The sequence below is a fragment of the Sinohyriopsis cumingii genome, chromosome 3 (genome assembly GCF_028554795.1).
Source record: "Sinohyriopsis cumingii isolate HCF-2022 chromosome 3, ASM2855479v2, whole genome shotgun sequence".
In the NCBI taxonomy this organism is placed as follows: Eukaryota; Metazoa; Mollusca; class Bivalvia; order Unionida; family Unionidae; genus Sinohyriopsis; species Sinohyriopsis cumingii.
This window is the reverse complement of record NC_142963.1, coordinates 45,087,917-45,230,316: the sequence shown is the minus strand read 5'-3', so window position 1 is coordinate 45,230,316 and position 142,400 is coordinate 45,087,917. Positions and strand designations below refer to the sequence as shown.

General features: G+C 36.2%; 1 protein-coding gene across 5 annotated transcripts; it reads right to left on the bottom strand.

Moving 5' to 3' along the window:
* Positions 1-39,706: 39,706 nt before the first annotated feature.
* On the bottom strand, positions 39,707-133,076 carry LOC149802780 (acyl-coenzyme A synthetase ACSM3, mitochondrial-like). 5 transcript variants are annotated; one of them, XM_089952208.1, is made up of 17 exons: positions 133,000-133,076; positions 129,494-129,735; positions 122,817-122,914; positions 121,362-121,474; positions 119,747-119,865; positions 114,502-114,557; positions 112,888-112,942; positions 109,978-110,099; positions 108,881-109,037; positions 106,554-106,682; positions 104,011-104,085; positions 95,674-95,754; positions 93,761-93,862; positions 86,967-87,094; positions 73,158-73,257; positions 46,630-46,749; positions 39,707-42,220 (listed from the first exon to the last, which is right to left on the bottom strand). In XM_089952208.1, the coding sequence occupies exons 2-17, from the start codon at positions 129,731-129,733 to the stop codon at positions 42,125-42,127; spliced, it is 1,791 nt and encodes a 596-aa protein (XP_089808334.1). In that variant the 5' UTR covers positions 129,734-129,735; positions 133,000-133,076; the 3' UTR covers positions 39,707-42,124. The 5 variants fall into 5 exon arrangements, 4 of the variants coding, with proteins under 4 accessions (XP_089808334.1, XP_089808333.1, XP_089808335.1 ...); XM_089952207.1 differs by having other exon boundaries at positions 132,867-133,068; XM_089952209.1 differs by lacking the exon at positions 133,000-133,076 and adding an exon at positions 132,606-132,811.
* Positions 133,077-142,400: the final 9,324 nt, after the last annotated feature.

Here is a 142,400-nt window from a genome sequence, read left to right as displayed (position 1 = left end):
GTTGCTGCATATAGTGTTAATTTTTTTTATGATTTCAGAGTGTAAAGCTCGTTTGGTAAAAACATACTAAATAACTATTTTTGTCCGTTGTGGATTTGTGCTATATGAAAAGAACATTTTGTTTAGTAAACGTGTTTATGTCGCATTGTGACCTTATAAGAAGTGATATTGCTGACTAATATGATGGGATTTGAGTTCATATCGTTGGTTTGCCCAGAAGAAACTATGGATCACCCACTTTCTGATTGGTTGCCTAGTAAATGACCTGACATTATTTGAAAGTTTGAATGATCTGGAAATGGATATTCGACACGTATCCGGGTTCTGAAATTGTGCCGAAATCTGTATGCAAGGTAGTGAATAACATGTTCGAGTATGTCTATCTTAAACATCAGCGTTAGTATAATCAGGTTTACTTATGTTCAGGTATAATTTAAGAGGATTTATTGTTCCAATTATTCATTGGAATTGCAAGGCTGTCATTAACGTTAGGACTAACAAACTATTTTAGAATTCCTGTGAACTCATCTGAAGTCATTTTGGATTATATCATTTGATACATCAAGACTGTTAGAACATGAAACTATTCCATACTTTAGGTACTACAGACAATCGACCGAACTTCATTCGGAACACAACTAGAATACAGTTGAACAGACCGTACTTTTAAACTTGTGATCGAACTTTTAGGACTATTTAAGATCTAATTCATTATTCTGTAAGTTATTTTTACTTTTCATCTTGGTATTCTAGGGAAGTAAATTATTTTCTGACTTTTACAAGCCATGTTGGTTTTCGCGTTACAACGACCCACTCCACAGATTCCGCGTAAGTTGTCTTTTATCATGAATTGGCGGGAAATCATCATTGAACAATCATCACTGAAAGTTTGTTTTATGCAAATAATAATTATTTTTCATGGAAATATTTGTGGGCCCATTCTTGGACAAAGTCATTTCTTGAAATTTTATTTGGAAATTCAAACAGTGGAATATTTTCCGTGGTTCAACAAAGAAATGTAGACACATCCGTACTATACATGTTATAGCATACGTCATCGCTTTCCATTTTGGATTTTTGTCTGGACTCACACTCTAATTTATTAGAACATTATATTACTAGGACGAATAATTTTTAATTCCTGGATTATTCTTGAATTATATTTGGATTTGGTTCTTATAACCGAAAGTTCTTTTCCTCATTATTTTTCCGATGGAAATAAATTATTTGTTATTTGTTAAATTTGACAAAGCTTGTTGTTTTCACTTTTTCTTTGGTACTGTTTATTAGAGCCTAAACTCGTGACAATTCCAAATCAAACACTGAACACAACAATGATTCTAATTCGAGGTCTTAAAGAAAATTATAAAAAGAACTAAGGGACATCAGAAGAGCCAAAAGGACAAAAGGTTATTTCCAGAACAATCCAAGCTATATTTAGACAAGGTTTGTTAGTAAGGTTATAATTGAGAACATGGTAAACGCTATGTTCTTGACTCAGACCAAGATAAATATGTTATTTCTATTGATAATGATCATAATATTGAACCCACACTCAAGGAGAAGCTATTAGCGTTGTATTAGATGTTTACAGAATTTTAAAAAAAATCAATGATTTTGGTTAGGTAAATAATGAACATGATTTTGGATAATGTCAGCAACAAGGTATAATTTTACATAACCCACAACATATAATGAATACCAAACTAACACACAATGCAAATAAAACGCACAGAACAGTGTGTGTGTGTGTGTGTGTGTGTGTGTGTGTGTGTGTGTGAACTGGTACTGTTGTTATCTACGCTAGGCTCTAATGCTCTGATTCACCCGGTTTAACGCTCATTAGCATAAGGATGAAAAACTGTCGAAGAAAAGGACTCCAGTTGCCCATTTAATTTCCGCAGTGTCATTCTATATAAATTTCTTTTATTTAATTATCCCTGCAAATATTTAATAACAGAAATTCCAGGGATGAGTTTTTCCATCTATGCTGCTGTAATTATTGAATAAAATTGCATATACATGCCTTGCTTTTCTAAATATAAATCTAATGGAAATTTGTTCAGTAATGCCCCTATTAAATGTGGGTATCAATATCACCAACTTCAGCAATGGACAAATTTAGCCATGATATCATATCTATTGATTCTAATACGAAAATACTAGTAATATTAACCTACCCACAGTCGGTATTGTAGGGCTATGATGAAAATTTTGTTCTGGGTGGGGCTGCTTAAGCCAGTAGAGGTTCGGAAATCCAAATAAATTTTGAAAGTTTTATTTATTTTCCAAATAGGCTGATTATTTCCAGCATTGAAATGAAACATCTGGGATGACTTTGAGAAGGTATTTTACAGTCTAGGCATAGAAAACAAAGCTTTCTGGTAAAACTGACGCTTCAAACATTTTCTCTCCACATGCTATCAATTCAAAGGAGGGTTTTCCTACCTTTTGTTTGAGTTGGCTGGTCGCCATAAAGTAATGCCTGGTGTTCCAAGGGTGCTGACATCAAGTCTTTTCCGAAAAAGAAAGCGTGTCTAACAGACAGACAAATAGACAAACGGATGAACATATCAGCACTTTCGGCGCCAAAACAGATGTGAGGTCAATTGATTCAATATGAAAGTCGCTGTCATAAAATGAAAAGACTGTATTTAAGCATCATGTGGTAGAAAGAACAGAGTCAACCCGATTCCTCCTCGCCTCTCTGGTAAACGTTTTGAATTTGTTCTTGTCTTAATGGAAACTACAATTTTGCGTCTTGTGGAGACAACATATGTGCCATGTATAGTCATACTGACAACATAGGTACCACGTATAGTCATACTGATTCCCGTAGTATATACTTGATCATCTATTTATATATACTTTGTGAAATTAAACAAAACAAAGGGAATACGTATATTATTGAGTCATCAAATTGTCAAGAATTTCTGAACTATGTGAAAATATAGATAAAAAATGACTTAAGTTATGATACGGTTAATTTTATGTTATGAGAGAAAGATACAGGTATTGAAGGTTCAACACTAAAATCTTTGGGTTTCCAGTACTTTTATTTTTACTGTCGGTTCCCACTGATATAAAGTGTTGTTAAAGGCACATTTACTTTGTTTCTGTCAGTAGAGGTTATGAATTGTGATTTATGGTAACAGAACTTCAACATTTTGTAATACAACCCAGAATTGTCTGAAAATTGGTAATAAATCTATCACAATTTCAACCCAGCTACGTATTTTATCTTAATCATGTATCCTAGTAAGCACTTAAAATGTAGCAAATTTGAAAAATCGGCCAGAAATCTCAAATAAAGTGTTTCATCGCACCTTCTCGCTATATATATATATATATATATATATATATATATATATATATATATATATATATATATATAATGCCTAATATATAGTTTGATGCCACGTGATTTGAAGAAAAAATTTGTGATGTTAAAAAGGTGTTTCTACAATCTACAGTCCAATATAATTGACCCTTGGGAAACAGAATGAGAATTACGGCATCAAACTATATGTTAGGCATTAATGTCTGAAAAAGGTTCTCTTGGATTCCTAGTCATTCACACTGCATTGTATGGAATAGCTGGTTCACAAAGGTCAGAAGAAAGAAAGAAAAAAAACAAAAAAAAAAAAACCAACAACAACAAGAAACATAGGACATGGCGTAGGGGAGTCAGGAATACAATTTCCAGAAATTTCCCACAAAAATTAACATAGAGTTATACTTTCAAGCATATAAACTGCAATACCTCTATTGACTTAGGCTTGTCGTTAGGTGTGGTGTCTTTTCAGAACGAACCGACCATCCATTACGGTGTAAACATACAATTTTTTTTACAATCATTCCAGATTTTATTTTTTAAATGGTAGTGGGGATGGGGAGCTGCAACCGGTCACAACTTTTGATTTAAAACAAGAAAGGGCAATTATTGCCTTTATTATTTATTAAGAAAAAAGGAGTAGAAAAGATTATCGGGCAAATGATTATATCAGTTCCAACAGGAGGTGTCACAAAGTGTTGTGCGATTACTGCTCGTTTTTAATTTTCTTTCAAGCATATTGAAACAACTCAGTACATCACAATCCTTCTAAACTTTGAAAAATAGATTCAAGCATGTAAATTTGGTAACCATCGGTGGGGAAAAAATGTGACAAAGAAAATTAAAGGATGCACCATTATCGTGTATTTCTGTCACATATTTTCAGTGTACTGAACACTAAGAGAAGGGAATAGTCTATATAAATTTTGTTTTTAATTTTTTTAAAAAGTTGTTGCATGCTTACTTTCCAAAGATTCATTCATTTCAGACGTTCATAATGGCAGCAGCAGGGAGTGAACTGTCAAACAGTTCGCGCCATCTTTGAGCGGTGAAAGATTGCGCGTGCCAATCGGTATAGCTATCATCATTGATGGGAACAATCTGACGGACTAGTAAGACTTTACTCGTCAACAATGAATAATTACACTAGACGGAAAAAGCCAAGGAAAATCCAGTCGTTTTTTGCATCTCATCGTTTGTTTTATGTCATCTCAAGCTAGACAGGATTGCTAAGTAAATTCTGATTGTCTTCAGTTCGCGCACGGCTCTGTCAGAAACTACAGTACACAATTAGAAAAGTAATAATGATGTGGCCAGATGTAAAGAAAATCTGCGAATTAGACTGGTGCTCCAGACTTTTCTTTCAATTATACTGCTGTGAAAAATTGGGGAAAAAAGGAAATCGCAATATACGTTATTTGATTATACAAACACTCAGTACCTGATAGCATGCACTGTGCGTACTTTGGCGAATTTGTCAATAAAAAAAAAGCTTGTGAGATTTGGAAACTGTAAGTTATTATAATTTGCTATCTTGTATTGGAAAGACTATATTGGGCATAATTTGTTCATTTTTAATGATTACTTTATCAACATAATTGTAATCACTTTCTAAACTAGAAGCATAAATTCATCATGCGATTATGGTATGATGTTGATAAGAACACCATCTTCCTTGTAATATTCCCATCCATTTACTTTAGGTAATGTCGTTTCTAATAATAAAATATATGTTTCCAAATCCATTCTATGTTCTGGAATAATTAAGTGATGTCTGAAATGTCATCATTCATGCGAAGAAAAACCCTCAATTAGAAAGAGAATATATAAGAATCGCAAGTTATCTTCTTTCACAGTATGACATGTACTGAAAAATCACAGGGCTATATTCGATAATTAAAAATTGGTGCAAATATATATTTCAACGAGTTGATTGGGAAAATGTCATCTACGAAGAAACGTTTTCGATTGCCTTATTAAACAAAGTGACTTTAATGAAGTAAAACACATCACATGCGAGTCAACGAAAAGGTAACCAGAAAAAAAGTTAAACATAAATGCATTGTAATGGTAGTTTTGTGGCATTTATTAAGAAACGTTGATTGCAATTCACTAAATTTAGAATGACTGTAATTAAGTCGATACGCTAGATTCAAAAGAAAAATTAAATATACTATTTCCTATTTTCTTCGTGTGACAAAATATAGTCTTAGCCAATTTTCTGTTCTCTGTTTTGATTCCCTGTTACGTCAACTATGAAATATACACACGAAGAAACACATAAACAACTATAGAAATAGATAAGACACTGCATGGTAAAGCTGGAGAACCTGTGTGGGTTTCCAATCAAATAGTTGATTCTTACCATCCGATAGAAAAGCTATATGGTAAAGAAGCGCGTGACAAATGAAAGTGCACTATTTACCTTTAAAATCCTTGTTTCGAAAATTGAACTCACAAGCACAGACAGCTGAAACGGAGAACCACTCTGGAAGTCCCATAATACACTCGCGCCATCTGGAAACTTAATTTAATTATGAAAAGTACCGATGAGGCTGATCATCAGAAAGACACCGAGGCCCGAGAAGGTCACTTGCGCTCAAATTTATAGTTATTTCTTTTACAGGCAGCTGTAAAATTATGCTGATCTGTTGATATGTTGCGTCCAGGTTAATGCCAAACATAAATAACATAGTCTTGTTGCATCTAACGAATAACTAATGCACAAGCTTTCAAGCAAACCAGAAGAAATTAAAGAAATAATTAGGGTACCTAACGGATATATTGAAGTCTTGAAGAGTTTACTGTCTCTTATCACTCTGCGATGAAATATGTATGTATATTAGATGGCATACGGAAGCTAATATGACTCACCCACCCACCCAGTAGGTTTTGTCTTCTTTCAAGATTGATATAGCCTGTATTCGGTATTTTACGCGATGATCGAGACAGAAAAATTGTCTTGTATCGGATCGGATCGGATAGTATCGCATAATATCTATATATTTATCGGTCTACATGTCTATTTACCCGAAATCACGAAATCAGTATTTCTTTATGAGAGAGAGAGAGAGAGAGAGAGAGAGAGAGAATGTTTCATAAGATACGGTATCCTGACGATTCATGTGCATGAGAAAGCCTCGATGCATGGTTTGAAAATGATTGCAAAACCTTTAGGTCCACGCTCACGTGAGTGTATACGGCTCACTTGAATTCAAATGAGTTATGTCAAAAAGCTTAAATGTAAAATGTGTACTTAGGATTCACTTTAAGAAAATGGTATTTCAATTCCATGACTCAGTGTGAACTCGCAGCTTCGGGTATTTTGATGCTAAATATATCTATTGTGGCAATTGTTGAAGAGAGGTATTCATTATTTTCTTAAGTTAAGAATACCATTAGGAATGGTTCTTATTACTGTGAACGAGAGAAACGAAAAACGTATTTTAAAGCAAATAAAATAAATAAAGAGCTCTCTCTTTGGAATTTCGCGAATTGCCTCTTGTCGTATCACACCTGTTACGCCTCGTTATGCCTGCATATTCCGTTTTGTTCGCACCCAGTCTTTGGAAACGTTATCTTGGCAATCGTTTTGTTTTAATATGTCCGTATATCACAAACTTAACGAGATGCAAAGGTAACAATATCTTAGATTTTGTTTTAAACATAATTAATTCGATGGGGACAAATTAAGTGATTCTTGTAACGGTCTATAAAGCATTTTGAATATGGTTGTTTTGTGTTTTTTGCGGCTGCTATTTTATTATATGATGAAGATGAGACTGATATTATTATTATTATTATTATTATTATTATTATTATTATAACGATGATGATGATGATGATGATGATGATGATGATGAAATTACGCTGATACTATTGTTGTTTTTGCTGATATTGTCAAAGTAACAGAATGTAGATATTTTTCGTCTTATAGCATTATTTTGAATTTCGTACTCATTACGACCTGAACAAACTGGACCAGATTTAAGTGGTTTGAGTTTGAATTATGTGCTACAAATGTCATAGAATACGAAACCATGTTATCACGGGCAGTACGAGCACTATCGAAAATAACCAAATTAGTGCATGCAAAATCCGATGGGAATTTTCTAGCTAGGAAACAAATCACAAACAAATCAACATGAATAAATAAATAAATAAATAAATAAATAAATAAATAAATAAATAACAATATGATACACAAGTCATATAAAATGCATCAGCATTGGAAACACTACTGTCTTGTGATGATGGCTTGACTTAAAACAGAGGCAAGACGTGCAATGCGAGGCGCTAATCTTAAAGTACTGTAAGTGTTGATGATATTTATAATACAGATATCTGACGTTCAAAATAACTTTTGCAATTATTTTCGAGTGGCATTGAAGTGGGTAATGATAGATGCTAACATTTGTGGATTTGAGTTTCACACAGTTTTACAACACAAGTGGTAACCAAGCTAAATAAGCTACGCGTGCACGCAATGCATCATAGTTCGATTTGCTTGGCTTTTGGTGTTTGTGTGGTTTTTCATTTCTCAGCAAATGATAGGCTATACGTGGCAGTATATATATATATATATATATATATATATATATATATATATATATATATATATATATATATATATCTCAGCAAATGATAGGCTATACGTGGCAGTATATATATATATATATATATATATATATATATATATATATATATATATATATATATATATATATATATATAAATATTACACGTTCTTTCTATTTCAGCATTTTAGGAACAGCATTTTAAAAGCTTCTCAAGAAGTTTCCTGAATAGACTTGATTTATCTATTAGCCAGCTTGTCAGGGATGTAGAAATGTATACAATCTTTGTATCAGTTTGCATGGATCTTGATCGCGGTACCACATAAATCAAGTACAGTGATTCATTTAACGACAAGGTTTTACAAGATTAAAAACGCGAAGAGTTTCGGATTCTCCTATTGCTCTTCTACGCAATTTACGACATCGCCAATTCCATACACAGGACTGTAACTGTTTCAATCGCTACTTTAGCTTTGGAAGCCAGCATAAAACGGCTTTAAAACCTAGTTATGCTTAGTTTATGGGATTTGACCTCATTGCAGTGACTGAAATTCAGCTCATCGTAATAACTTAATTTAGTTCAAAGTTTCATATAACCATATTTTGCGATGAATAAAAGAGAACGCTCATTAATCCTTAATAAATAAGCACAGCGATGTTTTCATCGTACAATGTAGGTTTCATCCTTGGTGTACTAACACATACAATGTTGTTTTCATCCTTTGTGTACGAGCACATACAATGTTGTTTTCATCCTTGGTGTACTAACACATGCAATGTTGTTTTCAACGTGGGGATAGTCACAGAAAAAGGCTAAATATTTACTCGACGACGCATAAAGAAGCTACCTTGCATTTAGTTCATCGTCTGATTTATCAGGATTTCGTTACTTGTCTTTCAAGCTGGATCTACCATTGTAGTTCCTGTACTATGTACGCCTTGTACTTTTACTTAGAAATGATGTTCCCAGTCCACAACCTTGATCTAGGCTGTTTATGCATGTAATTCAGTGAGGAGCTTCTATCTCATCGAACAAAATTTCCATTCTTCTTGCCAGGTTTTCTGATATTAGCGAGTTAGATAACGTGCTCTTTCTCTCTTGTGTCATCTTGACACCGGTTACACTTATCTCATGAAATATTTATTTTTGGTGTCAGAGATCGACTGTGATTAAAGTCATCAGGAACAGTTATCTGTTTACACTTTCATCTTTTTGACAAAGCATATATATTTTGAGTATCTTCTAGTATTATTTAGGAAGAAAAATTGAAGCCATTTTTATTCATATATAAAAAAGCTGAACAGAAATATATAGACGTTACATTTTCTAGAAAGCCGTGCATGAATTTTAAAATATATTTAAGACGAGGCACCTGATTACAAAATAGCATAACATTAGGCAATGAATCCATGAATAGATTACCGCCTCATAAAAACATAAAATTGTGAGATAATTTATAATCTATTACTCTGATTGGAGTGGGATCTATTATACAGAAAATAAAAATACTGTAATCAAAAGTATGTTTTTTGTTGTTGTTGTTTTCTTGGTTTAACGTCATTTTTAAGCACATGATAGGCAATGCATGGCATTCGATATATCTGGAGGAGGAAGAACCCCGAAAAATGCCAAGAGGAAACAAAGACCCAAGTGAAGCTACTGGAAAGCATTTTCACATACCCTGGCTGGCCAAGCCTCGGACTCAAACTCAAGCGGACAGAGGTGAGATGTTGGTGATCTGTAAATGCGAGCGTTTTTGATCATTCGCTTACCAAGGCCGAGAGAAAACAACAAGTGAAAAGAAATTCATAATACTGATACATCGTTAAGTAACTAAGTGTATTTCAAGATAAACTACGAATGTTAAATGCAGGGATTTTTTCTCTCATAAAAAATGCCACTTCACAACCATCTCTCTCGGACCCAGAGTTGGGAATAAGGTTTATTCATACGAGCACAGTGTGTGACATTCTCATTGTTAATCGCCTGAATTTCCAACCCCCAACCCCCATTAAACATTTATTTATTATTCATCCCGCGGGAATTGATTTATATTGAAAGTTATTTTCTACGTTCAATCATTCATCGATTCATTCACTCATTAATTCAGTTATTAGTTCATTTATCTTTTGCTCGATTCGAATCTTTGCTAAATTATACACGACAATTTCAAGCACAAATTTTTTATGGATGTCATACAAAACAATAATCGTAGATTTGTCATCGATAGGCCTATACCTCCCCCAATTATTTCCTTTAAGTGAACGATCTTGAATATAGAACATACTTTGCAGCAAGTAATCCAAGTAACTCCATACTTAATGTTCTCGTTTGATTTTATATGATGATATCGGTGATAAATTTCGAACACAGTCTATATTTTGTACAGTGTATCGAACGCATATAGTAATGCCTTTGAGTTTTTAGGCTGCCATATTGAATTGTGACGTCATCAAGTCAAACAGACGATCGGACTTCTTGAACCATTAGTAGAAGTTATTCTAGACTTAGTGTCATAATCTTGTTCCAGTTGGCATGTTAGTATTACATTTTGAACGATTCTTATCATATTTGGCGCTAATTGACCGAACTACATTGCAAACAGTTCGCTAAATATCATCATATAACTACGCTATACAGTGTCAAACGGAGCACTGAATCTTGCGTAAGCTTACACAACTACAATATACAATCCGCAAATGTAAACAAAATGCAGGTGTTTTCACACCGCTGTTTCGGTGCGAAATATTTCTCAGTATAGAGAAGCTTATGGTTCGGATAAGTAACATACGCGTGTTGATGTGGACTACTCTTTTCATTGAACTTGTACAGCTTACATGTATGGGCTATACGAATTAAGAAGCTTAGTACAAAAAGGTCCCCTTGAATCCTCAGCCACTTGATTGAAGAAATTCTCCTCTATCAGCATATTTCCACCCATAAAGATTCCGTGTTAAATAAAACAAGAGGTTAGGCAGACAGGCACATACATACATACATACATACATACATAGCCAGTAGCTTCTCGTGGGTCGGTGGTTCTTCCCGGGGTTTTCCAGGGTTCTTCCTCCACCAATTATACTGGCCGCCATGTATAGCCTATCTTGTGCTGAAAAATGGCGTTAAACCCTACAACGACAACAACAACAACAACAACATACATACATACACGAAAGACCGATTTTCGCTCAACTATACTGTGAAAGTATATCTCACTTATAAAGTTGCACATTTTTTTATGTGTGTGTAACATTTACCATTATATACACAGAGTAAATTTCTCGAATTGTCCATCTGATACAAGCTAATGACCTGACACTGTTTGTTGCCAATATATTAAAATTTAAATATAATAGCCAGTGCTCACAGATTAAAACCAAATGACGCAATAAACGCAATAAATGCTCTATCCATACGTTTCGGATTTTTAAAGTTACTTTTACTTTTATTATGGCTTAAACAATCCCCTGATTAATATTTTGAAATAAAATGATATTAACAGCATGAACGAAGAATTTTCCATCAATAAATAAAATAAAATAGAACATAAAACATCAGTCAGATTAGCGTGAGGATGTTTACCTTTAACAGGAGGAAAAGATGGCTTCGATTCTGTACATTAAATTAAAGACTGCCCTCGTAAAAAAAAAAAAAGTTGTTTACAAACTATTTTGTTCAGCAACAGCGAACATACCAAATTACAGAAGCCCGAGAGTCGATCACGGAATTTTGTGGTGAGGGGGTTGCGATTGGGGTTGCACTCTTTTGGGAAAAAGACAAAAGGTTAAACCTTTTCTGATATATAAAGAATGTTACGTCCTAAAGCGATTGACTTTTGGTCATGACCTTGACCTTGTCCTGTTTTTACACTATTAATCATGAAATAAATTGGAGATTTGCAAACTTTCCTTGCCAGCACAGTGTTTGGTGAGGTCCAAAACTTTCAATAATTTCCCTTTCTGTTCCTTTTAACCACGAAACAGTGGGGTTCTGGCATCACACCCTTCCTCAAGATAGAGAACCCTTCTTGGTGTCGTATATCAGTGTGCTTATCAAGTCAGACAAGTCATAAATATGTATGTACACTGACAATATTTCAAATTAAACGAATAATGGCAACGGTTACATTCTATAATTCTTCAACAAATTGATGTCATCACATTTACAGCTTATTAGAATGGAAAATATAACAAACAAACAAAATCAGACATGTCCAATAATCAAGCAATAAATAATACAAAGCTATGGCTATAGTATCATGTATTCATAAGTATTCAATCATCCATGACAACGGAATTCATACAATATGATTTTTCATATTAGCAAAGAGCTAGCGTTAAGTTTCTGTATAAGCAGGAATGGCATGAAAAGCTGAGGCGCTACATCCTGAATTTTTCATCCACGACACAGTTTTCTCATCCCATGACCTTACTGACGAGAAATATCGGTGTGATTGTTAAACTGAGTAACACCAGTGTGCAGTTATGGTTTCAGCATGTTTCTGTGTTTTGTATCTGTGTTTTATGCTCTCATTTATTGCGTACCTGCATGCGTTTGGCATTTACATCGAACAAACAGATCATGATATCTTTATGATGTGGTTACCACCACTGTAATCACGCATTACCAGGCTACTGTTCGATGATGACGTCACCAGCTACCTGAAAATGCACATTTAAGCACTAGCGCATATACATGAATTAGACTTGTAAGTGCTTAAACATTTCATTCGATATGTCAGTGACTGCTATGATACAGTATATATTTCTGTTTTAATGATAAAATTGTCACAATTTGTTTCTCAAATAATACTTAATGGAGAGATTATTATCTTCATCGCAAGCTGGCAGTATGCAATGATTGTTCTAACGCCTTTCAACGACTTTTGGCAATAGTTTTGGGTATACGGTTGTTGTTGTAGGGTTAAACGCCATTTTTCAGCACAAGATAGGCTGTACATTCTGGCCTGTATAACTAGTGGAGGAAGAACTATGGAAAACACCGGGAAGAACCACCGACCCATGAGAAGCTACTTGCAAGTTTTCTCACGCACCCATGTTTAGTCGAGCCTATGACTCGAACCCATGCAGACAGAGGAAAGACGGCAGTGATCCAGTGGGAATACGCACATCTAATACAAAAGTACGGATTTTTATGACGATCAAAATTTACATAAAACAAATCATTTCGAACTGAGTCATCCACTATTTATTTTTCTTTCCAAAATGTCTAATTAAATGAAAACTTAGCGTAGGGGATGAGTTACAAATGAAACTAAAATATGAAAATGAGATATATCTCTATTTTTATGGTAATCTACCGGTTTTGGAGGTAATTTCCTTTAAATGTGGAGATCATGTTTTAACTGCTGATAAAAGTTAGGATTTTGTTACAAACTATGCCTACTTTCTTGTGATACACATAAGCGGAAGAATGAACACGTGTGAGATTCATTCACTTTGAGGCGTGTAGTGCATACGAAAGATTTGGGTCTATTTCAAGATGTTGATTGCGAAGGCGGAGAACATTTCCAGGAAGGCTTTGAAGTTTTCTCGTGGTCTATTAGTCTCAGATGGCAGGGAAGATTAATTCCCTTACACCGGGTAATAGAACAATAATTCTTCCGTTATGTTCTGCTCTCATGTCATTAAGAAACCACATACTATGAAAACAACCAATGTCTAATGGTGTTTAAAGAAATTATGGTGAACCAAAGACCATTATTGATGGAAAAATGCATAAGCCTCACTGAGATGCATCATTTTCTTCACTAACAAGTAATTAGTTGAAATTCAAATTTTTAATTTTAAATGCATCCATAAAAACGTGGCGTAATAAAGCTACGCCGCAGCAGGGAAAAGCTGATAATATCGCACAGGCAAAACGCAATTGCAAATGAGAAGCAGACAGCTTATAATTGAATATCCAAGAATTCATGCTTTCATGGGAAATACCAGACATTGTAGTGCGTTTTACATTGAATATTGCCATCTACTTCATTGAGCACGTGGTAACATATCATTTTGTTTAAATTAATCAATTATTCAAGATAAACAATGCCAACTGATTATCTCATTCATAAGTGGCTTAGTTCTACCCAGAACTGAACTTTTTCTTGATTTCAAAGGTCTTTACTTTATCTTTTGCCAATTACCAACGCTTTCCTTTTGAGTTTAAGTATGAAAGCTGCTGCATCAGCCTTGATTATTCATATTCCTATATAATTTCCTTAATCAAATAAAAAGTAAATTGTCAAAAACTTTTCATCACTATGCCTCAAACGAATACTTTAACCCTAAGGCTACATGCTTTAGCGAATGTCTCGTGTCACAAGCTCTATGTTAAACAAATAGAAGTAGCAAGGAAGGAATCGTCTTAGTTCCCTTTGGACAAACGTGAATATCAAAATCAAGTATGAGAGAGAGTGAGAGAGTAAGAGAGTGAGTGTGTGTGTGTGTGTGTGTGTGTGTGTGTGTGTGTGTGTGAGAGAGAGAGAGAGAGAGAGAGTTAATATTACAAAAAACATATATAGCAAAATATCAATGTTATTTCAATGGGAGATATTTTTAATAATCTTGTACCATTCATCCAGTCTTTACTGTTAATGCCAATACTTTTCTTTACCAAAAGTTAGCATTGTTGTTCTCTTCAGTTAAGGGTGGCAATATGTTCTCCCAGTCTAAACAATTTACTTTCAAAAATAACCGAAAACGAAAATGTCGACAGCCTGTACATAATCTCCTTAAAAGATTTCTATCACACTTGATTGATAAGACAAGTCCTATACTCGCACTTCTTACCTGGTCAGCAATTTTTTGCGTCATGTAGCTCCGTCTGCATGAGTGGATGCATGAATGCATAAAAAATCACACCACTCTCCTTTGTCCTTAGGTACTTTTCGTTGTGGCTTCTTGGGGTTCCTCCAGTGTAAATCTCTTCACGTTCTGTATTGTCTTCATTTTGTAAACGAAAAGGTGCATACTCTAGATAAATATTTTCCTATCTTACGCGTTTAGGCTAGAATAAACAGTAACAAACGAAAGAGTGAAAACAACATGCTGTGAAAAAAATAACAAAAAATTTATTTCCCTGGAAAAAGGCTGTCAAATGAAAAAATAAGAACTTACTGTTTTCAAGAATCAAATCCAAAAATAATCCAAGAATAATCCACGAATTAAATTTTAGAAGTCCTAATAATGAATTGTTCTAATGAATTAAAGTTCCAATCCCGACGAAAATTCCATAAATGCAAGGCGATTACGTACACTGTAGTCAGTATGGTGTTGTATCGTCTAAAGGTCTTTTGTTTTTATTCACAGTCAATAATATTCCGGTTTTTGAATTTCAGAATAAAATTTAAATAAATGTCTTTGTCCAAGAATTCTGTATGAACACTCAAATATTTCAAGGACAAAGAATTAATCTCTTAGAATCCAAATAATTTCAATACAAATTAAATTTAACTCCAACCGACACAACATACACTTTCCAGTGTAAAGAAAACGACCCAAATGAGAAATATCAAAGATTATACAGTAAGCTGGAACGCAAAAGAGAATCCCAGATAAGGGTCAACATTCCAGAATCTTCAAAAAGCACGTACCCCCAGTGTGACCATGACAAAAACCAATCATTTTACTCTAAGAATAAGATTAAAAAAATAAAAAGTTTTTGTCTTCTTGTCTCAGTGATTTCTTAATTAAAGTCGGGAACTAGGTTAGTTTTAGGTGTTTACAACTAAAGAGTTAAGGTCAAAAAAAGAATAATCGAGTTCCTTGTAAACATAACTACATTTTTTTTGACATATAATGGAATTAAGAAAAAAAATTTGAAAACTTACAAACAATTAAATTAAATCAAATATTAATTAAATCTGATATACGTAACACTTCCACCACAAAGAAAAAGAAAGATTTATATGATAAAGCTTTCTTTGTACCATATATTAATTATACATGAGGGTAAAAGGGAACTCTTATAAATTACACACAGTGTACAAGAAATAATACATTGTTATACACGGGAAAGTGCATCTGCTATTAAAATATATTTTCCCTTGATGCGCCTGATGTTAATATCATCTTCCTGAAGCAACAAACTACGCCTTAGTAGTCTTTGATTTTTATTTTCTATCTTGCCGATGAAAGTAAGGGGGTTTGGTCACTAAACACAATAATCAAAGAAGGAGCTGAACTAATGTAAACTTCAACATGTTGTAATGCCAATATCAAAGCCAAACATTCCGTCTCGATTGTTGAATAATTTCGTTGGTGCTTATTTAAGTTCTTAGAAAAACAGCACATTGGATGATCACTACCATTTTCGTCTTCTTGAATCAAAACTGATCCAACCCCAACATCATTTGCATCAACAGACAATTCAAATGATTGGCTGAAATTTGGAGCTGTAAGAACTGGCGCGCTTTTAAGTGTGGCTTTTAACTTGTCAAAAGTTTCCTGACACTTTTCAGTCCAAAGGAACATGTTTTTCTTACTCAATAAATTTGTAAGGGGTTCAACAATTATAGAAAAATTGAATAAAATTTCCGACAGTATCCGGCCATACCTAAAACGAGCATCGGATGCTTTTCATTAACAAGCACAGAGAATTCAGAGATAGCCTTGACCTTAGCATCTATAGGTTTAACTTGTCCATGTCCCACAGTATGTCCTAGAAAAGTTTCACCAGCACGGCAGAACTCACGTCTGGATAAAATAATTGTCAAACTTGCATACGTGAGTCTGTCAATGAATTTCCGAATAGTTGCAAAATGTTCTTTACAGGTGTCTTTGTAGATGATGACATCATCGATGAAAGCATCATAATTGCCTAGACCAGAGGTAATTATATTCAAGAGACGTTGAAAAGTACTTTGCGACCATTTCATCCCAAATGGCGTTATTTTATATTGACAAAGTCCATCTGGAGTCACGAATGCAGAAATTTCCTTTGCTCTTTCGTTAGTGGAATCTGCCAAAATCCTTTCCGAAGTTCAGATTTGGTGGCATAGTTGGCATTTCCCATCTTATCAATACAGACATCGATTCTTGGTAATGAAAATTAATTTGTTTTTGTCACACTATACACCTTCCTATAATCACTGCACATACGGAAAGTTTAATCTGGTTTTGGAACAAGTGTGTATGGTGAACTTCAGTCACTTGCAATGGGCTCTATTAAATCATTCTCCAACCAATAATTATTTTTTCAAGTATTCCTGTTTGAGATGGTTCATCATGTACGGGTGATGTTTCATTTGGAATTTACAATTTAAACTTCATGGAAAATTTTGTTTGTTCTTGTTGGAACATCTAGAAATACGTGCTCATATTCAGATAATAACTGTTCCTTTCTTTCCTGCTCTTGCAAATGTGAAAATTTTTGGTCCAGATCTTTCACAATTTCTGAATTCCAAAGATTTGTCACTCCAATATCAGTAGAAACCGATGATATTTCTTCGCTTAAATCTTCACTGAGTGGGACAGGTACAACTCAATCAGTTGCATGTTTAACCTGGCTATCTCTTTCAATATACTCTTGTAGTATGTTTGTGTGGCAGAATCGTTTTTGTTAATGCCTCCCAGGGTATTTATGATGCAATTTAAGTCATTTAGTTTCCTGTCAACTGCGTAGGGACCATACTACTTTGCTTCAAGAGGATTTTGTGGTATGGGCAAGAGAGCCATGACTCTATCACCAGGCTGAAAGCTCGTTTCCTTCAAGACTGTATCATATATTGACTTTATTTTTGATTTAGTAGAGTGCAGATTTGCTCTTGTGACTTCACAAGCATTTTATAGCTTGTGTTAAAATTGGAAACATAATCAAGAAGATTAATTTCAGTATTCATTAGAAAGAAGTTTCTCTTTCAACAACTGCAGAGGTCCACGCACAGTGTGTCCAAACACCACTTCAAAGGTACTGAAGCCTAGATATTCTTGAACGGTTTCCCTAACAGCAAGCAATAGTAAAAGAATGCCTTCATCCCAAACTTTACCCGTATTACAACAATATGATCGAATCATAGTTTTCAAAACCTGATGAAATCTTTTTAATGGCTCTTGGTTCTCAGGGTGATAGGCAGAAAATTTGAATTGTTGGTATTCTAATTCATACATAACTTGCTGGAAAATTCTAGACATGAAATGTGAGCCTTGATCAGATTGGACAGATCTGGGAAGGCCAAATTGAGTAAAACAAATATATCAAAGCTTTTACTATTGTTTTGGATTAAATATTCCTCAAAGGAACTGCCTCTGGAAACCTTGTTGATGCACACATACTGGTCAACAGGTATTGATTACCTGACTTAGTCTCAAGTAAGGGACCAACACAATCTACCATACTTCTGCTAAATGGCTCTTCAAAAGCAGAAATAGATTATAGATGAGCCTGAAGTATCTTCTGATTGGGGTTTCCTACTATTTGACAGGTATGACAAGATAAATAGTATTTGCAAACATCACTTTTGATTTTTGGCTAATAGAAGTGAGTCAAGATCTTGCAATACTGTCTTATTAATGCCTAAATGACCAGCCAAATGAGTTTCATGGACCAGATGAAGTATTTCCTGTTTATAAGGTTTTGTAACTACAAATTTATATATCACTGACCACTTATCACCAACAGGTCTCCATTTTCTCACAAGAATTCCATTTTTAATGAAGTAACAGACAACTTCAGTGGCTTCAGTTTAACTAATGTCCCGATGAAACAAACAGGAGATCTCATGATCGTTTTCCTGTTTGATGACAAGTGATTGTCGTTTGACGCCATGATTAGAATAAAGAGAATGAGTAGTTAAAAGCGGAGCACTGTGAACAATACCTTTTTTACCTTTTGATCGATCCAAACAATGAGTGAAAGTGACCTCATTAAAAGCCTGACCAATACATATGTCAGCTAGAGGAATACTTTCCTTATCAACATCATTCCCAAGAGCTTTCTTTGCCATAGCTTGGGTAACTGCACAAGATGGTAATAAATCAGGGAATTCGTTTTCAATTTGATCGAATTTCTGATCCAAACAAGGCTTGTCAGTTACAAGTGGATTAGCCACAACCTTCTCTGCAGCTGGGACGTTGCCTAATAATAAATGAATGTCCTCAACGGGTAAAAGAGTCACAGTGCCGACTGTCACGGGTCTCGAGACTAAGTCCAATGACAAATTTACACAATGGAAAGGAAGATTAACAAAGCAACACTCTACTCTCTAAATAAGAAAACTCTCATTAAAAGAAGACTTGTAAGAAAAAGGCAAAATACATGACAATTAAATGCTCTGAGAAGCTCATGTGTTACTTGAAATTTTGATAGGGATAGGATTAGCCGAATCACTCATGAATGATATAGAACCCTTCGATATGAATGTTTTATAATCCTCGATAATCAAATCAGACTGGGGTTTATTAGACCCAACAAATGTATTGCTTTCAATACATGACCGTGACGTTGACCTCTTATAAATAAGAGCATTTGGAATACTTCTGTCTTGATCCTGAGTTCTACTTTTTCAATTTGTAGCAATCAGAAATATTGTGTCTTTCTTCTTAGAATAGGTCCACGTAGAAAGAGACAAGGATCCTTGATCAAGCTTATCTGATGCTTGATTTTTAAACGTTTTGAAGGCCTTGTATTAGGACGAAATTCTGCCAGAAAACTGTTGAGTGGAAGTCTTATATACAAAGGAAACTTTATGAGTTAAACGATACTCATCAGCACTTCGAGCAGCATTTTCCAAGGTTTCGTTCTGATGATGCTCGTCAAGATAAGTCTTAATGTTACCATGGACACAGTTTTTGAACTCATCAAGGAATACAAATTGTTTGTGACCTTCATAATCTTGTTCAACTCTCTTGGCTAAGCACCATCTATAAAATAACTGCTCTTTTTCTCTAGCGAATTCGACATGAGTTTATCTAGCTTCTTGTTTATTGTTTCTGAATTTTTGCCGATAAGCCTCAAGGACTAAATCATAACCCCTTAAGATGCATTCCTTAACCGTATCATAGTCACCATTTTGGTGAACTGACAGTGAGAGGTAAATATCATTAGCTTTACCAGTTAGTACACACTGTAATAATTGAGCCCAATGCTCCCTTGGCCATTTCAAATTTTCCGCAACCTTTTCGAAATAAGGAAAACATTTGTCTACATCTTTTTCTCTAAAAGGGAGCACTAACCCAATATTCTTTGCAACATTGAAACTTAAATTTGTATTTGAAGTGTGAATATGCTTTTCACTTGCCAGCTCCATTTCTTTTATTCTAAAGTGATATTTCCTCTCTTTCTCCCTTTCTTCCTTTTGTATTTGTTCTTTTTGTAAGGCATTTTCTTTTGTCTCTTTCCTGTCTCTCTCTCCTCTTTCTCAAATTGTTACTGCATTTGTTTTTCTCAAATTGTAACTGCATTATTTTTTTGTAACTGCATTTGGTTTTCTTCTAACTGTATCAGTCTTAATTTTTCTTGCTTATCTAATTGCATTTTTATCTGCTTTTGTTCTTTTTGTAATAGCATTTGTTCTTTCTGTTTTTCCATTTTCATTTGTTCTTTCTCTTTCTCCAATTGTAACTGCATTTATATTTGTTTTTCTTGATTATCTTTGTGAAGTTCCAGCTTCCTCAAATCCAATGCCATCTTGTATTTTAATTATAATTCCTTTACGTTTATGTCAGGGTCTAATACAGAGTTACTGATCGAAACCAAAGCACTTTCATCCAAAATGTTCTTTTCTACCAATTACCGGACAACAATATTTTTTTATTTCTTGCTTCGTTAAAGAAGTATTTACCTCAGAGAAAGATCATGTTTTCTGGCAAGTTAAATTAATTCATCCATTTTGAAAAGGTCTAATTCTTGAAAGGTAGATTTCCACTTTTGATGACATTTTAGAAAAAGCTTGCCTATTTCATTAAAGAATTAAAAACTAGAGTAATTTAAACTTCAAAACCAAAGTTTTCTAAAATGTTTTAGCCAAAATTCAAAAACAATCCCAAGGACGAGCGCTCAATTCTTATATTACGTGTTTAGGCTCGAATAAAAAGTAACAAAAGAAAGAGTGAAAACAACAAGCTTTGAAAAATTTAAAAAATAATTTATATCCCTGTTGAAACGCTGTAAAAATGAAAAAATAAGAACTTACGGTTTTAAAAAATCAAATCCACAAATAATCCAAGAATAATCCACGAATTAAATTTTTAGAAGTTATAATAATGAAATGGTCTAATGAATTCAAGTCCGAGTCCAGATGAAGAATCCAAAATGGAAGGCGATGACGTATAGTGTAGTCAGTATGGCGTTGTACCGTCTGCAGTTGTTTTTTATTCCACAGACAATAATATTTTCCAATTTTTGAATTTTAGAATAAAATTTAAATAAATGTCTTTGTTCACGAATTCTGTATGAGCACTCAACTATTTCTAGGAGAAAGAACTAATTTTTCAGAATCCAAATAATTTGAATAAAAATTAAATTGTAAGCCAACTGACACAACAGACACTTTCCAGTATAAATAAAAAGCCCCGACTGAGAAATATCTCTATAAACAACGATTATAGAGTAACTTGAAACGCAATAGAGATTCCCGGATGAGGGTCAACTTTCCAGAGTTTTCGAGAAGTATTTACATCTAAAAGCACGTAACCCCAGTATGAAATTGACAAAAACCAATCATTTTAACCTTGAAAAAGGAAAAAAACAATGTTGAACTTATTTTACAAGGCAGAGGAAGTGTTTCGCTTGCTTCACACATACATAAAAGGGCAATGATTGGTCATTTTAACATGTGTATAAAGCGACACGTGTTGTAATCTGCGACTGGTTCCCTTTTTAAGAGTTTTCAAAACATTGCTTTATAGGGCATACCATGGCCCAGTTATTTGATAATTTATATTTAACTCTTTTGAATAATGTAATAACTGTGAATATATATATGTCTGGGTTTGAACAATATTTTGTTCCAGAAAACCAAATACCTTTTCAAAACTTTGAAAAATATTTATTTTCGAAAACTATGTCTTGTTAAATATCAAATGTAGCACAGTGGATAAAGTAAACATGTATGCATTAATAGACAACATATATCTATGTTTAGTTCAAACATTGTGACTGAAAGTTTTTAGGATATTGTATGTGCGGAAAATGTACATGATCTAAGCACACATCTAATCCAAATGACTGCTCCCATGTGTTCCAAAAATCACCATGAATTAGTCTAAAGTATACTATCTTTAGCAATTATTACTAGCGGGTCTTAATCAAAATACAATAACGTCTAAAAACAAGAGAGTTTAACTATCACAAGCTACCAATTTATGGCTATCCTAATCCATACGCAATCTTAATGGTAGCATATTGCGCTGACCGAGACACAATTTACTGCAAAAATATCTACAAAACAAAAGTTTGCACCATTTCACATTTCTAGCAGTCTTTTTATATAAATATCTGAAGTAAAGGTCAAGCTGCATACTCGATGACACATATCGCACTCATGAGTCATACACGAAAATAATGAGGATTTTAAACCTTCTTTTAACTATACCTACGATATGCAACGTATTTTTAACAGTCAGTATAACCAACGAGGAAAACCGGGAAAATTATTTTTCTTTAGAAATTGAACTCTAAAATATGTGAATCTTTGTGCAATTAATTTTTCGTATATTCATATCATCGTGTATGATGTTCTAACAAAATATTTATAAAAAAATATAAAAAATAAATAAAAAATAAATAAATAAAAAAAATCATTTATATTATGCATTAAAATAATCTGATCAGGCTTATTTTGCTTTTGTTTACACAATATGCCTTGTGGCAGTATTTTGTGTGTGTAATGGGCCTTAATTATGTGGAAATTAGAAATCATTGAACACCGAGGACTGAGGTTAACTCATATTTGAAACTGTCACATTAAGTGAAAGAAAGATATAGTGAAAATGTTTATTTTCATACATTTCTTATGATATTAAGAAAAAAGCGACGACAAAAAACAAATTCGCTTTCTTCCGAATTCTAGTCTTAGAAGAATAAGCAAATAGTTTAACTTTCGACCTCCATGAACCTCATCTGTTCCATCCCTTTTCAAATTCAGTTTTCTCAGGAATAATTGTGGCAAGTTTCATGTCTCTTTCTTTCAGCGTAACATTGGTTGCTATGCTGAGAAAATGCAAGGTGCATTTTTACAATAGCTCACTTTTCATTTTAAGGTGGTGGTGGTGGTGGCGGTGGCTTGTTTTGGACTTTGCTACAAACGAATACTGTTCTGTTGGGCAGAACATAAAACTTATTCAAAATCATAAAATAATAATAATAATAATAATAATAATAATAATAATAATAATAATAAGAAGAAGAAGAAGAAGAAGAAGAAGAAGAAGACGAAGAAAAAGAAGAAGAAGAAGAAGAAGAAGCAAAACAAAGGAGAAACTGAGGTAACTGTAGTCTACCACTTGGAATCGAGTAAGATTGGCGACGAATAAATTAGTTTGTCACTCAACCATCGACGTCTAAATGGCATTATCATTTACAGCGACACTTTTCAGCTATGAAGGTGTCGTCCTTCGTATTGAAAATACATCCTTATATACATATCTGCTGATATAAGTTCGGTTTGGACATTCCCAACTTCTTGGTCAGTTCTACGGATCATACATCGATTGTATGCCGATAGCTGCGATTCTGACCGACTCGAGCCAAAGAAATGAGAGATAAGTGCGATTCCAAAGGTATCGAACCCACGACCCTTGGATTACTGGATTACAAGGTTGATGCTCTACCAACAGTTACCACGGTTCACCATACTCAGGTAATTCACTTTGTCAAGATATACAAGAACAACGATCCACCTGATAAACAGAACTATCTTTGTTAGTGTTTTTCCAACTACACGCATATCAAGACTCACTGAACGAGCTATCTGTGACCCGATCACTAATTACTTCGACATATTGTTTAACCCATATATTTCTGCTGTCAGACAATCCTAATTTGACAAGTAGAGGACGTACGCATGGCTCAAGACCAAAACCAAAATGCAACAGTTTATCTGACGAAGTTCTTTCAAAGCACTCTCCTGTCAGTTCTAGACGGAACGCGCAGCATATAAACTTTCTCGTTCGACAGTGAGCTCTATTATATATAACCCCTCAAGCATAATGCAATGTGTCAAAATAGGCAACTCAACTAGTTCATGGAAAAAATATCTATACAGTTCTACCCCACCGATCAGTTCTCATACCGTACTTCTGAAATATATTTTTAAAATTAATATCATCTTTATGCAAAATGAGTCGGATCATATATTTATACCTAAGAAACACTTGCCAGTAATAACAATGACTTTCATGTCATGAAATCTACATTGGAAACGGAGTGCAAACTACTGTTGTCTTACCTGGAATTTCAGCAGGCACACTAATATGTTTGAAAAACTCCATGAAAGAGCTGATATTTGTCTTTAGTGAATTAAAGAAACCTTGCTACGAATTCTTGGATTTGGCAAATGTATAAACTCTCCACGTCCGAAGAATGAAAAGCACGGCACTTAATGTTTTCAAAATTTTAAGGAATATATTGCCCAAAATACTAAAAGACCTGGTAATTTTAAAAAATTTTCTTACTCTTGTAGGTATGTAAACACAATAAAGGTATAGGCTACAATCTTTTAGATATTCAGCAGCTAAATTCTGGAGTTATTCAAATCGAATCTTTGATTTTAACAATCTAAAAGACCTGGTCCAGGAACATACTTTGTCAGTACCTCATGCGTAGAAACAACAAGCTGCTCTACTATAATCACTGCGTGTTTTGTGTTTTAGTTGCTAGTCTTGTACGTTTGCTGATAACTTTTAGTTACCTAAATGCAACTTATGTCGTTTATGCATAGTTTGACATGAATTTACTCCCGCATCATATACCGTATGTACTCGCTTATAAGCCTTGTCAAACTGCAAACAAAAAGATCCTAATTTGCCATAGCCTAATGCGCCTGCAGATCAGGTTATATGTTACTTGTTGAACTGATTACACCTAACAAACTAAACAGATCCAGATACAACAGCGCATTATGTGAAGGCAGATCTAGATCTGTGTAATGTGTCGGGCTCGGCTTAAAAGCGACTACAAACAGTACGTACATTTGTTGGTTTAGCTTTGCTACAAATGTGGTGTTTTTAGTGATAAGTCACTTGTATTGCTTTTAGCTTTTAATTTTGGAATGCTTGCTTAAAGTATTCATTTACTGTAATTTATGGGTATTGTTCTCATATATGTTTTCCTTCATGTACTCTTTAGTTGTATGATTTTAAAACGGTATCACTAGAGCGCATTTACTAGTCATCAGGCATGTACTTTTTAATTTGGCATATACTTGTAGAGTAGAATATATACATCAAAACTGATTAGCAGTGAGTTTTTAAAAGACTTTTTACATTGGGATGGCCTTATGTATTTTTAGCATAGAAGTGGAGTTTTAAGAACCAGTAACATACTTCAGTTGTTATGTAAGTATGATTGTTGAAGTTAATTGCTATTATTTTATTGTTTATAGTCTGTAAAATTGCTCACTAGAGTTAATGCTCCTTACTATATAAATACAAAGTGACGCTAAATAAAATGTGTCTATTGTTAATGTATCCAAAGATCATGATGATTGTGGTCCACATTAGGTAATCCATGTATGTATGTATGTATGTATGTATGTATGTATGTATGTATGTATGTATGTATGTATGATGTATGTATGCATGCATGCATGCATGCATGTAATTATGTATTTCTGTCTATCCCTCTCTTTTTCTCCCTCTCTTTATATATATATATATATATATATATATATATATATATATATATATATATATATATATTGCAGTGGGGAAACTTTGTATTGCTTGCCGTTGAGAAATAAAGATTGTGGTCCACATTAGGTAATCCATGTATGTATGTATGTATGTATGTAGGTATGTATGTCTCTCTTTCCCTCTCTCTTTCTCCCTCTCTTTATATATATATATATATATATATATATATATATATATATATATATATATATATATATATATATATATATATATATACATATATATATATATATATATATATATATATATATATATATATATATATATATATATATATATATATATATACATATATATATATATATTACAGTGGGTAAACTTTTTGCATTGCTTGCCGTTGAGAAATAAAGATGAAAATGCCTTGTAGGCAAAATACTTTAAAGGGGGCTTTGCCCAACCAACCCAGTTATCCAGCGTGTTGATTTCTGACACCCCCTATACATAAAATTACTGAGCAACATACATCCTTACAGACAATACCCATATAGATAGACATTCATTAGTCCTTATAAACCAACACCGACACTTACAGTTAAGCACCAACCCTTGTATGCAACCAATAGCTGAGTATTTTTCTGTCAAACTGCTAATAGCAACATATCGAGTTCAAGGCCGATACCAGAGACAGTCAGTTGGATGGAAGATCATCTCATTAACATGTGCAGATATTGTTCATTATCAAAACATCGCATAGATTTTAATGATATAAAACCATATTCCAAGTTTGATGAACACTGGATCAAAAATATAGTCTCCAGAGTGGACATAAGCAATTGTTGATGGATGAGTAACGCATGATTTATGGAGGTTAATATCATAAGTTCACTTGGCCTTATAGCCAGGAGAGTCAACAAGAGTTTCTTGAAGGGACTGATTATCTAATGAGCAAAAATAATTTCCAGGAATTCAAAATAAAACCATTTTTCCTTTAAACTGTCCAATCTTGAAACCATCTCTAACAGCGATAAGCAAGGTTTTGAAATTGTTGCTGTGGTGAACTTACTGGATGTCAGATTAAAACAAGGTTAATTTACGACAAAGCAAGCATCTTAAATAGTCTTTTGATGAAAACTCAATGTTGACATGACCATCCATTCAGGGGGTGCAGCAACATTATTTTTTTCAAGACAGTCATCATGGCAGCCATACTGGGTGTGCTATTGGTACTATTTTATTTTAGGGCCAACTAGGAATCATAAAAGGTCTAGTGATGAAAAGCCCATATTAATATATCAATGATCTGGGATTAGTAGAGATAAAAATATTTACAACTTGGTCACAATATTTGCCATATTAAGGGTAAATTTGTATCAGTTTAATTTGACATCAACTAGACACCATAATAACTCTTTTGGTTGAAACCCCATATCAAAATAACTTTCCATTTAGGAAAAATAGCAATAAAATGATTTTAAAATAGGCAACCATATTGACCATACTGGAATCCATGTGAGCACCATTTTAATTTAAGACCAGCAAGCCATTATATGAAGTCTGCTAGTGGCCATATTGGAAGTGAAAACCCTATGCTGCCATGGCTTTCACATTTTTCGAGTAACAATAACAAGATTTTCAAGTTGATCACTGTGGTGGTCATACTAAATGTTTGAGCTGCACCATTTTAAGGATGACCAGCTTGACATCATATGAAATCTTTTAGTAAAAACCCCATGTTAATATGACCGTTCATTCAAGACAAGTAGCAATAAAAGTGCTCAAGATGGCAGTCATATTGGATGTGTGACCAGCAATAAGAAGATAATGGGCAAGATAAAGGCACCAATTTCATTTAAGACTTGCTAGACATCATACAAGTATTACAGTAAAAAAAAAAAACCTCATCTTGATATGAACATCCAGTCTGGAGGTGTATCAATAGGATTTTCAAGATGGCTATTGTGGTGGCCATATTAGACATCCCATTTTGAGTTACTATCAACTACACACCATACGACGTCTTCTTGTGAAAAGTGTGTCCTATGTCAATATGACTGTCCATTCAGGAGTAACAATAACAATATATTCAAGATGACTCTTGCGGTGGCCATACTGGATGTCAAATCAGCCTCATTTTCATTTCAGACCAACTAGATCATGAGACGAATGTGTGTGCAAAGTTGCATGACAATCCTCCAAGCAGTTTCAGATGAATAGTGGTAACAAACTTGTGCTAATGGGCAGATGGACGATAAACGACGCAAAAATAACAGCTCATAAAAATTTCCGGTCTTTGACCAGTATAGATAAGAACTGTACCTAGTTGTACTAACAAAATTGTGTCATATACTGCATTACGATACAGGAAAAAGAGCAATAACTCTAACAAAAGTGACAGGACCTAAGCTATTTGTTGCACGTCTTCATGTGTTGATCATAATATTTACCAACTTCAACAGTCCTAAAAAGATTGTACCAGATGGAAGGATGGATGGATAAATGGAGAGATGAACAGAGGGATACAAGGATTACTGTAAACCCTGCCTATCTGTAAAGGCAGGGCATTAAAGTATTGTTCATGCCGACAAAAATCAACCTCCCTCCAGATAGTGATAGCAAAACAATTTACTTCTAGTTTCTGGCAAAATTATAAAAAGAAAGGCTAATGAAGGCCATTTCTTCCATTAGTCTTCGTTTTATTGCATGAAGTCATCCACATAGATGATTATTAGATGATTATTTTTAATCTGAGAAAACAAAATATTTATCTGGAGATGTAACAGTTTTCTGTTGACAGCTGAAAAGGCGTCTTCATGAACCAAGTGTATGAAAGCATGATGTGCATTGACAATCAGGAATAAAGACAACAACGGAGATGATTTAACCATGGCACAAAGTAAGTCATGTGACCAAGATTTAAACAACCTGGAACCTCAGTGGTTTGTGCTACCTTCTGGCCGTACACATTAGGAAGTTAATGTGATGTAATCTTCTCATGTACTAGTGCTTATTGCAGACAGAGGCTTAGGGTAAACATTTTACAGAACCTCTGCCGTGTAGAAATAAAGATCCAGTGTTTTTATTTAAAATAGATATAATGCTGTAAGGATGACAGCAAGTCTAAAATATTGGTTAAATTACCCTTTTGTGTGATTCAGCAATGAAGGTGTAACGGCAACAACTATCAAGGTGTAGTGGGGGGGGGGGTAAGCGAGAATGGATACGTGTAGTTAACAGAAAACTGTAGTCTAGTTGCTGTGTGATGTGTGCAGAGATAGTGATTGAGACAAGATAATAGCAACTTTTAGCTAGGTCTGATACAACCATTGTCGAAATGATGCAAGCAATCAATGGCTGACTGTCATAACAGCCGAGCACAGGCAGACGACGGGCATTCACATACTAGGTGTTCACAGAGTACCAGCCTACACTACTTGAGAACTACTCTCTGTCACCTGCAAGCATTGTGGTAAATTACCACTGTCTCAAATCTGTACATTTTTGACGTCATATGGAAACAGAGGATTAAAATACGGTCATCCCCTTCTTATTAAGTCACCCTCATCAGCGGCCACCTCCTCTACACAACCAGTTTTCTCGACACCGAAACGTTTGCCTAAAGAAGTATCCCTTGTGGGCGGCCATATCTCTGACGTGGCTAGCATATTGAAGTTCAAAAAAGGTAAAAATTTACCCCTCTCAAGAAGCCACATTTTTTAGATCTAAAACTTGTTCAAAACCAGTATGTAATTCACAAGGTAAAAAACTAATCTGATTATCTTTTCCTATGTCTGTTCTTAGCTGTCTGGTTTTCGTTACTGAGATAATTGCTGCCTAAAGTACAGGTTATCCTGAACGTTATATCATTTTATTTTATGCTAGACCGCGAATTACTGGATTTTCCAAGCAGAATAATTGTGATGATTCACTGGAATGAATTACGAGAAATGATTTCACTGCCACGTCGATATCAAGATAGCCATGAAATTCGAAGTTATTCTTAGAAACGTTCGGGGCCCAATGGTTAAGATGGCCGTTTCCAGTTACAGACGACTCCATCTAAAATCCAACAAGGCGTGAATTTTGTTTCTTAATGTTGATCTTACCTTGAAAATGGAATAAGAATTATCTAACTGTTTATATGTTTGTGCGAATAATCATAAAACAGCAGAACATAAACGATAAAGCGCGGACATAGTGTGGGATCCACTAAGACATATGCCACTTCAATTTGTTACGCAGTTCATCTTGCGAGCCAATACGTTTGAGCATAAAATATGAAAATTTTTTTTGCCATGAGTGAATAACATATATTCATCTCATGGGATAAAAAATACTTTCAGCCTCTCGATGAAATATAACCGTTATTCATTCGTGGCAAGCAACTATACTTTATATCTATCAACACCGACGTTTATAGGAAATTGACTCAACAATGTTGTGATAGGTTTTGTGCTTCACACAGCTGTCGAGCTCTTCTTTATGCTGATTATGACCGAAGGTAATGGTCAAAATCACGAATTGGCCATCATAGGCTAATTATAGCTTTGTTGGATGCACATACAAAGAGAAACAAACATTGAAGAAAACACGGTAGCAGGCAAAGACGGAAGGATCAAGTGATTGTACATGTATGACATTCTTTATACCAAAGACATTTCGTCTAATCTACAAAATTTTTGTATGCATGATTAAATTGCAGCAGAGTTATCAACATAGAAATAAGTTGTTACGAAATTTTAATATTTCATCACATAAACGGAAATTTTGTACTTTGGAAGGAAAAGTAAAAGTCATTCGATTTCTCGACAGTGGAGGAGAGTTCAAGAGTTCTTGCCAAAAAAATAAATATTGGAAAGACTCAAATCATTTTTCTTAAACAGACGAGAATATTCTGCAGCCACGGAAAATTGTAGCAAATGGAAACTGAATGCTTCCAAATGACAAGCGATGTTTGTACTAAGATTTAAATGACATGGGCTTTTAATGGTTTTGCACTGCCGTGAATATCCCACTTAAACTTCACGCTTAAAAACCATTAACGTAAATTCACTTGAAATAAGTCTGTTCTTAACGTTTGATAATGTTACTTTTAAATGAAGATAATAACTGAAGTTACATGTAGCTTTCTTCATACCCATACATATACTTCTGACAAATATAGTTACCGTCTATAAACGCCACCCCTCTCATATGGCCACTTTCCTAGTGGAGAATGGGTGGTCTTTTAAGAGTGGGACCTCTGTATTTACATCTTTCTCTCTCTCTGCTTAGCATCAAAACATCGTGGTCAAAATTGTATTTACCGTCGATATTTTATACACCCGATATTTTGACTCGATACCATCCACACACACACAAGGTGGATTGAGGCAATGTACCTTGCTTAAGGATACTGGAAACAGTCCCTCAGTATTGAGGTTCGAACTCGTGACACACCAGATACAAATTTGATGCTGTTGTTGTTGTTGTAGGGTTTAACGCCATTTTTCAGCACACAATAGGCTATACATGACGGCCAGTATTAATGGTGGAGCAAGAACCCGGGAAAACCCCGGAAAGAACCACCGACCCACGAGAAGCTACCTGCAAGCTTTCTCACATATCCATATTAACCGAATCCGAGACTCGAACCCACGCAGACAGAGGTGAGATGGCAGTGATCCGTAACGGAGAGCGCTTTAGACCACTCGGGGCCCCCAAATTTGATGCTGTACCAACAGCTATCCCAATATGACTTTATACAGTATTGGGCAGCGATCACCATTTCATATGATTAAGTTTCATACTATAACTGTCCTCAGCAGGTTTTAAACAATTTTGCTTGGGTTGCATGCCTAGTATATAGTTTCAATATTCTTCGACAGGATATCTCAGTACATTTCCACTGTTGAACAACTAAGAGCATTGTGTCTATTTAGAATATATTACCGGCAGTTTCGTGTTTTCCATGAAGCGTGCAAGGGTGGTGCGATGTGACTGTGAATACATTTGTAAATCTTTGATGATCATGCAGACGTTTATAGTTGTTTTAGATTTCTTTCATGATCTACAAACACGTTTCATGGTCCTCATCACTCATATAATAGTCCTATTTTAGTACCTATTGTCGAAGCAGACAATTTTACTATTTTAAATCCACACAAATCATTTTCGGGGTGTTTTACATACGACATGTATAAGTTGCCTTTAGTATACATAGAGTGACATAATGATTTGATCCGATCTGATTTGACTACACTTCCCTTGTCGATGCATGCTGCACGCGTTCACAGGCACCAGACGGATTGATGATACCTCAATCGCCGAGTGAAACCTCTCAGACTTCATGGTAAGAGGTCTTACATTAAAAGGAATATAATAATCGCTTAATGTTTGTAAATGCCTAATTTGTAAACCTTAAGCTGCCAAAAGTGCAAATTATGTCAATTTTCCCTTCTTATGCACCACTCTGTAAAAACAGTTTATCCACCCTGTGTACAGACTACAGAGTATGATGGTCCTGACGATCACATAACGAATTTTAAATGCAAACACTCTTACATTGGTCTTACACTGAAAGGAATAATCGCTTAATATTTGTAAATGCCTAATCTGTAAACCTTAAGCTGCCAACAGTGCAAATTATGTCAATTTTCCCTTCTTATGCATCACTCTGTAAAAACAGTTTATCCACCCTGTGTACAGACTACAGAGTATGATGGTCCTGACGATCACATAATGAATTTTAAATGCAAACACTGAAGTTACGCAGACATTTTATAATTTTTTATTCTTTACGCAAGCCTAACTATCTTTCAAAATCCACGTTGTAGGAACTAAAGATAAGCAGAAAATCATACTCATTGTAATCTACAGAATTATTGCCTTTCAAGTACATAGACAGTATGATACCAATTTTGTTTTATGGTAAAATATGTTTCTTACTTACCTAATCATAACGCCTTAGGAGAACTACTATTCCTTCGCAAATCCAGCTCTTCCAGGCTAAAACGTTTAGCTTCAACTCATCTGTCCACCTAGGTGGCAGAGTGATCTCCACTTGATACCTGGATTAGCGACAAATCTCGTCAATTCTTTAGTTACTATTGGAGACGAAGGCGGCTTTCTATATGGGTGTAACTGCGGGTAGGCTAGGAGTGTGTATCTGTATTGTGACTGGGCAGGTATTATCGAAGAAACATATTTTACTTTAAAAAATGCTGTCTTATTTAAAATACGTTACCCAATCATAATACCTCAGGAGAATAGGCAAGAGGTGAAGAAAGATAATCCCCTTACCCCAGAGAGTTCATTTCTGACCCCTAAGGTATGTGAAATAGCTTCTAGATAACCCGACTGGAAACACTCCATCTGTCTGGGAAAGGGAAAACACTTTTTTTTCTTCTCGCAAATCCAGCGAAAGTTGTAAAGCTGCAACTTTATGAAGCTGTCGAAAGGCCTGGAATAGTAAACTTCTGCACCATGTGTACGGTTCCTCCAGATCGAATTGATCCTTTTAGCATGAAAGATCTCTTATACAAACTGGAGAAGTGTACTAGGATCTCCATTCAACAGCAAGGATAATTACAGTTAAAGAACTGTTTCACTCATATCCAGTGTCTGCGGTGACAGTCCTAACTTCGTGAGCATATATGCGAAGCAAAATCATTGGTTTGGGTTTAGTCCGATATGCCGAACAGTTATACCACTTTATTGAGAATGAAAGTCTCCACCTTGATACACTGTCATTTCATTCTTTTGATGTGAGCATCCTCGATGCAATAGCTCGATATTCGTAAAATACCACGTCAGAGCTCGCACTGAGTCCTGTAGATGACCATGAGATGAATTGTCCGGAATAAGCAGGAATCATTAACAATACCTGATTGCCCATCAACGGAAGTCGGTTCCTGGCAACGAAAGCAGGGAGCTTCATGAGCGATACTGATCCAACTTGTCGGAACTGTATGTAGATGGGTCAACCAATAGGAAATATATTGCCGATTTTGCCTGTTGACTGCCAAAGTAGTGAGCAGGCAGGACTGATTAAGCTCTTGATAGCAGTTCAATGGGTGTCTTGTTCAGCCAGGTTAATGCCCATGATAAATTCCAGTTGGGCAAGGGTCCAGTGTCGCTGGACAGGTGAAATCCAAATGAATGTATCAGATAGGTCTTTGATTTGTCCAATATCTTCTCTTCTAGGATAGTACAGTCTGCCAGTGGGATGGTAGGTTTGATTGTGTTTGGTGCTGTTTCATATCGAAAGCCAAAGAAAGGTATTGAGGTATGGATGCCTACGTTGGTATAAAGTGTTACGGTGTTCTCCACTGAGTATATTCCATTGCCTAATGTGGTCGGCTATCTCAAATCCCGATGTGCAGGTTCAGCAACTCTGGGTTGAGGTGAAACACCTGCTGTCGTGGTTACTTAACGCAGATGATGGGATGATACGATTTTTTGCGATCCTGTTGCGAGATTGATGATTAAGTCCAATATTTCCCCTTTGAGTGAAGTAATCAGGTTAGGAGACACTCTGGGTTTTTTTATTCCAGTATCACGTTCGAATCTGAGGTGTTGAATGTGTGTTTCAGCCATTCCTATCTATAGAAAGACAATCGATTATCCAGTCCTTTGGGTTCAGGACCGGTGAGACAAAAGCTGGGTTTTTTGGCACTGTACCTTGCCACCAACAGGTCCATCGTAAGTCGATATCATCGAGCTTCTTTTGAGTGAAAACCGAGGGATGATGAGACGTTTCCATTTGTGGTAGTTCCTTCTTGCAGAACAACGAGTCTATCAATACATTAGCCGGCCTAGGATATGTCGAATTTACACCTGTATTGTCTTTGAGGATACGACGTTTGAAAATCCCAAACAAGAATAAGAAGATTCGAGTACTTGTTTCGCTCTTCTGTTTGAGATAATCACCATGGTATACGACATGAGAACTATATTCCCTGGTAGGTTCAACAACCACCAATGAAAGCTTTCAAAACTGTTTCCATATAAAATAAATTGATATGTAATAATGATCCTGAAGTGACCACACTCATATGGTATCCGGAAAGGGCAGGAGACTTCTTTCCCCAGTCCTCTGTGTTCGCATCTGTAGCGATCGCGATTTCCGTAAGTTTCGCTTGCATAGGTATCCCCGACGCGATTCCAAAGTGTTCTCCCTGCCTTTGAGATGCAATCTTGTATAGTAGCAGATGGTAAGAACTGGCTCAAAGGTCATAGGTTTGGTCTCAATTTCGACCACATAATCTTTGTTATGGGAACCCAATAAGGCAACCAATGACTAATACGTCCGCTGCCGCATTGGGCAAAACTCAGAAGGCAAAGGAATTCTATAGCAGATATAGGAATGTAACTTTACCATTGCATGAATTCGATTCTCATTCCTGGGAAAAACATACTTTTTACTTGAACTGATTTCAGACCTAGTCAATCGAATCTTGAGCGGGTACGAGGTCGGAAATGTCCTTGTTGACAAGGAGACTGAGAAAGGACGGTGACAAGTGCATCATGTCTCGCTCTAAAAATATAATTAGTCTGCTGCTTTGTACCCTGTTATAGGCGAACCGCAGAATTTCTCGAAGCCATTTAAGTAGAGACGTGAAATCATGCCTCTTGCAAGTGCACACGGATTGCATAGCCTCCATAATGGATGGCATTTAAACCCGTTAATGCATTTCATCGTGACCCAAGAGCGTAACAGAGCTGATTGGATGTATTTAGGTTGACTGCCATGTTATAAATACTGCAATGTTTGACGACCATGTGATTAGTAAGTACTCTGGCCAAAAGGTTTAGTAGGTGCACTAAACGTGATACCGATCCAAAGGAAACTACTGTCGGGATCCCATGTCATCATCGTAAAACTTCCCCATTCAGCAACGAAAGATTGAAGCCTTCTTAGCAGGCTATTTGATAAAGGGGGTGAGGGGTGGGGTCAATATGTCATTTGAGATAAGGAGGGTCTCATGAAATGCTGGTAAGTTCGGTAGGACTGTTTCCTAGGGGCATGTGCTCTGGGGACATCCCTGAGACCTTTTGTTGGTTGCCTTGCAAATCCCTCTCATTGTACCCGAGACTGTGAGGGATGGTGTTTTGTCGTGAATTCCATCAAACTGATCATTAAAGAGGAGAACAGGAGATAGAGATTGCGAGCATAGTTTGTCCCATGGTGGTCTTTTAAGGCAGAGGTAGAGAGCATTGCATCTCGTTCCACCTGTTGTTAATTCATAGCTACTATTTACATGCATATTGCTAGTGAGATTCGGGTGGGAAATTGTAAGCAGTGTTCCGCCTATTGAATATCATCATATATATTAGATGCAACATTGATCCTTGGTCATGATGTTATGAATCAAATCATGGGTATCCAAAAGGAAACCAGATGGCATTTGCGAGACATAAAACATCTGTAGACATTTGGTACTTGTAATTGATGATGAAAGCAGTCCCAGAGCATCAGTAACTTGTCTGATTGTGGAAGCAATTGAAAAACAAGGACAATGATCACCTGTTACCTGATCTCAATCTGTACACCCAGCAGGTGATGTTGAGGAACGAGCTGGACAGGACTCCAATGGGATTGGCCAAAGCCTGCAAAGCAGAGTTGGACTCATCAAATAAAATCTAATAACATGGGAACTTGAGTGCAAGTTTTCATCATTATAAATAAGGTAGTGAACTCGCCATCTCCTGTTCTACCTGCAAAGTAGTTGGAGAAGAATACTGAGGATGGCAGCTCACTACACTTATATCACTTATTAGTCAGATCCTGTTACTTTGAAGGTGTCGCTAAGTAGTGTCTCTTGAGTGGCAGAGGCTTGAGAGTGAGTGAAGAGATATCTCTTGAAAACTAAGGCCCAGATGATAGACATCATATGCTTAAAGTGTCTTGTGGTACTATGCAGGCAAGAATGATCCATGAAGGTGCCTATATGAACTGTATGTCTTCGACAGGAAGTGCATAGCAGCCCAATGAAGGTTAGACTGATCCATGAGTGTCTATAGATTGGACATCATGTGAAGGATGTGCTTAGCAGCAATATCCAGGTTAGTCTCATGTATGACTGGTTTAATGAGGTAGGTTCTTGGGTATTATGGCACTAAACTGGGCATCATGTGTAGGAGGTGCTTAGCCGCACTATGCAAGTCATGGAACTGGGCAAGTTTATTTTCTGGTGGCTGATATGATATGATTGTGGTCATGGCCCATTGTGATCAGAGTTATATGGCCATGTCTGGTCGTTAATGAACATAGCCATCTTGTTTGGCATGACGTCCAGTTCTTGATATTAAGACAGGGTACAGGATACTGATCCATGTATCCAGTGTGTACTACTGATATGCAAGACTGTAAATGACATTGTTGATCTCCATCTGACTGCCCATTAAATGATTTGGTTTCCAACCCTTGCAAACATGCTGACGTTTACATCCTCAAGCCATTATTGACTTCTGTTCAAGATATACTTATCTGACATGTATTCAAGGAATGACAACCAAAGAAAACTACACATATTGGGTGGTTGTTAGACTGGTCTTGCTCAGTCTAAACTGGAACACAAAAACAGATCAGACTCTATATATACATAGTGAAGTGAGTGTCCTGCTTTATGAACTTGTGAATATCCATGAAGTGTTATTTACTATGATAAATACCTGTAGAATGGCACATGTGACCTGTACATGTAGAAAATTAAAGAATTGTAATTAATATTTAGAAAATGGACAATAAATAATCAATTCTAGTCACAAATAACTTGTAGGAAGTTCAATTTGACTGCTTATACAAGTAGAAACACCAGAGAGTTGCTTATAGCAATTGCTATACAAAATGGAGGGCAACTAATCAATTACAGTAACAGCTTATCCATAAGATGTCCAATTTGTTTGTTTGCCTATACAGGTAAAATCAATGAAGTGTTGCTTACAGTAAAATATATGAGCTGGATGCTATTGAGTAAACCATGCAGAGAAAAATTACCTGTAATTATCCAACAACAGCAGATGATATACTGTAATATAAACAAGTTTTCTGTATTACACACAAAACTCGGCATATAAAAAATGAACTGAAGCACCATTATTGATATGTATGAAGTTGTCACTACAATATCCATTATAAGGCAATTTTACCTGTGGAAATGGCACAATGCCATTCTTATTCAGGTAAAAGCAATTAAACATCACATATATGACCATGAATTAGTGCTAGCAAATGGCCTAATGAAGGCAATGAAGTGTCAAAATAAAACATCAGTTCACAACACTACCTGTGGGAAGGCTCAGTGATGGCCACCTGTACATGTAAATTAGTGAAGCTTGGCACATGAACACTAGCACTGCATTTGTCCAGGAAACTTACCTGGAAGTACTGGGTTGTAGCAAAAATATACACATGTTAAGAGTTTTCCATAGTCTCTACAGACTTTCAGATACATAAATTAAAACTATAGGTATAACTTAAGTCACACAGTCTACCCGTGTGAGAATTCAAATGCTATTAAGTGATAGCAAAGTGATAATTTTAAAGGAAGAACTTTGTCATCCTAGGAAGAAAAAAAGTTGCAAACATAGATGGAGTATACTTCCCCTTTGAAGTTAAGACTCCTCCAACTTGTAATATATTAACCATTTAAGATTTTTAAATGCCTAATTTGCAATCCTTAAGCTGCCAACAGTGCCAGTTATGTCACCATTTCCATTCCTCTCTAAATACTTATCTCAGCTTTACAAAGTTATATTGATATATCATCATCAAATGATTATCAAAATATTGTGGGTTTTTCTACATAAATGTTTGGAAATGTATATAGTTTTATCCTAACAGAGATGGTATTTCACAGACATTGCATAAAAAGATTTTCAAGTACTATGAAAAACGTTTCTGCATATAAATTCTTACATGCATACTTGTAAACATATTTCAGAAAATGATAGTACATAGTCACAGATTTGAAAATGTTTCCAAACTTCATCACTAATGTCCCCCAAGCTGACCATATTTATTCTGACACAATCACCCCCTCTCAAGTATCCACTGAATAATGAAAATGACATTTCACTAGGCAGTCTTGGCTTTTGCCCACATGTATAAAATGATAACTGGTGATAGCTTCAAGGACACTGAACATACTGTGCTTAGAACTAATCTAATATTTAAGCCTGATGGCAAAAACTGAGGTACATGTATTTGAATTTTTGTGATAATTGACTTTATTTGTATATCAGCATTACATTCTGACACCAGAAATTCATGTATAGACACTGGTATACTGACATGTTAATTTTTCAAGGACAGAAATATTTTCTAATTTAGCTAGTTGAGACAAAACATTACCAATACTTTATATAGTGCCTACTCTTGGCAGTTTGATCAATTTTGTTGAAAACTGTCTGACAAGATGTCCCAAATTTTTCTTCACTCCCTTGCCAAGATTCAGTACCATGCCATGAACTGTACATGAGAAATGGACTTAAACAAACAACCAAACTTTGTCAAGCATGAAAAGCATGTCACAGTTATCTGCTCTCTAAAAACGTGTAGCACTCATAAAGATGAATTCCATCACCATGTTAGAAACTGTAAGTAGGAGAACCTCTAAATAACATTATGGCAATTATGAACTAAAATGCAAAAACTATTAGTAAATTCATAGTTTCAAAGTAGCACCTTTTGCCTGTTTCCCCAGGAGCTGATCCAATTTAGCCTTTAAAATACCATTTACAATCCAAAAAACAACAGTATAATTGTCAGATACCATGTGGATTTAACAAAAATATGATTTTACCTTTAGATATGGATACTATTACCAATGCTAGAGATAGGATGCTACACAGGTTTTTATTACACTGAGGAGACTGCCAAAGACATTTGGACGATGAACTTTTATCTTCTTTTTTTATATAAACAACTTCTAATATTATGTCTTATTTTTATCAATATTAATTCTTATAATCAAAAGCATATATTAAAAAAATGTATAACAGTACACAGCAGTGTAAGTTTTAATTTAATATCAGATGACATATTATAAACCAACCATTCCATATCATACAAATATCTTACATCTACATGTGAATACCACAGCAGGAAAATGGAACTCTAATAACAAGAGTTCCATAAATGGTACATCATACACTCATCATGTTGTAAATAATATTATTGCACTTCAATTATGGGAAACACTTTCTCATTGATCAGTTAAATTTTTGAATTAGAAATTAACAGGCATCTTCCTTGTCATATGTGTAAGCACAAAATTTAGTCAAGAGAAAAAGACAAAGAACATTTTTCAATTTTTTTAAGCTAGGGGACCTTCACCTTTGACCTATTGGCACCAAAATGGTTACCTGCCATTCTTGCCTCAAATGCAAGACAGTCACAAAATTTGGTCATAGTTTGAAGCATTGGACTAGTGTTATTTTATGGAAACTTTTTTCTTTCTTGGAGTCCTTTGGATCTTAACTTTGAGCTCCAAAGTCAAAAGATGTCTTGCTTATGACAAATGTAAGAAATTCACAAAGTTTGGTCAAAGTAGGTTGTAAAAGCTAAAGATATTGTGTGAAAGCCATTTTTCTCTGTAAAGCTTTTGTGACCTTGACTTTTGACCCAACATCAATAGATGTCTTTCCAATTTCAGATGCATGCCATTTGAAATGTTTGATCTTCAATAGAAATCAAGATATTCTTTTTGACCTTGACCTTTGACTTTTGTGACTTTCTTCTTTGCCCCAAATGCGTGTTTCTTACTAAGTTTGGTATTGGTAGATGTTGGCAAACTTGAGTTATTGTGCAGAAACAAAATCATATCACGATACCTTATAGGTGGTGTATAAAAACTGTCTAACGTGAACTGTAATAAGACACACATTACTCAGCAACATTCTTTAGTATGACAGTGTGTGAGTGATGGCATATTTTAACAGACTGTAATAAATCCAACAGAAATATACAAGTCTGTTTCTCATGAATATAAAAATAATTCTGAAATGTACATATGCATAATTAATGGACATCCTCAGAATACTTATCATAATAGATGCTCTGCCTTTATCAAACCTATTCTGCTTATAAAAAAGATATAAAATATAATTTCTTAAAATACAATATCTTAAAATAAGGTGAAATATATTTACCTAGAATATGCATGTAACATCTGTATTACAAAATAAACTGTATCTTTATAAATATAAGTTCCTTAAATGGCCTCTCATTCAAATGTCCAAAATGAATTTCAACAAATTCAAGACAAAACCATTTTTTCTTTTTTACTGTTGAATGTTGAATCAATCTCTGATAGTCTTGAGCTGTGTAGGCAATAGTAGATGTCAGATCAGCACCATTTTCCTTCAGGGTAATTCAGATCATTAAAAGATCTTTGGTGAAAACTAAATGCTAAAATGACCATCCATTCTGGAGAATTCGTTACGTGATTTTCAAAATGTTCATTGTGAAGGTCACACTGGAAGTCATCATCATTTAGGACAGCATGAGAAGACTTTTGGTCAAAACCCCATGTTGATATGACCATGAACTCTGCAGAAGCAGTGATAATATTTTCAATGTGATTTGATGGCTATACTGGATATCAGATGGGCATAAATTTTATTTGGGTTCAACTAGAAACCATAATAAGTCTTCAGCTGAAAATGCCATGTAAATCTGACTTTCCATTAAGGAGCAGTTTAGCAACAAAATGATTTTCAAGATGGCTGTCACAGTAACCATATTTGAGGTTAAAGTAAGTACTAGTTTCATTTAGGATCAACTAGATAACATAAGCATTTATCAGGCAAAAGCTGTATGTAGATATGAGTTTTGATTTAGGGGTATCGATAGCAACATTTTCAAGATGGCTGTTATCCTATAAGACCAGCTCCATTTTATTTCAGTTAGAACCAGACAAGATAAGAAGTCTTATGGTGAACAATCAATGTTGATACAACTATCCATCTAGAAGAAGCAGTAATAAGAGTTTCAAGATGGCCACTTTGGTGGGGATATTAGATGTCAGACCAACACAACTTTTAATTAAGACCAACTAGACAGCATAAGAAATCTTCCTGTTAAAACCCTAGATTTGCACTAAGAAACAGCAATAACTAGATTTTTAAGATGGCTTCTGTGGTGGCCATACTGGTTGTCCGATCGGCATGACATTATTTTTGGATCATCTGACATCATTAGAAGACTTTCAGTGAAAACCACATACTGATATGACCATCCATTCATGTGGACTAGAGATACTAATATTTTCAAGACGGTTGCCAAGGTGGCCAAAACTGATGCCAAAATGGCACTGTTCGGACTTAGGTCCAAGCCGACATTCAGATTTAAATAACATACGAAATATCTGTTGATAATTTTGAAATAATGGTTATAATGCATTTTATTAATTTAAAAAACTAGAACTAGTTATTCGTTTGTCTTTTGGCCCCATTCTTTATTCCTTAATTCCACTCGTCGAATCTTTCCACTGACAGTTTTAGGTAGCTCATCCACAAATTCAATCTGAAAGGTACATAAAATTTGTCTTAATTATTCAAGTGTTCTTGAAAGGAAAATTCCAATAAAGACTACAAAATTACATTATACTGGAAGCTGTGCCAAACTTGTAATCAACAAATCATGGGTTGGCTACAACTTTGTGTCCTTCGAAAAAGCACTCCCATTTATATGGCAGGATATAGCCAAACATGTGTTAAAAGTGCCATTAAAACCCACAAAAAAACCAACCCCCAAACATTACACTATTTTAAGATAAAATTTTAAGAAAACCTAGTATGAAGTATAAACTTTAACAAAGCAAGGGAAACACAGATGGAAAAAATTCCTGAAAATATTAGTTTCCTATGGGATGCTCTGTAGCATGTACCCAATGTTGATGTGACTAAATAAAAGCAAAATTATGTGGCTTAAAACTGGATGAAAATCATTCAAATTTTTTAATTAGCCTTCCATAAATGCAAAACTACTGCATCAATTTTCACTTAAAAGTGATAGGCGTTTGTAATATTAATACAGCACCATTCTAGAGATTGCTGCAATTAGAATGCTGTTTCATACAGGAGAAGATACCAGACACTTTAATGTCTGACTCTGACAAGGCAGCTCTCCTTTAGGCTGGCACTATAGCTTTTTCCATGTTGTCCCAATATTGTGCCCTGAAAAATACTGGTACAGTCAATAGTCAGAGATAATGGAAAATGGCTCAGCTGGAAGTTTTCTGCTTTGGCTCAGGCCACTATCAAACTGTAGTTATTATTCAACATTTTTTTTTCTTCATATTTCCTTCTCTGTGAAATATAAAAAACAAAATCTGATTTATTGATAAATTCTGAATTTGTGCATATTTCTTTGTTAAAAAACATGTAGTTTCTTACATCAATAATGTAAGTTCAAAAATATGATGTCAGTGACTTCAGTGCAAGAATCTGCAAAGAACTGCACAAGCATGTAAATTTTTAATCACCAGATATGTGACTATTATTGAAATGAATCACAGCATGATAACTGAAATTGACATTTTGGTCATCATTAGCCCCAGTATTGGGCTTTAGGATTCAGTCAGGAAAGAATCTAAACTCTGTGAGGTTTCAAAGAAACACAGTTTCAGAAAGTAAATTCAGGAAATATATGTAAGGAAAAAAGTAAATCTATCTAAAGGCATTGAAATTCTAATAAAAAAGAAAACAAATTTAAGTGGCTATACAAAACATATAAAGATCACATATGTATTAATCATCTGTATTAAAAATGCATCCATGAATCAATGACTATTTCAATATGGAGAGTTCTTTTTTGCTTTATGGCACAGCAACACACGTAGGTTACTTAGTGCCAAGGCACACCAAGATTAGCTGGACCAGTGGTAGGATTCGAACCTGCACCTTTTTGGTTGTGAGTCTGGCATACTAACCACACAGCCACTGCAGCTCACTATCAAGGGGTAATATGCTAAATTTATGTCTCTGCAATCCCAGTTATGATTGCCAATTTTCAGAATTTATGCATGAATAATTTTGTCCCTCAATGTTGCTAGTTATTCTGTAGGTTGCAAAACTAATACAATTTAAAACTGTCAAATCAGTGTTAAGCTGCAACTTCATGAAATGCCAGATGGAGACTCCTAAAACAATTGGCTGCTTCATAGAGATTCTAAACTCAAAAACTATATCATATGTTCACCTGAACAGTATTTAATAAAATGTAACATCACCAAAAAATTTATCCATTTTTTAATACACACTGTAAATATTGGACTGTGTGTGTTTGTGTGTCTGTGTGTGTGTGTGTGTGATGGTTGTAAAAGATAAAAATGTTTAAAAGCATTATTTTAAGAAAATCTAGTACCTATCAATTAGAATGAAATAATCTAAATAACTACAGAGTAAAAAGCTACATATTCAGTACAATATTTGTTGCACATGACATGAATCAAAATACCATATATAATTTCTTATAAGTCCCACTGCAAACTGCACAGACCTGTGTCTACTATTGCATATTGCACTGGCAGATCTGGGTCTGTGTAGTTTGTTGGGGGTAATCAGTACAACAGAGAATACAGACCCTGATCTGCAGGAGCATTATGCTATAGCATATCTAGATCTTTGTTATTTGCAGTTGGACTCAACTTATAAGCATGTATTTATGGTACAGATTTATGTTTCTTATTTTCACTGTACATCTAACCCTTTCAAGTAATGCTTCCTCCACTCAATGCCAGGGTCACAATGAAAAAGGGGCCCCATGTGGCCCAGTGGTCTAAAGTGATCACCATTACTGATCATTGCCATCTAACCTCTGTGTGGGTTCAAGTCACAGGCTTAGCCAATGTAGGTATGTGAGAAAGCTTGCCAGCTGTTAAACATGGGTCAGTGGTTCTTTCCGGTGGGTGGGTGTGGGGGTGTCCCAGGTTCTTCCTCACCAGTTAAACTGGCCACAATGTACAGCCTATCTTGTACTGAAAAACAGCATTAAATCCCATAAGAACAACAACAACAATAACAATGAAGTAATTTTAAGCAAGAGATTAATATCAAGACGATTATACTTTGAAATCTTTTGCATATCCATGGTTATAAAATGTCATTAAACGTTTTTATATTTAATTTTTATTAAATCTATCAAAAGCTAAGATGTAGAAATGTTTGAGTGTCTTATGATTGAACAAGCATTGTTTTTAATAATAAGCTCACAGTGTTTCATTCAGGTTTGTGAAGAACTGTCATCCAACATTTATAGAAGTGTGATGGAAGAACCTTGTAAAATAAAAAAAAGCATTTAAATAGTCTATTTTACCAGATATTCATGTGAAAATCTAAATAAATTAATTTCTTGACTTCAAGATTATCCCATGTGAAGCTCTTGACCATACTCTAACAGAGTAGAAGGAGTCAAATTCTCAGTTGTATACATTTTCAACATTACAGTCATCAATCTTTGAAATGTTTCAGCTTTCAAGCGATTCCTTATGAGTGAGAGAATGTTTTTCAACTTTGGTTCCATTACTTTGGAATCTGGTAGTCTATTTTGCACAAAACTTGTAAAAAGTTCTTCTTACCTGAAATATTGTGCTTATAAGGCCAAATGGCACTTTCCAGCAACATATCTGCTGATAAATTAGGTAATAATATCAGGCTTTTGTCATCTTATTTTTGTCTTATGTAAAGCAAATCACCCTGCCAGTTTGGCACACGTATGAGACACTCACCGGAAAAAGACAATGATGAAGAAAAAACAACCTAACATGATGGCGGAACTTTGGTAAATAAACTTCAAATATTTTTTGTGAAAAAATTCTTCTTTCATTTAAGGTTTTTAGTTTGGCCTCAGTCTATTGCACTGATGTTATCATTTTAACTATTATTTATTGGTATAATGATGCTATTGACTCTTGGTGGCAGGGTTATAAAGGCTGTGTTATTTTTAGTATTGTACCCTGCCCATGTTTAATAGTCTTCAAAACAACTTAAAAAATCATTTTTCTTCATTCAGTCATACTGACCCTGACCTTTTATCTCTTGACCCTAAAATTAAAGGATTTCTTCCTGACCCTATGCTAAAGCCATCCACAAAGAAAGAAAGAAAGAAAGAAAGAAAGAAAGAAAGAAAGAAAGAAAGAAAGAAAGAAAGGTAGGTAGGTAGGTAGGTAGATAGGTAGGCAGGTAGGTAGGTAGGTAAGTAGGTAGGTAAGTAGGTAGGTAAGTAAGTAAGTAAGTAAGTAAGTAAGTAAGTAAACTAAATAAATAAATAAATAGTGAAGTTAATGACTTACAAGGTCTAAGTTGACATAGCATGTAATTTTCCAGTGTAAATTACTTCCACATGTTTCCAGTCCAAAACAGTATTTGCTGCAAACTCACATGAACATTACAAAAACGAGACAAAGTGGCTTTTTAGCATTAACACAATTCAGACATATGGTAGAGTTTTAGAGTTTGTAATGCCTTATTCATTGGTGAAGTGAAATGTGACATGTACCTAGTAAAAAAACATAACCACAACGCCTGCAACGAGTAAGGATTCTTGCTGTTTGGAGTGTCAAACTGCTCAGTGACAAACATTTCAGGTTCTGAGCTATATCTGGTATCAGTGTTCCTTTCTGAGGCAGCTTTCTCCTAAAAACAAGCATAGCTTCTATACAGGCCATTTGTAAACCATACAGCTCTCAAGACAATGGGTGTAATTAGCTTCTATGGACATGAAAGATATGGCAGCTGCTTAACAATCGACTGCTGAACAGTAGTGATCTCTCTTGCAGGAACCTCATCATTATCAGGTTGGAGTCCTCAACAATGCATTGTACATGTAAAAGTTCTCAGAACTCAATGAACAATCAACAAAACAAAATTTAATTTAGGATCTAAACTATATGTTTTGTATTCCTGGCCACTGATATGCCATATAATACATACCTTCCTCGGGTACTTGTAAGGTGCTGTAACTTCTTTAACATGATCCTGAAGTTCTTTTACAAGGGCTTCCTTATCAGCATTTCTATAAGCATCTGTTAATGTGACAAACGCTTTCACAATCTGAGGAATAAAGCACCAAAAAAAAAATGAAGTAAACATTAAATAAAGAAACAAATGAAAAAACGAAGAAAACACATAAATACTATTTAAAATGAAACCAATATGATTTAGTATCATTCTTTATTTTCATCTAATGAAATTTTAATTGATATTTAACTCTGTTATGAATTGGTATTACATATCATGTTTGGGTTTGTGTCACAATCTTTGATAATGTTACACCTTGAGGGTCAATATACCTTATTTACCTGCTTATAAGTTGGATCCAACCATAAGCTGCAAAGACACAGATCTGCCATTTTAAAATGCACCAACAGATCTGGGTCTATGAAGTCTGTTAAAAGTAATTGGTAGAACAAATAACACAGGCCCTGATCTGCTGGTGCATTATGTGATGCCAGATCAAGATCTATGTTGTCAGAAGTTGGACCTGGCTTACGTGTTCTTAAGTTAACTATTCCTTATATCAATTTTCCGTTTAATTCAGTGCACTTTTATAAAGGATGATATATATTCAGGGTATACGCTAGAGGGAAATTCAGGAGTAATAGGCAATCCAATAATTTTTCCCAAATAAGTAGACAAAGTTCAGTTGGTCCTGTTTTTCCTGAGTTCAAATTCACCCACTTCACCCATTTACTAGGCTTCTAAAAGCTTTTGTATTTTGATTATGATAGTAAAACTTGTTTTTTTTGGTGGTTTTTTATTAAAAAAAACAAAACAATGTACTACCCTTCAAACATATTGTTTACATGCTTTTAAATCAACTTTTGTTTCGATCTAATCATTAATTACCATATATATACATAAGTTGAGTCAAACTATAAACAACAAAGATCCTGACACGTTGTAGCATAATTGTTTGTTCTAGTGATTACTCCTAATGGCACAGACCCAGATTTGCTGGTGCATTATGTGATCTGGGCATGTGCAGTTTGCAGTTGGACTTGTCTTATAAGTCATTAATAGCGGTATGCCTGCAATTACATTTGAATATACAAGATTCAGAGCAAATATTTCCAAAGGAAAGAAGGGATTGAAATTCAGTGCATTTAAAGCCTACCAGTCATGAAATAATCATTACTCTGTTGCAATTTTTAGGTAGGGAAGGAACACAAGGTTATTTCATACTTCATCCTGTAAAAAAGAGAAAACATGCACCTTGATAATAACTTTTTATCAAGATTACCATCTTTTGCAAATGAAAAGTTAAACTGCACATGTACTGAATGAAACTCAGACACATTTTTAAATTTAAAAATGTTTAATGTATAGTCCTATTCATTTTTATTTAATTTGTCTCCAATGAATAGTAAAAATGTCTGTTTAGAACATGGTTCATGGTAACCTCTTTTGATTTCTTCTATTTTCCCACCAGTTTGCCTTATTATTGTTGATGGGACAACCAACTTTTCTAAAAAATTAAGTTCAGTGTAGACCCTGCATCCTTGCAATACTCATTAGAAAGATGGGCATAAGGGCAACATAACTATAAAGTTTCGTGAAATTTCATCCATTAGTTTAGGATATGTGGTAATAAACAGGTGGGTAGACAGATGGGTGGACAGATGGGTGGACAGCTGTGGAGTCTCACATTATCTCCAACATTTTTTCAGAAAGTGAAGAGATAATAATAGTGTCATCTACAGATGCTATTATACCTCTTGTCTCCCTGTCCATCCCCCCAATGTCATGACTCCTATTGAAAATCCCCTATGCTCCAGAACTAAGATTTTATATTGCAATGAGCTAGAACCCTATGGTACAGAACTAAGTTATTATACTACAATGAGCTAGTACTCTATCGTCCAGCACTTGCAACTTGTATACTGTATCACTTGCAATACATTAAGGCACCTCTATAAAGCTAGCAAGACATATATACCAAGCCTTGTTGAAGTACATGTACTTCTAATAGGTTTAGGCAATGTCTCGGCAGCAAAGCACAGTCATCTAGATGACTATATATATATATATATATATATATATATATATATATATATATATATATCTTGCTGGGATATACTGAACAGTTTTGGTGGTTTAATAGGGGCAAATGGCACATCTTGACCACTGAGGTCAGTACCTACTGACAAATTCCCAATAGTGAAAGGCACATCTATATCACTGGTCTAATATGTATATCTCAAATGATTTAAAATTTGGAGTTCTGCTATAAGAAATATGCAATAAAAGTGCAAATCATGGATGGGTGGATGAAATTACAAACAGTCAAAAACACTGCAAAAAATTAGAAGAAAGGAATGTGAATAACAAAAGACAGATCTACTTCTGTACTGTCTAACAGATGTAGCAAATTTCATAGAGAGCTCTTAAACAGTTGTGGAGTTCTGCCTACAAATTGAAAGTATGGATGAATGGATAGATGGATATACAGACAAACTGAGAAAGACTCTAAAAATATTGAAAGTAAAGATAGTGATTGTCTAGGTCCTGTTGCCTCAAGTGTCCCTTTCAACAATGTTTGAGAGAAAAATAAGGATCACAGAAAGCACTTTGATATGGGATGATGATGATGATGATGATGATGATGATAAAATAAATAACATTCTTTGGAAAATAAACAAGCATGCTTCTATCTCCACAACACTCTGATGTAAAATGGAATATACTGCAAGATGGGCACAAGTATCATTTGGGTGAAACCGATCCCTTGTCATCTTTGTAAATACTAAACTGTATCACTTTCCTTGTAGAATACACTATGGTGTTTTCTTTCTAACATGACTAGTGAAAAAACAGAAGGGATGAAGTTGATCAAATGACATATACAGTATTTAATTGACTAAAAGTTAAGTCCACCTACAATCAACATATACCCTGATCTGTCATCTTTTAATATTCAAACAGATCTGGGTCCTTGTTGTTTGTTCTACTGATGCCTCCTAACAAAATTAATGGACCCACATTTCTGCCCGTGCATTATCGGGGTCAATGCAGTTTGCAGTTTGCAGATGGGCCCAACATTATAATCAAGTAAATATGGTAAATTTGTAAAAATAACATTTAAATGGAAAGAGAGATGTTGTATCAAAGATACATGCTATCAATGTCTGTAGGATAATGTACCATTTATCCTCACTTGCAAGCTGAGTCAAATTGCAATCAACAAAGATTCTGATTTGCTGTAGCATAATGCACCTGCAGATCAGGGTTTATCTTGTTTTGTCTACTGAATACTTTTTACAAACTGCACAGACTAAGATCTGCTGGATCCGTGCATTATGTGACTGCAGATCTGAGTCTGTGCAGCTTGCAGTTGGACTTGTCATATAAGCGAGTATTTACAGTAATCAAGGCATACAAATGTATATAAAAGTTTAACAATGACTAAGCTTTTCTACACATTGAAATCATCGATTCAGACAATTCCTGATGATCTATTAAAACCCCTGTACTTACATTTGTATATGGAAGGGTGATCCAGCCTAAAAATCTCCATTAATTCACTATGTTTACAAAAGAAGAAGCATTTTTCAGCATTACAACATTTTTTTCTAATGCACAGGACTGCTCCAGTGGCCTAAGTGGTTAGAGTGTAGAGCATCTGCCTCTAATTCAGGAGGTGGCGGATTCGAACCCAAGCCGAGTCATACCAAGGACTTATAAGAATGGTACTAGCAGCTGCCTTGCTAGGTGCTCAGCATTAAGAGGTTAGTGTTAGGACTGGTTGGCCTGGTGTCAGGATAATGTGACTGCGAGGGATATGATGCTATATGTCTGTGGCATGATGCCCAAGTGCAAGACATCACTATAAACTGCCACACTGCAGTCACAGTGATATGACTGAATTTTTTTAAAGCTATGTTAAAAATCCAAATCACACACACACACCTGTAATGCACTTCCATTTGAAGAGCACATCATCCAAATCTACCAGAGCAGACTGCATCTTCTGAACAAAGGGAGGGTATGGCGGGAGAGAATACAAGGCTGGGTATATTAATATGTGACAAATTGATTTGTCAGTCATTCTGTGATCTAACTCGATTGGCAGGATTTTTAGGGACTGGTCGAGTCTGAATGGTAGATGAGTTCTGTGTTGATCATGCTTCTGTTATGGGATTTGTGACTGTTCATTCTTCTTCTAAAATCAGTTTTTTCACCAACTTTCAAAGTAGAAATCCCAGACTGCAGATTAGTCAATGTCTGTCTTTGACATCTGTATGCTCCCATTTCCAGATTATGGTTTGAGTTCATCTGAGCATGCACAAGGAGGCCTCCTAATCTTTTTATAGCTGGATATAGAGTTCTGTTCTCATATATCTTCTTTTTAAGTGTAAGGTCATTAATAGTTCAGAGCTGCACCATCATCATGTTCAGTGTGTGGTTATCAGTAGGTTCACTGTATGGCCACATAAGTTCAGAGTAGGGCCACCAGCAGGTTTTGACTAAGCCCATCAGCAATTTCACAGTAGGCCCATCATCAAGTTTGCAGTTAAGGCCCATCAGCAAGTTCACGGTAAGACCAACAGCAAATCTGCAGTTAAGGCCCATCAGCAAGTCTGCAGTTAAGGCCCATGTGCAAGTTCACCATAGGCCCATCAGCAAGTTCACAGTAGGACCAACAGTGGGTTTACAGTAGGACCAACACCGGGTTTACAGTAGGGCCAACATCAACTTCACAGTAGGCCCATCAGCAAATTTGCAGTTAAGGCCCATCAGCAAGTCTGCAGTTAAGGCCCATGTGCAAGTTCACCATAGGCCCATGAGCAAGTTCACAGTAGACCCATCAGCAAGTCTGCAGTTAAGGCCCATCAGCAAGTTCACAGTAGGGCCAACAGCGGGTTTACAGAAGGATCATCAGCAAGTTTGCAGTTAAGGCCCATGGGCAAGTTCACAGTAGGGCCAACAACAGGTTTACAGTAGGGCCAACAGCAGGTTCATGGTAGGGCCAATAGAAAGTTTAGACTAGAACCACACTAGGTTCATCGTAGGGCCACAGCAGGTTTCGAGTAGGGCATGCTCAATGTAGAGCATCATGGTTCATGGTAGCATCAAGCAGGCTTATAGTAGGGCCACAGCAGGTTCATGGTAGCATCAAGCAGGCTTATAGTAGGGCCAGAGCAGGTTCATGGTGGCATCAGGTAGGTTTATAGTAGGGCCACAGCAGGTTCATGGTGGCATCAAGTAGGTTTATAGTAGGGCCACAGCAGGTTCATGGTGGCATCAAGTAGGTTTATAGTAGGGCCACAGCAGGTTCATGGTGGCATCAAGTAGGTTTATAGTAGGGCCACAGCAGGTTCATGGTAACATCAAGTAGGTTTATAGTAGGGTCACAGCAGGTTCATGGTAACATCAAGTAGGTTTATAGTAGGGCCACAGCAGGTTCATGGTAACATCAAGTAGGTTTATAGTATGGCCACAGCAGGTTCATGGTAACATCAAGTAGGTTTATAGTAGCATCACAGCAAGTTTATAGTAGGGCCACAGCAGGTTCATGGTAGCATCAAGTAGGTTTATAGTAGGTCCACATCAGGTTCATGGTAGCATCAAGTAGGTTTATAGTAGGGTCACAGCAGGTTCATGGTAACATCAAGTAGGTTTATAGTAGGGCCACAGCAGGTTCATGGTAATATCAAGTAGGTTTATAGTAGGGCCACAGTAGGTTCAGAGTACAGTCATGTCAGATTCTGAGTAGGCACATAAGTTAATTCTAAATAGGGCCATTTGTTAGATTTTTTAGAAGGGTTGTAACCAGATTCCAAGCAGCAGGTTCTATGTAGAAAAGTAGTGAGCAACCTACAAAATATTTGTTGATTTATATCAAATAATATAATGGTTGACAATGTCACTCTAATTATCCCCACAGTGATTATTTAATGTAATGACTGATCCAAGTCACAGAGCTGCTTATAATAATAAGGAGAAAGGAAAATTAAACCAATTGATTCTTCATTTGACTACTATTTCTGTTGTTAAATTATTTATCCTACTTACAGTAAGAAGTGTTTGCTCTTATCTTTAAATATTATTTTGTTTCTTTTAGGACATAATGCCTTTAAGAAGTAGTGCGGTGGATTTTGCAATGTACGGTACAAGTACATATGAAACATCATCATATTTTATACATGTTGATACTGTTATGTATATCTAATTTAACTGTTTGTTTGCTAGTTTAATTTTTTTTAAAAATTTCATTACATGCCATTGTAATGTAACATCACATGCTGTACTTGACCTTGTCCAAAACTGAGTTCATTTCCACGTGACCTGATTGATTTTTTTAAAATTTCATTTTATGTAAACAACTAATACATATCTAAATTATTCTCTGTGTATGGGCTTAATGTCATGATCTGTATTAATAGAAGTACATATGTTTATTTATTTGGTTCAGGGTTTTGTACTTTCCTAAGTGAATTTTACAGGGTATGGCTTTGATTTTGTAAACATCATGATCATTCTAGTAGAATGTTATTTTCCATTAGGTAATTTTTTTTTAGAAAATGCTAATTGTGACCTGGAGTCAAGTAGAGAACTATATAATCATTTGATTGTGAGGACTTTGTCATTCATGCTTTAACATCTAGCACTTTCAAGTTGTATTATGTTGCGACTAGTTTCTTCAAATTATTCAAGTGATTAATTTCTCTGGAAATACAAAAGTGCTCTGATAAGATTTCTTGGATAGAGACATTCAATGGAATTTAAAGTATATTCAAACCTGGAGTTGTATTTTTTGTGACTGGAGAAAGGATTGTTGACATATCAACACTTTAATAGCTACCACAGACATGTCATCAACTTCAGTTTGGGGATTTTTTCTGGAATTTTAATGAATTTTTATTCAGGACTTTAAATTACTAGGACTTGTGTCTGAGATTCTTGGATTATTTTGGGATTTAATTTGCAATGCCATAAGTTATTTTATTTCATTTTCACTTTTGTATTCTAGTGAAATAAATAATATTTGCTAAATTTTACAAAGCTTGTTGTCTTTCACTCTTTTCTGTTACTTAATTTAAGAACACAGACTCATAGCAATAAAGAATGTATTTCAAATGTATTCTCCATAGACAATGTTTATGTAATTGTCCTTCAATTAATCAAGCAGTATCCAATATCAAATTGCTGCTTATTCTGTCACATATAAGTACTTGTACCTATAAATACAGAGTTCTATATAAGAAACAGGTGGGGGAAAATGCAGAAGAAGTTATTCTGATAAAAGCTTCATTCGTGCTTTGTTTGTTAAATATAAAGATTTGTAAATAAAGAAACAAAATTGATAATATAAACCTATACATACAGTAAGGACAAAAGCAAGCTCAGGGGTAAAAGCTGGGCTTAAAATTTGATGTTAGTAAGTTAGTAGTATGCAAGTTATGCTGATATGCCAATAAATTGCAAGCTCAAAAAACAAGGACTAGTTTCTTGACAGTGTTATTTTATATTAAAAACACAAAGTACACTAGTGTACACTGAAAATAATCTGATTTGTGTAGGCATACATTATTACAACTATCAAAATGCAGCTACCTGTAGTATTAAAAAAGTTAATTTCAAGTCTTGAAGGAGGGCTATAAAAGTACAGCAAATACGTAATCCCTGAAGATTGTTTCATGAATATTTGATATACAAGCTAAAATTTATCCATGCAATTAAGTTAATATGTCATTTTTAAATAATCTCTTGGGTCTATTTTGGTAGTGCTCTTCATCTGTTTTATTTCATACAATACTCATCTCTCTCTCTCTCTCTCTCTCTCTCTGTATATGTATGTGTATGTGTGTGCATATGTGTGTTTTATTCAGAGCTATATAAAACATTGTGACATATGGTAGGTATAATGCATGAAGTAATGGGTAGAAAGAGGTTAAAATAATGACCCCCTATGACATTCTCTGGGGGAATGATGTGAACTTAAGAGTAGGAGAGGACAAAAAAGTAGACAGGAAATAATCCCAGGTATATATAAGGCACATAGTGGAAGAAAAGGTGAGGGTTTATCAATATAAGAGGGTGAATGTATACATTGTATAGGAAACAACCCCCATGTGTTATTTAGTGACATTTAATTCAGATATTCAATCTATTTAACATGTGAAGTGAAGGAGGGGGGCACAAATAGAGCTATAAATAAATGCCAGTCTCCTGATGTTAATTCCTGGCCATATGTTGCCCCCTCCTACCCCACAGCTCTCACCCCTTCCCCCATTTAATGTAATAAATAGATTTGTAAACATTTAGGTTAGATGAAATTAAGCAGGATAGAGAAGTAATTCATGACTTCAAGAAAAGATAAGATTAATGTGAAAAGATGAATAGAGAGATATAACAAGAATGGTCGAGTTTTAGTCGATAAAAAGCTAGTGTTTGATGTGGCAATTGTCATCGGGAAAAAACATTAGTGCTTTTGGAGATGTAACAATTATCAGTGGAAATAACAGTTATAGTTGATATGGCAATTGTCAAAGGGAATAACATAAGGGTTTTAGTTAATGTGGCAAATGTCAAAGGGAATAACATTAGTTGACATGGCAATTGTCAAAGGAAATATCATTAGTGTTTTAGTTGATGTGGCAATGTTGTTGCTATTATTGTTGTTGTTGTTGTGGTTTTTAACGCCATTTTTCAGCACAAGATAGGTTACGTATGGTGGCCAGTATTAATGGTGGAGGAAGAACCCGGGAAAACCCCAGGAAGAACCACCAACCCACGAGAAGCTACTGGCAAGCTTTCTCACATACCCACATTGGCTGAATCCTAGACTCGAATCCATGCAGACAGAGGTGAGATGGCAGTGATCCGTAACGGAGAACGCTTTGGACCACTCGGCCACTCGGGGCCCCCTGATGTGGCAACTGTCAAATAGAATATCATTAGTGCTTTAGTTGCTGTGGCAACTGTCAAAGGGAATATCATTTGTGTTTAAGTTGATGTGGCAATTCTGAAAGGTAATAACATTAGTGTTTTAGTTGATGTGGCAATTGTCAAAAGGAATATTAGTTTTTAGTTGATGTGGCAATTGTCAATGGTAATAACATTAGTGTTTTAGTTGATGTAGCAATTGTCAAAAGGAATATCATTAGTTTTTAGTTGATGTGGCAATTGTCAAAGGTAATAACATTAGTGTTTTAGTTGATGTGGCAACTGTCAAACGAATATCATTAGTGTTTACGTTGATGTGGCAACTGTCAAAGGGAATTATCATTAGTGTTTAAGATGATGTGGCAATTGTCTGTGGGAATATCATTAGTGTCTTAGCTGATGTGGCAACTGTCAAGGGGAATATCATTAGTGTTTTAGGTGATGTGGCAATTGTCTATGGGAATACCATTAATGTTCTAGTTGTTGTGTCTTTATCTGAGGGAAAACTGGGCTCTTATGTCACTTGTTTAGGCTCAAATAAACAGTAACACAAGAATGAGTGAAAACAACAAGCTTTGAAATATACAATAATTTATTTCCCTGGAAAAATTCTGTAAAAATGTAGAAAAAAATAATTAACTTATGGTTTTGTAGAATCAAATCCAAAAAATGATCCAAAAATAATCAGAGAATACAATTTTAGTAGTCTTACTAACACAATGTTCTACTGATTTCATGTTAGAATGCCGATGAAGACTCAGAGGTGGAAGATGATGATGTTTGCTACAATCTGTAGTGTTTACATCTACAGTTCCTTGTAGAAATAAGAACTATCACTCCGGTTTCTGACAGCTGAATACATTTTTATAAAAAAATGTCCTTGTTCCACAATATCACATGAACACACTTAATTTCCAGAAAAATAACAGAATTAATCCTTTGAATCCAAGTAATTGGAAATAATTCCAAACCATGTAATTGGAAATAACTCCAAACAGCACAACATACAACAAACAGTTTAACAGCCCAACTTCTACCGAGATTAATTCTCCAAAACATGGATAATATGGGCTTTCTAGCATGTAAACAAGGGCCACGTGATCATCTTCTAAAAGTTTATAGAAGCAAGTACTTGTTACAGCTCACATTTACCCTGTGTGACCCTGACGAAAACCAATCATTTTCACTCTAAGAAATAAAAAATGCTGCTGAATTGTACTGTTTTAGCAAGCAGGATTTGAGCATGCAGTTGGCAGTAAAACAGAAGGAATGTGTTGGCTGCTCAGTCTACTGTTTTAACAAGCACCATCTCCACATACTGCTGTCAGGAAAACTAATAATTCAGAAGGCAGGATTTGAGCATGCAGTTGGCAGTAAAACAGTAGGAATGTGTTGGCTGCTCAGTCTACTGTTTTAACAAGCACCATCTCCACATACTGCTGTCAGGAAAACTAATAATTCAGAAGGCAGGATTTGAGCATGCAGTTGGCAGTAAAACAGTAGGAATGTGTTGGCTGCTCAGTCTACTGTTTTAACAAGCACCATCTCCACATACTGCTGTCAGGAAAACTAATAATTCAGAAGGCAGGATTTGAGCATGCAATTGGCAGTAAAACTGTAGGGAATGAGTTGGCTGTGAACAGTCTAGTTTCAGCAAGTATGATCCAAGTATTTTATGACAGGAAAACAGAAGGGAATGAGTTGGTCAGTAAAAGTCTACTGTTTTAGCAAGTATGATTTGAGTATTTTATGACAGGAAAACAGAAGGGAATTAATTGGTCACTAAAAGTCTACTGTTTTAACAAGTATGATTTGAGTATTTTATGGCAGGAAAACAGAAGGGAATGAGTTGGTCACTCAAAGTCTACAGTTCCAGCAAGTATGATTGGAATATTTTATGGCAAGAAAACAGAACGGAATGAGTTGGTCACTCAAAGTCTACAGTTCCAGCAAGTATGATTGGAGTATTTTATGGCAAGGAAACAGAAGGGAATGAGTTGGTCACTCAAAGTCTACAGTTCCAGCAAGTGTGATTTGAGTATTTTATGACAGGAAAACAGAAGGGAATGAATTGGTCACTAAAAGTCTACTGTTTTAGCAAGTATGATTTGAGTATTCTTTAGCAAGAATCAGTAATCCTTCTGTAACACTTATGGAAAATAATTAAGATTATGGCAGGATACTAGCAGGATGATAGAACTGTTGTCATAAAACAGTACTAATATCATTTTTAAATTGGTATACTAATACTGCTACTGCTCACTTCTGCTGCTCATGCTCCTATTATTTACATTATTATTATTATTGTTATTATTATTATTATTATTGTTATTATTATTATTATTACTGTACATAGGTGCCTATTTCAAATGAAATCTATTAAGTTAATTTCAGTGAAGAATACTTATGATGCCTCAGCAATTAGTAATAAGAAAATGTATTAAAAATTATTTCATAAGATTAATTAATTTTCTTTTGGAAATAAGAATGAATATATAAGATTGTATTAGTATTATATGAAGATAACTGGATGTTTTTGCTAGAACCACAAAGTGCAGTGAACTGACATTGCAGTAGACTGGGGGTACATTTACTGTTATTGATTTTGTGACAATTGTATAATCTCTTAAGTAACTCAGCTTTGTTATGGGTAATCATGTGAGTGACAAAGATCAAAATTTAGAATAGCTCATACAGAAGATGGACACATTAAACTGTGATAAAATTATGTTTTTTAAAGTTCCTAATCTTCAGGTAATTGTAAACATTATTTGCTTCATAAGACAATAGCCTGGAAAACGTGTACACCAAAATTAAGAACTGAATAGTCAGCATACCAGAACACTCCTCACTTTAGTGTTATGTGTGATTTGAATATTTTAATGTAGTTTTAAAAATATTTCAGTCATATCACTATCATGTCTGCAGTGTGGCAGTTTATAGTAATGTCTAGCACAGGGGCATCACGCTGCAGACATGCAGCATGATGTCCCACCCAGTCACAGTATCCTGACACCATACCAAACAGTCCTAACACATTCCTCTTAATGCCAAGTGCCTAGCAAGGGAGCTTTGAGTACCATTTTTAAAAGTCTATGATTATACTTGGTTGGGTTTGAACCTGTGATCTCCTGCATCTAAGGCGGGTGCTCTAACCACAAGGCCACTGGAGCAGTTCCTACACTTTAGTAAAGATCCAGGTACAAACAGATTTATTCATCTTTTCTAATGTTTAACAGAAATACTTTTATACAATACCCACTGAATCTTAAATACTTGATTTAGCATTCAATACTTCTGTTCAATCCATATTTCCCTATTACATACCCAGCTTGGAACTACTCAGGAATTGTCTTTGATGCTCACATGTTGATACTTTTAGACAGTAAAAAAAACTTGTATAATTCCCAACTAATTTTTAGTTTTATTTATATGGCAAAGCTAAACATATTTTGAAAGTGTACTACATGGTTGGTGTAATAAATACAAAACTGCATCAGTGTTTTGTTTAAATTCAAAAAATATATCAAATGTTAGAATCAATCATCATCGGCATCATAAAGAACACCTTATTGAATTAATAATAACATGAAAGCATTTCTCCAGATTGAAACATAAACAGAACAACTTTTGTTGCTGATGTTTAGAACATTTGTAATTCTTCTGTCTACACAGTATCAACATTTGGCTATTATTAATGTGCAAAGTGTATGCACAGAATTTTTGTAAAATAAGGTTAAGAAATACATAAATACTTTTTCTGAGACAATTCCTTCAAGATCTTTTTTACAGCAACTCAGGTTTAAACATAAACATGAGCAAAATGTTTAAAATGAAAGCAAAAAGTGTGTCAGAGGTAATCAGATGAACCTAATGAAAATATAAACTTCATTCAAACAGTGATGCAAAACAGTTTTTGTTTGTCTTGTCACCAGCTATTATGCACACTGCAAACAAGTACATAATTTAAGATGCATTTGTTTTGGGAATATAAATGACAGTATCATTTTAGCCAACACATCTATAATCCATGAATATTGGCACCACCCTGGAGAAGTAAACCAAGGATTATTTATTGGTAACTTTCCTTTATTAAAAAAGTCATAGATAAAAATGAATTACATACTTAAAGAAGCGATATGGGCATCTTTTTCTACAGACGTTTCATCATTATCTGATTAATGACTGAAACTGACCCTTACAGTACATGCCGATTTCAACTTTTGTATATTAATTTTCAAAATGTACAGCTTTGTGTCAATATGAACTGAACAACAGCAAATAATAGTTTTATTAGCACAACCTTATTTTGACAAGTTGAACCAGTGCTGCACAGACTTTTTACCGACCATTTTGTAAAAGCGAAGTTTTTACAAATTTGTCATTTTCAACATAACCCTTCACTGAAAAAATGAAGCACATTTGAATTATTGGAATGAAATTAACCTTTGACTGTTTGCTGGCTGAAAGTTAATATTTCATGACAATGTTTCATGCCAAACACATTATCTATTATGAAAAGTAGAGAACAAAAGAATCGACAGAATCTCCACTAATTAGCACACATCATCATAATACTAATACAGCATTGCTTTAACAAATTTAAGCACATTTTTATGCAATTAGCAAAAGTAATGCCCTATGACGAGATCCTTTAATTACTATGTTTGCTGTACATGTCTGGCAGATCCAAGGTTTTGACCATCACATGATCTGATCAACCAGACACAGGTCATAAGACATGCAAAATATTATATCAAACTGTCTTTGATTTGTTTTTCCTTTAAACTGCCATATAAACAACTCTGTGATGTAAACTTCACAGGTCAGCCGGTCTAGTTTATGGATTGTTTCTTTGTCAGACAATCAATAAATGTGGCACTGACTAAGCTGAATTCAAAAGAGATTAGGTCTGTACAGCACATTCTTTGTTGGACAATCAACAAAGGTGTCACAAACTAACCTTGTTTCATCATTATGTTTTCCCAAATGTTTAAATACTCTTTAGCAGCAAAGTACATGACAAAATAGGTGTGAAAACCTGGACTTATCAAAACCTTGTAACTTAAAACATGCCCCAGGGTCTGTATTATCTGAATATTACATCAGTCCCTCACACCATGTGTTTTTTTCATATATTTTTTTAGAATAAAATATATAAAGCCAAGGCCTGAAATAAAATATATAAAGCCAAGGCCTGAAATAAAATATATAAAGCCAAGGCCTGAAATAAAATATATAAAGCCAAGGCCTGAAATAGAATTATATATTAGCAGCAACAACTAACTCTTTTTATCATTCTCAAAAATTTATTTAGAGTCCTATACAAATAAAAATTCACCATCTGACCTTATTGCAAATGCCCATCAACTGGGTGTTACAAATTTTCGAGGTAGTAAGGCAGCTTGGTGTCAATTAATAATTAATTTTTTAAAAAAACACTAAAGTATAATAAATTACTGATGTTTCATGAAATTCGTAACATACCTGCCAAAACACAAGACTAGCTAAACAATGCCTTATGACTCCACAACCCCTTGACATGATCACATATTGAAAAAGAAAACAACAGAGAGAGACCTTGACTGCCATGGTATATACCCATAACCTGTAGCCTGTATAAAGAGTAAACAATCCTGTTTACTGCTCATGTAAATCTATCCTCCAGGCCGTTTGTATAGCTGACTGTATTAGAGGCAATTAAAAGTTAAGGTGGTCCAAGATTAACAGCTACCATATCACATATTACCCAATTGGCTAACAATAGACAGGATGATGTCAAGTCTTTTAAGCACTGCTATGAGAGAGCCCATGAGGCTAACTTGCACTGGTAATGTACACAAAATGAACAACCCAATTCATCTGAGTTAGGTAAATCAGATTACAAATTGCACATTAGTGCTTTGAATGGAAATGTCTACACCATCCTTATTAATGATCACTGATAATTATGTGATCTTGAAACTGAATTTTACTCCATATATAAAACACAGGACATGATTGTTTTTAGTATTCAGAATAATGTACAAGTGTGGTTCTTTTCTGAAGGCAAAATGTCAGCTAGCAGCTGTGATTCACAGATAGATAAGCCATCCAGGGATGGATGAGCCATCTGCAAAGTTTGCAAAGCTCAGCAAGACTCAATTTTTGAACTACTAATTGAAGGTGTTTGACTTTGCGAATCACATATCCCGGTGAGTGTGGGGTGTGGACATTTTATACTACCAACATCATAATGAAAGTAATTCTGGAGTGTATGACATCTTTCACCACAACAATACTGATTCATAAATGCAGAGCTCAGTCCAACAAGTAATAAAATGCAAAAGACCATATCACAAGAGCTGAAGTGCTCTTCTGCAAATTCAACTCAAACCACAATCCGTTGTTTGCAGCTGAAGATAATGTTTCACATCTGCATGTTGGACACACCTTCAAAGCAATGCGGATAAAATAATTTTGTATGCTCTGAAAAATTAAGAGAAGAAGTCTTAAGAACAATAACACACAGTGTCTAATGAGTGCAAAGATGAACACAAATGACACTTGCACTACCTTCATGTCCCTACTGAACTAATGAGAGCAGCAATGACTGCATCTAATTGAGACAGCATATTCTGCTGTCCAATGGACTGTAAAGAGAGAAACTTGGTTATTTTGTTTCTCTTTTACATTTAATGTGTGTATGGTTGTGTGAGCATATTTGTGTAGTGATGATGAATGACAATGACAAGGTGTATTAAATGCTGCAAAGCAAACAAATCAGTTATTTTCTTTTATTAAATTTGAATTTTGCTTCATTTTCTGTAAGCTTTCTTAGGTGGATATTAACTTGTTAGGAATTGTATAATGTTTCTTCTTTTGGTATTGTGTATCAACCACCTCCAGCCTTCTCAATGGGACTTCTGAAGACACAGTTTGAGACTAAAAATCCCTTTAACATTGTGATGTTGGCAGGCATGTCTTTAGCATTGATTTCTGAAAGAAAACCTGTTTCTTCAAGAATACTTATAATACCAATCATACTACTTAGAAGAACTACTACTAACTTGCAAATCTAGCCCTCCCAGATACTATTTTTAAATTGTCTGCCACCCTATGTGGCAGTCAGGCAGAGTGATCTCCCCTTAGGTATAAGACTTGGTGCAAAGTCTCTAAATACCTAAGTTACTAATGGAGCGGAAGGCACGCTCTCTATGGATGAAACTGCAGGGAGACAGGGAGACTGTATGTGCATTATGATTGGGTAAGTATTCTCACAGAAAGATTTTAATAGGAAAAATAAGCTTCATCATCAAAGATGTTACCCAATCATAACAGCACAGGAGAATAGGTAAGAGGTGGAGGGAGGTACATACCTTTACCCTGGAGACATCATCTCTGGTCCCAAAATGTATGTGGGACAACTTCTAGGTAACCCAACTGGAGGAGATTTATTTGTTGGGTTGGTTTCTTCTTCAAATATGTTACCCAATCATAATAGCTTAGGAGAATAGGTAAGAGGGGGAGGGAGATGCATCATGTTACCCCAGAGATATCATTTTTGGTCCCCTCTGGGACAACTTCTAGGTAACCCAACTAGAGGGGATCCATCTGTTGGGGCATGGATCCAAAAGGGATAATAATTTCCCCCTGTGAATCAAGTAGAAGTCATGAAGCTGTATCTTAAGAAGCTGTTGACTGATCCAGAAGGGTGACCTGTTGAGCTGAAGATATAGGTCCTACCAGATAAAACTGGGCCCTCTGGGATGACAGATCTTGGAGATAAAAGCTAGATAATGTGCACTCCAATATCCATCCCATAGACTGAATGATGTTGGTTAGTCAACAGTTCTGGTCTGATACTAGGTGGGTAGCAAATGCTTGAATCTCATGAGACAAAATACATAATAGGCTGATCTGGGCTGGGTTATTTCCTTATATGCTGAGCAAATAACCCCCTAACTCAAGGATGAGATAGTCTGCTCTCATAGATCCTTCTGTGCTTATATGGGATGTAGAAACAGGTGTGATCTCTGTTGATGCAATGGTACTGTTCTATTAAGGTACCACATACTGGGTCTTGTAGGTGGCCTTCATTCATGTGTCCAGATGAGACAGATTTTGTTGTTGTTGTGGGGTTTAACGCCATTTTTCAGCACAAGATAGGCTATACATGGCGGCCAGTATTAATGGTGGAGGAAGAACCCGGGAAAACCCCGGAAAGAACCACCGACCCTCGAGAAGCTACTGGCAAGCTTTCTCACATACCCACATTGGCTGAATCTTAGACTCGAACCGCCGCAGACAGAGGTGAGATGGCAGTGATCCGTAACGAAGAGCGCTTTAGACCACTCGGCCACTCGGGGCCCAGGTGAGACAGAAGTTTCATGATAAAAGTTTGGTTACCTGTGGAAGAGAGTCAGACATTGATTCAAGACTCCTCCCATTTGAGTGGTGCGATGAGGATGAGGCGACAGGTTGATTCCCTTGCTTTCTGTATCACTTTTGGAACCAGAGGTATTGGACAGTAGGTGTATGCAACTGCCCAAGCTTTTAGGTCAGGGATGGGAGAGGAAAAGTATGGGAGTTTTGCATTTCACCTTGTTGCAAACAGGCTTACCAATGATCAGTCCCATCGGGTGCAGATCTGAGTGAGAGCCGAGGGATGGAGAGACCATTCCTTCCATACTAGTTAATTGTTCCAAGACAGAGAGTCAGCCAGTACTTTGAGGTGTCCCGGAATATGGCGAGCATGTAGCTTTGTTGATGACAACACCACTGTTGACAGTCCCAAACCATGATGCAAAGGTCTGGAGACTTGTATTCTCCTTGCTGTTGGCGATAAATCACCATTGTAGGATTGGGTTCATCCTTGTCATTTGACCACTGTAGAGTTGATGGACAGAATAAGAACCCTTGCCAAGCAAATTTTCCTGCCATCAGTGAAAGGCTTTCACAATGGCCATCCTCTCCAGAATTACTAATATGAAGATTTCTTTCCTGAGGAAAGCATGTACTGCCGGTGTCCCAAAAGGATGGCAGTAGGCAGGCTCCCCACATTCTGTACTTGCAGTACAGACTGTAATCTCGAGTGGTTGGATGTGTAGATGTATACCCACCACGAACCAAGTTAGGTTGCTCCCAATTTCCATGTTGTGCCACAAATGGGTGCAGATGGTAAGAGGATGGTTAAGTTTGCAGACTTGAAAACTCCATTCATGCTGAGAAAACAATGGGTGCATAAGAAGGCTCTGAACAAACTGAATTGGCGAAGGGATTCCCATGCGAATAGAATTTCCTTGAAAGTAATGTGCTACCATGGGTCATATTTCAATACTTGATCCTGAGAGGGATGAGATATGTTGCCTGTGTATTGAATTTCATACCTAAATTGTTGAAATGGTCCTAGGCTGGATTTTTCCTTGTTGATGAGAAGTCTCAATTGATAATAAGGGTTATCATTTCTTGTTAGATATAACTCAGTGATGGTGTTGTCCAAGTAACTTGATGTTGCTGCCATAGAAATGGTCTGGTTATGCACCATTACTCGATTCATTAGAGGAGTAAAGACCAAGCGGCTGATTCTGAGCCCAATGGGAGAGCCCTGAACTGGTACAGGATGTTGTAGGCAAATCATATGACAGCCTTGCGAATAGAGACATGAGGGAGTGCACTAAGTCTATAGTGATGGCAAAGTCTCTCTCATGGATGGTGTACAAAATACACTGTGGTGTTTCTAGTGGGAATCCAGGCAGCATGGATGAATGGATTGAGGGTGCTTAGGTCAATGGCCAGAATGCTGCTAAGACCAAGAAAAGGAGTGGAATGAATAATATAACCCTCTCCGTGCTATATCTACTTGGCATGCAAAACAAATGTGACTTTTATTGGATGGAGCTTCATTAGGAGGGCTTTCAGAGGTTTGTGTCCTATAAGTGGCCCTTGGGTCCTTTCATTCATTTTCTGTATTAACCCTGCATTGATGCTGTGGTTGCAAGGAGGGGGGGGGGAATATTTCTACTTGATGGCTTGTTTGCTTCATCCAGCCTTCACCATTCATCAATTGGGATGTTAAACAGGAGTTTAGAGGATAAAGCCTGTGCTCTTAGCTTGGTCATATAGTGATCCTTCAGGAAAATGAGGGCAGAGGGCACAGTGATGAGTTCCGACAATTGGACTGTGTGTTGAGCAGCTCTGCTCAGTAATTGGTCCACTCTTGAGACTGACTCCCAAGCATGCACTGAGAAAATAAGGGAGAAAATAAAATATGATTTATCAGTTGGAAAATAACCACAGAGAACTTAAGCTCAACAATGAAGTCATGGCAATGATATAGCTAACTAAATGCCAAGTGTCAACAAGGGCCATCCAATACATATGTATGGAGTGTGGCTGTTTTATCCCCAAAATGGCGATAGCACTGTCAACTGCTAGGGTTCTGAATAAAAGAGTGGTATAGGGCAAATGTAGAATTGCTGACAAACTGATGATGAAGGTGGGTCAGAATTTCTGTAACTCTCCCAGACTGAGTAACTGGTCGGAATCTTCCTTTCCGTCATAAGATCAACAGATGCTGGAGCTCTGGTGCATGTTGTTGATGGAGTACAAAGCTCCAGGGGTGGAAAACATCCTCAGTGGTGGTTCGAAAGGCTGAATCGTCCTGTGCCATTAGATATTGTAGAACAAATGCTGGTATTGGAGAACAAGCAACATGATCTTGTTTGTGTGAGGTGAGGCTAATGTCCCCCGTAACACGTGAGACTTAGCTGATGAGGAGTGACAAAGTCTGTTGCTCACTAAACTCGTAGAATGCCCTGAATTAAAAATCATGACTTCAAGACAGTTGCTGAGTGAAGAGGCTCTTCTCATGACAGAGTGTAGAGATATTGCGAAGCGATGTTGGTTGAGGCATCATGGCAAATGAGTGTCTTGATGTAGTATGAGAGTCAGTCTGGTCTCTGCACATGTCTGCAAAAGTTGGAAGCTGGGCTGTTATTGAATGAGCCTGTAATATTGATGGCATCATGGCAAATGAGTGTCTTGATGTAGTATGAGAGTCAGTCTGGTCTATGCACATGTCTGCAAAAGTTGGAAGCTGGGCTGTTATTGAATGAGCCTGTAATATTGATGGCATCATGGCAAATGAGTGTCTTGATGTAGTATGAGAGTCAGTCTGGTCTATGCACATGTCTGCAAAAGTTGGAAGCTGGGCTGTTATTGAATGAGCCTGTAATATTGATGGCATCATGGCAAATGAGTGTCTTGATGTAGTATGAGAGTCAGTCTGGTCTCTGCACATGTCTGCAAAAGTTGGAAGCTGGGCTGTTATTGAATGAGCCTGTAATATTGATGGCATCATGGCAAATGAGTGTCTTGATGTAGTATGAGAGTCAGTCTGGTCTCTGCACATGTCTGCAAAAGTTGGAAGCTGGGCTGTTATTGAATGAGCCTGTAATATTGATGTTTAGCTCTTCATGATCCCTAGTATATGGCCTAGGCCAGTCACAATGGAAACAGGCCATCCATATGAGGATTATATCCTAAGGAACATAAGCTGGGACGGATCATGGTATGTTAGATCCATGCAACCTGTCCATGTCTGTTGAATGAGAGGGAACCTTTCTGCATGTCAGCTCTGTGCCTTGCTGTTCCATAACAGGAATCAAGTCAGACCCTGGGGAGGCAAGGTAGAAGATATTCCTGTGGTGGTGACTTGGGTGTAGGAGCTGTTTCAGAGCATGTCAATGTCTGACACTTAATTACTAAAGGGTAAGTTGAATGATCTTCCTTGTCTCCATAAAGATTCACAATGAGGAAAATGTTAGCATGCAGACTGGTGATATCTACATTCAGAACTGTGTGTTGTTTGCGCTTTGCATATAGTTATAATCTGTCAAGACAAAATAGAGCAAAACATATAAAACTATAGCCCTGCACCTGTCTTTAGAAAACAATGTCTGAAAAAGAGCTAAAGCCTGAAAAGGCTGATCCAGAAATTGATAACAGTCTAATAAAGCAATGAAGCATACAGGAAAAATATAATGACAATACTACCATATGTTACCAAATATATTGGGACACAATAAAATACTTATTTTATTTTCCTGTCTAAGAACTTATGGTGAAACTTTTATTCATCTAGGTCATATGTCCCAAGACTTAGGAAATTAAATAAATTTGTACTGCATTTATGCTACCCCCACTGCACATTGCAATTAAACAGATAAATTAAATGCTTATTTGATACAAACAAGAAAAAAACTAACCTTATATTGTTATCATTTACTCCTTTTTTTCCAACATAAGCATTACATAATTAAATATATCCACAAAATCTTTATATGTAGTTTTGGCTTCAATACTGTAGCATGTATCACTTATGTCCAATAACAATTGCCACATTATTCACTGACATCAACATTGAGAAACAAATTGTGTGTGGTTGTGCTCAAAGTTTTGAACATGTTATCCAGCTGAAAACTGGATCCAACAAAACTGCAAAGAAGAGGGTAATAATCAACCCATATTTGAAGACAACCGTCATTCACACGTGATACGGTGTTAGGTGCAAAATAATCAAGATTGAATTATATCCAGGTCTAGTGTACGACAATATCTCACAAATAAAAATCATTATTTAAAAACACATTCACTTGAGTGCAAGTGACAATCTTTTCGCCAGCACGTGTTATAAAAGAATCATTACTTTGCATGATACTAAAAACATCAATGCTCCTCTATATTAACTGTAACTACAGATGCCAAGCACATAAAAGCCTGGGTGGGGGAAAAACCCGATTGGCAGCAAGCAGTAAACTCCTTTTTTGAATTTACTGACAGGACATCAAAGACAAAGTTTTTTTTTATTACAAAGAAAGCAAACCTCAGAAGCAGACTTTGGCTACTTTTTATTTTTTTGTAAAGTATATTAATACCAAGGTTATTTTATTGCAAAGAAGCTGACATCAGAACCGACAATGGATTCTTATACGCAGATGGCCAAGATAGGGAAGCTAACTTTGGTTTCTTTTCATGGGTATCCACGGGAATTTTGAAAATAAATTGAAACAATGGAACAAATTTTAAAGTGAAACAATATAAAGGTAACCATGGTAAATGAAACTCACCTGTATGCACCAGAGAAAACAGAATTATACATATATAAGAGTGTCTTAATAGCATAAAGACATGCACACATAAAAATAATGTGGCCAGAACCTATCTTGTGCAGTTTCATAGGCTACCTGTATGAGCGATTGCATGCTCATTAAATAAGATGGAATGTTTTTATGCAGATAAACATAGTCAATTGTCACCTACAGAAACAAGCATGCATAGGATTCAAATGAATAAGCCATGTATAGCATGTGGACCTGTACTCATCTGACCAGAGGGGAAGAAACACAGAAATGTATGTGTCTACATTACAAATAAAAAGCCTTCACAGAAAAGGAAAGTGAGGCACTGTTATAGAGACGTACATGGTAGGAGCAATAATGTATATATATATATATATATATATATATATATATATATATATATATATATATATATATATATATATATATGTATGTATATGTCTTGGACACACACACACACACACACGAGTTATTTAAGTGCTACAGACTTGCATGTATAAAACAATTAGAGCCCAACCTGAACGTGAAGTCACTTAGGCTCCCTGTGCAAGTACCTATATGTGAAAACAACAAAGTGTTAGCAACTTGTAAAGGCAGAACTTTGTCATGACAGAAAGAGAAAAAGTTGGAAACTCAGATGATGTTTACTTTCTTTAAAAATGAAAAACTCCTCCAATATGTAGTGGTATATCTTTCACGCCGATTCAGGCTTTTGTGAGGTTTCTTGTGACAAGAGCATGCTTCTTGACATGAGTGGAAGTACTAACTTTAGGTTTCACTGCATAGTTTTATATTTTGACACCCCCCTAATTCTTAAGGTAGAAGGCATGATCCTAATTATCACAATCCTAGCATTTATAAATTAACACTTAAGCTAAATCTGTAATGTGGTTTACATTTACTTTGAGTTAGGCTTGGAAATGGGTTGGTTTGTTGATGAATGCCTGTCACAGTTAGATGAGCACTGGAGATCAAATGCGTAACTTGGGCTGCAAATGAGCAGCCACCTTGGGTTACATATTTATGTGTGTCTGCTGCAGAGGTAAATATCTAAAATTCTATATGGTTGAGGGGTGATGAAAAGTATGCTCATTTGTTATAGAACTAGTGAACTTTATTCATGCATAAGGCACATACTGATTCTTTTCACTGCCTTGTCACAGGAAAATATTCAAAATAGCTCTTTCCTGTCAAAAATGAATGTAATAAAGAGGGGTTGGTGGTAGTGTTGGTTCAGTATCAAAGCCACCAGTTGCATAAGGAATTAACCTTAATACCTCAGTCAGAATCTTACAAGCATCCTTTTAAAAAAATCATTAGTTAGTTTTTATTTGTATGTTTAATGTAATATTATTATCATTTTTTTGCAATAGGTCATCGTCAGATGAAAATATGCCAAAAAAACTGTCCAGTGAGACTTTGCTGCCAGGTCTTATACCTAAAGGGAGGTCAATCTGCCTGACTGCACATAGGTCAGCAGACAACATTTAACTCCCTTTAGCTAAAATTAGTATCTGGGAGGGCTGGATTTGTGAGGTAGTTGTTGTTGTTGTTCTAGGGTTTAACGCCATTTTTCAGCACAAGATAGGCTATACATGGCAGCCAGTATAACTGGTGGAGGAAGAACCCTGGAAAACCCAGGGAAGAACCACCGACCCACGAGAAGTTAATGGCAGGCTTTCCCACATACCCACGCTAGCCGAGCCTTGGACTCGAACCCACGCAGACAGAGGTGAGATGGCAGTGATCCGGAATGGTGAGCGCTTTAGACCACTCGGCCACTCGGGGCCCCTTGTGAGGTAGTAATAGTTCTGCTAGGGTGTTCTGATTGGGTAACATATTTGAAGGAGAAAATGATTTGAATAAATAACTAGTCTGAGAGGACACCAGTCAATCAGGAAGGATAATACTAACACTAAAGCAGCAGCAAATCCAGAATGGAAATTAACATTGTTTCTGGTACAATTAATAATTTGGAACATCAATGTTGTCTTTGTGACAATTTGCTATATTACCTTTAAAATTTTGTTTATTTAATTTTATCAATATATGACCACCACACCAATTTCTGAGAAATAATATATGAGAAGAACCACTAAAACTTCTGGATCCCTGGTCTTAAGTTAAGTCAACCCTGCTTTTTCAAATTTGAAATTCTAGACAAGAAAACAGCCCAAATTCTGGACATAAATTTCTCTGCAGGCTTGTACATTATTCCATGACCTTTCCATGACATTTGACTGCAATTTAATTTTTTCCAAACTTATCATGGAATACAATAACTTTTCCAAGACTTCCTATATTGTCCTGACTTTCTGTTGACCTTTGTGAACTGAGAACTTTGTATGACTTTTTATTTCTTTTCCATTTTAACTATAAAAATCAGGTTCATTGTCATATGCATTGTTTAATATACAACAGGGACAAGTATATGAACCTGGATGCATGGTTACCTAGAGCTGAGCAGTGTTATGTAATGATAGTAGCCCTTCCAACCCAATCTGGCCTTATAATATTAATAATAATAATAATAATAGAAATAATAATAATAACATACTTTATTCAGTAATTTAGGCCACTGGCCCATATTATAAACTACTGTGCAAATAAATATAATGTGCACCATGGTTTAAATTAGTGTAGTAGTCCATCCAACACAATCTGGCCTTAGATAGCCATTAGTACTGTAGCCCATCCAACCCATACGGGTCTTATATAGCAGTTAGTGTAGTAACCCTTCTAACTCCATCTGGCCTAAGATATCCATTAATATAGTAGCCCTTCTACCTCAATTTTGACTTAGGTAGCCATTAGTATAATAGCCCTTCTAACGCCTTCTGGCCTTTGATAGCGATTGGTATAGTTGCCCTTCTAGCTCAGTCTTGACTTTGATAGCCATTGGTACAATGGCCCTTCTAGCTCAGGCTTGACTTAGATAGCCTTAAGTTTGGTAGCCATTCTAGCTCAGTCTTGACTTAGATAGCCATTAGTATAGTGGCCCTTCCAGCTCAGTCTTCACTTAGATAGCCATTAGTATATGGCTCTTCTAGCCCAGGTTTGACTTAGATAGCCATTTGTATTGTGGCCCTTCTAGCTCAGGCTTGACTTAGATAGCCATTGGTATAGTAGCCCTTCTAGCTCAGTCTTGACCTAGACATTGGTATAGCGGCCCTTCTAGCTCAGTCTTGACTTAGATAGCCATTAGTATAGTGGCCCTTCTGGCTTAGTCTTGACTTAGATAGCCATTTGTATCGTGGCCCTTCTAGCTCAGGCTTGACTTAGATAGCCATTGGTATTGTGGCCCTTCTAGCTCAGTCTTGACTTAGCCATTAGTATAGTGGCCCTTCTGGCTCAGTCTTGACTTAGACAGCCATTAGTACATGGCTCTTCTAGCTCAGTTTTGACTTAGATAGCCATTGGTATCGTGGCCCTTCTAGCTCAGGCTTGACTTAGATAGCCATTGGCATAGTGGCCCTTCTAGTTCAGTCTTGACTTAGATAGCCATTAGTATAGTGGCCCTTCTAGCTCAGGCTTGACTTAGATAGCAATTAGTATAGTGGCCCTTCTAGCTCAGTCTTGACTTACATAGCCATTAGTATAGGGGCCCTTCTAGCTCAGTCTTGACTTAGATAGCCATTGGTATTGTGGCCCTTCTAGCTCAGTCTTGACTTAGGTAGCAATTAGTATAGTGGCCCTTCTAGCTCAGGCTTGACTTAGATAGCAATTAGTATAGTGGCCCTTCTAGCTCAGTCTTGACTTACATAGCCATTAGTATAGTGGCCCTTCTAGCTCAGGCTTGACTTAGATAGCCATTGGCATAGTGGCCCTTCTATCTCAGTATTGACTTAGATAGCCATTAGTATAGTGGCCCTTCTAGCTCAGTCTTGACTTAGATAGCCATTAGTATAGTGGCCCTTCTAACTCAGTCTTGACTTAGATAGCCACTGGTATTGTGGCCCTTCTAGCTCAGGCTTGACTTACATAGCCATTGGTAATGTGGCCCTTCTAGCTCAGTCTTGACTTAGATAGCCATTAGTATAGTAGCTTTTCTAGCACAGTCTTGACTTAGATAGCAATTAGTATAGTAGCCCTTCTAGCTCAGTTTTGACTTACATAGTGATTAGTATAGTAGCCCTTCTAACACCATATGGCCTTTGACAGCCATTCAATCGTTTGTGTAAAGAACAAGAATGTAAAACACTAGCAAATCCAAAAAGTGGCTGTTTCTTCAAGTTACACAGGTAAAAAAATAAAAGACAAACTACACTGTATGACATACTTGCAATGCTTGAAGGAAGTAATTTTGTGAAAGTCAGTTCCATTTCAAAACTACATTAGTCCAACAGTTTAAATAATTTAGTGAAGGTCAATCCAAAGTAATTCATTTAAAAACTGCATTAGTCTAACAGTTTAATTGGGTAGGGCAAATAAATAAACTTGACTGTATTTTACCTCTCCCCTGTCCCTGTCTGGACTGCTCACAGCTGCTGACTCCAGCACTGCTGGGTGTTCTATCAATGCACTTTCCACTTCAAAGGGACCAATTCTGTACCTGCACAATGAATCAACAAATAATATGTTTGATTATGTGGAAGTAGACTGCATGGTTAGCTGCAATATAAATTTTATTCTTGTGAGACCTTCAAGTCTGCTGAGTGTATAACCAATTTCAGCCATGAAGCATAGGCTTGAAGGGCGATATCCTGTTTCCAGGCTTTCAAAGGAAGAAAGAGGCATCTGCGCATGCCATGGCTTGTCTCTATGCATTTTAAGTAGTGCTTGAGTGAACAAAGAGGATCTTGCATGGCCGCTGTTCTTGATCTATCAAAGGAAGACAGCAAGTAAATGATGACTCTCTTATTACTGACGGATAGTAACCTATTTTTGGCTATGAAGTCTGACTGGGTCAAGAGGACCACCAAACCCTCTGATCTGAACCAAAGATAGGAAGGGCACGTAGCTCAATGACCCTTTATGCTGAAGCTAAACATGTTCTGCATGGTAGTAACTTTAGTGAAGTGTGGGCTAAAGGCTGAAATTGAACCATATTAAAACGTGGGATAGCAAATTTTTAGTAAATTGTGTTTCTCCGAGAATACTTACCCGATCACATTAACATTAGGATATAAGCCTGCTACCTCTCGAATCCAGCCTACTAAAAGATGAAAATTCATCTTTTCAGTCTATCTCTCATAGACCAAAGGGCAATAACTCTTGCCCCTTACCTCCCCTTGCCACTGCTAGGTGTCACTAGTTTTTTAAGCTGAGCGATATATATTATACGAGGATGCTCGCATAATGGGGTGGTTGGGAGGGTTTTTAAGTAATGTGATCGGGTAAGTATTCTCGGAGAAACACAATTTACTAAAAATGTGCTTTCTCCTTCAAATACGTTCCCTGATCCCAATAACGTTAGGAGAATAAGTAATAGGAGGAGGGAATGCTGAGCATCCTACCTCTACCCCAGGTACCTTCTAGGGAATGATGGCTGGATTCCCCATTTGAACGATAACCCGTTTTCTTAATTTCATCAGCAACACAGCCTAGGGTCACGTGATATGTGACCCCTATATACGGTTAAGAAGATAGTTATTGAAATCTTCTTGACTACGAAATTTCACTGGTGAATCCAGCGAAGCTGATAGGCTGTGCTGATTGTTTAAAATGGGTCTGGTGGTCATCTGGGCTGCCGACACCGGACCTACCAGATTCAAGGTTTGCCTCTGTGAAGCCAAATCTCTGAGATAAAAACTGGAGAAGGTTGACTCTGCATGCCAGCCAACAGCTTCTATTATATCTCGGATCAAAACATTGCATTCGAATGCCAGGCTCGCCGAGATTGCTCTAATCTCATGAGCCGTACTCTTCATGAGGCGACTCTGATCTTGTGAGACCTCAGAGTATGCTGAGCATATAACCCACTTCTGCCATGAAGCAAGGGCTTGAGGGGTGATATCCTGTTTACCAGCTTTGACCGAAAGAAAGAGGCACTTACGTGTGTCCCAACAGGCCTCTGTGCATTTTAAATAGTGCTTGAGTGCACGAACAGGATCTTGCATGGCTGCTGCTCTTGATTTATCTATTGAAGAGAGCGAGCGAATGACAATTCTTTGATTGCCAATGGATGGTAACCTATTTTTGGCTACAAAGCCTGGTTGCGTCAGGAGGACCACTGAACCATCTGATCTGAACTGAAGAAAGTTCGGGTCACTGGAAAGGGCATGTAACTCACTCACCCTGCATGTTGAAGCTAAGGCTATCAAGAAACATGTTTTGTATGACAGTAGCTTTAACGATGTATGGGCTAAAGGTTCAAATTTGTCTGAATTGAGCCATGTTAAAACCCAGGGCTGATTCCATTTTGGAAACAGGGTGAGGGATTTTGGTTGACTGAAATCAAAATTGGCTAAAAGATCTGATAGATCTTTGTTATACCCAATATCACATCTACCATGATGGTGGAATGTGTCTGATATCATGGAGCGGTAGCCTTTGATAGTAATTGGGGCCAACTGTTTCTCCTCGAAAAGCCAGAGGAAAAAAGTCAGCCGGTTGAGGGATTGAGACACTCAAAGGGACGATGTTATTGATATGGGACCAGTCCCTGAAAACATGCCACTTTCCCTCGTAATCCTTCAGAGTGGAGGGCCTTCTTGCTCTTGAGATTCTCTCCACAATCGAAGGTTTAAATTGTTTGTCTCGCAAGGCTGCCCGGACAAGAGCCAAGCGTGAAGAAGAAGACGGTCTGGGCAGGGGTGGAACACCTGTAACCATGCTTGTTTGAGAAGATTTGGGCTGGTTGGAATCTTCCTTGGTAGATCTACTGCTAGATTGAGTAGATTGGTGACCCAGGACTTGTTCCTATCTGAGAGGGGCAATCAGAATCATCTGACAGTTCTGACCCCTTAACCTCTGGATTATTTTTGGTACCAAAACTGTGGGAGGGTAGGCGAATGCTCACAATCCTTCCCAGCTGATTGACAGAGCATCCATGGCCCAAGCCTCTGGGTCTAGAACCAGAGAGATGAAGGTGGGCAACTTGCGATTCCACCTTGTCGCAAAAAGATCAATCATCGGATGCCCCCAAAGTGTGCAAATCCGAAGAAAGACTGATTGATGGAGTGACCATTCCGTATGAATGACTTGACCTTTCCTTGATAGTGTCGGCCAAGACACTGAGTCTGCCAGGAATGTGTCTGATTTGTACGTTGATGAAAGGTTGTCGCACCAAGGTAGAAACTGCCAGATCAGAATGCACAGGTCTGGTGATTTGGTGCCCCCTTGTTTGAGGAGGTAAGTCACCACCACAGAGTTGTCTGACATAATGAGGACAGTTTTTCCTGAGAGCTGATCCTTCCAGAAATGAAAGGCATTGATGACAGCCCTCATTTCTAAAAGGTTGATGTGGAGAGGCCTCTCCCCTGGCTCCCACGTGCCGCTGACTGTAGCAAAGTCCGGCAACAGGTGGGCACCCCAACCGTAGGTACTGGGTCGGTACATACCGTTATCTCCGCTTGGGGCATCTCCAGAGGAATCCCTGTGGACAGCCAACCGGCGTTGTGCCACTGACGTAGGAATGATTGTATCTCGGGCGTGATCATTATTGTTTGATTGAGGGGACTTGAAAAGGGGCACCATTGTGCCAGTAACGTCATTTGTAAGGGACGCATAAAAAGACGGCCAAGCGGGATCAAGTCCGCCGCCGCATTGAATAATCCGAGGAGTTGCAAGAATTCTCTCGTTGAAATCCACGTCCTGTTGGAAACGGACTCAATGAGTTTGACGATCCGGATTACACGAGTGCGAGGAAGCCGTACCAGATTCAGATCGGTGAGAAACTCCATACCCAGATGGACAAAACGCTGGGATGGACGGCGATCGGACTTTTTCCAGTTCATGAGAAAGCCTAGATGATCTAAAACTGCTAAAAGATTGTTTCTGCCTTTGAGCAGAATAGAACTTACCACTTATGCGTCGGTTATGATCTAGATTGACGGCACACTCGTCCCGCCGGATGGAAAGACGGATTGATCTCGCTGTTTCCATCTTAAATTTCGGTGGTAAAATGTATTGGTTGAGGCGACTCAGGTCGATGATCGGCCTCAACTTGCCTTTTGCCTTCTGGATAAGAAACAGCCTGGAATAAAACCCCGGCGATTGCGTTTTTTTCACAATCTCCACCGCCCATTTTTCTATGAGCGACCGTATCTCCTGTTGTAGAAAGGTATCCTTCTCCCAATCGGACGGTACGTCCGTGAAGAGCAGAGAGGAGGACAGGGGAGGGGGTTGGATAAATGAAATCTGAAGTCCCTCCCAAATGACCTGAATCACCCAATCATTCTGAGGAAAAAGGTGGTCCAGTGGTCCTGAAATTGCAGGAGGCGGCCGACCACAGGTAGGCTGTCCGCGGGTGGTGGAGAGGGTATATCAATTTTTAGAGTTAGGAGGCTTGAAGACGGAGAAACTTTGTTTCTTACCGCCTCTGTATGGTTGCCTCCTAGCTTGATTAGACTGTTGTCTCGTGGCATTGGGTTGGGATCTATACTGCACATTTGATTATAAGGATCCCTTGTCCCTGGTCCGCCAATCATCCCTCCGCTGTGGCAGGGGCTGATTTTTTCTAAACGTCTGCGAGGGTTGGGCGGCGAGTTGGAGGGGCAGTTCCTGAGCTGCCTGCTTCTGAACTTCTTCAATTTTTCCTCCAAAGAGTAAAGGCGACCCAAACGGAGTCATCCGTAAAGCCAGAGTATGATGGGGCTTGAGCGACGTGGACCGCAGACATGCGTCACATCGTATCAGGTCTAAGTTGGCAGAAGCAGTCAACGCATTAGCCATGGAATGGTGAGCTGCCCTGTTAATAACTCTAGCAATCTGGGCCGTCGCTTCCCAAGCGTGGTCATTGTCGGATTTTTCTGCGAGTTGGAAAATGGCTAATGAAGCCAAGTCTAACATTGAAGACGTAGCGACTACATTCCGGACTAGCTTTGATGTGGCATGGAACACATTTTTGTCCACTTTGTAAAACACTGGAGCGGACATGTGAACTGCTGCCATATTTTTGTCCAGGGCCAGAAGATCCGTACTGAAGGCATCTGAATGAGTTTTGTACCAGCGACACAAGAACGTCGCTGGTACTTGGCTTTCTGAAAAGAATGCCTTAGTATTCCCCGGATCACCTATTCGTCCTGATAGACGATCATTGATCTCCTTAATTTTTGCCGACTGGGGAAGGAGCCGGAAGGACGGCGTCTCTTCCTCCCCGTCAAGATCTACAGACGCCTTAACTTTGTAGTCTTGAGTGGCAGTAGGAGGTGGTGGGCATTCTGAAGTTGCCAACACCCTATAAATTTCTTCCACTGCTGCCTTGAAGCCAAACTCTGTCCGTTCCATGGTTGGATCTGTGTACGGCTGATTTGCAGGAGTCTCGTCACCCTCACTGTGTGCCGAGTCGTGTTCTGTAATAGCTTGCATTTCTGGATAGAGCATACCAGGTGGCATAGATGACATGATTCCGTCATCCTTAATACTGTCACTAACTCTCCCTTGTGGATAGGCTGTGAACATATGGACGGCTGGCCCTGCCGGCTGGTTTGTCTGGCTTGTGGTCAGTCTGAATGTTGGCGATGGTCCTGCTATCACCGGTACCAGCTGCTCCAATGGCCTGGCTGGACGGACAGATTTCTCACTAAAATCTCCGCCATAGTATTGGTATGTTGCCGGCGGTACAGCAATAGCACCGTTTTAGCAATAGGGTCCCCATGCTGGGACAGCTGGATGGCCGGTGACGTAGAGGTTGTATAATGAAATGGATCCGATGGATCCAGTAAAAACCCCAAGCGTCCTGACTTACAGGCCTGAAGGCCATGCTCGGACATGCGGGGGGACTTACGCCCACTGGGCAGCCTAAAATTGGGGTAACATTCCCCCAAAGAGTCAGAAAAAGCTGTGGAAGCAAGCGAGGGAAATAAGGGTAATATCTGGCCTGATGTCAATAGCTGCGTCGTCGTTTCCTGGACCAAACGACGCATCTGTTCAAAGTTGGACTGTTGTACCCTGTCAACATTATTTTCCTCCATTGCCGCTGATGTTACTGTGGCTGACGGTTGCAAACAACGAACTTTAGGTGGAGGGGGGACTCCAACGTCCCCAACAAGGCTCGCAATGGAGGCTGTCTTTGGATGTATACTGTGGACATCAATGCTATCTTTCTTCGACTTATTCTGTCTATCCCTCACTTTTGCTGCCTTCTGGACTACATCAGCCCACGTTTGCTCTGTCCAAGTATTACACACGCTGCATGGTATAAATGATGTACACTTTTTACATACAATACAAGAGTTATGGTTGTCCTTTTTTGCTTTGAACTGTTTGCATTTCATGCATTTGGTTGACATTTCTACTGAAACGACACAAGAAAACAAAACAAAGCACAAATCATCAATTCAGCATGTTATTAATTTGCTAATACCACAACTGTTACTAACGAAGTAAGCAAAATTAGTCAGTGTCGCGTTAACTCTTAATTGACAACATGAGTTCCGCGATAGTGTGTGTAACATGGTCTTCAGTAAACGAAATCCGTAAGGGTGACAAAGTCACTCAATTTTGAAAAAATTGGTAAAATAATGTATACATCCTGTAGAAGAATGATTGTCCAATGCAATAAATTCTAATTTAACTTCGGATGGTCCAATTTTAACGCTAAGATGGCTTGGATTGTTTGGAGGTATAATGTACGTGTTATCAGTACAAGCGAAGCTTAAAAACTAGTGACACCATGGCGGTGGCAAGGGGAGGTAAGGGGCAAGAGTTATTGCCCTTTGGTCTTTGACAGATAGACTGAAAAGACGAATTTTTGTCTTTTAGCAGGGCTGGATTTGAGAGGTAGCAGGCTTATATCCTAACATTAATGTGAAGGATTTTGACAGACTGAGATCAAAATCATCTAAATGATCTGACAGATCTGTATCATGTCCTGATATCATATCTACCATCATGCTGGAATGTGTCTGATATCATGTCTACCATCATGCTGGAATGTGTCTGACATCATGTCTACCATCATGCTGGAATGTGTCTGATATCACGTCTACCATCATGCTGGAATGTGTCTGATATCATATCTACCATCGTGATGGAATGTGTCTGATATGTCTACCATCATGATGGAATGTGTCTGATATCATGTCTCTGGTATCATGTCTACCATCATGATGGAATGTGTCTGATATCATGTCTAACATCATGCTGTAATGTGTCTGATATCATATCTACCATCATGCTGGAATGTGTCTGATATCATGTCTACCATCATGATGGAATGTGTCTGATATCACGTCTACCAATATCATGTCTACCATCATGATGGAATGTGTCTGATATCACGTCTACCATCATGCTGGAATGTGTCTGATATCATGTCTACCATCATGCTGGAATGTGTCTGATATCATGTCTACCATCATGATGGAATGTGTCTGATATGATGTCTACCATCATGCTGGAATGTATCTGATATCATGTCTCTGGTATCATGTCTACCACCATGATGGAATGTGTCTGATATCATGCCTAACATCATGCTGGACTGTGTCTGATATCATATCTACCATCATGCTGTAATGTGTTTGATATCATGTCTACCATCATGCTGGAATGTGTCTGATATCACGTCTACCATCATGCTGGAATGTGTCTGATATCATGTCTACCATCATGATGGAATGTGTCTGATATGTCTACCATCATGCTGGAATGTGTCTGATATGTCTACCACCATGCTGGAATGTGTCTGATATCATGTCTACCATCATGCTGTAATGTGTCTGATATCATATCTACCATCATGCTGTAATGTGTTTGATATCATGTCTACCATCATGCTGGAATGCGTCTGATATCATATCTACCATCATGCTGGAATGTGTCTGATATCATGTCTACCATCATGCTGGAATGTGTCTGATATCATGTCTACCATCATGCTGGAATGTGTCTGATATCATATCTACCATCATGCTGGAATGTGTCTGATATGTCTACCATCATGCTGAAATGTGTTGTTGTTGTTGTTGTCGTGTTTAACGCCATTTTTCAGCACACGATAGGCCATACATGGCGGCCAGTATTAATGGTGGAGGAAGAACCCGGGAAATCCCCGGAAAGAACCACTGACCCACGAGAAGCTACTGGCATGCTTTCTCACATACCCACATTGGCCGAATCCGAGACTCGAACCTACGCAGACAGAGGTGAGATGGCAGTGATCCGTAATGGAGAGCGCGTTAGACCACTCGGCCACTCGGGGCCCCTGCTGGAATGTGTCTGATATCATGTCTACCATCATGCTGTAATGTGTCTGATATCAGATCTACCATCATGCTGGAATGTCTGATATCATGTCTACCATCATGCTGTAATGTGTCTGATATCATGTCTACCATCATGCTGGAATGTGTCTGATATCACGTCTACCATCATGCTGGAATGTGTCTGATATCATGTCTACCATCATGCTGGAATGTGTCTGATATCATATCTACCATCATGCTGTAATGTGTTTGATATCATGTCTACCATCATGCTGTAATGTGTCTGATATGTCTACCATCATGCTGTAATGTGTCTGATATCATGTCTACCATCATGATGGAATGTGTCTGATATCATGTCTACCATCATGCTGTAATGTGTTTGATATCATGTCTACCATCATGCTGTAATGTGTTTGATATCATGTCTACCATCATGCTGGAATGTGTCTGATATCACGTCTACCATCATGCTGGAATGTGTCTGATATCATGTCTACCATCATGCTGGAATGTGTCTGATATCATATCTACCATCATGCTGTAATGTGTTTGATATCATGTCTACCATCATGCTGTAATGTGTCTGATATCATATCTACCATCATGCTGTAATGTGTCTGATATCATGTCTACCATCATGCTGTAATGTGTCTGATATCATATCTACCATCATGCTGTAATGTGTTTGATATCATGTAGCAGTAGCCTTTAATAGCAATTGGGGCCTGTTGTTTCTCTTTGGAGAGCCTGAGAAAAAAGTTTGCTAATTGAGGGATTGAGGCACTCTGAGGGTCAATGTTACTGATATGGCACCATTTCCTGAAACCACACCAGCAGGATCAAGTCCACTGTTGCATTGAATAATCCAAGGAGTTTCAAATTCTCTCATGGAAACTGAAGTCGTGTTGGAAATGGATGCAATGAGTTCAATGATCCTGATTATAAGTTGTACCAAATACAGGTTGGTTATAAACTCCACACACAGATGAATAAAAAGCTGGGATGGACAGAGGTCAGACTTTTGCCAGTTCAAGCCTAGATGATATATAAATGAGAAGATTGTTTCTGTCCTGGAACAGAACAGAACTTACCAAATGTTTCTGAAGGATGCTATCCAGGTACGCTGGCATAGTTGTAGGTGAAGTCGACCAGAATAGGGTGACCAAGAAATCCATAACTGTGGTTAAAATCTAATGGATGATGTTGAGGCCAAAGGTACGACTCTGAATTGTTAAAGCATGTTGAGGTATGTGAAACAGAAATTTCCATCACAAGGGGTGGATAGGGAAGTGAAAATATGTGTCAGTCAGATTGAGACTGACTGCATACTCATGATCATAAAGCCGGGGTAGGGTGAGGCTTGAGTGACATGGACCACAGTTATGAGTCACATTGTATGAAAGTGAAGTTGCTGAAGCAGTCAAAACACTGGCCTTTAGAGCTAACATTGAAGACATAGTGAGTACTTTCTGGACTAGCATGTGTGTGGCTGGAACATTTTTGTCCACTTAGAAATAGTGGAAAGGACATGTGACAGGTTGCTAGATTTCTTATTTTTACCAAGGGCCAGGAGACTAGTACTGATGGTGTCTGAGTGAGTGTTCTACCAGCAAGCTGAGAATGTCATTATTACTTGGCTTCCTGAAAGATAAACAAAAGAATCCCTGGGTCCACAATTCTACCCAACAGGCATTCATTGATCTCCTTAACTTTAGGTGACTGGAGAAGGAGCAAAAAGGATGGCTTTCCTTCCTCCCAGTCAAAATCTATGATGCTTTTACTTTATAACCTTGAGTAGTGGTAGGACGTGTAGGGCATTCTGAAGTTGATAGCACCCAGTATTGGCTGTTCCAAGGGCTCGTCTGGATGGACAGATTTCTCATTGATATCTCCATCATAATAATGGTATTGCTATGCCGCTACTTCATGTACCTTCGAATCAGCTGATTTTACCCACAACACGTTCTTGTAGTCGAGCGGAGCCATTTTGAGATGTCCCCTCGTACATAACAATGCTCGTTACCCGTTCGCGTATTTTGTACAACAATACAAGATTTTAAAATTAAATTACCTGCACAACATTCGAAGATGAGAATAATATATTCGGGCAGGTTTGTCATGACTGATTATATTGTCTAATACTAGGTTAAATTCAAAGGATTAAAACACCGAGTTGTGTGTATTACTGTCGTGCGGTCATGTTCCGTCGGCATGGTCGATTTGGATTGGCCGATCGATTGCAATACCCACCAATCAATGCTTTGTTTACCAGAATGCTTACACGTGCCAAACTTGTATATAAACAGCGTCCTTGTCCCAAGTCGGTGACAGATAGGGGTAGAAAGATAAGGTAGTAGACGGATAGAAGAAAAGGGCTGGTTAACATCTAGAACTAAGATTAAGTCAAGAAAAATGAGAGAGGTAATTCTTGCAGAAGGAAAATTTAATGTATGTAATTTTGAAGAACAATTTGGAACTTAGACTTTAAACTACAAGTTCCCAAAAGCAGACGAATTTTCTACACATGAATTTGGAAACCCAAATTTAGATTACGAAATTCAAAACCTTATTGCCCACATGTTTAACACTCAAGCTTAGTTTTTAGTAAATTAGATTGGTTTTTTTTTGGCTAATCGAAATATATCCATTACAGTTGTATCTACTGGTATAATTCTGTAAGTAAAAGTTGAATCTGTAAACTGGTAAAAAGGGTGTAGTTCTGTTTTACAGATGAGAATGTTAGAATAAATCTGTCCTGGATTTTTAATCTTTCTTTATTGTTGTTTTATCTCTATTGCTAAAGTCAGACGAACCCTTGTAGCTTCAAGGTCTGAAAAAGAAAGCTAAAATCCCTGAGTAATTTTCCAGAACCATGAGGTTACAGTATGTCACTGATGGTAGGCTAAACAGACAGATCTGTCATTAGGATTCCTGTATATTCTAGTTCACTGGACCAACTGATAAAAAATGTTCCCATGGTGGACTTGGCTGGATGGACAGAATTTTCACTGAAATCTTCATCATGTTAAGAGTTTGTTGCTGATTGTATGGATAAGCAGATGGATCTGTCACTAAGATCCTTGTCAAAGCTAGATGGCTGGACTGTTTTCTCAGAAGGTCCCACAAGCTGGATGGATGATGAAGGTGAGGCTATATCATGAAATGGATTCAATGAATCTGGTACAAACCCGATAAGTCGTGAATTAAATTCACAAAATCCATGCTCAGACATGCCAGGGGTGGTGAGGAGTTGGGCTGCATAAAATTGTGGGGACACTCCTCCAATGAGTCAGCATTGCCAGCGATGAAGTTTAGGTTGTCTTTGAATGTCAATGTAGTCCTTGATTTATTCTGTCTTTCCTTCCCTTTCATGTCTTATGGATTATTCCACTGAACTTTGCATTTTACTCATTTACCGGAAGTTAAAAAACTACACATGAAGAGAAAACAAAGCATAAGGTTGCAATTCAGCATGTTACTAACTCGCTAATACTGTAGCTCAAACTTCCCCTGACCATGTATTACACATGCTGCATATTATAGACAATACACATTTAGTATATATAAAACAAGGCATGGTTGACATCCTTGCTCTGAAATTTTGCATTTCGTGCATTTAGTTGATATTTCTGCTGAAATGACACAAGAAGAGAAAACAAAGCATAAATTAGTAATTCAGCATTTACTAAGTTATTAATGTCAACACATTAACAGAGTGATCAAAAAATGGTGTTGCATTTGATGCCTTTGAACTCATGCATTTCCTGCATTTAGTTGACAATTCTAATGAAATAACAAAAGGGAAAACAAAGCATAAATTAGCAATGCAGCATGCTATTTATGCACTAAAACCTTCTCTGTTACGAAGGAGCAGGCGAAAATAGTCACTGTTGCGCTAACTCATAATGGACAACATGAGGTTGATGATAGAAGGATGTAACATGGTCTTAGATGAAATCCATAAAGGTGACAAAGCCACTAAAATGTGGCAGAAATTTTAAAAATATAATGTTTACAACCTGCAGAAGAATGATTGTCCCACATAATAAATCCCAAATGAAAGTTGGATGATCCAATCTGAACACTAATATGGCTTGGATTGTTGAAATAAAATGTACATTGTTATCAGTGCAGCAGTAAAGCTAAAAAGTAGTGACACCTGGCAGTAGCCAGGGGAAATACTGAGCAAGAGTTATTGCCCTTTGTCTGCATAAGCTAGAAAAAGATAATTTTTGTCTTTTAGTAGGGCTGTATTCACAAGGTAGCTTTCTAATATTCCTATTATAATGTGATTCGGGAATGTACTTGAAGGAGAAACAAATGATTCTGGACAAATTAGGGCATAACTATATATGCAAGTATACCTTGAAATTATTTAAAATTCATGGATTTACTGTGGTTCAAGTCCTACTTGGTCAACAGGACACAAATTGTGTCCGCATATGGAATACGCTTTAGCCCAGTTGATATATGTTGTGGTGTTCCACAGGGTCTGTTCTTGGACCCGTTCTCCATTCTATACAATCAGCTTCTCTCAAGTGTCCAGTGTCTCTCACCAATGATGACACCCAAATATACAAATCTAGCCACCCAAATGAAGTTGATGCTACCATCCAAGGTGCAGAGAGGTGCATTATTGATGTGAAATCATGAATGACATGTAACAAACTGCAGATTTATGATGATAAAACTGAGGCCATTCTGACTTTCTCATTCACATCCTTTACCTCAAACAATAAATATTAGCAACACCAACATTAAATTCACACAGTCAGTACGAAACCTAGGTGTTACCCTTGACAGTACTCTCACACTGCACCAACATGTCATAAACATATGCAAGGCTGCATATCTTGAGCTGAGACGCATCAGTTCAATTCGCAAATATCTTTGTGTGTTCATTAGTACTTTCAAGACTGGACTATTGTAACTCAATTCTGTCTGGTTTGTCTCAATATCTACTCCAGAAACTTCAAAAAGTTAAAAAGACAGCTGCTTGGATCATCCTTAGAGTATCACAATCAGAGCACACCTCCCCCCACATTCTGTACCCTACACAAAATTTGTTCTCTGTGCTACATTTCACTGACAGAATCCAGTCCAACATACCTATCTGACCTCACCCATGTGTACACACCAGCAAGATACTTACGCTCCTCTTCTGACAATCCTATACTCCTTATTCCCATTACGAAAACAAAGTCATATGGACAGCGTTCTTTTGTATACCAGGGCCCAGGAACGTGGAATGAATTGCCCACTGAACTTAGACACAAAGACACAGTGATCTCAGTCAAAGAGTGCTCTTAAAACTCACCTATTTTGACTGCAAAAACAAACTTAAAGACCTAATAATATTTCCTACCTTAAATATTTTCAGCATGTTTTATGTTTTCTAATTTCATGGTCTTTGGTTACTTTGTAATCATATCATTTGATATGTTTTTTTTATGTTTTAGGTGTTGTCTAAAGTTGTAAAGCACTTAGAAGTTCTAAAGATCAGGTGCTAAACAAAGTCCTCATTATTATTATTATTTATTATTATACTTATGTCAATAATATCCTGTGCATAAGAATGTAAAGATGAGTTCTATATTTACGTTGTGAACCATCCTGAATATCATTAGTTGCAAGCAGAGACCAACTATAAACAATACAGACCATGATCTGCTGGATCATAATATACAGGCAGATACGGATCTAAGTTGCTTTATTATATGCTCTTAACAAACTGCAATGACCCAGATTTACCTGTGCATTTATGTGATAACAGATCTGGGTCAGTCTAGTTTGCAGCTGGACTCGACTTATATGTATATATGGTATACTTGATAGTACTGGTAATCAGGATGCCTTTGTCATGGAAGTCAAGTTAAACAAGGAACTATCTTGAGAAAAGGTAATTTTTGAATGCAAACGATTTGATTTTTTTAATAATTATGCTTACCCAGAGCTTAGAATAACATCATCAGCTCTACCCACAAACCAGATGTATCCATCATCGTCTCTAATAGCCCTGTCTCCAGTGAGATAGAAGTCTCCTCTGAAAACGGATTTCATTCTGTCATCATCATTCTGAAAATACCAAAGGATTTTCTTCAAATTTTCCTCATACACCTAAAGTGTATATCCTAGACAGAAAAAAGATATAAGAAGCCAAAATGGACCTGAGATCACTCATTTGTGCCTAACAGGAGAAGCCAAAATGGACCTGAGATCACTCATTTGTGCCTAACAAGAGAAGCTGACTAAGAAATCTGAGCCAGTAAGGTGCTTCCTGCAGACACTTTTTTACCACTGCTGCTGTCTGCACATGTTGTGAAAACAACTGTCACAAAAAGTCGCTATCTTTTGCTTCTTATTCATTATTTGAAATTATATTCGGCATAATCTGTGCAATGCTGAAGGGTCCTTGGGTGGCAGAGTGGTTAAAGGCACTTGTCTTTACAGATCACTCACACTTCCTGAGTGCATGAGTTAGAGACTCGGCTTAACCAACATGGGTGTGTGAGAAAGCTTGCCAGTAGCTACCAACTGTAAGACACTGGTTCATCCTTGGCCCTTTCTCCACTACCTGCCATATAAAGCCTATTATGTGTTGAAAAATGACTTTAAACCCCACAAAACCAAACCAGTGTTGAACAGCTTTTATGCCTGGGTGTTGCTGTTGAATTGCTAAAATTCAGCTAAACACCCTTTCAGACAAAGTTGTTTAAATGTGACATTGTTTTTAGCAACAGCAGCCATATTTGATGGTAGATCAGCATCATTTGTAAAACTCTGAAAACCCTTCATGCCAAAATGCTGTCAAATATGGTCCAATTCTCTGAAGTGGTTTTTGAGAAGTCTGAATTTTGTTATTTTTAAAAAAGTAATTCTGATCATATTCAACAGCAAATAGGCACAAAACTTTAATACCAATAACACCAGGAGGCTTTCTGTCAAATTTGGTTCAACTCTGTTGAGCAGATTTTAGCAAGTCATTTAAAATCTAGTTTTCGTAATGGTGACTATTTTTGACAGCTGATCAGCTCTCTCAAGAACTCGAAGATTTCTATGCTGGTATGACAAAAAATTCCTTAACCGAGTTCATATAAAATTCTTCCATCTCACTGGGTGAGAGTCAAGTTTACAGATTTCCACACTGAGAAATTAACTTAGTGCACACAAAGTTAACACAAGTCAGTGAGGTATGTCATATTGGTTCATCATCACATATTGGTTAATCATCATTTTCTTATACTGCTTATACACTACTGATGCATGCATAAACATGCCTTTTTAAGTTAGAAACTGTGTGCAAAACACAAATATCAGCTCATATACAAAAGACCCAACCTGGCATGAGATCGCTCACCTGCCTAACACCTATTCTAGAGAAAGGGAGACTGGACAAGAAATACGGGTATGATGTCTGCCGATATTGAAAGGTTCCTGTGTATTGGTTACAGTGGCTATATTTATCATTTAGAACAGTTTATAAGGCCTTCATGCTAAAAGGTTTTATATTTTTAGTTACAGTCGCCATATTTGATGTCAGATTGGCATTATTTGTAAAAAAAAATGTAAGACCTTTATGTCAAATTGGGTAAAAATGTGTTCAAAAATTTATTGAAAAGCCATCTAAAGTTTTCTATGTTTAGAAATGGTGGCCATACTTGAAGGTTGATCTGCATCATTCATACACAAATTTGAAAGGTCTCCATGCAAGGGTGATTGATGCCAAATTTGGTTGAATTTTGTTCATTGGTTTTGGAGAAGCTATTTGATGGTTTCTACATTTTTAGCAATGAAGGACATGTTGATGGCATATCAGCATTCTTTGCATAAAGATGAAAGGCTTTTATGCCAAAATTCTCTGTCAAGTTTCACTGAAAATGGTCTAGTGGTTTCTAAGAAGGTTAAAATAGCTTATATTGACAGTGAATGCATGATGCAAGCTGGATGCAAGGCAAATAAAAGAAACTCACTTGGCATCATGCCATGTGAAGTAACAAAAACTTGTCCCACATCTTTAACAAAATGGATGCCAACAAATGATAACCAAGTTTAGAACTTATCGTTTTAGAATCCTGGTTAAGATTTATGCAGAAATAAAATAAATGAACATTTTCACCATTAACAGAAAAAACCTGGCCCCTTAAATTTCAGGATACCATACTTTTCACAATTGTAATAATTTTCAATAGTACATAAAATTTCTAGACATTAAGTAGGATGTCTTAAAGGGTCATCTTGCTAGCCACTGCAATAATTTTATATAAGCTCAAAAACATTGGCATGGTATGTGTCCAAGCAGGTGCCATACCAGTGGGAGGAGAAGGATACTTCCAACTGGCTCTCCAGAAAGAAGGTCCTGGAGTTCCCTGGGTCTTAGAATTATCCAACACACAGCCTGAAATCCTAATCTTTGCTGACTAGCAGTTAATGAAATGAGGGTTGTTCATCAATGCCTACAGATGCCTTGAGCGTATTAACTGGGATAGGAGACAGCCAGCTGATCAAGGTTTTCCCCACATTCACTGTTTGGGGGAAAGAACAAAACTACAGGCTGTGATGACACAGTTACCAATTTAAACTGATTTATAATTCCAATATTTTAAATGAAAAATAGTGAAGATGGAGTAAATTGGCATTTAATATGTAGTTTTTAGTGGTAATTTAATTAAGTAATACTAAACTGTTATTTTCTAACACTTTTCCTGACAAAAGTCCCCAATGTGAGGTAAATTCCCTCCTCTACTGAGTAATTAGAGGTCTAGAATAAAACTAAACATAGCTGCTGTTTGATACCTTTGTTAACTCCATCATTCAAAATATCCTTCTTTGACATGGAACAAGACAGAAAGGACATTAGTACTGATAGGGAGAAGATAATCTGGTAAAACCAACAGGTATGTATTACATTATTAAAATTAGTTTCACCCCACCAAAACTATATTTTAATAGAAATAACACATCACCTGTTATTATTACATGCAGATTTTCTCAGCCTAGGCAGATGCTGATGTCCTCACAGCTAGCAGTCAGAGTAAACATACCACACCATGACTGTGTTTGATTTGAATTCATTTCACCATATTTGCCTGCATATAAGATGATACTTTCTGACCGGAAAATCTTAGCTTCGTCTCATACTCCAAATTGATTTATATATGAATTATGTCAGCCGAATTGCTATATCATACTTTTCGTTTGGAAAATAATTCTCAAAGAGTATGAAAAATAATGTGTATAAAATATTTCATTTTGGGGAAGAGATTGTGTATGAGAGAATATAGGATCCCACATAGAATATTTTAAACAATTATATGATTGTCAGTATTAAAAATCAAATATAATTGCGCTAAAGCAGCATGCACCAGTAATGTACGTTGTTTGTAATATACATTGCTTAAATTTGATTACATATATGTGCATTAGAATTTACAAGTTAGAAGATGAATAACCATGACAAAGACATATTCCATCACAATTTTCTTCTTGTCCCCAATGACCAAATAAAATGTATGCCCCATTGAGAGAAAGAGCGAGAAAGAGAGGCAGACAGACAGAGATGTCTTCAAGACTGTAAATCTGTATTCACTTACCTGATGACTGATCTTACTTGTGTACAAGTGCAGTACCATATTCCATTATCAATTAATACCTCTATGTAAGCAATTCCTTCTAATTTTTGCTGCCACTTCCATTATTAAAAGAATACCGTGGCTTTGTAGTGGTATTTACATGCTAATTAAATATGCTACAGCTGTATTCAATCATTCCAAGATAACACCTGTTTGAGATCAAGATTTCGCAGACCAGATCAGATTACCAAGGCTACCAATAGGAAATTAGGCTACCCATGGGTATTATGAATACTGTACCATATAATGAAAGGAAATGCTAGGTGGTTACTAGTGTAAATTTCTCAGCCAGTGACAGTTTTGGACTTGCTGACAGAATTGGCAGCAATTTCAAGTACATCTAACATAGGCAAAGATCAAAAACAACTACCGCCTAAGTACAGGAAAAGTACATGCACTCTAAACAAAATCTTATTTGTTGGAAATGGAGAGGTCATTATACTTGCAAAGAAAATCTGACTGCAAATGGTCATTCTTGGGATTTAACCTATTGGAGACTATATGCCCATAACTAATGTGAATATTTAAACCCTGAAGGAATATGGTATGTACTTGCATAGTTTACATTTACTGTTTCATTTTAATGTTTTCTCTCTTTGACAAAAGCTTCATTAACACAGGGGCAATAGGTAAAAAACAACAACAAAAAACCCACGAAGAGCTGAACTCTCACTCTCTCTTATATATCGGACCATATTGTATTTTGATCACGAAGTGCAAGAAGAAAAATGTCATGGAATACATATGCATCCTTCTCTCTGTATCTCTCCATCCCCCCACCCCTCAAAAAACAGAAAAAGCATTTTAGTATTAATGATGCAATTTCCCTATTGCTGGTAATCTATCTGTAACTCAATAAATTTTCATGTCAGCATCATTACATGTAGCTGCAAGTACATAATACATTTAAAATACTTCATGTAAGACAAATTAGGTACTTTTAGTTACATTTAATGATTCTGATTGAAAAGGTAACTGAGTTACAGATAGAATGAAATTTGTGATGCTGTGTGGCATGAAGTGAAAAAATCAATCTGACGTATTGATCTGGCCTCATCATATACTCAGCATAGACTTAATATATGGATGAAGGATGGAAAATTTGCCAAATTTGCAGATTCAACTTATACTCTGCATTGACTTATAGGTTGGCAAATACGTTATACTGAAGTGTGTACAAGCAATGTTTCCCTGTATGTAGATATTGGTAACAATGTGAAGATATACAGGATAAATATTCATTATTATGAAACATATTCAATGGTCTATGCCACAAGCCATCTCATAGTTTTATCTGTATACAACATAAACCAGCAATAGAAAGATGGAACTATTTATTAACTGAGACAAGGTTGCTCAATGAATACATCTGAGTGGTAATCCCATGCAGCAATACTCACATCTCAGATCAAACAAGAAGCTTAGATTTTGCTATAACAATACATTGATTTGCATGATTTCTCTTCATCTGCATCAAATTCCCATTCTTGTCAATTTAAGCTAATTCTTCTGCAAACTTCACATTCAGAACAAAGCAGATGTACAGAAAGTGATACATAGTCAGATATGTAAGACTGTAATGCAAAAAAATCAACATAAAAATAATTACAACATACCTGAAACAAAATACATTCTTTGCGACATGAACAAGCATAAAACAACAGTTCCTTTTAAAAGTTTTCATACCTGGTTTTGGCTGACTTGGAATCTTTATCTTCTCCAAATGTGGCAGAATACATTTATTTTTCAGATATGTTTCTATATACAGTATGACCTCGTTATAACACGCTCCATTATAACACAAATTCGGATATTACACAGTCGTGGTGGGGCTCCCGAAATTGTATATAAATGTATTTTTCTCATGCATGGAAAATAAATTTTCTTTCTTATAAGTACGAAAATAACATGAAATGTTTAATATCATTTTTGGGGAGGAGATTGCATATGAATAATATGAGACAATCATTGGCTTGGCTCCTGAAACTTTACATATTTTTCTTGTACATGAAAAAATAGTTTTTTCTTTTTAAAAGTATGAAAAATAACGTGTAAAAAGTTTATTCTGGAATCATGTAGGGCTTTGCCAATGTCATAAACTGTGTTTTTTTCCCTACTGGTGGCAAAATATACCATCTGCTGATTTATTTTTTATTGCCAACATTGTTGGCTGTTTAAACTTGTATATACAACGATTGGTTTGGAGTGGAGAAATTGAGAGGCCCCACGAAAGGAAGCCGTAAACCTGACATAAAATGCACTGAAATTTATCTATTGTTACATAAACAAATTCTTTGTCTGTATTGACAAACCATCTTAACAGTGCATTGTTATATCATAATGCAGTTATGTTGACATCTAGAATGACTACTGTATGTTGTGAGATACCCACTTTTTAGTTGTTGACATTTCTGGTAGACAGAGATCAACCAGACGAGGCATTATCTCAGAATCTATTTTTCGTCACATTTTCAGCCACTCACCAGTAAATAATATATTTACAATGACATTTGTATGTGGATGGTAAGGAAAATTCTTCTTCTTTTCACTCAGAATTAAATCCTTCAGAACACTCACATTTTCTGTTGCAATCCCTTTCATCAGACCAGAACACCCATGTCTCTATCGTCTGGTGACCCTTTGTTAAATTTCTGATGCATGTGTGGAAGGCAGCACCACAAATGTAAAACTAAACAACAACATCTAACTTGTTGGTCTATTCAATAGGCAGGGAGGAACAGTAGCTCCAGTCGACCAAATGACGACCAATTCTTTTTTTTATAAATGTACCCAGATAAAATAGTTTCCAGAAATTTCAAATAAAACAGGTTACCTTTGAAGCACCAACTCTTATGAAAAGGTACTAAGCAAATGGAAAAAAATCAGTCTCAATCATGCAGTACAATTATTTGATGTTGCCTTGACAATAAGAAATGGGCATTCGTTTGGTTCTCCCAAGAAGTCCTTTAGCAGCAACTTCAATAAAGCAAGCAACCTTCATCAAAGAAAACCTGGTTTCTTATGACATGGTTCAATCTATAACATGGTTGTGTTGTATGGCTCCCAACTACCATGATGATGATGATGATGATGATGAGTTTGTTATACTTACAATATACTTTTTAAACAATCCAACTGGTCTCTCTGGCTTGCATCTAATTCCAATATTGCCTTCTTTTCCATTTGGAATAATGTTTCCTTCATCATCGACAATCTTAAAAGATAGTAGTTAATAATGCTAGCTGTAGAAATGAAGACTCAACAATTTATTCCTAGTTAAACCTTGAATTTGTTTTCTTGTCATATTGTTTTTAGTGTTAAATCTATCTCACCTTGTTGATAGACTGAAGCTAAATTGAGGAGATAAGACTGTGCTTGAAGCTTGGACTAGACGAGACACTAAGCTAGAACTCTCCATGAATATGGAAGGAGATTAACTTTTTAATAAAGATCACTGCATCCCAAACCTTGTTTTGCAAGGGTGAAACATGAATGAAAGTTCACAGTATACCCTAAGTTGTCTAAAATGCTGGACCCCCAAATAAACTTGCCTCAAAAATAAGTTGGCAATTTAAATGCAGCAGAAATCAATGTAACTGATCAAAAGAGTGCTTGAATGCAAAGTAACATAACTTTAAATCCCTCCTTTATCATTCGGACAGTGATTTTTGTTCTGTACATGTTTTTATGTGCTCTTTGATTTACAGTTATCCATCAGATGTGTGTTTAAAAAATTATGAAATGTTCATTTTTTTACCTACATAAATCAGCAAAAATGACTGAAAAACATAATTTGTATTTCCATTTATTTTATTTTGTTTCTATTTTTCAGAATGGCAAGGCTGGTTTGTCTTTTATTCATCATTTACAAAATCAAAGTACTCAAAATCTGTGTATAACAAAGATATATCTACATAGTATAAAAGACTTGGAATAAGCCATTAAGCATGTAACTGCCACATCTATTTCGACTCCAGATGTCTAAGATTTCAGGACAGACTGACAGACAGAGACACAAAGAGAAATATGAGGAGGAGGATATAATCATATGGTATTTCAATATTGTTAATGTTCAAAATTAATCTATATCAACATTAAAAATATAATTTGTAGTATCAATTTCTTCGTTTTTCTTTATCTGGCATGCAATTATGAAACAAACATTATATATTAACTCAGTTCTGAGGTGGTTTTATTTCTTGCTTAATCTTTTCAATATTAGTTGTTGTTGTAGGGTTTAATGCCATTTATCAGCACATGATAGGCTATACATGGCAGCCAGTATTAATAGTGGAGGAAGAACCCGAGAAATCCCCGGAAAGAACCACCGACCCTCAAGAAGCTACTGGCAAGCTTTCTCACATACCCACATTGGCTGAATCCGAGACTCGAACCTACACAGACAGAGGTGAGATGGCAGTGATCCATAATGGACAGCGCTTTAGACCACTCAGCCACTCGGGGCCCCGTCAATATTAGTAATATTAATAAACATGTGCTAATGTTGTCAATCAAAAGCGGGGGGGGGGGACATAGCTCCATAACAAGACAAGATTAACTTATTATGAATGAGTTAATAAGCTGGGATATTCTTTGAAATGTTGTTATGGGTTTAATGCCATTTTTCAGCACATGATAGGCTAGATAAGCTTTCTCACATACCCATATTGGCCAAGCCTGAGATTCAAACCCACAAGGACTGAGGTGAGATGTCAGTGATCTGTAAAGGAGAGCACCTTAGGCCACTCAGTCACCTGGGGCCCTAACATTCTTTATAAAATAAATTATATGACATATTTCTCCTGAGTGAATAGAAATTTAGATAGTGCATACTGGCTTGGATTTTTCTGACAGAACTTAAGCTGACCATGAAATTAAAAATCTAGAATCTATCAACCTTATTAGGTTATATCCTAACTTAATTTTGAGCAGCCAAACAATCTGAATCTTGATATAAAACAAATTAACACGTGGGAGTAATGGTAATTTGAGCCAGATTAAGCATACATAACAGTTGATTTTTACCTGAAGGTCATATCCAGGGGCAGGTTTTCCCATGGAGCCTGGCTTCTGTACAATACAGGGATAAGTACCACACAGAAATGTCTGAAATAATGAAATTAAAAATGTATTCAGACAACCCAGATGCCTGCCAATATAATTAATAAATTTTAAAAGAAACCCTGGTGAAAGGAAATGTTTATAGTAAAATGATGTTTTTGTGAAAAATACTTACGGATCTGATTTTCATAAGGAAAATAACTTCCACTACCTCCTGAATCCAGCCCTCCCAGAATAACACAAAAATGCATACATGTACACAGATGTTCATACAGATGCTCAAACACAATATGTTAATGAAGAAACTCATATTTACAATGAAGCATTGGAAAGTTTACTTGAATGTGATCATGTATGTATTCTTGGAGAAACATAATTAATTATACGAATTTCTATGTCAATACATAATCTGATCACATTATTACTTGGGCAATAGGTGAGAAGAGGAAGGAATGTGAAAGTATCCAGCCTTTATGCAGATAAACCAATGAATGACAGGAGGATCGAGATCATCATGAAAGGAAAGACTATCCTCCTAATAAAGAGAAAGCACATCCAAGATATGATTATACATTTATCATAATTGCCATAAAACTGTAAGCAGACAGCAAGAAGAAATGTATATGACTTCCATACCGAAGAAAGTTTCTACGCGAATCCAGCAAACAGCTTTAACCCAATGGCCATGATGAAATTAAGCTGGAATTAATGAGGTCTGTTAGATGTCTGGGTAACAATACCCAGCCAATCAGAGTTAGTTCTTTTCTCACTGTCGCAAAATCCTGAAGGCAAAAAAGCTAGAGAGCCAACTAGGTTTACCAGATAACAGCCTCAAAAATGTCTCAAACTGAACTACTGCATTCAAATACAGGGCTTGCAGAGGCAGCTTTAAAGTACTCAAGTCAAGAGGTGTATCAGATACTTTAAGATTTCCAAATCACTGAACAAATCACCCTCTTGAACCTAAATGCCAAAGTTTGGGAAATGATATCCTATTTTCCCTCTCTCTGGGGGTAAAGCTCACTGATGGCCTTGACAAATGAGTTCAATGCATTGTAATCAGAAAGACGCTCCATGCTTAGATGTATGAAATGCTGGGAGGAAGTGATATCTGACATATTGATCACATGAAAGCTCAGCTGAAAGAGAAGAGAAAACAACTTGGGTCAGAAGTGAACTTTAACGTGTTTCTATATAATGTCATCCAGGTACACCACCATCACTATCACTGAAATTAATCTGTAGTGGTGAGGATGATGAAGTCGACTGTCTTAGTATCTTGATGAAAGTTCACTTACTGACACAGAGTCTGAAAGGCAGCACATGGAACTGATATATGGTTCCATGGAAAGCAAACTGAATGATGAATAGTAAACCAGAATGTGAAAGTAGGCATCCATATAATTGAGGATGACTGCATCTTGTCCCTTCTTACACAGTCTTATTGACTGAGTCATCTCCACTTTAAGCTTGGTCACAGCCATAAATCTTTTGAGCTGGCTCAAGTTGATCACAGTTTGAATCTGTCCATTTGCTTCCAGCACCAGAAAAGTAGCGAACAAAAGCCCATAGAGTCCAGTTTGCAAACGATCTCCACCTCTAACTTGGTGAGTGAAGACTGAATATCCCTTTCAAAAGTTATCACCATCTTGGGGTCAGATCAGATCTCACCCATAGATGGGGAAAAAAGAAAGGAGCAGGAGATAAATCACTGCGATTCTTAACCCCAACAAACAGTTTAGATCACTCATTAGTTGCCTGGAAACAAGTCTTTTCAAGCCTGTCAAAAATGAAGGAGCCTGAGCTATCTTGGATGGAAGAGTGGCTATAGACAGTGGCACACTTCCATACAGGCCATCTAGGCCCAGGCTTAAAGAGGCAAAATTCCAGCAAGATTAAAAAAAGCAAAAAAAAGCAATCAAGTGAATAAAAATATGTAGCAACAATAAAAGCCAGTTTTAGGTTTTCCTATTTTTCATAATCAAATCTCAAATCTCACCTTTCATAACCTAGCTGACATTGTATACCTAAAAAGACAATGAAAAATTAATAAGATATGAAGTAGAAAATTGGTGTGAACTACAGAAAACAAAAGCATAGCAAAAGAGAAAATAAACAAGAGTCCCACAAAGGGACTGATGCTCTACTAGCTGAAAAGAATTTCCAGGAATTGAAAACAAGACAATTTCTTTCTTTCAACTGCTGAGTGTTACATACATTAGTGATATTCTTCAGTGATAACAAGATTTTCAAATTAGCTGCTGTGCTGGACATATTGGATGTCAAACTGGCACCAATTTCATTTATGACCAGCAAGATGTCATAAGAAGTCTTTTTTGTGGAAACCCTATTTTTATATAACCATTCACCTTGGGGGAGTAATAACAGATGTTCAAGATGGTTCCAATGGTGGCTATATTGGATATCAGATTGGCACCATTTCCATTTGGAATGAACGTGGCATCAAAAGAAGTCTTTTGGTGAAAGTACAATGTTGACATGAAGTGCCATCCTGGAAAAGCAGTGATAAGATTTTCAAAATGGCCCCTGTGACAGCCATTTTGGACATCTTAGAAGCACCATTTTCATTTAGAACAAACTAGATATAAAATGCCATTCAACAAAATTACATGTTTAAACAACCATCCATTCAGAAGAAGAAGCAATAAAAAGATTTTTGAGCTGTCTGCAGTGGCAGCTATACTGGAAGTACAGCAGCACTATTTTCATTAAGGATCAACTAGACATCATTAAGAAGCCTTCTGGTGAAACCCCATGGCATTATCACTTTTTGTTCAGGAGAAGTAGCAATAAGATTTTAAAGATGGCCACTGTGGTAGCTATAATGGATATCAGATTAGCGCTAACTAATCATAAGTCTTCTGGTGAAATCCCCATGTCAATATGACTTTTAGTGCAGGAGTAGAAATAACTATATTCCTGTCGTAGCCATATCGGATGTCAGATCAACACCATTTTTATTTAAGACCAACTAGAAATGAAACTGTATGACCATCCAATCAGGTGGAGTAGCAGTAACAAGATTTTCAAGATGGCAACTGTGGTGGCCATATCGGAAGTTAGAGTGACACCTTTGCATTTAAGACCAACAAGACCATGTAATAAATGTTTGTGTAAAGTTCCATGCCAATCCTTAAGTAATTCAGGAGGAGTAGCAATAACAAACCATGCTAACAGACAGATACACAACGAACAACAAACCTCATAAGCTCTCCATTAAAGCTATATATTACAGCAAAGTTTAGACAAAGCCTGCCACAAAGAAATATTCTTTAAGGGTATGCACATGACAAAACAAACAATGTCATAGTCAAAGATGACAAAATGAAATATAAAATGGTTCACAAACAGTGGAAAACATACACAAAATGATGTATGAAAAGTAAAGCCGAGAATCCTTAAAGGTAGATCCTGACAAATCCAACAGATTTTAGGAGGTGACAGATACACTGTTGCCTAAACTGTATGAAACTTTTAACTGATGAATCTCCATTATACATACAGGCAGCAACCTAGTGAATCAGGGGAGGTAATTATAATGGCATCTCAAAAGAGTTTTCACATAGATCCTAAAACTATAGTCTATATGGCACAGAGATGGGATAAACATATTCATCTTTCTGGAAGAACTGGATTTGGGAGGTAGCAAAAATCAATTTCCTAAGATCAATATGATTGGGTAATGTATTTGATGATGAAAGATGCATATCTGCCATATTCCCAGAGTGTTGGTAGGCTTTTATGAGACTCAAAAATTGTGTTTTGAGGTCCCAAGGGGGGTGTTGTCCAATTGAGAATAAGCTATCTTTTCAAAGAAGACTGTAGAAAATAGTCAAGAAATATGGGGTGGGTAGGTGTTGTTGTTCTTGAAAAACGTTTGGGGGTAAAATTGCTGAAAATTGTGTTTTTCTAAACACAACCATGTTGGGGGATCTGGGTGTCCAAAATTGTGATTTTCATGTGACACCACATGTTATGGCAGGTATGAAGATGCAATGGCAAACTTCCAAGTCAAACACTGGCTATGACTATAATTTTGATAAAACAAAGCTAAACTAAGTCTTCATAACCTTAAGCCTCGTACCAAATTACGTCCTTCAAAGTTGCTGAGTGGAAATGAAATTAATGGTGTGTGATGTGATGTGATTTTGATTTTTAAGGTAGCTTTAAAAAAAATTCAGTCATATCGCTACAATGTCTGCAATGTGGCAGTTTATAGTGATGTCTAGCACTGGGGCATCATGCCACAGACACGTAGCATGATGTCCCACCCAATTAATTAATGGCCTAAGGTACATATGAATGGACATAGGTAACACTAATGTCAGAGTATAGACAATTTAGTACAACATTTTGTTTCATCACTCTTACAATGGAAGTTGGTTCAATATACTGAAACATTAACATAAGTTGCAGCTATGTATTTAAGCTGTATGTATCAACATGTTTAAATTATCAACATAAGCTTAAATCAACATATGATGGGTTATGTGTGTGTGATTAGGATATTTTAATGTAACTTTAACAATTTTTCAGTCATATTGCTATGATGTCTGCAGTGTGGCAGCTTATAGTGATATCTAGCACTGGAGCATCATGCCTCAGACATGTAGCATGATGTCCCACCCAGTCATATTATCCTGACACCAGGCTGACCATCCTAACACTAACCTCTTAATGCTGAGTGCCTACGAGGCAGCTGTTAGTACCATTTTTTAAAAGTCTTTGGTATGTCTCGGCCAGGGCTTGAACCCACAACGTACCGCTTTTGAGGCGGACACTCTAACCAATAGGCCACTGGAGCAGTCTGATAGGTTATGAAATCATGCTGAATAGAACAAAATTGAAGGAAAACATTTCTTTTATATGAATGATCTACATGTGATGCTTGCATATATGGGGTCCAAAAATTACAAGTTTTTAATGTGCAAGGTACTGCAAGACAAATTGATAAACATTAAAATAAGAACAGCACTTGAAGACAAATCAAAGACAACAAAACACGTCTTCCTGTTCTGTAACAAAATTGCCTTGCTTTTCTTCAGGACCATGCTAGCAATCTTCCATGGAAAAGTTCCAGAATTATGAGAGGATAGCATTTCACAAAATTACCATCTTCTCATACAGAATACTCTGCTATAAAAGTTCTGATGACAAAAAATTCTTTAGTCATGAATTTTCAAAACCAAAGACAAAGAAAAGTGTTTTGAGCAACACATACATGCCCCAAGACAAGACAGTGATCTATCAAATGGCATATCCTAAACCTGCCAACTTTTCTGAGAGTGGGGTAGGGTTTCTGACTTATTTAGGGTTGAGGTTTGTGGTTGCTAATGTGGTCATTGTGTGTAACCTAGGTAAGATACAGGTCATAGAGAATATCTTTTGCCACTTTATTTTGCAGTAACTTTTAAATGTATGAGAAGTAAGATGATAAATATTAAAAGTTTATTGAGACTCTGAAATGAAACTAGACTGGCCTTTACAAAATGATAACAGATGTCATAACAATGTGCTGTGAATATCCATTGTATTTTTACCTTGTTTATTCTTATGACTTAAACTTTAGTAACACTAATATGTCTTACATGTTTATTTTATTTAAAGTATTTGATTTTATTATTATATGTAGAAGAAAATGCTCTAATTCTAGTGCCAAATAGTTAAGGATAATTTCTGCGATTTTCCTTTTCTTCCATATAAGAAATTCAAACTGCATTCTGAATCATAATAAAAATGTACTTTCATTGCAAACTGACTTATTTCCAAACAGATGTACTTTAAATGACAGCATTCTACTGGTTGTAATGTGCAATAAAATATGTTAAGTGCTTGTAGATACCTTGTTGAATAAAAACAATAAGCTCCAATGCTGTCCTGAAGTTATCAGCACTTTTATTAAATGTTTCTTTGCTCTTAGTAATTAATTTTGCAAATGTTTCTGGATAAAAGAATACTGGGTTGTTATAAAAAAATTTAAATAAAAGCTAAAAACAATATAAAATATACATTAAAAAATTATCTTATTGCACTGAATATGCACAATATAAGTGATAACCCACAAACAACAAATATTTCAGGCATTTTAATATGGCAATACAAGCAACCGTCAAACTCATCAAACTCGCTTCAATATATTTAGCACTTACAAATGCTGTCAACTTTTTAGCAACAATTCTCTACAAATAAATGCATAAACCTGGACATAATTCTTTTACAAGAAATATGTTCTTCCTCAATCAAAATCACTTTCTTGCACATAAATATGTACAGAGATTCTGAAGCTTCAAAATATTTATTGGTGTACATAAGAGACACTTTAAGGTTTTCAGATTAGGGGTAAATTCCTGCATATCTTTGTTTTCTCAGTAAAAATATTATTGGACTTCATCAGAGATTCATGATATTGCTGGCTTGGTTGGAATATTAAAGCCTGCTTTAAAGGTGTTTTGCCTATTGGCTTTACTTAATTTTTGTTTGACAATGAGAATAAACTGTTTTCCCGTAGGAAACAATATTGTGGTCAGCCTGATATACCTGTGCTGGATTCTAGCATGCTAACCAATGGGGTTTTACAAACAAGTGTTGGGGCCCTGAGTGGCCGAGTAGTCTAAAGCGCTCTCCGTTACGGATCACTGCCATCTCACCTCTGTCTGAGTGGGTTCGAGTCTCAGATTCAGTCAATGTAGGTATGTGAGAAAGCTTGCCAGTATCTTCTTGTGCGTCGGTGGTTCTTTCCGGGGTTTTCCCCGGGTTCTTCCTCCACCATTAATACTGGCTGCCATGTATAGCCTATCGTGTGCTGAAAAATGGCGTTAAACCCTACAACAAAAACAACAAACAAGTGTTATAAATATAATACCAAATTATCATGAACTTGATGTGTTACTTCATATATGATCTTTTTACATTTTTCTTCAGTTATAATCATAAATCATTCATTTTTATCCCATATGAGTATTATTTAACTCATTTTTATAAACTGTTCTATTAAAATTTATGCATCTTGTATTTTGATTGTTTTAAAATGATAAAACTATTTTTAATGCAGGGGACATAACTCTGCATAACTCCAAACATGTGATGCTAAATAGTCTTATGTTAATTCCCTTGGTTTACTCTAACAAGAAATACTAGTCCATAGGATGCATCCTATTTAAATGTACTCTAATGATGTTAACTGAATATGTTATGAAAACAAATGTTTTCATGGTTTCTCCCGTTTATGTATCTTGACCCATATTTGATGGCATATAAGCATCACCTGTCCAGTGTTAAAAGGCCATATGCCAGGACATTTTGTTTCAAAGTCTGTCAAATTCTTGTTTTTTCTTACATAAAGCTGTGTGAATGTTTTTCTTCTTTTATTTTAGTAACACCAGCCATAATAGAGGGCAGATAGTAACATTTTAATAAATTTAAAATACATTATGCTTGAATGATTTCTGTAAAAAAAAGTTGTTTGAGCATTTTACATTGTTTGTGATTGGAGCCATATCAGACAGCAAATTGGCATCATCAATAAACATTTTAAAGCCCTTGTTACTAGAATGTTTTCTGTCAAATTTGGTCAATTTCTGCTGAGCAGATTCTGAGATGTTTAAAGTTCTGTCTATTCCTACCAAAGGTCATCATATTTAAGCGTGGTTTCTCATCATCTGTATAACTCGAAAAGCCCTTTATGCCAGGATGCTTTCTATCAAACTGGATGAGTTCCATTTAGCAGTGTTCATAAAAAGTTGTTTTTATTTGTTAATTTTCATATTCCATGGTGTATTGGCATCATGTATACATAACTGAAAACTATCTATACCTGGATGCTCTGTCAAATTTTGTCAGGCAGTATTTGAGATGAAGTCATTTAATGGTTTTCTATTTTTAGTAACAGTGACAATATTTGATAGTGGGTCAGCATCATTTGAAAATATTTGAAAACCTTTAATGCCAGAATGCTGTCATTTCTGGGCAAATTCTGTTGAGCTGATTTTGTTGAGAAGCCTTTAAAAGATCTAATTTAATAACACAAGTAATATTTTATGAAGAATGTGTGTTACTTGAACCAATTCATGCTAGAATGGTATCTGTCAAATTCTGTCAATATCTTTTCATGTTTTCTGAACAGCTGTTAATAGTATTTGTGAAATAAAAACACATGACACATGCAGGGCGTGCAACACACGAAACCATAAACTCACTTGACCTTCTGCCAAGATATTCTAATTACACTATACGTCCTACCAAAGATTTGAAGGGACATAAAAAATTTGTTCCATGACTTACAGTTTCTGTCTGCCCATATCCCTCATACAGTGTCAGATCTGTTCCTTCCTTCCATTCATCCAAGAGTTCTGGGTTCTACAAGAACAAGAACAGTCTAGATTAATTCTAACCATTCAGCATTATTTCTTCCTTGTGAAATAATATATCGCTTCACAGCTTAATATAACAAGAGGATCATGAACGACACATTATTCACATGCCCATTGTATAATGGTCCTCCATGTAGTCTATAGTAGAGTATGGTTGACTCTGGAGTGTATTGACCAATAAGCCTCAGTCACACTGACCTAAACTCAAGTTATATGGTCTTGAACCAAACTTACAGTACAGAAATTACCATCAAACCACATAACCTACATATTTATTTATCACCCTAAGTGCAACTCATTCACAAAGTTTGGTTAAGAAGCTGACTCTAAAAAACAAGTTATTCTGTAAAACCCATTTTTCTTCGAGTCACAATGACCCTGACCCGAGATCTTTTGACCCTGAAATAAAAGGCCTCTTGAATACTTTAACTGCAAGCCCTACACAAGCTTTGGTCAAAATATATGGTCTGGAACTAAAGTTATTATGCACCAAGAATCCTTCAAATGAAGTGATGCTCTATTGCCTGAAAAGAATTTCCAGGTATCCAAGATAAAACCAAGTTTCTTATTTTTAACTGTTTAGTGATGTAAACGTTTCTTATATTCTTCAGCAGTAACAAAGATTTTAAAAATGGACAATGTGCTGGCTACATTAGAGATCACATTGGCACCATTGTTATTTATTACTAACTAGAACTCCTATTAGTAGGAGTAGAAATAACAAGACCTTATGATGGCAAATGTAGATGTCCATGTGGCACCATTTTCATTTAGGACCAACTAGACCATGCAATGAATCTGTGTCTAAAGTTTCAAAGCATTCCTCCAAGTAGTTTAAAAGCAGTAGTGATAAACATGTGACAACAAATGAATGTATAATGGACAGACAATGAACAACAGACCATCTAATAAGCTCTTCTAGTCTATAACCATCAGAGCTAACAACTATTATTACATCTTACAGTCAGCATCATTGACTCTTGAACTATTGACCCTAAATCACTAAACAGCTTCCTAACCTAACATGTAATTCAACCAGACATTTTGGTGATGGTATGCAGTTATGAACTGAAAGTTCTGTGTGGAAACCATTTTTAAAGATCAGTGACCTTGACCTTTGACCACAATAATGGATAGACTTTTTTCTTACTCAAAGTGCAAGTCATCTGAAAGGTTTGGTCTAGCTCTGTGATTTAGAACTAACGTTATTGTGTGTAACACATTTTTCGAAATTGACTTTGACCGTGAAATCAGAAAGTTTATTCTCTTCTTCAAGGACCGCTCCAGTGGCCTAGTAGTTAGAGTGTTCACCCCCGATGTGGGCGGGCGTGGGTTCGAACCCTGGCAGAGTCATACCAAAGACTTCTAATGGTACTAACAGGTGCCTCGCTTGGTGCTCAGCATTAAGAGGTTAGTGTTTGGACTGGTCAGCCTGATGTCAGGATAATGTGACTGGGTGGGACATCACGCTACATGTCTGCAGCACGATGCCCTAGTGCTAGACATCGCTTTAAACTGCCACACTGTAGACATCGTAGCAATATGACTGGAAAATTGTTAAAGCTATGTTAAAATAAATCTAAGCCACATAAGCCCTTCTTTACAAAGAACTTACCTGAAAATGTAGTGATGGTAGGTGTTATAGAACTGAAATTATCATACATAAAAGGAAAAGTTAGTGAACAGACAGATAAAAACAAGGTCATATCATAAAATGCTCTGCCTAATGGTGGGAAAATGAAAGTTGGATTCAACTGTAAACTGCACAGACCCAGATCTGTCATCTAATAATGCACCGCCAGATTTGAATATATGCAGTTCTTTTGGGACTAATCAATAAAACAAACAAAACAGACCCAGGTTTTCCATCGCATAATGTGCCAGCAGATCAGTATCTATACTGTTTGCAGCTGGACCCGCTTTATACATGAATATATATATGTAGTAGATATGTACTTTACTGTCAATACAAATCATGATATGATGAATTGATTATGCACATGAACGAAGAACAGACGAAGAAGTATGAAAATTTACCATTTGCTTGAATTTCATTCAATTTCTGTTTACATTATATCTACCATCTCATAGTCTCCTAATGGATGTGAAGCAACATCACATTTCATGTGAGATACAGGCTGTGATTAGGGGATGGTTTACACAGAGAAACAGTTTAGAAGAAAGAAAAGAAAACTCCTGTAAATCCAGCAGAATTAGAGCAACCTAGGTCCCAATGAAAAGAAGTTATAAACAGAAACTGTAAACAGGCAATGAATGACAAATGACATAAAATGGATAACACTCAATTGATGAACAACCATGCCCATAAGCTAAACATACATTTTAGGCAACCTCCCCTCTCAGGTAATTTAAAATGAAATAACCATTACAATATAAAACAATATTCATGCTGAAAGAATACTGTGTTGAATAATGGAATAATAATAATTATACCACAGGTTCACCGGCACAGAAGGTCCTTTTCAGTTTTCTGAACTTGCGGTCCCTTAATCTCTGTTTGACCAACAGTCTCAAGGCAGTGGGTGCTGTGCAGAAGTGTGTAACTGGAAACTGTTCCAGCATCTGTGCAGATGAAATGAGGCAAGAAGGTTAATTCAGTGAAAATCTACATGGTTGGAAGTATTCAAAGAATTCAACAAAAAATTTCCCAGCAAAGATTATCCTACTAATGACCTACAACAACTGATTAATGAGTCAACAGAAAATCATATTATATTCATAATGTATTACTTTGACTGCCTTTGCATTACCTTGATGGCCTTCAGGTAGGTATATTATATAGTAAAGCATGCTGCCTGTCATACCGTCCCTTCTGCCAACAAAAGGTGACCTCTTGACAAGTGGTCTCTCATTGTTTGTTCAAGATTACCATATTTCATGGTCAACATAAAACAGGTTAAAAAGGTAAAGTATGAACAGTTTTGTTACATGCATTTTATTTGTTGTTCAATATTGTAATAATCTCAGAGCAATTTTGTAAAGCAATAAAGGTATACATCTATCATAAAACATTTACAATTATATTCAAAGATCAAATGTAAATGTAGGTTACCATATGAACAGCAAATTAATAACATTATATTTATCTGTTTAAAAATTAACTTGACATTTCTATACATTTCAGACTCAAATGTAACATTAGAACTGTACAGTTAACTATGACAACACTCATTCTGTGTATGAATTAGCATGCTGTGATCAGGCTTTAGGTAAATATGGAATACATATACCAATGAATAAAACTTAAAGACAATTAACTCATACATAAACGAAAATAAATTTATTTGAAGACAACAAAAATGCTTAATTCACTGATGACATAAAGAGATTAACCTGATATACAAAGGATATAACAGGCCTGCACCACATCAAACAGATGGTGACTAGGCATGGGTTTATTGTTGTTGTGGGGTTTAATGCCATTTTTCAGCACACAATAGGCTATACATGACCGCCAGTATTAATGGTGGCGGAAGAACCCGGGAAAACCCTGGAAAAAACCACCTACCCACGAGAAGCTACTGGCAAGCTTTCTCACATACCCACATTAGCAGAATCTGAGACTCAAACCCACACAGACAGAGGTGAGATGGCAGTGATCCGTAATGGAGAGCGCTTTAGACCACTCGGCCACTCAGGGCCCCAGGCATGGGTTTAATAATGGTAACATAAAAAAACTCAACAAGCAATACAGGCCCTCTGCAATGACAATCAAATCTGAAAATGGAAAACCACTTATTAGATGATGGCAAAGACCTCATTCAACCCAGGCATTATGGAAGAACTCCAAAGATAACGACATACTTTAACCACTACACTGACACCATTTCAAATGATTTCACATTAGGGCATTAACAGGTTTTTGTGGATTTTCACAAAAGATCAACAAACAATAAAAACCTTTAAATTGTCTATGTACATTTGTTGCAGCTCATTTAAAGAAGCAATGGTTAATCATAATGGGGATTTACAGGACTTTGGCATTTCAATGAAGGTTAGTGGCATGCACTTTACTCTGGTATGCGGTCTGAAGCATATGACATCTACCTGCATCACCTACAGATTTTTGCAATCAGTAGCCAAACAAGATTATTAAGTAGAGACACTTTTATATATGGTTATAACTTCAAATGATGCAGTTATGCATAGCAGTGTTGATTTAGAACAATCTGCACTTTGCAGACACTCCTAAGCAGTCATGGCTATGATGAATTAAATAAAAGGTCAGAAGTTTTCATTTGATTAAAATTTGCAAAATGGTGATTCGTAAATTTTGTTAAAATGAAATTTTTGCTAGAAAATCATGGTCGGACATTGCTGATGACAGGCGTATTCATATAACAGACCTAACCATTGAACACCCTTCACCATCCAAGCTTAAATAAAACAAAATATACTGGATGGAAATGCACTCAGCAATACATGGGCCCTATTACAAGTATGTTAAGGAAATCTATTTGGTACAATGTATAAAACTGAACATATGGCATGCGTCCCAAAAAGTAATTTACTCATTTTTGGACTGCACTGCAATATATGCAAAACTTTTAACATTTATAGGTACATTTTTTCTCATTACAATACAGCATGATATCTGTGTTTATAAGTCTTCCTAATTTACCATAATACAAAGTGCATTTGTCTCAGGTTACCCATCTGAGACTTTTGATATTCCAGTTTCTGTTAATGAGCCAAAAGCCAAACTAATTCTGAAAGAGTTTAATAACTAAATTAGCAAAAAATGATGCTTATTTTCTAACCTTGAGTGTGAATGTTGGGTCAAATCGAGGTGAATCCTGGACAAAAACACATGCCCCGTTAATCCAGGGTGCAAACAGGCTGCTCCATGCACTCTTAGCCCATCCTGTGTCAGACAAGTTCCACATCACATCACTTGGACTGAGGTCAAGAAAATACCTGAAACAATAAAAGAACAAAAGAACCCGCGTAAACAGAAATCTGATTATTCTTGCATAATTATCATTCAATCCTAAATCTTGACTTGGTAATTATCATGATATTGGTTCAAATGGACTGTACAGCCTACCTATGTGTGTGTTCCATCATTGTGCTGTGAAATGGACTGTACTGCCAACCCGTGTGTTCCATCATTGTGCTGTGAAATGGACTGTACTGCCAACCTATGTGTGTTCCATCACTGTGCTGTGAAATGGACTGTACTGCCAACCTGTGTGTGTTCCATCATTGTGCTGTGAAACGGACTGTACTGCCAACATGTGTGTTCCATCATTGTGCTGTGAAATGGACTGTACAGCCTACCTATGTGTGTGTTTCATCATTGTGCTGTGAAATGGACTGTACTGCCCACCTGTGTGTGTTCCATCATTGTGCTGTGAAATGGACTGTACTGCCTACCTATGTGTGTGTTCCATCACTGTGCTGTGAAATGGACTGTATTGCCAACCTATGTGTGTGTTCCATCATTGTGCTGTGAAATGGATTATACTGCCTACCTATGCGGGTTCATGAATAGTTTTATGAAATGGATTATACTGTCTATTTGTGCATGTGTTCATGCATGGTATTGTGCAACTCCTACATCATTCAAGAACAGGGCTTTAAACCCTGATATATGATTGGGGTGATCTGTATAAGTTCACATCTCTTAGTGGCAGGCTTGGCATGAAAACATTTTGCATGGGGTGGTGCCAAACAAAAATGAGAAAATTGTGATATACAGTTATGCAGAATTACTTTTGTCAGCCTCTTAAATTATTGTGATTACTATTGCTTACTATGTTCTGTTATAAATCACTAATGTTTTAGAAGCTGTTGCTCTGCAACCAGAATATGAGCTGACTGGTATATACTGATAGTAAAATGCACACTTACATACCTGGCAGTGATGAGATGACCCAAACCATAGCTACCATGGGTATGCTCCGTCATCTTAGGTGAACCAGTTGTCCCACTGGTGAAGAAAACAGTCATAGGGTCAGAGGCACGGGAGTTTATGCACTGAAAAATGTAGACATACATATTAAAATGAACTTGTTTTGCATGCTAAAATACTGCAAATTAAACTATTATATTTACATTTTTGTGGGGAAAATGTATAGATTTATTTGGTTTGAACTTGAGATTACAGAAAAGAAACCATCAAAATTTCTACCCTTACAGGTTAAATATAACCTTCCTAGATCTGCAATCACTAAAATATTACATGCCAAAATTTAAGAGATGCCATTTTGGATGAAATAGCTCAATTTTACACCAGCAAACAAATACATACTACATGGTATTTCATTGTAACCAAATTGCTACAAATTTATTCATGTAATAAAATTTATAAATTAAGAGCTTTTCAAATTTTGTAAATTGCTCATTGGCCACATGCATTGTTTATAACTATATAATTATGAACATGGACTTTTGTTTTTTTGGCGAAGGAATGGTCAGTTCTCCGAATCTGCAAATATTTCATACTTATAAATTTTGTTCTTTGCAGCAGATTACAGGCATCGTCAAGCATGCATGGCTCAAATTTAATGTTCATATGCTCACAAAATGCAAGTTAACTGTGGAAAATGCAACTGGAAAATTCAAGCTTCTTTTGCAAATGCTAAAGTTTTCAATGATATACAGTACAATCTTTAATAAAATTCTTCAGAATACACATGCACATTTCTGAAACATAAAACAAAGCTTTATTTTGGCATTGATGCCTTTACTGAGATGTGCTGTTTACCATGTAACCTAATACTGTAGCCATAAATATTTCTACTGATAACACAGAGTTGACGAGGGTACAACCAATATATTTTCAGAGGAAAGCAGAATATATATCTCCTTTGGAAAGTCATTATACATGAGCAGAGAAAAACAAGACAAAATCAATGCTAAAGTACATGAACATTTTTTGGAAGAGGTCAACCTAAAGGTGTGATCCAGTACAAACTGAATTCAATGTGCTGCTTTGTGTATACACTAAAACTGCCAGAGCAAAACTCAATAATATGTCTACACCTGTTAATACCTTACAAATGCAATTTTAAAAATCACTTCGTCAACAGCACATAGCTGTGTACAACTATCTCTGTGCCATAAATGAAACAGTTGGCATATGACAATTACATGGTCAAATGAAACAGTTGGCATATGGCAATAACATGGTCCAGGAAGACTAGACTCAGATCAAGACAAGAGTCCCTTGAAGGGGATGACACTCTACTGTGTGATATAAATTTTAGACATTCAAGATAAAACCAGTTCTTTCTTTTAACAGCAAAGTTGTGATACTATCTTTGATACTCTTTGAAGATACGATTTTAAATTATCTGCTGTGGTGGACAAGTTGGATGTCAAATTGGTAGCACTTTCATTTAGGACCATTTACACATAATTTGAGAGCTTTTGGTGAGAGCCCCATGTAAATACAACCATTCATTCAGGGGTGTAGTACTGCAATATTTTCAAGACAGCTGTCACGGCAGCCGTATCAGATGTACAGGTGGAACTATTTTGATTCAGGATCATAAAAAGTCTATTGGTGAAAACCTGAAGTTGATCTAACCATCCATTTAGAAGGAATTGAGATAATATTTTCAATTTGGCCACCATGGTGGCCATATTGAAGGACAATTTGCACATTTCCATTTAGGACCAACTAGACATCATATGAAGCTGTCTAGTGAAAAGTGCAATGTCAATATGACCATCCATCTAGAAATAATGATAATAAGATTTTGCCAAATGGCAATTGTGGTAGCCATACTGAATCTCTGAGCATCAGCATTTTCATGTAGGACCAACTAAATATCATAAGAAGTATTGTAGTAAGAAACCCATGTCAATGTGACCATCCATTCAGGTGGGGAAGCAATAACATGATCTTAAGATGGTAGCAGTGGTGGCCATATTGGACAACAGATTGGTACCATTTTTATTTAAGACCAACTAGACTCCATATATGGACGTTACTGTGATGTCAGTATGTCCTATGTATTGTAACTGGCTGGAAATAAATGACTGTTAATTATCTTGTGTTATACAAAAGGACCATTACATTTTCAATTGTTATCAAAATTAATCCAAGTGAGCACATAATTAGGTTCTCAAGAAAGCAATGTGACAGTATGTAAAACAAGTCATAAATTAAGCTTTTATCTACCAATTTTGTCCACAATTTTTAAATGTTAGGCAAACAGGAACCTATTTTGTTCTTCTGTAAATAAAACTGGTATCCACACCTGTCTCTGTGGCATAAACAGGATTGTGAGTTATCACTGGTATCCACACCTGCCTCTGTGGCATAAACAGGATTATAAGATATCACTGGTATCCACACTTGCCTCTGTGGCATAAACAGAATTATGAGATATCAGGGCATGTTAAAAGTATGGAGCAATGTATGCTTTATGAATCACATTGAAAATCAAGAAATGAATTAAAGTCATGCACACAGATTTAATTAATACCTGAAATTAACACAGTAATCAAACAGGACAAAATTAAATTGATCATTTTGCATACCGTGTACAACGTTTATGGTGAAATATGACAGAAAGTCACATCTACATATAGCAATGGAGCTTGAAATTAAACTTTTATCAATCAGCCTCAGAAAAGTTTAAACGGGCAGGTAAAATGTTGTTACTTACCAAAATAATAATAGATCAAAGTAGAGAAAATGGTTAGGTGTATTTCTGTGAAATAATTAAATAATTAAGACACTGCTCATGTAGAAAATTTATAGAACTTGTCAGACCAAGGTTTATTCATAATGTTAGTTTCTCTTCTGAAATACCTTAAAATCTGATGTACAGGCATTTATCAGGTCCACAAGACTCAACCAACCAGCCCTGAAATGATTTTTTATGTATCAGCAAAACTGGTGCCAATCCCTCCAAAAATAATGCAAAAATGTTTAAATCTTTTAATTGGTAAAGTAACAATGAATTTATAATTAATAAAATATCTATCTTCCCTTTCCAATTAAACAAGCACTGAACAAACAACTCGATAGTCATTCAGCCTTGAAAAGGTAAATAAGTTCTACTGTTTTGAAGAAATATCACCTTATTTTTTTAAATATGATTTTACAAGCTGAAAATCAAACCTAAAACTAAGAGTACAGCAAACGGCACATTATGTGCCTTTTGTGAACCTATTCAGTTTTGGAACTGATGTGTAGAAACTCATTATTTTCTTATTCAACTTACCATTATGACAACTTCTGACATTTAGAACTGAGAATCAATATATTGCTTTGTTATCCTAAGTGCAAGCCATCCACAATGTTTAGTAAAAGAACTTCTTCTAGATCAAAAGTTATTCTGCAAAACCCAGTTTTCATTAAGCCTCAATTATCTTGACCTTTTTACCCCTAAACCAATAGGCTTCTTCCATACCCCAAGTGCAAACCCTATGCAAACTTTGTTCAAGCTGTGTGGTCTATGACTAAATTATGCAAAAAACATATTTCTTCTTGCAATGTGACCTTGATATTTTACCAACTGAATTCCAAATCAGTACACTTCTTTTTTGCCCAACATATGACATCTACAAATTTAGTTAAAGGTATATAATCAATAATTTAAACATTTGTGCAGAAACCATATTTTTTTTTAGTCAGTGACACTGAACATTGACCTTTCCATCCCCAAATCAACTGACTTCTTTCATACCTTATATGCCAGTCCCTCACAAAGTTTGATCCAGGTCTGCTATGAAGAATCAATGTTAGTGTGCTGAAACCTTTTTATTCTAACATTCACAGTGACCTTGACATTTGACCTTTTAACCTCAAAATGACATGCTTCTTCCTCATAATAAGTACAGTTTGGTCAAGAGGCTATGATGGCATTGGAGTGTTAATGCAGTCAAGGGAAAGGGTGCATCAATGGTTCACTGAAGATAATAATGGTTCATTTGTAGACAGTGTTTCTGATGTGAAAATTATTCAGAATATTATGGCAAATAAAACTAATGTTGGTGATGATTTTTATGAAGAAATTGAGAACATCATATCTAGGGACAAGTCACTGTTAGTAACATAAGTATTTCAAGGCTTAGAGTGTGTGATAATATGAATGTAGGCTCAGGATATTGATTATATTTTGAATTATACAGATGAAAAATATGGTTGAATTGCTATGAGTAAACATGACATTATCAGGAAGCAGCTGATAAAAACTCTGCAGTACTATAAGAATTAGATGAACTTATTCTAACATTTCAGGAGTCATCCCACAATCATATTCTATCCAAGGTCATTTTATAAGGAAGGGTCTTACAGCTGGATTTCACTATATACGTTTTTATATATGTGGATAAGATGCTACTCCACAAAAGCATTACAATATATGACTTCGACTTCACAGATGCAAGAATAATAATGAGAAAAATACATTATGTCTACCTTTTCTCTGTGTCAACAAGTACCTTGGTGACTAGGGATGGACAGGAGTCTGCAACCTGAAACAACAACAAAATCTAAACTGTTGATGATTTTTCTAAATATAATTTTGTCTGCTTTGTCATTTCTATAGACAAATACAAAGAACAAATAAGGCTTTTAATGTAATACTTGAAATACTTAGAACAAGAATATCAACACAACATAATGTCGATGTCCAATAAGAATTGTAATGCCATAACTGACTGCCATAATGTCGATGTCCAATAAGAATTGTAATGCCCTAACCGAGTGCCATAATGTGGATGTCCAATAAGAATTGTAATGCCCTGAGTGTCATAATGTCAATGTCCAATAAGAACTGTAACGCCCTGAGTGCCTTAATGTCCATGTCCAAAAAAATTGCAATGCCCTGAATGGCATAATGTTGATGTCCAATAAGAATTGTAATGCCCTAACTGAGTGCAATAATGCTGATCTTGATCATTCCCAGCACAAAATGACTGAGATTGGGGATCTCAAAAAGGAAAGGAGCTAAAGAAGGAAGTTGGATTTTACTTAAACAAAACCCCTGGATGACAAAGGAAAGAACCCAGCTTGAGTTGCCAGTGAACTTTAAACAGCCATTATCAAAAGACGTGGTATGAAGCTTGCTCCACTGTCTTGCAGATACTAAAGATAACAATAAAACAGTCTGAGGGTAAGGTTCTCTAAAAAAAGCTTTACTCAAAGGTTTGTAGGGAGTTTTGTCGAAGACCACAACACATGTGAGAACATCCATCTGGGCATTAGTGAATTAGACACTTGTCTCTGCAGCTCAAAATACCTGATGAGATTGGAAATATGCAGACCCAAACCATGGCCAGACTTTTATAAAATTTAATGATAGGGTTGCCCAACATTCCTGAATAAAAAATACTGAGCATTCTCTCGCCTTGAACAAGAATTAAAGAAAATCCGGCACTGTGTTCATTCTATCTCCTCGAAACAGTAATCGAAGAAAATCAACCACTGTGCTCATAGTGGGACAGCCAGAATTAACACCTTCCCATTTGCACCAATTGCAAAAGGTTGGCATCATAGGCATTGGATACAGAAAACTCCTGCCTGAATGATGCAATTGACAACCTGGTCATAAGTTTGTCCAGGCAGATGGATCATTTCAGATGAGCTGATGATGAAGGTGTGGAATTTGTGGACTGTTGTGCAGAAGACAACCTCATTGCTGCAACAGAAAGTCCAATGATAGTTGGTGCCATAAACGGGCTAACAAACTGAGGTGAGCAGTAGAGACCTGGCTTTGTGGAGCTATTGGAGACTAATCCACAATGGGATAAATTTTAGATGTAAACTGCTGACCCCACTTCAGGCATTAAATGCCCAGACCCCCTACTCTGGGATTGTGGAAATGTAAAATGGGACTTGTTGATTAGCCTTTTGGCACGAAGTCCACCAACAGGCTCCCCCCTAGTCTGAAGATAGACTCTGCCATAGACAGGTGCAGAGACTACCTTGTCTCTCCTAGACAAAATGTTCACCAAAATGTTTTATTTGCCAGGAATATGACATACTTAAAAAGTAATGACTTTATGAAGTTGTCATTCAAAGAAGTGTGTGCCTCCTTGATACCTTAGGTATGCTACCAATGATGTGTTGTCAGTGGAGAAGATCACAATGCAAATCTTTACTTGGTTGATGCACTCCTGTAGGGCAAGCAATAATGCCCTCTTTTACAAATTGTTTATGTATACAGTAGATTCTTCCCCTGACTATGAACCTGAATTACTAGCACTTTCAGCTTAAATTGAGTACCCAGGTTTAATTTGATGTGTCCATGAACTGATAGGAGAGTGGGGCATGGATGGGGTCAAGAACCATTCCAGATTTTCCCACCAACTCAATTGGTGATTGAAATCTGATCCTAGTGAAATCTTAACTGTTACGGGTTTCCTGTTGGGTCTCTAGTTCGCCAACAGGACAAAGTGCAGGAGGTGTAAATGAAATCTTCTAACGGGAACCAGGTATGCAGTGGAGCTGAAGGTCTCCAGCACAGATCAGTACAGGTGAGTGTGACGAAGAAGTCTTGACTCTCAGCAACTCCAAAAGGGACAGAATTCTGTCTACTTTGTCCAGCGGGAAACGAATGAATCCCCTGTTGACAATAAAATGGTGACAAGCAAACGAGTCTTAAGTTTCAATGTTTCCAATAACTTAACCCATTTCAGACAGAAAAGTTAAAGTCATGCTTTACGTTTTCATGTCTTTTAGGTCTTTTTGTTGACTACTGTAATGGCTGTAAATCTTCGGACATGAAACAATAATTTTTTCCGTGTCCTAAGACATAGGCATATAAAAACGAAAAGTAACATTCACAGACCTCGATGTTTCTGCATCTCTTATGTTGATAGTCAGCAAATTTGTATTTCATTTTGCGACAGCAGTACAGGCCAGCAAATCATTAAAATCCTGAAACTGGCTTGTGATCAGAGGGAATTGTGTGTGTGTGTGTGTGATTTGGAATTTTGATGTAGCTTTAACAATTTTTCAGTCATATTGCTATGATGTCTGCGGTGTGACAGTTTATGTCTAGCACTGGGGCATCATGCTGCAGACATGTAGCATGATGTCCCACCCAGTCACATTATCCTGACACCAGGCCGACCAGTCCTAACACTAAACTCTTAATGCTGAGCGCCAAGCAAGGTGGCTGTTTGTACCATTTTTGTAAGTCTTTGGTATGACTCTACCAGGAATCAAATCCACGACCTTCCGCTTCTGAGGCAGATGCTCAAACCAATAGGCCACCAGAGCAGTTGAGGGAATTTTGACCAGTAACTATACCAGTACACTGATGTGTAATTGCCTTTTATTCCATAATATTAGCATGATTACTGTAGTTTTGTAAAATGGGGTGTAAGGCATACCTATGAACTTTTCAAAAGCCAAGTAGGGAGACTGAATAAAAAAATAAAGATTGGGGCCTAAAATCGGGAGGTTTTTCATGGCATTTTTAAAGCCTTGTTTTCAGTAAATATTGATCGATCTTCCTGGTCCAATAAGCATGAAATTCGCAAAAAGACTCGCCATTTCTCCCTGTGACGTGACCTATTTTGCCCCGGGACATGCCCTATTTTCATATTCTGGTCAGCTGTGGTTAAACTGCATGATAGCTAAAGATTAGTCTTAAATAAAAAAGCAAGAAAGCCAGCACCACTAACTAAAAGTTAATCCTTATCCATGCAACTATTTTGTGAAAATGATTGGCCATCCATTGTAATTCAAAGAAACCATGTTCTACACTACTGTGTGTTATGCAAGTACCAGCAATTGACTGGCAAATAAAGGATTTCCAATTTTGTTGAACTAAAGGTACCAAAATAGCCAGCCTCATGGTACCGTACATGTGGCAACTATTTTCCTCTCGTATATCCGACCTTATTCCCTTTTTGTCAACTTGTAAAGCATTTACTATTGTTTATTATAAAACATTCTGAATTAGTTTTTTGAGGACATGTTTGCTGTGTAGTATATATTTTCATTGCTTCTTTTAATTTAATGATGGTAATTAACATTGGTATATGCAGTATAAAAATGCCAGGTGTTCACTCATGTAAATTTCTTTCATGGGAATGGCACTACAGCATATGGAGTTACAGCTTCGTAGCGATCATTCTCGGGACTGAAATTAATTGTGGACGATTTTATTGTTGTATTTTATTTTGTTGTTCTGGTTTATATTTTTATTTCTGTATTATTTTTTAGGTAAAAAAAATCATTAATTTACATGAATAATGTTTAAACTTAACATTCTATTTAGTGAAGAAGCGAATTCTTTATAGTAATTATTTTGTCACAACAATAATTCACAGGTGATACAACAAAACATGTAGGACTTTTCTAGTTCAGAAGAAATGAAAATCAAAGACATAATTTAATAATCAGGAGTTCTCTGCAAATATTGGAAGATATTATGAAATCAGGAGGTAGGCGTGGAGCGATCCCAAAAATCAGTAAGTTTTTTTCCCTCCTGACGCAAACGTTGACAGGCATGGTGTAAGGACACTTACATCAAAGCAAACAATAACTCAGCTTTTATGGTATTAGCATAATTTTTTAAGCATTATTTCTGAAACTTTATTATTGTATTTTGCAAATATCATTAAAGTTTAGCACAATGGTGCCTATGATTCGACTCCATGGATGTACTTACTTCAGTGCATAATCAAACCTACAATGTACATGCGGTGGCGCCATGATGTAAATACGTTCAGTTGCCTAATTGCAAGCACTGAATTGAACTGTATTGTTTGTTCATTGTGTTGTTACACTGGGATTATATTTTAATTAGTTAGGTATTGACAATTTCAAAGCAAAGTAAAAACATAGCTACTGGTGCACTGATATAAAATGTCCAATGCAATAATGCATAAACAAACAATAATCAAGTCAAAAGGGAGAGGTAGTGTTACAGCAACTTGCGATTGCTAAATTCTTTTCATCATTCAATCAGATTATACACAAATCTAAATTAGGCAGAAACAATAAAAAAACAGAAAATTAAATAAATTACTTTTCAAACAAGTTTGTACCATTTCTTTTTAATAATCATGCATGCCAACCTCGAGATAAGTATACATGTTAAGTTTTAAAAAATATAAGTTTGCCTAAATAAATGCATTGAGAACTTACCTCGTCCATCTTGAGATGTCTTGGAGTTATAGGTCGGCTTATATGCAGGTCATGTGCTTTTTAGTGTTTATACCTGTTCAGTTTTGGGGTCGGCTCATATGCGAACAGGCTTATATGTGAATATATATGGTACTAATAAAATACTGCAATATTAGGTTTTGTTCCCTGGTTACCTCATCCTCAATTACCACATTATGCCAATAACTTTACCAGAATACCTTTAAAACTCAAAGAACATTCTATGACAACAAATGAACTATCTGAGGTTAAAATACCAAATACAACTTGAACATACTATGGCAACAGCTGAACCATCCAGAGTTTCAGAATACCATATTTTCTGTATGTCGCTGCACACTATTTAAGGACATTAGTATTTTGGGGCCAAAATCATAATTTTGTGTCTTAATATTCAAACATTGTTTTAAAAGATTTTATTTATGTACTTAACACAACTGAAAGAAAATCCCATGGCAACATATGAACTGTCCACAGAACCTAATACAGGCTGTTAGGACATTTTATATAACTGACATTTAAAACAAATTATGTACAAAACCTGATCCACATTATCTGCTGATGATTTGTCTGTAATGATGCACTTTGCTTCTGCTGCCTCAAGTCGATATTTGATATCTTTGGGTCTCAGCAAGGTCGTGCCTGGACTCAGAATTATACCTAAAGAGACAAAGTTTCTTTTCTTACTTACTCTTCTCAGAGACTTAAAATCTATGACAACCTATAGATTGTACACTCACAAAAATGTTCAGATAAGAAAAAGCTGGAACATTTCTAAGTTTGAATGACAATAAAAAAGACTGACTAGAGAGATAAACAATTTATGATTCTTCAAAATGAAAACTTTTTGCCCATTTTCGTGTGAAGTCAAAACAAAATGAATATGTGAAAACAACTAAATCTACTAGTGCTGCTGCAACAGATTCTTCCACTAATACAATTAAAACTACTATGATCACCACCACAACTACAAAAATCAAACACTAGCCATAAAACATAAATAAAATATCATAAGGTTCAAGTAGGCACATTTTTCAGATCAGCTGAAAAAAATACACCCAATTTTTAATGATCACTAAAAGATTTGTCCAAGCCCAATAGTTTAAAATAAATTAATTTCAAATTTTATTAAAATTATATGAATTCAAGCAAAGGATGGCAAACCCAACAAAATTCCTGGATGAATTGGTGCCATCTCTACACAAATCACCGTAATTAATTTTCCTTTAATGCATTATGCATATTATGACTTTTACTAAGTTATGATTGTGTAAAATCAAAGTAAAAAGTATGGTTGCACTTTTACTCCCATTGCGTCTTCCACGTGGTTACCCAAATGTTACTGTATGCTACAAATCATACTTCTAGCCAAAACTGAATTCATTTACTTGCTTAGAATAACTGGGCTCCCTTGTTTTCAATTCTTGTAATTATCATTTCTAATCTGGTGATGAAATTTTTCAAAAAACTTCCCCACAGAAAATGTGCATTGAAATTTTAATGTCATCAGTTTTAACTAACGGTAACATCTTGATCATATCGTTTGTTTTGTTCGCCGGATTTCATCAGACATCAAATATACTTATATTCTGAATTGTATACATGCCAATATGGTGGAAACAGTACACAGTGATGAGGTAAATATGCCCACTGACAATAATAAAGATCTGCTAGGGATAAGAATAACTGGTTTTTCTGAGAGCATGTATTTAGGATGTTAAAAAGAGAGATCACCTTAAATTAAAATTAGGGAGCCATGCTGCCATTGCATTATAAGCAGAACTGTGTTATAACCAATCACATTATAAAGGGTTTTACCTATATTTCAAGTTTTTCTTGCTCATCAAACACACGTATCCTGATAGTTCACCAATGGCATGAAAAATCTTAATCTTGGAGAAGATGAGTCCATATGCAATCTACAATGTCATTCATCTTACATCATCTGTGCACACATAGTAACAATCAAGTGAAGCCCATACTTGCAAGTTCTATTGTTTGTATACATGAAAAAATATGTGTGTTAACAGGACACAGTAATCTAAACCCATGGAATTAATATTTGTGCCAAATCTCAGCAGGTCTTGTCCCTGACACATATTATTCCCCGACTTTGATTCCCCTGCAATATATAATGAGTTTATACTATTGAGCACCTGCTCTGATTGCTGCTAGGTTTAGAAGCCACCAGTGAGGGGTCCTGGGTAGGATTACGATGACCTTGTCTCCTGGATTTAACTTGCAAGGGCCAGTCAGGGCTTTAGCATAACTGGAATAAATGGAAAACAAATCGATATAATGTGTTATTGCTGATTTCAAATTTTCTCACATTAATACTTTTCCATTAAACCCATTGCAATTCTATGTATACCCTGAAGCAACCCAAATTTCTATATATTTTATATATGGTAGATGAATGCATGTACTATAAGGAAACTCTACAGCTCAAAGACAATTTAGTTTTTCCAAGTGCAACTTATCTTTTTGTTCTGTTGGAACATGGCACAGGGGAAAATAACAAAGCTTCACTCTTAACAAGGGCGTCTACTTTCACACATACACAAAGAGTTAAACTCAAAGAATATATTTGGCACAGAGAAATAAGCTAAAGATGAGCAGGTCTAAACTAAAGAAAAAGGACAAAATAACAGAAGAAACAAGTACATGTCTGAAAATGGACCTAATATCTATGCATGAGGAGATCAAATTCTACAAATAAGGGGATCCAATTTTCTATGAATAAGGAGATCATATTCTATGAATAAGGAGATCAAGTTCTATGAATAAGGAGACCAAATTCTGTGAATACGGAGATCAAATTCTGTGAATAAGGAGATCAAGTTCTATGTATGAGGAGAACATATTCTATGAATAAGGAGATCAAGTTCTTTGAGTAAGATCAAGCTTGGATGCAAGGTAGCAGCATTAATGCATTATGCTAAATTCTACATGACCAAGTTATCTCACTGCAAGAACTGTCATGGAACAATAAATATTTAAAATGTTGTCACAGAGAAGTATACTACCATAAATAACAAAATAATAAAATATGTGATATATAGGCGAGCCTTGTTTTTCCAACTATTTCATAAATTGCATATGTTTATCTGAAAATCACTTTAAAATTTATCCAACTCTTTTAATGGTAATACAATGTGTCAGATAAACAAAAATAGACTGCATATATAAAGAGAGCGACAGAAAGATGGAAAGATACATAGGCCAAGGATTATAGACACCAGAAAGAAAGGAAGGCAATGATTTACAAAATACAATATTACATTTTCTCTCTTTCCATGATTCAGACAGTTGGTAAAAACAATGTACAGTATGACCATGGGTAGAGAGCAAAAAAAGGTTATACTTTCCACTTCATTAAAATGCATAATGCTGTTTATCAAACAATTTATGAGCAAACATTGAAGGTCATATATATATATATATATATATATATATATATATATATATATATATATATATATATATATATATATAATTACAATAGTTGTTGGCCATAAAAAACATATAAAAAATTGTAACTTTGCTAAACTGTAAGGTGAAATATATTCCAAATTAAAAGAATGACAATTATATTATATTTTTATACCAACATTTTGGACTTCTCAGAAAGATCTTGAAAATTCCATTTTATTTCCTGGCCTGAATCATTTGTCCACCAGAAGGCAGGATTATCTCCTCTTTCTCCTCTCTAAGAAAAAGATAAACTCATTTAAACAAATGTTTAGAAAAATATTTCATAAACAGTATTTTAAAACTACATATTCTTGAGAGATATTTTTATATCATGGTTGAATGATTCCTTATCCATCATTGTTTCTGGGCGATTTCTTTCAACTACAAGTTGAAACATCCAGCAATAAGAGGCCCAAGAAGGCCTGATAAGGCTCAACTGGCATACACTAGTTTAATGGTCAAATGTAATAGTAATAAGGCAGCCTATGTGGTTTGAAAGACACCCATATCAGGATAATTTCCAGAAATCTGGTTGAAATTGGTAGTTAAAAATACTGCTTAACTGTGTTTTTACTCTGAATAACTTCAGCTTAACTAGATAATGTACTGGCATCTTTCATAAGAATATGAACTTTGTTCATGCTAGAACTATACTTATACAATTTTATCTGATGGACAGAGAGTTGTTTTTTTAAAGGCTTTTCTACATATCAGTAACAACAGCTGTATTTGATTCAAGATAAGTCTCATTTGTAAATTTTCCACCCGGTTCCTATAGGAGCTGCCACAATTCAATTTTGGCACAGGATATCCTCTGAGACATTCATACCATATTGGATCAAAATTCTGATGGAGCACAAACAAACAAAAATTCCTACCAAGTTTCGGAGAAGTTAAAAATAGAATTTTCATATGAAAGCCATTCTTTTGCACTCAAAGCATTCCATCAGCAAATTCTACCACAGCACATCCTATACAAGATTCCTACGAAGTTGGAAACTGGTTTACTGCATGGTTACCAAGGAAATTAACTCATCACTAGGAGAACTGCACCAGATATAATTTTGACATTCATACCATCTTGGCTATTGTAATGTTGTTGTTGCTGTAGGGTTTAAGACCATTTTTCAGCACATGATAGGCTATGCGTGGTGGCCAGCCTTAGCTAAAGGAACCATGCTGAACACAATTCTGATAAGGCATTTCATAAGAAACAACTATAACTAATTTTTAAAATCAACACTGGCTAAGCCATTCTACAGGAAAAGTCAAACACAGGTTTCCCCACTGGTCGCTAAGGAAGCCACACAGTTGGTAGGGACACCACCATGTTTATAAGTTGATAGCAAATATCCTAAAAGCATTCTTACCGAGTCTGAACAAAACTGGCATAGCTGCTATGTAGAAGGTGTTGAAAACAGTTCTTCCAAAAGGTTGTTTTGGCAGCCACAGCACTGCTATGGAACATATCCAATAAAAGTTTGATAAAGCATGTCCCAAGACACATTTCTAACTACTCTGATCGATACTGGCTCAGCCATTTAGAGGATAAGTAAAAGATAGGATTTTCTAATGGATGCTAAGGAAGCCAAACCATTGCTATGGAAGCCTCCATTGATAAGATGCTGATAGGGTGAGTTCCAAAAATCTATTCCAACCAAGACAGATCAAAACTGGTTCAGCCATTCTAGATATGAAGTTGACAACAGATTTTCTATATAGTTTCTATAAAACTCACACCATTCTCAAGAAGCCACCAAGACACAATCTGAGAGAGCATTTACAATGGATTCATTGTGGAACTTTCCATCATGGATCTTACTCCCATTTAACAGTCTTTACCCTTATCTACAAAATGTTTTGCACAATAAAATTCCCCATTTCACTGAATTAATTTTCTTTGTAAATCATTAATTCATTTATTTATGGCTAAATTATGTACTGATGCATGTTTCCTCCTGTAGAAATTAAGTCTATGATGAAATTAATTCAACCTCAAAAAGTACATTAAACTTAGAGCTGTCAATGGCTCTGTACTGAAACTTGGCAAACAGCTGAACAAACTTTGAATTATTAATTTGCCAAATTTGCTGCTTTAATTTAGATGAAAATGAATTTCAAACTTTTGATAGCCATTGGTGATTTTGATCATTTCTAGCATCAACAAAATTAATGTACACCACACCTTCGATAACTTGTGCCCTGATAACTCATGAACCCACTTATAATGTGGGGTCAGATGTGGATCCCATTTAAGTAAAAATTAACCCCCAATCATCCCTATTTATTGAAGAAAATCATGATGGCAATCTGTAACTGAAACTTTGATATATCGCTCGTTTTATTGTTGAAAATGTTAAATAGGACCTGCAAATTTGAGTCAACATTATGAAATTGTCAACTTTTAATAATATATCATACATTTTCACATTTTTTTCTGAACGACATTCTTAGTATAATGTAAGTAACCATATTCAATGAAATTTTGATCAATCAAAGTATTTCTTACGCCTACAGGATTCAGTAATTTGATAAATAAAAACCAATTAAATAGATCTTGTTATCAAGTGGAATTTGTAATTTAGTTCTATCAGTTAGTTAGGTTTAAGTGTAATGATCATAAATGCAATGTGCCCTCTTGCATTCTGAAGTAAAATGTGTCAATTTACCTGAACAGCTATGTCCGATACCATTTCTCTGAGAACTTAAGTGCCAACCGTGTTTTGATACCTAACTGGTGGAGGTATTTCTTTTATTGTTGCATTGAATTAAAAATGGACCTCCTTTGTATTATCATGTTAATTGTGTCTTTTGTATCAAATAAATGATGCAAAATAAAAGTTCAAAGGCATGTAAATCCTGCATGCGTAAGATATAGCGACACTGTTGTATGTCGAGTGAACTCATTTCAACTGATCAATCAAACACTCTTATAAATATTACTGTGTACTGGATATAATTAGACTACCTTAAATTAACCTACTAAATCATAAATGTGATCAAAGATAGCAAGGTAACCAAGTGAAATGAATACTTTTAATACTTTTTCAAATAAAGAGCTTTGTTTCACAGATAAGGTTCATTGCTCCACAAGCAAGTTTCAGCAAAGTCCTGAATTAGCATTTAGAGACATCCTCAAGGATGAGAAGATATTTTTCACTAATATTGCAATAAAATCACAGCATCAATATTTTACTAACTGAAAAGTAACAAAACTGAGTCTTGATGCTGACAATTGTTACACAAAATAAATGTTGCTAAGTTTTTTAAAACAAAGAATCTTGTTTCATCGTGTATCAACATTTAGTCTGCTACCCTGCTTTATAGATCCACACTTTGAACTTTGCTGTAATATAATAAGCAGGGAACCAGACTAATCAACAATAATAAAATTCAGTGACGTAATGCCTAAATATTTTCATGTACACATGAAAGTTGTTGAAACTAGATGAAATAATGTTAACGATCTTTCAGATGTTGGGCATCTTGAAAATAAATTTAATTTAAACAGAGTGACAAATAACTTCATTAGAAAAAATGATTTTTTGACAAATATTCTCAAAGTGGTTATAAAAAGACTATTCAGCCATTAAAAAGACCTGTTTCTCGCCCCCCCCCACCACCACCACCACACACAGTTCTGTCCCGCGGGGATGGCATAGCTTTATATTTCTGAGGTCCTTTTTTAACTCACACCCTTGCTTATAGTGTGGTCTATGTTTTTGGACCCCGTTGTGCATTAGCTATCAAGGGAACGGTGTATTTTGTTTCCTTTTCAGTATCTAAATGAAAAATGAAATTATACTTTCATGGCAGTCTTGTTTTCTTGCAAATGTGTGAAATATCTGTGTAAGTATTAATACTATTTTGAAAAAAAATTATTTAGGCATATATTATTTAAAGGAGACCAGAAACCAATGGAAATATAGAATAATCATAAAAGTACTATAGCAGAAAACCTTATTCTGAAGTATCATCTGCGACCGTAATTGCCAATATTTAAATATTGGCCTATCTTCTAGGAGCTGAATTTCCGTGACCTTGTATGCAAAATTTCCGCGCCTATTCGGTTACTTTCGGGACGTGACGTCATAGTAGCGACTCCAGCAGCCCAAGTGGGAGTTGCCAGAGTAAAAGACAATACCGTTTTGCGTTGCTTACGGGTGTAATAGAACATTAAGAAAAGCCTGTTGACATCAAAAAAAATCTTTTCCGAAAGATAAAGGCATAATGAAAGAATGAGTACATTATTACAAACGAGTCGAATTCAAAGCAACACCATACAGCACTATGTGCTCGTTACATTTCTAAAGGAATGTTACGAGAGGGATCATGAAAAAATAGCAGCTCAAAGATACGCAAATGCTAGGCCTAGACTAAAAGTTGGCGCTGTTCCAGACATACCTTTGGAAATTTTAAATCCTGGGAAAAGTGTTAAATGTGTGAGTTATGAAAACAGGCAGAAAGACGAGTAAGTGACCACAAAATGCAACAATCAATCCACACATCTTTTATCTAATAACAGCAGTGCTAAAAACAAATCTCATAGCCCGACACCCTGGGCCCCTTCTGGTTTTAGTTCCGGCCCATCCTGTATTCAAAGTGAGGTGCCCGTCAGGCTTGTCGAAACAAAAATTGTTTGCCTGAGGAAACTTCGATTGCGCTGGTGAAATGAGTAAATGTATTTTCAAGATGTTGACATACATGCCTTAACACGGCACAATCTAAATCAAATCACCACTGTCCTAGGTGAAATTTAGATTTCATTTTAATCAAATGGAAACTTTTCTAAAAATAAGATTCTAAACCTGTCGTGTTTCGAGAAAACACGATTTTCAGTAATCTTATAAAAATTAAAAAATTAAAAAAAATGCATTGTATACATGTATTATGCATAAACGGTAATCTGTAATAATTGGAACTGATATAAAACTATTCCTTGGGCAGTTTAAAAAGCAGTGATTAAAAAAAAAAAGAAGTCAAAGTTTCACATTAACTGTCTAATAGAACGGGGGGGTATTGACCCCCCCCCCTTGCCCCAATGTGCGACCGCCCATTTGACGTGCCTTTTCTCCCTGTGATACGCCTTATTATTCCCCCATGACAAGCCCCTTTTGCATATTCTGGTCAGTTCTGGCTAAATTGCAAAATAGCTAAAGTTTTGATTTAAGTACGCAAACGATAAAGCCGGTGTGACTAATGAACATAATCTTTATCCTTGAATTGATCTTGTGAAATAGACTGCCCTTCATACTTACTTCAAAGAAACCATGTTCGACAGTGTGAGTATGCGTAAGCACCAGCAACTGATTACCAAATAAACGATGCCTATTTTGTTGTTACTTACGATGCCATGGACTTAATTTTAACAGTTCAAATCTGCAGTCACAAGTTACCGTACTTGTGGCAACTGTTTTTCACACGTTTTATGCCCCACCTTATTTCCTTAGGTTTAAGTCTTAATGCATGTAACACTGTTTGCTGAATAAAATATTTATTCAGAATTAGTTCTTTAGGGCCACATATACTGCATGGTATATTTTGTTTTATTCCTTGTAATTTAATCATGATAATTAAACTTTTCATATACGGTAGAGGAATGTCAGGTGTTAACTGGCCGAGTTTCTTTGGCAAAAATGGAGATGCAATTTTGTTTGCAGAGAAAATTTCAAAGTGATCATTCATTTAAGCTAATTGGTGACAATTTTATTCTTTTAATTTTTTTTAATACTATAGTACTGTTGTAGTTGTTTAAAAAATCTGAAATTTACTTGAATAATGTTTAATCTTCACGTTCTATTTACTGAAGAAGACAAAAAGAAAGAAAAAAAACCCTGTTGTATGATATTAATTATATCGTCCAGTACCGGTTTAGACGTGTGTGCATGTGATTTGAATTTTTAACGTAGCTTTAACAATTTTTCAGTCATATTGCTACGATGTCTGCAGTGTGGCAGTTTAGACGGTGGATTGCATACGTTATATTTAAAAATGGTTTGGGGTTGGGTTTTTTTCTTCTGACAAATGAAAATTGACAGACATAATGTAATAATCGGGACTTCGCTGCGCAAAATTGAGAGATATTTCGAGATCGGGAGGTAGAAGAGGAAATACCCCCAAAATCGGGAGGTTTTTCTCCTGGCTTGAGAGTTGAGAGGTATGAACTGTCCGGGCTTGTGGAATTTCATTCAGGACTTTAATTTATTTAAGTCACCAGCCCGGGGCCTGTGCCTAACAAATTTCTTTTAGCACTTACCAGTACAGTACATAAACTATTATATCAGATTGCAGATTCAACTTTGAATGTGCAACCCAAATGTGGTCTCCTGTCTGCCTCACACGCCAATGTTTATGTTTGTATTCGAGGACTGGCTAGTATAGCGTCACGGTACCACGTGATCTGTCGTCTCATCAAAACTCGGAAAAACTCGGCAATTTACGGAATCGTGGTATCTTCCACGCAATATAATCACTACCCGCTTACGATATTTAATTTATAAACATTGCAGTCGAATTAAAATCTGTAGAGAATTACATACGTAAAAGGAAAATTTTGATTTCTAGTCTCCTTTAAGGAAACCCTGATTTATAGTACACACACATACACACATATACCAGTGGAGGGAGAGATAGACTGAACAATTTATAATGACCACAAAGAACCATCTAGAATTGGCCTCTATGCCTCTATATACAGTAAATACATGCTGATATATGTATACATGGAACATGAAAACGAAGATGGTTATCATATGCAGGCAGTAGATATAGCTGATTTGAATGTTACATGAATATTTATGGCATCTTTGCCTACCTTTTCCTTTTCTGCCCATTTGTCAACAACATCTCGAGCAAAATTGTAGTATTCTGGGGCAGCCAATTTAAATGTTTTTCTTTCTGTCTCGTAGTTCCAGGTACAATGACCAGTATGGCTGGCATTTCTTTTCTGAACCGCAATGCAAAACAAGGGAGAGCATTGATTGCTTCTTTGAGATAAAGCTTGAACATACTTGCAGAGTTGTCTTCCATGGTTCAAGGAATCTATTCTCTTCATTGCTATTCAAAGATAAGAAATAAGACATGAATTTTAGAACAGGTAAGTTATCACAAAACTAAACATATTTAACAGTTTTACTAAAGAAAAAACCCCCACAATAAATTGATATGTCCATCAATATCTTCAGTTTAAATGTATTTGCTACTACAAGACAAACAGGTAACAAACACATCTTTCAGCCCCTCTGTGTTGTGATGAAGTAATAGTATGGAAGTGGAATAATATCATGTAGGTGTAACATTCTCTGTGTGAGTGATTTGGATTTTTAACGTAGCTTTAACAATTTTTCAGTCATATCGCTATGATGTCTGCAATGTGGCAGTTTATAGTGATGTTTAGCACTGAGGCCTCATGCTGCAGATACGTAGCATGATGTCCCACCCAGTCATATTATCCTGACACCAGGCCAACCAGTCCTAACACTAACCTCATAATGCTGAGCACCAAGCGAAGCAGCTGTTAGTACCGTACCATTTTTATGTCTTTGGTATGACTCGGCCAGGGATCAAACCCATGACCTCCCAAATTTGAGGTGGATGCTCAAACCACTAGGCCACCTGAGCAGTCATAACATTATGTGATCACAATAAAAGAAAATTCATTTTTACTGTAGTGCCAGAAATCTGCCTTAAAAGACCTAACAAAACCCAATTCAAAATCTTTTGCAATGAAAGCTAACAGAAATCACCTATGGACCTTAACTCCATATTGCTGCAATGTTATACAATTCTACTTATTGAGCACTGCAAATTAATACAGTATATACATGAGGATAGCCTTCTGTTGGTGTTGTTGTGGGTTTACTGCCATTTTTCAGCACATGATACTGATATTATCTATTATTATCCTTTATTACACAGCAGCCAGTATAAAAATGGAGTTAGAGCCCAAGAAAAGCTCAGTAAGAAGCACTGACCCATGGGAAGCTACTGGTAAGCTTTCACACCCACCCACATTGCATGAGGCATATGTATCATTACCTGTTACCATCACATAACCTATCACCAAATGCCAAAGTAAACAACATGTTGCTACCCATGGACTGAATGCCAATACTATTGCTAGAGACAAAATATTAGGGATTACATTATCAAAGGTACAATGGTTATCTTGACAGACCTAATAATATTCACATAGATAGCTAGTACAGGTGGAAAGAATCAGAGGAACACAGGTTATCACCAAACCATACTTGAAATTCTGGATATGTGCAAGATGTCTGTACTCAGTATTAAACTTTGTATTAGACTGTTTCATCATAGATCAAAACATTTATCAGGAAATAAAGTTTGGTCACTGTTTGATGTTATTTATTATTATCCTTTATTATTATCTTCAGGCAACAAAGGTACTGCTCATCATTTCTGGCCATCATATTTGATTACTAAAAAAAGTAACTCTTTTGTCCAAGAAAATCCTTCTTTTAATAAGTTTGATTAGATTTCCATGTGTGTAAGACATTTATTAATATATCTGAATGATTCTTTATTAAGTGTATTTAAAATTAATTGCAGTTTTTTAACTGACTTATTTTCTTGTTTTCAGTAAGTATTTGGCTTGATAAATATAACATTTATTCCTCTACCTCTGTTCTGGCCCATTCTTATACAATAAAGGGTGTGCAGTCAATTAAAAAATGAATTAAGTGGCTTAAAAAATAAAGAAAGCTGAGTTTTAACCTCTGCGCTGGTAATTACCCCTGTTCCATTCTGTTCCAGTGATTTAATCAACCAGACAGGAACTATATAATACATGTATATAGATTTATGGTTGCATAATTTCATCATTGTTCAATTCTATTTATTTAGTGTTCATGCTATGAAATATTGATTTAATTGTCAAATGAAACAGACATGCCAAAGTTGTGTAATTGGGCATGCTAATGAGCTGGCATATTTCTGCCTTCTAAGGTGATATGTCAGCTGAAGCAAACTGAATCAAAACAATGTTAGTGTTGGCATGACCTAAACCAAACTACACTCAAACACTAATGGCGATCACTATAAATGTGATTATTTATTGCATGTTTTTTGTAAAATCTTTTGGAAATAATGAAAAACATATTGCTGACACATGCAATAGAAGTTCCTAAAGGCTTTTTTGACATAGTATGATAAATTCACAGTTCTCGAGAGAATACATCTTTCAATGATGTCATGACCACAACATTTGACTATGATGATCAACACCGAGTCACACAAATTTGTCGAAAATCCTATCATTGTCAGCTGTGAAAGGAAAACAAAGATAAATACCATGGAAAAAATCCATTTCACAGAGTCTATATTTTTCAGTCAGTAAGGCCTCATCAAATAAAAATCCTTACCATGTCTTGTGACGGGGTAAATCAACTTCCTGCTATAATAGGCATCTCATCTGCTACTCAACATGTGATAGCAATGTGACTCTGCTGATTACTTCACCAGCAGCAGTGTTTAAAACAGTGTACAGTGTTATAAAATTTTATTTTTGAATCTATCATTACTTATTTTAAGAGGTTTTTATCTTTGTTTTTATAATTCATGCACATTTAAATGAAACATATTTTTATGATATATTTCATAATTAAATCAACATTCTCTACATTTTTGCTTATTCAAATCAAAGTATTAGGATTTTCTACCAGATAAGTAAACAAGTTTACTTCAACAGTAAATTGTCCTTCAAGAGAATCTTGATATTTCTAAGAAAATATGGCCAATTTAAGTATTTTAAATTTGCTTGTCAATGGTAAGAATAATAATAAATTGAAGACAAAAAATGTCACCGTAACTTTTTATCTTCTCTCTCTGATTTGTTGTGATTCTAGTTAAATAAGTAACAAAGGATGCCTTTTTTTTATTTTTTTTTTAAACTGGAGCATACGTACAATGGTGTCCACTAGCAGAAGTATTCCCGTATGCACTGCGTCAAAATAAGTGACGTAACCTCTACCTTTCAGACAAGGGCCCAAGGGGTTGTCTAGTTGAAAGCATGCCAATAAGAGTATGAGAAAATATATTAATATCATATTATATTCATGGTTTTCTAAAATAAACTAATGTTTCAGATTAAATGAGGCATCACTATGAAAGAAGCGTAAGAATACTTAAGTGCGTCAATACTGAGGACTCCATGATATATTTGTTACCGAATACAGCAAAGAGGACAATATCCACAAGTCTGGTGCAGTCTTAACAAGTACAGCGAAGGGGTACTGTCTATAATTTAACTTTAAATTCACACACTAACGGGTATTTTGTTAAATACGTTATTAAACACACAAAAAGGGGCAATTTAAATGTATTAGGTCTCCAAACATCCCATCCTAGGTCAACTCGGCTCACTGTGGATGAAAGGGAGGTAGCTTTTATTGCTTTACAGTGTTAGTTCCCCTATACTGATGTCACAGATAGGAGAAAGAATGTATTTTTATTCCTGATAAGCACATCCCTCGACTACCCCTCCTCCACGTCTTCCATACGTTCCTTTATTCCAAACACTGAGTTTATACGTCGAATATTAATTTTATAATGATTTTGAATATGTCAAAGAATATTCTATGACACCAAAAAGTAGTTTATGATATTATTAAAACCCAAATAACATTATATCATAAAAATCAAATTTATTGACAAAGACCACAGCAATAATATTTATTTAAATTTGTTGTAATGTCCAAAAATGATGTTTGTGTTATATCAATATATAGAGAAAACAACTTTGTGTTATATCAATATGAAAAGAAAACGTTATAATTATATTCATACATATTATGTCCAGAACTTGTTCGATGTATGTATATACGTACAACTTATGCTGAAATATACGTACCTGTGTAAAGAATACTGTTCATATATTTATATATTTCCCAGTATAGTCACACATATTCTAAATAAAATAATGAACGGATATACTTTTTATAATATAATACAAACATTAAATAGTGAACAACCTTGGTTATCGAGAGGACGGGTTCCAAAGTTCTCTCACGATTTCGTCTTGCCACCGACACAAACTACTTTGTCGAGCTCGAGAAAAGATGTTATAAGGAGCACCAAACACAACTGTTTTCATCGTTGATATGGAATCTATATAAAAGGTAAGGCAGCAAATTTACTATAAAAATCCAAGGCTTCCTTGATAACCAACACACACACACACACACACTTGAGAAACCTACGTGTGTGCTACAATACATTTTAACAAAATTTAGATATCTGAGACTAATAGAATCTATGCTGTTGTTTGGTCCGAGACAAGGAAATCCCAGACAATTGGTTATATTATTTGTCTCTCTACAAGGCTATGCTGAAAGGGGAGAGAAATAATGTACCGCCGCGATTGTGATTTCCTTGCCTTGGTGCACACACCGTTTTCGGGCAAACACCGTCTTGGTGCAAACACCCAATTTTTCCAAACAAATTATAAAAAAAACACACACTCTTGCAATACAGTTAGCAGATTCAAAATACAGTATGCATCAGGTACTATTACTGCTTCTTATTCTGTATAAAGGTCAAAATTTTGTGTACTCTTTTATGAAAATCTGAATAATTATCTAAGTAGAATTTAGCTATATATGCCGTTCATAGAAAAGGAAAGAAAAATAAAAAAGTTATAACTATTACGTGTTGGAAGTAATGCACAATGAGCGTCTCGAGCCATGTATTTTTTTCCTCCAAATACTGCGCATTAAGAAGAATATATTAATGAGGGCAATGGGGTGACCTATCGACCCTAAGTACACACGTTCTACGCATGAGAAAATAGAAGCATGAAATCATTGATATTATTACTATATTATCACATTTAATCGATAGATGTCATATGAAATTGACAATACATAATTACTATCTTTTATACGGTTAAGTTTTAACTTTCATCAGTTCTAATTTGGAAAACGTTATATGGTAGGCAACGGTACGATACTGTGCAGTACAGTATGCTTAATGGGTACAGTTATAACGAATATTCTTGGAAATTTATATTTTATGTCCTAGAAATATGACACGTGTTGTTATTATTTGTGGAATGATACGCTACATGGAAATCTTTTTGTGGAATATCACGTGGACTGATGAATGATCCACTCTGGTTGGCAAGTACAGGAGTCTACACTTGCAATCGCGTTATTATATTTGATTCACATGAGGCGGATTGTGTATGTTGGAAAAAGTTACAAGAAACAAGCTTGGATTAACCAGTTTCTAGTTCTTGCCGGCTTTGCAGTAGCACTTGAGAGAGTTTGAATTTGTATGGCCAGTGATGTGTATTGCCAGTGAATCTGGAGTTCTATTCAATAGCTCTGTGTGTGTGTGTGTGTGTGTGTGTGTGAAACTATTTTGTATGATGAGATCAAATGTTGGAGGGACCTTAAGTTCCTTTATGAGTGAATTTCTTTTTGTAATATATATGTTGTTGGATTTTATAACAACTCTCTCAGATACAGAAGAAGACATCAAGGTTTCCTTTTCAAAGTAGTTCCTAGCGCGTGGGCTTATTATGACTGACGCGACAAGTCTGAGATAACCAGACTGAGATAGGAAAAGTATGGTTAGCAAAACAGGTAGATTTCTCTGTCGCGTGGGTGAGAACAATATATCAAAGTTCTTTAATTCTACCCAAGAATAAAAGACCTTCATATGCCAAGCACTCCACCCCAGCCATCACTTCCACTGAGATGTCAGCAGCAGTAGTAACTACCAAAGCATCAACAGTACAAACACCCAACGGTCCTTTTTAGGGCTATCCTTATCTCTAGAAAAGAGATACGCTGCATCGTCCAAATTACAACTCCCAAGACAACATGTGTTTATCACGAGCCATGGTGGGTCGGACGTATGCCGACACGAACTAATCTGCAGAAAGTAAAAGTGCCTGGCTATGTATAAATATAGCTTCTATAAATTGTATTCATGGCTGTAAATTGTAATGAATGACTTTAGCTGAAATTTTGTACGTGCATGGGTTATATTTTAAGATATTTAGAAAATAAAATTGCACAGGATCTAATAATAGATACTTACTTACTTGTTTACGGCTACTTATACTAAAATTATTGGTCACTATGTTGACACGTTTAGGCTGTTTCCCATTGGACCGGTCGGCCAGGTGGGTTCTATCATCATGAAGAATATTTCGAAATCATTACAAGTATCACAGGATTTCTCGAATACTAGTTCTAATGTCAGAAATGTGTCCAAGGATTTGCCAATGGGGAGCAACATATTCATTGCGGACAGAATTGCTGGGGTTGTTTACTATCAAAAACCCCGCATCCCCGAATCAAATTAATGAATTCATTGCTGTTCTTGCAATCTAACCTTTGACAGTCCGTCGTGTTACAAACATCGCATGACAAAAGGTCAACAACAGAAAAGTCTTTGCCAATTATTGAAAATGTGGTCTATCTGTGGACGTTTAATTCGCACCAGGAAAATCAAGGCACAAACTTGTCCAGGGAAGAAAAGATGCCGTCTTTTGTGACCAAATCGTGCACTTTGAATATCAATTACTTCTGGAACACGGAGGCATCGATCCCTTGAAAAAGCCTCTACCATCGCCATAGCGTGCTCCTTAGTGTATTGCAACAACTTCACTCCTGAGAACACACTAGCCATCATACCCTCTCACACTTCCCACTTAATCGGCCGTCGATACTCTGCCAAAGGTCTGCGTTGGTTACATTGCTTGTGCGAAAGGGAGGACAAATAGAAACAACATAAATGAAACGGATGCGTAAAGAAAAGTGGACGTTTTTAGGTCAATGGATGGGATTTAGAAAATCCTAAGATTGTTTAACGGTTTCAAGGATTCTTATTTAACAGATGCCCTTTCTATTACCTTCAACGACACATGCAGAGCCCCTTCTCAGGGTCCACCTATGAAGAAGTTAGAAGAACAAGGATACCGAGTGGTAGACATGTGGAAGCACGACTATAGTCAAAGTTTCCAAACCGATCCCGTACTTAAACCCATTGTCGGAAGTTACTATGTCGTGGACGTCGAACCTCTGGACCCAGGGGACAATTGCTATGGAGGAGAAACGAATGCCAAGGAAGGCTAATGTTTCCTTTGTGCCGTACGTGTTCCAAAATCCGTAACGAAGACCAACCTTGTCGTCACCGAGGAAGAACGCGCTTTGACAGGAATGTGGGTCAGCGTGTAATTAATTTTTGCTCTGGATCTGGGATACAGTTTGTTAAAAGTCTACGAAATTTACAACATTCCAAACACAGAACTGTACCAAATGGACAACGGCTCCCAGAACGGCATGTGCTCAGACTATGTCGACCAATTTCTCAAACTAAAACAAGAAGCCAGCGGTTATCCCTCCGCGTGTTAGATTCCAGACGTTCAAGCGATATTCAAAGAACAGTACCGTTCCATAGAAGGCATCACTTTAGACCACGTGGGAATGAACGGAAGAAGACGCTTATTTGCCAGTCACGCTCAACGTGCTTGTGGGGAAACTTTCCACAACGTCCGTGCTTACCAAGACGGAGAACTTGTTAGATCCAACTGGTACTTTGAGCTGGTGCATGACAAAGAAAAACAAATGAAAGACGCGGAAGTCGTTCGTGAAGATTTTATCTTGGTCAAATACAAAGAAGAGCTAGAGACTGAACCTCACGACGAGATTGGAAATGCCATCACTGCAGCGAAAGTGTTAGCCAATGCTCGTTTAAAATTGTAAAAGGTCTTAACACTTTTAAGAGATCGAGTCCTGCCTCTGAAGCGGATAATTGCATCTACATTCGTCACAATGATAAGCCTCACCCAAAATCTAAGGGAACCATTTAGGGGCAAGGACGGAGGAGCTGCCAGAAAGCGTTCAAAGGAATATGGCCTAAAAATCTCAATTGACTTTCATCCAAATAATTAGCCAGAGCTGGATTTGTTTGGTTTAGAGAAGGAGAGAAAGTCAAGTGCTTCATTTGTGTTGTGCAACTTCACGAATGGGAGCAGAAAAACTTTGGATGTCAACTTACAAGGTTAAAGTGATACACAAAATTCGAAAATACACACCAAATATTGAAAATTACAAAAAGGTTTGAAAGAAATTTAACGCTTCAAGAAGAGATTCCTTCGCTGCGTGAAGTGTGCGAGTCAGTGACTGATCTGGTGTACTACAATTTACCACCCAAAACCGAGTGTCAAATGTACATTCAAAATAAAGAAATTTTCTGTGACTAAATACATTCAGAAGTTGCCTGACGTATATATAAAATCTTACATGCCACGACCTTTATCAATAGTGTTGCAACAGATTACATTTGTTCCGGGGACGACATGTCGTGGGCGCATTAATGACTACGTTTCTGGTATTTTATTGCCAGCAAATTCATTGTGGACTATTTACGAACAGCACTGACAAAGACATCATGACCATTACAACTTCAAATGCGCACGAGACACTCCTTCTGTTTGAAAGTGGTGAGATTTCTGATCGATACGTCTCCACCTCCGTGTGAAGAAAAGATTCTTCACGCTTTGTGAACTGTTGATGTTTACAAAGAAGTGTGTGTGGCTTGTGACGTACACGAACATTCGAAAGATACACATAGCTGGAAAGGTTTTGGCTTCGAACCATAATTTCACACCAACCAAAAACAATGGATAGAATCAAAATCCACAGATTCATAAACACAACTCAATATATAGAGACCCCCGTGATAAGTTAGAAATAGGGATTGAATCACAACCTACCCTCAAGACACATTGAAGAAGAAGGACAACAACAATAGCACATCAACCAACAAGAACATCACAGAGGATGATGAGGAATCAGCAAAGATTCGTCTGACTAGCGAGAACCCACTGACTTTTAAAGTACCAGATCAAACAAAAGAAAAACATGAAAAAATAATAGCCAAAGCCCAGGCGCCTCACAGCTGCTACCGTCAAGTAAACCCAGCCTGCAAACAAGACATAAAAAACGTCTTACTGTCCATCAAAGAGAAGACGTGGTCAACCAAGCTGAGGAGCTTGCAACTGGATTTTTAATTATTGACCAAGTAGCTGCGTCAACACTCGTTGAAGAATTTAGACTAGTGCTAGAAACTTACCAAATAACACGAGGCCTAATAAAATTTGGTTTACCTCGTGTACCCAAAGTTTTGAAGGCGACTTTAACATTAGAAAGTTGAAGAATGCAGCAGATGTCATGGTGGACATATCTCAGCTGCTAGAGCAAATAGAGGTTCTGTGGTGCACTCTAAGTCGTGTTTGCCAGGAAAAGCCTGTACTTTAGAGAACTACGAAACTCATTAAAAAAGCGATTGCTGAGGAATCTGAGAAGATCAAAGCTTTTTGGATTAAGGAGAGAAAATAAAAGGAGAAGAAGAAAAAACAAAAAGACTTCCACCGCCTAAATGAGAACTGGATCAAGGTCCAGAATACAATTAGGAAGATCGGCCATCCCGACAGGATTCCTGATGAAGAAAGGAAACCAAAAGTGAAATTCATAGACTCCATAAAGAGATGGTGGAAGACCCGGAGATCAGGAAAGTAAAAACGAAAACCCCAATGGCATTTTTCGAGGCCACCCAGTACTCTAGAAAAAATACTATTCCAAAATTGCCCATATTGTTTTGTCTCTGGTGTGTGTGTGTGTGTGTGTGTGTGTGTATGTGTTTATGTTGACAATTAAAACGCAAGACCCTTTACCATTATCCGTCCCACTGGACCCTATAAGTCCTTCTGCCCCATAAATCCTTCTGCCCGATAAACCCGTCTAATCCATACATCCATTCCCATGTTAACCTTATTGACTCCAAGTGCCCCCCCCCCCCCACGTGCCTACTTCCCCAATCGTCCCATCGTTACATCTGCCCCCATGTCTCCGATGTAGCTCCTTTTTTTCAGCCAGTGAAATTCGTTCTGATGTAATCATCAAAGGTTATCGCCTAAACCAGTACTGTCTCCATTGGTTGTATCCACACAATCTGGGTTTGGTTTCAGTCTTAATCAATAAATCTCAACATATACTGTTTAAATATGCATTGCACTTGTATGGTACTCGCTGTTAAGTATGAGTGGCGCTTGTGTAAACACTTCGCAAACAAAATATAAACTATTGCCCTTTCAAGTTACAGGCCATAATTTACTTATCCACAGAGAAGTAACCTACAATAGTTGCTAGTCCGTAGGAATAAATTTATGACTCGAACAATCGAATAATACTGGTAACGGATTTATGCACCCCTGCTGTGTGTTTGATGATTATTAACGATCGATACAGTGACACAGTCATAAAGCTTGACCTCTCCCTCTTCCCGAAATAAAACTTTCGTTCAGTAAAAAAAAAAAAAATAAAAAAAAAAAAAATAAAAGAACAAAAGAAAAACAACAACCACAAAACAAAACAATTCGTCAGTAACAGCGGTATCACATTCATTTGCTATTCGAAATGTATAACACAAACTAAAACAATGTTATACTTGTAACATATTGCACATGACAGGAACCCATACGACAGACTGATCAAATATCTAGGTCCCAATAAAGCGGTTCTATTGCTAATTAAACATCTGCAAACTGGATTATGAGAATAAATATAATGTGAATCTGATAAAATTTAGAAATGCAGTCGTTGTTCTCTTATAGGGAGAGGACAGTGGATAAATTTGTTTCCACATGAAGGAATCTGCTAACTTTGCGTGCATAAAAATAGCGCTGTGATGAATTCCATTATCTCCTTAAATGCAGTTATTTCTGGGAGGAAAGTAGCTACGATCCAAATACTTCGTAATCATTGACTTGCTTAGTACTGTGAACTTTGCTTTTATTACAGTAAAGTTTCTGAAATAATTGATATTATTTTATAGAAGAAATGTTTAGTTAATTTCTAATCTAAAATTCATGTGTATTTGTTTTAGTTCCATGTTGCAACAATAGAACGTTGTCATAGGAAACTCGACATAAACTGTGATGTTATATTACTTTGTATATCTAAATATTTGTACAATTCAGATCTCTTTCTTTTACGAGAAAACTGGGTTTTAAGTCTTTTTCGTGGAATGGATTGAACGTGCTTAGTACGCTCGATTACCCGTTGTGGCATGGCGATATCGCCCTGTTTCTGTCGTCGAGGTGGCACGCCCCGTTCCAAGTTGGCTAATGCTGAAATGGTTGCCCCAACAAGTTCATATGCATTTTATATCTATCTTAATGAGTATTCCTTAACTCCAGTGTACTTCCATATATTCGAAAATCCATAATTTTCTTAATGTTGCATGCATGCTATATTGTTGTTATGCGTGATCTGTAATATTGTTTTCAGGATATATATATATATATATATATATATATATATATATATATATATATATATATATATATATATATATATATATATATATTTTCGAGATTAATTAGAAAAAGCAGGCGTGACCTTTCCTTATCTTAAAGGAAGGATAAATACATTGACATATTTATAACTGATATTTTATCCCCTAGTTTCTCCGTCACATCTAACTCTCAGGCCTCTCAAGACAATGCAAACATTTTATTCCATTATTTGAAGCAAACTAATGTAAAGATTTATGTATAAATACAAAGCACATGGGAAAGTATTTTACAATACACTTTTTAAAATCTACTGCAGATCAATATTTCACTCATTGAGGGGTTCATATTATTTGAACATGATCCCGTTGATAGGCTGTAGATCATTGTCTCGTGCCGAATCGAGTGCTCTTAAATCTTGAAGTAACAGGTTGCGAAACATATTACAGTTTTAGGTTTGGCTCACATACGTTCTCAAATCAATCGATACTTTCCGATTCAAATAAAGACTGGTATTTTTCAGAACGTTTGTTATATACTCGTAATGTTTACTTGTTCAATAACATCCCTGTTCTTAACAGTTTATGAATCTATATAAGATTGAGTTGAAAACAGTACGTTCAGAAGAAGGAAAGGTATGTAGTTGCATAACTGCTCAAAGAGAACTTTACACGGTACTATTGATTGAAGAAAAGATCAGCGTTTGATTCTAAAATGCCAATCGGATATTAAAAGAAAATACTGAAAACTTCATTACTTTTTTAACAATACAACTGTTTTGCTATGAGTGTTTCTATTGTTTTTCTATCTTTCCATCTGTTTGTTTCTCTGTCAGTTTGTTTGTATATGTTGTTATTTTGTCTTCGACTTGCTTCATATAATACTTACTGAAAGATTACCAAAACGTCATCGAAATCAATGCATCATAATTACGATATAGCTGGTCAAGTGTATCACTAGGACACTAGGACGCAGGACAGTGGTAGGCGTTACAGCGAATTAAAACCACACAACGATTACAATCAAGTCATGAGAATATATATATATATATATATATATATATATATATATATATATATATATATATATATATATATATACATAATTTATTTCAATTCTTCTTCTCCTTTTCTTTTCTTCTTCTTCTTCTTCTTCTTTTTCTTCTTCTTCTTCTTCTTCTTCTTTTTCTTCTTCTTCTTCTTCTTCTTCTTTTATTATTATTATTATTATTACAACAACAAAGTATCAATGCAGCCTGTATGGAAATGTCAAACATTGCTGCTTCGTTACACTTGATACATCCCGTATGCACATTTCAAACCTTAGTAATATAGAAAACCTACGTCCAGGGTCACTTAATTTTATTAACTAATTCAAACCAGTTAACCCTTTT

Bases quoted from the DNA above. Each gene is read 5' to 3' on its own strand.
- LOC149802780 (XM_089952208.1), bottom strand. From the start codon at position 129,733: ATGAAGAGAATAGATTCCTTGAACCATGGAAGACAACTCTGCAAGTAT. The intron at 95,755-104,010 runs GTAAGTCATGGA...TCATTATTTCAG, and splicing joins GATATGGGCAGACAGAAACT to ACATTTCTGTGTGGTACTTA. The intron at 46,750-73,157 runs GTAAAATACAGT...TTTATTCCTCAG, and splicing joins CAGACAGGGACAGGGGAGAG to ATTGTGAAAGCGTTTGTCAC.